This window comes from Ambystoma mexicanum, chromosome 6q, assembly GCF_040938575.1.
Source record: "Ambystoma mexicanum isolate Mex_15411 chromosome 6q, UKY_AmexF1_1, whole genome shotgun sequence".
NCBI classification, from domain to species: domain Eukaryota; kingdom Metazoa; phylum Chordata; class Amphibia; order Caudata; family Ambystomatidae; genus Ambystoma; species Ambystoma mexicanum.
Genome location: NC_090937.1, coordinates 1383685873 through 1383830051, shown reverse-complemented (window position 1 = coordinate 1383830051; position 144179 = coordinate 1383685873). Strand labels below are relative to the sequence as shown.

General features: G+C 48.2%; 1 protein-coding gene across 1 annotated transcript; it reads right to left on the bottom strand.

Moving 5' to 3' along the window:
* Positions 1-55109: 55109 nt before the first annotated feature.
* On the bottom strand, positions 55110-118072 carry LOC138515341 (myb-related transcription factor, partner of profilin-like). The gene is made up of 3 exons (XM_069630225.1): positions 117772-118072; positions 116397-116717; positions 55110-55738 (listed from the first exon to the last, which is right to left on the bottom strand). The coding sequence occupies exons 1-3, from the start codon at positions 118070-118072 to the stop codon at positions 55110-55112; spliced, it is 1251 nt and encodes a 416-aa protein (XP_069486326.1).
* Between the last annotated feature and the right edge of the window lie 26107 nt (positions 118073-144179).

Sequence of the window (144179 nt, the reverse complement as noted above, 5' to 3'; positions counted from 1 at the left end):
GACAGCTAGGCTGTATGAATGGGGGTCTTGCTGCATAAAAGCAGGGTCCTGAGGACTGGAGGACAAGATGTTGCCACTGGAACTAGAAACCCAGACGAGAGAAGCTGAAGACATCTGCAACGACTGAACTGCCGGTGAAGCCCCGTTGCAAATCCTCACCACTTTTCTCCAACGACTTGAGAAGATCTTCACCTGCAAGAGTCTTCTTCCCTTGAGCTGGTGGGGCCAACCAGTTCACCAATCGCCTTCCAGGACCTGACTTGGTCGAATCGCCAGTGCCCTGCACTCGGAGACTGGAAAGCCAGGCACTCGTCCCCCAAGACTGCGATTTAAAGGAGCGTACCTTTTATTCGTTTTGGCAGCACCACGGCTGGCTTCATCCCTGGGCAGTGCAGTAACTCAAACCTTCCTCCACGACGAGAGCCTCTCTTCCTCTGCTGGATCTCCCAAACTGCAGGAACTGCCAGGAACTACCGCCGCCACAGGAGCCTCTTCCACTTTCAAGGTACTTTGTTCCGCCAGGCCTCCCGTTTCGTTGGGTTCTGCTAAAGGTGTTTTAAATCCTTTACTTACCTACTGGGTTGGCCGCCCCTATCATCTAACATTATCTTTTACCTTCTGCCACCACCTTTTCAAATCGTTAAACAAAGACTTGACAGCAGCTACTAGAACATTTTGATCCTGGGCACTTTGCCTTGTACCACTGACGTTGGCACAGGCCTATTGACTCTGGCTAAATCTGTTACAACTGCCTTCTCTAGATTGCTTCTCACCTAGAAATGTGTTGGTGTACCTAACTCTTATAAACACCTTTTTCTTCCCCCGTTTTAATTTTGTGAAGTGCCATTTTGCTCGGTTTTCACCTAAGTATTGCGTATGCTGAAGTACTGCCTTGCCTAACTTGTTCACAATCTACTTGGGAAGTGTTGCTGGTGTGTTACAGAGTCTAAAGCTATATAACTTGTCCTTTCCCTCCCTCTTGAGAATTTGTTAGAGTGCCATTTCTGCTTGGTTTACACTGTGCCGTTTTGCTCAGTTTTCACTCTTGCTCAAACTTCTCTACAATTTAAATAGGGAGTTGTGTATACTTTTCTTGGCTGTTTTAACTTGCTTGATAATAGTGATTTATGTGTTGAACTTAAGAGTGTGTAAAATAAATATGTATATATTCTTTTTAATACAAAGCTTTGGTCAGTGTTTCCTTGCTCCATAGTACTGAAGCCCCATTGTGTAAACCCTGAATACTGCTCATCTCCCTCTTGAGTTAAGTGTAACTGCTCAGCCACAGCTACCAACTAAATCTGTGTGGTACAGACCGATACCAAAGGGGGTTTATTGCATATACCTGTAATCCTAATCTTCTGTAGTGCTCCCTAAGGGAACTCCATAGGATTCTGCCTAACAGCAGGATTGGACGCATGGTTGGATTATGCCAGTTCTATCACTGCTTTTGACTCCCTCCTCTCTGACGGCTCAAGAACATTTCCAAGCCGTACTGCCATTCGTGCTGCCTTAATATTCCCTGAGTGGGTTCCTTCTTCATCTAACCCACCCAGCTCTACTCTTCCTTTGAGAGCCTTGTATGCAAGTTGGTCATCTCTCCCTCCTCCACCCTGACCCTTGTAACCTTTTACTGGCCTCCAGTCACTACCACCCTGTTCCTCTCTGAATGGGCCAACTTCTGTTCTTGTTCAACATCCAATTGGACTCCCCTGTCACAGCATCCACTCTTTCCATTGACCTCTGCACCTCTCCATCCCTCTCCATACTCCCTTCTGCTCCAACCCACTCCGCTGGACACACTCTGGACGCCTTCATCCACTCTATCTCTCTCCCCCTCCTCTGGTCACCCCTCTCTCTTGGTCAGACCACTCTCTACTCTTCACCTTCCTGGGTCCCATAGGCTCTCTGAACGCCCCCTCAAAAGCTCTGCCAACCTCGTTCATGAACATTCAACAGATGAAACGAATGTCAGCTGCTGCCTTTTCTTCCTCCTTCATCCCCCTTGACCCCTACCCAAGTCTCTACCACCGACTCTGCTCTCAGCAACCTACACTTGCTCATCACCAATACTCTTGACTTTCTTACCCCAGTCATGAGGATCTGCCAGAAACTCACCTCTAAGCATAACACCTGGTATGACTCTGAACTTGCAGCCTTGAAATGAAAGTTCAGAGCAGCAGAAAGGTAAGTGACAAACCTCAAGCGCACCCTCTGACAAACTGGCCAGCCACCTGCTTCAAAGGCAATACAGAATTTCCATCCATGCCACGAAAAGGGCCCACATTCAGCCACGGGTATCTGGTGCATCCAATAACATGGCTAAACTTTTCAAAGTCTGCAGAGAGCTTGCCAACCCTTCCGCAGTCTTCTCCTCCCTTCATCCTTCACAGGTCCTCTGCAATGCACTGGACACACACTTTGCCACCGAAACTCAGGACATCCTGAACAACCTTGTTACCCATCCTCCCAACCCACCCCACACCCCTGTGCTGCCCTTGGCCCCTCACCATCCCTATCCCCCTTCTCCAACTTCACCTCTGTCACAACTGAAGAAGTCACCAGAGTTGTATGCTCCGTGAAGGTCTCTTCCAAACAGGCTTCCCCTTGCTCATTCAGAACCATCAAAGACAACATTGTCTCTCTTGCCCCCTCACTCACTTATTTATGCAACCACTCTTTTGCCATTGCATCTTTCCCATCCTCCCTCAAGCACTCCCTTGTGCGTCCCCTCCTGAAAAAACCTTCAGCAGACCCTATCTGTCCAGCCAACTTCCACCCTATCTCCATCACCCCCTTCCTTGGGAAACTGCTGGAAACGATGGCCTTGCCCCAACTCAGCATGCACACTGAACTTGTTGTGGGTCTTCACAACCATCAATCTGGATTCCGAGCATCCAGAGGCACGGAAACTGCTCTTCTGAACACCCATGAAGAACTACTTGTATCTCTGGTCTCCAACTCCCTATCTGTCTTCATCCTACTCAATCTCTCCTCTCCCTTTGACACAGTCAAACATGACATCCTCAAACAAAGGCTCCACGATACCCTTGGTATCTTGGAATGGGCACTGGATTGGCTGACCTCCTTCCTAACTGACCGCTCTTCCCAAGTAATCTTGGGATCCTTCTCCTCTCCTGCCTACTTCTCCACCTGTGGTGTCCCCCAGGGTTCTATCCTCTCTCCTTGCCTTTTTAACATCGACGTTACTCAGCTGGCACTCCTCATCTCCTCCTTCTCCCCCAACTTTGAGTGTTATGCAGATGACACTCAATTCTTTTTTAAACTTCTGACCAACCCTCTTGCACCTTCTATCATCCCTGACTGCCTATCTTCCATCCAGTCCTGGTACACTGCTAAAGATCTCTGCCTCAATGCCAGCAAAACTGAGATCCTTCCCATTGGGACCACTGCTCCCTCCTTCGTCCCTTCACTATGGCTATCCTCCATGGACCCTCCCTCTAACCCCTCTTCTGAAGCCAGAAATCTTGCAGTCATCTTCAACCCCTCTCTCTCCTTCCTTCCTCACACTCAAGACATTGCCAAGAAGTCCCACTTTCAGCTCTTCCTTCTCAACGGAATTCTCAATCTTTTTCACTTTCCCCAGAAGATCAATGTTACCCAAACCCTTGTTCTCTCTAGGCTTTACTATTGCAATAGCCTCCTTCGGAATCCACCCTCTTCCTCTCTGCGACCCCTCCAGCTTATCCAGAATAAAGCAGCAAGACTTATCCTTGGCCTTCGGCCCAGAGACAGAATCTCTATTGCCCTAAAACGTCTCCACTGGCTCCCGGTTGCTGCTCAGATTAAAGTCAAATCTCTCTGCATCATCCACAAGGCTGTCTGGGGCCAGCGACCACACTATCTGCAACTCTCTTTAACTAAATACTCTCCCTCTAGACCTCTACGTTCCTCTGGCACCAACTCTCTGTGTTTAAAACGCTTTGCTAAACAGTGGGCCACAGGTCAGTCACTTTCTTCAGCTGGCTCCCTCCTATGAACAACCACTGCATCCCTCTGCAACTTTAGTAGGACTTTCTTAAATTATGGCAGCTCCTCAAGACTTTCCTCTTTACCGCCTCCTTCCCTTCTTCTCTCCTCTGCTAATCTCACAATTGTTGTGATTGGAGTACAGGGCCCTTATGCTTCTTCAGCCCCATGACCTCGCACACCTAATTGCTATAGCTTCTGTGTGACTCAGCAAGGTAAGTGTTAGAACCAGTGGGTGAGGTTGGGTCTCTGGGGGACACCACAGGTGGAGAAAGAGGTAGGCGAGGAGAATGTGCCCAAAATAACCTCAGTTAGGAAGGAGGTCAGCCAGTCCAGTGCCCGCTCCGAGATACCCAGGTTATCGAGGAGCCGTTTCATGAGGATGACGTGGTTGACCATGTCAAAGGCAGAGAAGAGATCAAGTAGAATGAGGACAGCTGCAGAGATGCAAGCAGTTCTTTGCGAGTGTTCAGAAGAGCAGTTTCTGTGCCTCTGGATTCTCAGAATCCAGATTAATGGTCTTGGAGACCGGCAACAATTTCAGTGTGTGAAGTAAATTGGGAGAAAGCCAGCTTCTCCAGAAGTTTCCCAAGGAAGGGGGTGATAAAAATAGGGTGGTAGTTGGCTGGGCAGGTAGGCTCTGCTGAAGGTTTTTTCAAGAGGAGGCACACAAGGATGTGTTTGAGGGAGAAGGGGAAAGAATCAGTAGCAAAAGAGTGGTTGCAGAAATCAGCGAGTGCAGGGGCAAGAGAGCCAATGTTATCCTTGATGGTTCTAGAGGAGCAAGGGGAGACCTTTTTGGATGAGTCCTTCATAGAGCAGACAATTATGTTGACATAATCAGGTGTGATAGGGGCAAAGGGAGGAAAGGGAGTTTGGGAGGGGTTGGCGGAGACGGTAGCAAGGGTGACCAGGATGTCCAGAGTTTTTGTGTGAAGTGTTTGGCCAGTGCGTTTCAGAGGGCGTGGGACAGGAGAGGGGAGGAGGAGACTGCGGAAGGGTAAGAGAGGCCTCTCCTCAGGAGTCAACTGAATAATTCCATCTGTTCTGACCATCGGTAGGAGGCTCATAAGGAATACACCCCATAACTGCTTTTCCACCTCCTTGAGATGGAAAACTAACTCCAGCTTATGGAACCAGTTGAAAACATACCTCCCATCCTCATAAGTTTGGACTAAGTCCTTAGGGAGGTGGAATCCCAGAATTTCTTTCGGTGCCACCACTGTAGACACGTCCCTCCCATCCTTTGGAGCCTCAAGCTCCAACTTGTGCAACATCAGGCAGTCCCTTTGCTTTGTTTCTGCCAGGGCCTCAACAGCCTGCTGTTTTTGATTTGCTAAGGCTACCCTCCTTTCTTACAGAAGGTCGAGCCTATCAGAGTCAACTCCAGCGAGAATTCCCGGCAATGATGATGATGATGATAGTAGACTTAAAAACTGCACGTTTGACCCAAGGGCATCTTGGCGCTAGGCAGGGACATTTGTAAACTTTAATAACCAGCGAAAAGATAGGTGATCTGCTGTTACCCAGAGATGAAAGTGGAGTGAGTTCCAAAAGCTGGCAGCAGTCACTGAAAAGGCATGTCCCCCTGCATGGGAAAGACCCACCTGGGGTATGGAAATAGCACACAGCCTAAGTGAATGAACTGACCGATGTACAATGCACAAAGATTTAAACTATACCATCTGGGCCACAGGAAGCAAGTAAAGCTTCTGTAAAACAGGTGAGATGGACACACGGTGGGAGGTGTGAGTCACCAGCCTAGCCACAGAGTTTTGGAGCACTTGCAGACAGCAAATGAAATAGAGAGGTTGTGTTAAATAAAGAGAATTGCAATAATCAGAACCAGTGCAGCAACTACCGGTGCATGGAGATGGGAATGAAGAAAACCCAATAGCCTACTCAGAACCATCAATTAATAGGAACCACACTGGCATACTGATGCCAGCTGGGCTTCAAGTAACAGAGAGCAGGACACTTTGGCCCCTAAGTTCCTTACAACAGGAGCTGGACTATGAGAGGGGCTGAAAGAAGCAGACCAGAAGGCCGAAGTCCAGAGAGAAAAGACAGAGTGGGGACCCACCCCCAGAATCTCAGTCTTATCCCCATTAAGCTTAAGCTAATTTTGGCCCATCCAACAACCCAACTACTCCAGGCAGCCCCGCAGCTGAGATGAAGGATCAGAATGGGAAAGATCGAGTTTCACAATGATTTGTGTATTAGAAAAGGAGTAGCACCGGAGACTGTGGGAGTGGATGAGCTGAACAAGGGACTGAATATAGACATTAAACAGTGCAGGGGACAAGGTTGAACCTTGAGGAACCCCACAAGTGATAGAAATAGATAATGAACAGATGTGTGGGGGGGACAAAAAGTTTGTGATTGATCAGCAAGAAAAGATGAGAACCAAGATAACACCTATCCAGTTATCCCTGCCCAGGCCAGGAGAGCCAACCATGTGGGGTAATCGACCGTATCGAAGGCTGCCCATAGATCTAATAGAACCACAGCTCCTATACCCCCTGGTCAGAGAGACGAGCAAGGTCATTGACCACAGAGACCAGCATGCTCTCTGTACCCCGACTGGGACAGAAATCAGAATGTAAAGAATCAAGCAAAGAAGAGAATTCCAAGAAATAACTAAGAAGCTGTGAAAGCAAAGACTCAAGAAGCGTCATAAAAAAGGGAAGTAATGAAATAGGACGAAAGCTGGAAAGACAGGCTGGATCAAGAGAGTTTTTCTTTGGAAGAGGAATCACCAGGGCATACTTCATGACTGAGAGGATGATACCTGACTGGCATGAGTGATTGACAGTCTGACCCACAAGAGGGGCAATAGAAGGCATAATCTCCTTAGACGTTGCCAGAGGAATAGAGTCTAAGGCAGGGGCAGATTTAAACCTAAACTTGGCCTTTACGATTTCCTCCACAGAAAATTGAGGGAAAGAGCACCACCACTCCAAAGATGAGGAAACAATTGGAGCAGCTAACAGTGTTTCAATACCTGAAGTTGCAAGTGTAATAGAATTAACAATAGTTGCAATCATCTCAAAAGGAAACTTGAAAGAGAGTCACAAAGCTCTTGTGAAGGTGCAACCACCACTGGAGCAGCCGCAGGATGATACAGTGAACGCACAGTCTCAAACAGAGCTGCCTCCACCTTATCTGGATAAAATGTACAGTTAACAGAAACCAACCGCTTTATGGAAAGTGCGTGTAGCCTGACGCAGGACTGTCAAATCAGACTGAAGGTAAGAATTCCTCAATTTGCGCCCTGCCTACCACTGTTTAAGGCAAAAAAAGCTTTAAAGTTGCATCAAACCTACAGCAGCACAGGGGATGGATGCATTTAAGATATTCCACCCTAACCCCAAAATCAAATAACTGTGTGGCTAGTCACTATCCTGGTGGCAGTTGTAAACTTCAAACATAAGCTTTAAATATAAGCCATACCATTTGCCTTACAATCAATCCGACTCACCACATTGAAACTGATTTGATGCCTGATTCCCACTTGGAACCAAACTACCCACTGCAAACGAACTCGGTTTGATCCACTCACATAACAGTTTGAAGTCTGGTTCAATGCTGTTGATGTTGTTAAACCGCCCAAGAACCAGATAACGGTACTATTGATCCTTAACTTCCCCCTGGTCCATTTTGGGTATAAGAAACTGCTTGGGTCACTTGTGTACCTTTTTCCTCTCCTTTTCAAAGAACATTGTGGTTGTTGAATTGGCTTTCACCCCTGTATTCTATATATCCAGAGTGTGGCATCTTTCTTTCTCTGCATCTATTTTGTTTTTTCCGTAGGCTTCGGCTTTGTAGATGGTGTGCCTAATAAATTACATCCACACCCCTCTTGAGAGTATATCCTTCACTTGGCCCACATTACCACAACAGACGAAGAAGATACATATCTTAACTGTGTCTGGTTTACCTTAATGATTGGGATTGCTGTTGGTTAGTAAAGGTGTGAGAGCTCGGTAGGTCGTTTAGCCACTACTCAGCTTTATACTCCTGCAGAGAAGATGTCATTTTGTCACACATGGTCTTCCGTCCACCTGTAGTTTAGCATAGCTCTAACCTTTTCCTTGTCTTCCATTATGAAGTCATGCCAGGAGTGAAAGTGAGTGGATTAGTATATCAACGTCAAAGCTAGCCAAATATGATTGAGCCAATGTACCAGTGTTAGAAAATTGCCTTTACTTTTATTGTGCAAGGTCTGTGGGCTAGTACCCCCTAAAGGCCTAAATAAACAACCCTCTAGGGGGCTCAGGCTGATTGGGAGCCAGCCGAGTGTATGGCTTCTGCACTGAAGCACTGCAGGTAACTGGAGGGGTGGGTGTGGACCTCACAGTGGCTAGAGGGATAAAGAGACAGGGAGAGTGATGGTCACAAACCTCCAACCCTGCAGTATGCGGCCTTCCGCAAGGTTGGCCTTTTGTAACCGGCCTTCGGACATAGACTTTTATTTATTTTTTGCAATAAAAATGTAGAACATCAAGTGAGCTGCATCTTTTGGATTTATAGTGAATGTTCCCTTTATGTGGGATGCTCAAATTGGAGTTTGTTTTGCTGTTGTTCGTAGGGATTGCATTATGGATAAATTCAATATGTGAATTACAGGTGTAAAAGTACTTTTCTATGGTGCTGTTTTTTTATCATCCTGGTTTTGCAGGAAGACACACAGAAGATAATTGTCTGTTTTTGAAAATGTTGTTCATTTTATGATGTTCCAATTTCTATCTATGTCACTAATGGACAGTGCAAGAATTATTATGGAACTGCCAGTTGTTTGAACATCTGGAGGGCACTAACAAACCTCAAATGTAAAACTAATTATACTTTATTTTGCACAAAAGGAATTGTGTTTATGAGCAACACTATTCATTTTTGTTGCCTAAGTCTTCTAAGCGAATTGCCACAGCACTCTACAGAAAGAGTATGAAAACATCTTTGCTGAGAAAAGGTCATGCACAGCTCAGGGTGCTGAGAAGAACTGGGACTGCGGATATTATTTCGTAGGTAGTTCAAACAACTGAAGCAATAAGCAACGGAATCAATTTGGAATGAACGGATGCACTAACATGATGAAAAACATGCAAAGAAACAAGGATGATGACAATTAATATTACTTAATAATGTGCAATGTATCTCAATGTTTGCATGAAATTGGATTGTTGACTCTAAATTCATGGTTCTATGATAACTTATGTTTTTATAATGTGCCAGGCAATCTGTGCTGTAAATGAGCAACAATCAGAGTAGAAGTTAGTATTTCATGCTTAAGCCCCTGATGAAGTTACGTAAGTAATATAGGGGTCCAACAAATGTAGGCCCTGGTTGAGAGATTTAGGATATAAAGATGTTGACATATTGATTAGTATAGGAGTTCTTACTGCTAGATAGAAAGACATTTAGGAATGGGCTTACTATTTGTATTGTATATTTATTTTAACATATAATCTGTACATTTGGTTTGGTGGGTCAATGTATGCAACAATGGTGGATGATTCTTCTGTGATGTTATTAAAGAGGGGAGGTCAAACTATTCCTGCTGTTCCGAGAGACACCCCAACCCGAAAGAAGAACCAAAGACAATATGGTTGCCGATTGCACAAGCTCATGCCAACCCCTACTCCACCCACGGTGGACAAGTACTATGAAAAGTATTCTCTCAGCTGTCCTTACAACTCAGGAGCAGTCCGAGCACTACCCAGGGTGGATGGAGATGCGCAAAAAGAAACTAAAGACAGCTATATGGACAGAATCGACTCGCTAGAACTGCACGACCTAGCAGCGTCAGACATGAAGCACATGTGCCATCTGCACACACCCAAGAACAAATGCGTACAGTTCTATTAGATAGAGGATGGTGACATATACATACTCTCTGCACGTTTATTATTTTGCCACCAGCTTATTGCAGCAACTGAGAAACGGCAGAAGCAAAAAGATCACGTTTACATGCTTGCAGGTGCTTACATGCAAATAACCCCATGGAATGGCAGGAGCACCCTCAGGACTTGACAGAGCATTAATGCACTAACCTATGGATAGTATATGGAAGACACACACACAGGTAAAACCATGCCAAGGCTTAGGAAATCATAGTAGACCATAATCGTCTCAGAAAACCTGAAGCCGGGGGATGCCGTGCAAGCAGAATTACTGTGGTAGGGAATGAGGCCTCTGCCAAGCTTGCACTGTTGCAAGTTGACATTCCATACCCTGAACTAAAGTAACATCGACAGTAGAGAAGCATAATTCTCCTTAAAATCAGAATAATTCTGAACTCCAAAACTCACGAGCATGGTGTCTGGGCACATGACCCAGCCGAGCTGAGAGCAAGCCAAGACGACGATCACAACAAAATTGTTACATGCGAGCTACAGTCATGCAATGGGAAATGAACACTTGTACGGCAATAATATTCTACACACGATTACATCACAGACACATAGTTGCACACAGTACCATGAACAGGTGCAGTCCAAACTGGGAAATTATTTTGTCCCAGGCCTGGGGGCTCATGGCTCAGCCCATCACAATTTAGTGCTGTCGCGGTGGGTAGCTGGGGCCACCGACCAATCATTGAGTCCACATACTGTAACATTTAGTAAGTAACGATTTTTGGGGATGGTCCAGGCCTGACACCTGACATGGCGAGAGCCTATCCGATAACCTCTATAGGGGCTCACATAGGGGGACTAATACTCTGCATCCGATCCAGAGTGGAGATAGGTTTTTAGAGAAGGGCCCAGGGCGTGGTGCACTTGTGATGCAGCAGGCTATCAAAACTGGCCTGCGAGCCAGAGTTCTTTGAGCTGGGCCTGGAATTGCCTCTGCGCTTTTGATCCCTGTGGTTTGTAGGCTGTAATAAACCTCAGTTGAACTTGCTACTTGTCTGGACTTACTTTCCTTTTGGCATTGGGAAGGAGTTAGGCCTTCCATGAGTTTGATGTCCATGAATTCTGAGCAACCCGCCGTGCTTGACTGGGAGTTTATCCCTAACAAGTTGGTAGCAGAGGATAGTTTGTGGGGTTAGCCCGGGCAGAAGCTGCCTCCTTCGCTGCTGGACATGAAAAGTCTGTGGGACCTTCTCAGGAATTGCAAGTAAACCGGAATAGCGCTAACCGGAGATCGGCTGAAGAGTCCAAAGCAGACAAGAAGGGTGAGGTGAGCAGTTGATGAGGAGCCAGCGGCCGAGCAGCGTCGACGAGCACAGGACGTAAGTATTGGCGCACCCAATCAGCAACGAAATTGTGAGGGTGGGAGTTAGATATGCAGGAGGTGGGAGGTATTGTTGTAATGTCTAAAGTATTTTGTAGTATCTGAAGAGTATTGGCAGCAGGTGTGTGTTGAGTAGGGAACTGGAGCGGAGGTAGAAGTTCCCTTTATATGTCAAGGGATCTTTCGATCTTCGAGGTAAAAGGTTCTGGTGGTGAACCGTTACTCTAGACTTGATAGGCTTGGACTACTGAACTATGTACATAAGGCATTCCTATGAATTGGCCATTTTAGCATGAGGCATAGATGTCGGTATTCCCATGAGGGTTATCTGGAGCTATCCTAGAAAACTGAAGGTGCGCTATCGGGTTAAGTCTCCTGGAGAGGTTAAGTATCCTGTAGAAATGCGTTTTACATGTTAGGTGGCACAACGGGTGCAGGTAGTCACATAAAATAACAGTATACTCTTCCCTGGAGAGGCAGTAAGACAGGTGTAGGGGTTTGAGGTTTGTGGGATTTCGTGGGGTTATCTGTGGAATTGAGAAAACGTGTAATTTCTCTTGGTGTGCGCAACTTGTCTATCTACTTGTTTGAACTTTAGCTTGGTGACGTCACTCATAGGTCGGTGCATAGGACGGAGTGTTGTGATGGTGAGGAGTTAGCATTGTGGATTTGGGATTGGTAGAGAAGTAAACAAGTGGCGGCGTGCAGAAGGCGCATGTGCAGGATTGTAACTGTGAGCCGCAGAGCAGCAGAGATGGTGAAGGAGGGGCTGTACGTGGAGTATGCCATGAGGTGCAGAGCCGCTGTAGTAAATGAATGTGATAACGACTGTACTATAACCTTTTCCATCTGACAGATTATCGAAATCCTCAATTAGAGGTCAGGTAAAGAGTAATAATGTATCCCATGAATCGGGGGATGGTGGGGGAAGTAACGCCAATACAACACCTGTGCAAGACATTACCCCCTTAAAAGAACAAAATTGTAAATTATAGCACACAGTGGTCAAATGACACTGAGGGAAAGAGCCTGAATCCATGGCCGCCTAACAACAGTTTCTCCAAAGACGTGCTGCAATCGCTACTGACACACTTACAGAGCACATACAAGGGGAAGACATTTGAAAATCACATGGCCATATTCGAGCTGTGGCACATATTTCAAAAGGGAGCAGGGGAAAGGGTATGGATGATGAACCAGCAGGAGGCAAAGGAGGATGGCTCTGACCCTTCCGCACCTCCTCATGCCCCGCCTCTTGTAATATCTGATGATTTAGATGACGAACATGGAATATACCCTTTGAGGGAACTCAGGGCAGCAGAGGGGTATTCAAACCCCATGTATAAACCACCACCATATACCAAAACCGAACAACAGCGAGGTACCGAGCATGCCACAGGCAGCTCTGACGCAAACAAGGAGGGGCTAGGGCACGCAAAAGCAGAATTTGAGGGAATAGGGGTAGAAAAATTACCAGCTGCACAGATACTCCTGAAATTAAAGGGGAAGACTAGAGGGGCCGCAGAAGGGGCAGCAAAGGCAAGAGAGGGTCTGGAATTGGAACAAGGAAGGCGTGACTTGGCAGCGCAGGTCGAAGAGGAGGATCAACAACAGACAGACAAGGTGGCAAAGTTAGAACGTGAGGAAAGGGAGCGGAGAAGGGGGAACGAGGAGGAGAAATTGGAAAGGGAGCAAAGGGAGAGGGTAGAAAGGGAGAGGAAGGACAAGGAGAGGAAAGAATGGGAGAAAGAGGGGAAATAATTGGCACAGGCAGAAATGGTAGAGTGGAGTGGGAAAATGTGACAGCAGGAAACACGTAGATCTGAGGAGCGAAAGCTGAGGAAGTTACAGTTAGAGAGACTGGCAAGGGAATGAACACGTGAGGACGAGGAGGCGCGAGCTCTAAGGGCAGTAAGTGAGCAGATAGCACTGGAGCTGGACAGGAAAAGGCGGGATGAAGAGAGAAGGAAAGAACCAAGCTGCAAGTCTATCCATAGGGAGGTTCGGCAGAGAGAGGAACTGCACGCTTCGGGGTACGGGAGGAGGAGAACTCATGCACATTCACAAACATCGATCTCAAGGAAGAGCATGACCCCAACCCTATCACGCAGAAATTTTAACTTTTCAGAAGGGTTCTGTAGCGACATGGATGAAGAGTCTGATGATGACATTGTAAACAGTGATAACGAAAGAGGGTGGCTCAGAAAAATCTATCTCACTAGGACAAGTGAAGGGACATCATGGGAGTGTAGGTCCCAGGGTCAGAGAGCCGGGGGAGCAGAACACAGAGAACACACTCACCAGACAAGTGACAAGTACACTGCACAAACCTCATACATCAACAGATTACGGGGCCTCCCAGGGCGTAGCGGGGAGGATGCAGTGTTGGCCCACTCCAGTCGACGGTCTACAGCACATGACAAAATGATACACATACCAAGGCTAGAACCCACCGACATATGCACAGACATAGAAGACGAACGGTGACCCAATCAAATTAGGCAATACCGAAGAACACCAGAAGAGAGGGATGCGCACCCACAGATGCCGCTATTGGAGAGAGGTGGGACACGACCTCAATACGTACCATGGAAGCACACAGACAAGGAAAATGTCAAATACAGGTTGCCCTCGTTAAGTTCGGGAGTGGGGAAATGGATATACGATATGGAGATGTTGACAGCGGGGCACAGGCTAGTGGTGGGAGAAGTCAAGGGGCTTCTGGTATCTATACTGGGCGATGCAGATGATGACATTTGGAAAAGGGCAGGGTTCCCAGGGGTGACTATTCAAAACAATACCCATTTGCGAATTGCACAGCAGCCGTATGGCAAGCCTTTCCGACCCAATACCCGGACACGTCAGATGTAGGGGCTATTACGTCACGCAAAATGCGTGATGATGAAGATCCTGTCAATTATATTATATTAAATTAGCTTTGGCGCCTTGAAACTAGAGAGCCGTGGGACAAAACAATAGCAATCTTTATCACATCTTGGTGCAAGGGTGACCAGAACCTGTGCAGAAACGTTTTAAGAAACTGGAAAGATGGAAGCAAAGGGCTGGCCAGGAATACAGCTCACCATTGTGCATCATTGCAGGTTATGGCAGGAGAAGGTTAAACAAAGGGGAGAAGAGAGGAAGACAGACGAGGAAAAGTTAGTACAAAAGAAATTAGCAAAATATGCCATGGAAGGGGCAGTAATAACCAGCCCCATGCAACAGACACAAGCAGCGGCACCACAGCCACAATACCAACCAGAGTTACCGTACCACCCCATGCAACAATATGCCCCGCCCATGGGAGGAGGATCCATGGGTAGGGGAGGATACCAAACAGGTTACCACGGGAGGGGAGGATTCCAAAGAGGATTCCAAAGAGGGAGTGACTTTGGGCCCCAATCTCACCAAGTCACAGGAGGGTTTTGGGGTTACAACCAACAGATGTAACAGGCGCCAGTTGATTTTATGGGAGGGTTCCCTGGGCAGGAGAGGGAACCACCCCAGTGCAGGACCTGGGTGGGGAAATCAGGGACAACAGAGCTACCAAGGAGGGCAGGATGATTATTATGCCCAAGACGCACAGCAACAAGCACAGATGCCCAACACCCAACAATAGATACCACATCCAGCACAGGCCCAGCCTCAGGCTGCACAGACAACAACACCCCAAATGACAGCACCACAAATGACAGCATCACTACCCCAATATTTGCAAGCAACACAACAGTTAGCCTAGTACCATCAGAATCTCCATGCAACACCGCAGTGTACCCCGTACCCAAGGCGAACAGGGCGTCATGGCATTTTATACAAGATCTATGCCCTCTTAATGATATGTAGAAGCAGGGTATCCAGTAGCAGCAAACCCAACAACGATCCTGTGTAGCATTCCAGCGGAAGCCACCTACTTCGCTGTGATTGACTTAAAAAACGCCTTCTTTTCAGTACCCTTACACCTAGACTCACAAGATTTGACCAGCTTTATGCATCGCAACTACTGGAAGTGGAAACACACTTGGCTGCCACAAGGGTACTGTGCGTCACAATCTATCTTCAACAGGTGATCCAAATGGATTTAAATAACATAGAAACAGAAAGCACAGTGCTGCATTATGTAGATGTTATGTTGATCTGTAGCAAGACAGAAGAATGGTGCCGAAAATACTCCGTACACATGCTCACAGTACTATCCGAATCCGACAAGGAGAACAAGGTAGACAAGGCCAAACTGCAGTACTGTCAAAAGGAGGTGCTGTACATTGGACAGCTGATATCTAAATATGGAAGACACATCACCCCGAAGAGAGCGCATGCAATACAAAACACATCACAGCCCAAAACAGTGAGGGAAATGCAACAGTTCCTCGGGCTGTGCAACTATTGCAGAACATGGGTTTTTGATTACAGCACTTACACCAGGCCACTGCTAACTGCATTAAAGGAGGCTTAAAGAAGAGCAACACCACTGGCCTGGACACAGGTAATGACAAAAGCATCCAATGAGATGAAGGAAGCAATATGCAAGGCTCCAGTGTTAAGGACCCCAAATCACAAAGGAGAATTCTTCCTGTTTTCACACACCGACGGTGTGTTTATGAAGGCATTACTAACGCAGGAAACAATCATGGGCCATAAGCCAATTGCTTACTACAGTGGACAGCTTGATCCAGTAATGAGAGGACACTATGAGTGCGGGCAATCATTGGCTGCTGCAGCGTTCGCAGAATATTGGGCATCAACAATAACAATGGGGGAATCCACAACCATTTACGTGGAAAATGCAGTTTGCAATACTATAAAAACCAAAGAGCACATTGACAGCCCAAAGATAATCAGGCTACGAGATCATACTAACAAATCCAGAATTGAAGGTGGTAAGATGCAAAACTGTAAATCCAGCACTATTTATGGCAGATCTATACCATCCAGGAGATTGAGCACATGACTGCACCAAAAATATAGAACTGTTCAGCGACATACGCAAGGTGGAGGAAGATGTTCTTGAGGGGGAGATGTCATGTATTTTGATGGTTCATAAAAATGTATCAAAGTGATGGGATCAGGAGAACAGGGGCTGCTGTGGTAAGACTAAGAGAAGATGGGACAAGCGAGGTAGTGGTGAGTGTCAGGCTACCACCCCATTATTCAGCCCAAGCAGCGGAATTAGTTGCCCTGAAACTGGCCCTACAAAACATTGTAAATAAAAGAGTGACAATATATTTGGACAGTGCATACGTCACATCCACAGTCCATTCTGGTTTGGCACAATGGCTCAGGAGAGAGTACAGAAGGGCGGATGGGACTCCAGTGCAGCATGCCCTATTGTTAGGGTAACTGATTGAAGTGATTGCATACCCACAGGAGCTAGCATTTATTTGTGGGGGGGAATAGTCAAGGCACACAGTGTCCCAGGCAGTTGGGCCAGAACAACTGCCCATAAATGACCGCTGTGTATTGGGGGGAATAGTCAAGGCCCACAGTGTCCCAGGCAGTTGGGCCAGTACAACTGCCATTGCATGACCCCTGTGTAATGGGGGGAGGGGGATAGTCAAGGCCCTCAGTGTCCCAGGCAGTTGGGCCAGTACAACTGCCAATGCATGACCCCTGTGTACATGCACCAATAGACAAGCACCAGAATCCACACAGCTCACCACAGCGACTTGATTATTGCACATTGCCATGCCATACTAAAAGAAGCCCTGCCCATCTCCATGTACACCCTAGCCATGGGGTGGTGCATAATGCAAATGCAACATGAGGATGTGAGTGCTTCCCACTCCTGATGTACATTTGCTACTTCCATGCACACAATGGGCGCATCTTGCAGTGATCTGTGTCTGTCTGATGCAGATCTGCCCATCAAATCGCAATGCCGCAGTCAGACACCACATCTGAACACATGTGCATTACAATGATTGGAACATGTTCCTGCCTAACATCACTCCACGAATCTGAGCATCACAGAACCCAGCATGGAAATGTGATCCAAGTGTACACAATAGATGAGTCAAACATCGGGTTACCAGAAGGGGCATCTGTGGATTGCATCTGATACAGAGAGTAATACGACAAACAGTAACATGTGTCCTCACTTTCATCCCCATGTAGGTGATACCGGATATGCACTCACGTCATGGCTGATGATGCCCATACGACGGCCATGGAACAGGCATGAGGAGGCCTACAACCAGGCACACATACATACACATGGTGTAATAGAGCAGACCTTTGGACTGCTGAAGGCAAGGTTCCGCTGCTGGAGCAGATCAGGTGGCACCTTGCATTACAGCCCGGTGAAAACAGTAAAAATAGTAGTTGCATGTGTTATGCTGCACAACATCCCCTGGACATCGAGTCAGCAGATGAGGATGATTTCGATGATGATGAAGACAGTGATAGGATGGGTGCACTACCAGTCCAAGGTGCCATTGATGGACAACATGCACGTAGTGCATTCATACACAATTTCTTCTAATTTTCCACATGTGCACATTCAGCACTTCATGTTGTAGCACCACAATAAATGAATTCAATGCACACACTCGTCATTTGTATTTACACACGACTGTCAGGCCGATTCATGGAATAATTAGCGTGGCGCAAGCGGGCAAAAACGTGCGAATCGCAGTGGAATAGCGAAAATCGCAATGCAAGTGCGAAAATCGCACGAAAAGCAGCGCACATCGATTCATGGAAGGCCGTGCGCGAGAAAACCATCGGATGTGCGATAAAAAAGTGCGCGGCGCACGTTGGCGCACAGGCCATCTAACTGCGTGCGCCAGGTCACAGCGAAAATCGCACAGGCCACAGCGAAAATCGCACATAGCGCGGCGCACGCAACAAAAGTAGACGGAACACGGGGCGTAACACTCGGAATGGGGAACAACTTGCCAAAACGTGGGCGTCACGGGGAAGTACAGGGTACAAGTGCGCGGAACGCCCACACGCTCGCCTACAACACATATTCATGGAATAGAATAAGGCAAAAAAGCGCACGCTCAAACCAGCGCACAGGCACAAACACGACCGCCACAAGAAAGCAGGCGGTAGCGTCTCTGCGCCTGGAAGAAATGGGCGCCAAAAGGTGCACCAACAAATAGCACCTATATACAGCCATGATGAATGTCCTATACTGTGGCCCTCCAGGACAAATGACGTGCAAAGGGGTACCCACAAACACGGACACCCGCTGACAAAAAATACGTGTGCGTGTATACCGGGGTGCGCGGGAAGTCTCACACGCGATTTCGGCAGGGTACGTGTATTTCAGGGGTGCGCGGGAAGTTCCACACGCGATTGGCCCAGTGCGAGCAGGGTACGTGTATTCCATGGGTGCGCGGGAAGTTCCACACGCGATTTCGGCAGGGTACGTGTATTTCAGGGGTGCGCGGGAAGTTCCACACGCGATTGGCCCAGTGCGAGCAGGGTACGTGTATTCCATGGGTGCGCGGGAAGTTCCACATGCGATTTCAGCAGGGTACGTGTATTTCAGGGGTGCAAGGGAAGTTCCACACACGATTTCAGCAGGGTATGTGTATTCCAGGGGTGCGCGGGAAGTTCCACACGCGATTTCAGCAGGGTACGTGTATTTCAGGGGTGCGCGGGAAGTTCCACACGCGATTGGCCCAGTGCGAGCAGGGTACGTGTATTCCATGGGTGCGCGGGAAGTTTCACACGCAATTTCAGCAGGGTACGTGTATTTCAGGGGTGCGCGGGAAGTTCCACACACGATTTCAGCAGGGTATGTGTATTCCAGGGGTGCGCGGGAAGTTCCACACGCAATTTCAGCAGGGTACGTGTATTTCAGGGGTGCGCGGGAAGTTCCACACGCGATTGGCCCAGTGCGAGCAGGGTACGTGTATTTCAGGGGTGCGCGGGAAGTTCCACACACGATTTCAGCAGGGTATGTGTATTCCAGGGGTGCGCGGGAAGTTCCACACGCGATTTCAGCAGGGTACGTGTATTTCAGGGGTGCGCGGGAAGTTCCACACGCGATTGGCCCAGTGGGAGCAGGGTACGTGTATTTCAGGGGTGCGCGGGAAGTTCCACACGCGATTTCAGCAGGGTACGTGTATTTCAGGGGTGCGCGGGAAGTTCCACACGCGATTTCAGCAGGGTATGTGTATTTCAGGGGTTCTGGGGAGTACTACACGTGAATTGGCCGTGTGGGTCCTCCCAGGTGTACGCTCCACAACCTCCACAGCCCCTGCAGGCAGCCCACACCACGGGGGACTACCCTGCACCCCTGCTCATGTCCCGCAGGCAGCCCATCCACCATGGGCATGCCCCCCAGCCAACCCACATGTCACCTTGCACTACTGATCAACAATGCATGTCTCCCACCACCCCCACCCCCCAGCCACCATGGCCAGCCCCCACCAGGCCCCCACTCATGTCCCTTATCACCCCCACCCCCCAGCAGTGCAGGGGCAGCCTCCACCAGGCCCCCACTCATGTCTCCCACCACCCCCACCCCCCAGCCACCAGGGGCACCCTCCACCAGGCCCCCACTCATGTCTCCCACCACCCCCACCCCCCAGCATCCAGGGGCACCCTCCACCAGGCCCCCACTCATGTCCCCCTGCACCCCCACCCCCCAGCATCCAGGGGCACCCTCCACCAGGCCCCCACTCATGTCCCCCTGCACCTCCACCCCCCAGCATCCAGGGGCACCCTCCACCAGGCCCCCACTCATGTCTACCACCACCCCCACCCCCCAGCAGTGCAGGGGCAGCCTCCACCAGGCCCCCACTCATGTCTCCCACCACCCCCACCCCCCAGCAGTGCAGAGGCACCCTCCACCAGGCCCCCACTCATGTCTCCCACCACCCCCACCCCCCAGCCACCAGGGGCACCCTCCACCAGGCCCCCACTCATGTCTCCCACCACCCCCACCCCCCAGCATCCAGGGGCACCCTCCACCAGGCCCCCACTCATGTCCCCCTGCACCCCCACCCCCAGCATCCAGGGGCACCCTCCACCAGGCCCCCACTCATGTCCCCCTGCACCCCACCCCCCAGCAGTGCAGGGGCAGCCTCCACCAGGCCCCCACCCATGTCTCCCACCACCCCCACCCCACAGCCACCATGGCCAGCCCCCACCAGGCCCCCACTCATGTCTCCCACCACCCCCACCCCCCAGCAGTGCAGGGGCACCCTCCACCAGGCCCCCACTCATGTCTCCCACCACCCCCACCCCCCAGCAGTGCAGGGGCAGCCTCCACCAGGCCCCCACTCATGTCCCCCTGCACCCCCACCCCCCAGCAGTGCAGGGGCACCCTCCACCAGGTCCTCACAATCCCCAATCATGTGCGTTATGGTCAGCCTCCACAGCCAAAAAGCCCTACCAAGTAACCCATTCACCCACATGGAAATGGAAATTACATGTTAAACCCCCAATGTTCATGAAGCTAATGAACCCATGTCCGTCACACACAATGGTTGCATTTGAATGGGAAAACACCCAACATGACATGTATGAAACCAATGAGATGATACCACACAGTGAAGTATGAAAACAAAATTGTATTGAAAAAAAGAAAGAATGCTAAAGAAATGAAACAAACTACAATGGGAATGAGAAAAAATAAGCTGCATGTCCGTATAAAAAAAAAATACAGCAAATCCGAATCCAAAAAAATGTCGTCCAAAGTCAAATGTAAAAAAATATCTATACAATTAAGACCTATGTAAAAAACTTCCAAGGGTCCATGAGCCCAACTGAACAAAGGAAACCTACAAAAAAACCTAACTAAAATGCAACTATATACATAAAGTGGAGCAGTGTCCGTCGACTCCAAATCATAAGAACAAACAAAGGAAACCTAAAACTAAAGAACTATATAGAAAGGCGGCGGGCAAGTCCAGCGGCTCACTCCGTGGTGTTCCGAGCCAGGGCATCATCGAACTCCTGTTCGATGTCCCGGAGGAGGTCCAGTTCCATGGCCCCGAGGGTCCGCAGGGACGACGCCGTGTCCTCCTCCAACCCCCTGCGGATTGCCTCGAGGCACTCGGCCCGCCTCAGGGCCCTCCGCATGGAGTTCTCCGCCCTGACCATTGTGAGCCGCGCCTCTTCCGCCCGCCGCCGCTCCGCACCTATGGCGTGGCCCAACCGCTGCCACACGGAAGACACTCTCTGTCCTGGGTCCTCCTGCCCTCAGGCCGATGCCTGCCCCTCCGATGTCGAAGGCTCTGAGCCTTCAACGCTCCCACCATGTTGCTGCTGCTGCTCTGCCTCTGCCCGTGCACTGCCTCCTGCTGCCTGCACATCCTCCGCCGGCTGGGGTGCAGTTGTTGATGTGGCCTCCCCTGCTGGACCTCCGACTCCCGACTGTGGCAGGGATGCCTCCTCCACCAGCATGGCCGCACCGTCAGAGGCAGCTCCACAGGGCACCCAGGTGACTGATGGGTGGGAAGATGGCACAGAGGACGACTGGCGCGTAGGGGGTCCAGTTGAGGAGGGGGTCGGAGCAAGCCCCATCAGACGGAGGAATCCGGCCTGGGTGACCTGTCCCAGCAGGCTGACGTGGTCAACGAGCCATTCGAGATGACGTGCAGTCTCTCCATGAAAAGACTGCAGGTCACCTCGCATGGCCCGTTGACGCAACGCCACACCAGCCAGGACAGGCTCAACCCGGACCTGGATAGCCACGTCCGCAGGCAGAGGAAGGCCAGTTGACGTCAGCTCATCCCCTGCCTGAAAACGGGTCTGGACGTAGGCATCCCTGCTGGTGCAAGATGATGCAGGGACAGGATCGGGGACAGGATTGCACACAGGCACCTCCGCGGCGGCCTGTGCTGCCTCCTGTCCCTGGTCCTGCACTGCACCACTAGCACCAGTGGGATCCCCACCTCCAGACCCCGTCTCTGGTGCTTGCACGGCCTCCTCCTCCACCAAACCCCCCACCAACCTGGATGACTCCGTGCCATCTTCCCCTGTTGGGCCCTGTGGGGTCCCAGCTGCCCCTTCTGCTGCCGAGGAGTCCAACTCCAACCTCCGCCTCTTGGACCTCCCCCCGGAAGCTGCGGCCTGGGACGCGGCACCGGACTCCTCACTCCCCGACGAGATGACAACACGGGAGGGGAGCCGGGCCTTGCGTCTCCGGCTGGCGGTCGGATCCCTGCCGCTGTGCTCCACAGCACCTTCTCCGCCCTCTTCATCAGTTGACGCTGCAGACAGGGAGAAACAAAACACAGGCATCAGGGCACTGTACAATGGACACATACACACATGACAGTTGCACATGAGTGGCATTGGCAAACCTCAGACATGTCATCACAATCCCCAACACACATGTCATTGCAACTCGCACACATGAGCCATACCACAGCCATATCGCAACTGCCACCACCATCCATACACATACAACAGCATGAGCAGCCAAAGGTGAGCCAGACATCACATGCAACACAGGAAGTGCACCACACATGTACACACACCACCACACTTGCATGCATGTTTACACCTCTGCCAAGTGTCGCACTGTTCAGACGGGCATCCATGTCACATCTGCCAATCAGGCTTCCACATACCGCTGTCACATGCATCCATGTTGCATCACTGTTGCACCCTTGTCAAATACACACACATGCACATGTACACAGTGCTCATACATGCAGCCGAAAACAACATACATGCGTGACATCACGGACATGTCTACTTACATACACATTCATCCAAACATGTGTGCACGCACAACTGCATTTGGCATGCAAGCCTACACACACAAGCACCATCCATGTCTCACACATTACAGCCCTCGCATGTGTCAGCCCCACGGCCCTGTACACCCCCACCCATACTCGACCCCATACAAACAGATGTGCAACCTGCACACTACCGAATAATCACCACACGCACTGCTCACAATCAGGATGCATGTACACTCACCGCTCGACTCCAGACGGGTCTGCTTCTCCAGGACCTGGACGTGGAGTGCTGGGGATATGCGTTCCAGGACCCTCATCTGTTCTTCCGACAAGTGGCCCCGGCGCCCCTTGGCATCCGCTGCCTTCAAGAGGCACCGGGCCTTGTTCAGGGTCCTGGACCTGAAGTCCTCCCAGCGCTTCCTGACATGTTGTAAATCGCGGACTGCCACCCCCTCTGCGTTGATGGCAGTCACAATGTCAGTCCAGATCCGAGTCCGTCCTTCCTTGTCGGCGCGGGAACTTCCGAAGAGGGCATCATACTGCCCCAGGACTTGCTCCACCAGGACACCAACTTCGGTGGCACTGAAGCTGGTGCCCCTCTGCCTCTCTGGCCGGGGGTTGTCAGTGGTCACAGATGGTGTTTGCCCCGACATGACAACCCCAGAGGCAGGAGTGGGTGGGCAACTGGGTCCTGGGGCTGGGCTGTGGAGCGATGGAATCCCAGTCGGGAGTCTTCGGTTCCAGCAGGGGTGGTCACAGCAACAGCACCCCTGGCTGATGTGCAGGCAGCAAATGGCAGTGTACGTGGGCAGCAGGCAGTCAGGCAGCAGCAGATGGCAGGTGGGAGCGTGCTCGGGGCTCTGGGGGGCAGTAGTTCGGCCTTCTGGGCAGGAGCGTGGTCTTCCGTGTGCATACGCGTGGCTAGCTTGATACGGAGTGATTTGGCACGTGAAAAGTCTGCACGTCAGCGTGAAATTCGAGGAAAGGCCCTTAGCGCGTAAGCGTGTCAGCACACATACGCGATTCTATTGGACCAAAGGCCCTCATCGCGTAAGCGCGTCTGTGACGTGACCCGCACGGGTGTTTCCCACACAGCACGTGATGACAGAGCACACGTGGAAAGACTGCACGTCAGAGTGTCATCGCGTGTAATTGGACAGCACGTCAGAGTGTCATCGCGTGTAATTGGACAGCACGTCAGAGTGTCATCGCGTGCAATTGGTGGGAATGGGCCTAGCGCGTACACGCCGCGTATGTGACGCTGGACGTGTGGGCCTGTATAAAAGGTACGTGTAGAACACCATTTCCTTGTACGTGCTTTTCGTGGAGAGCGAGTGGGTGAATTCTGTACTTCTTGTCGTTTCACACGCGATTTACTTCACGGCGTTTCAAGTTCGTATTCCCTGTTACCTCTGACAGCTTTTTCTCTTTTTTCTCTTTTACTGGTTTACCTGGGCCTGTTCCCTCAAACAGTGTTCCCTTCTACTGTTGTCCTGTCTCCTCAGACAGCGTACAAATCTTCTTTTGGCGGGGGTGTTGCCAACCAAACGCGCTCCTTTTTCACGCTCTTTTACCTGGCAGACGGTGAGTCACGCACGTATCTAACATCTGTGCTTGCCCCGTGTGTAGCCTACCCCTTCAGAGGTCATTCTAGGATGCGTGTGACACGCATATGTTCATTCTTGTGTTACTGGGTGCCACAGCATAGTGCAGCTTTTTTTTTCTGCACACGTGGTCTAGGAGGGGTTGCGTGCACGTCATCTCCCTTTTTTGGGGCTCCTGTGCGTAACGTGACCCGTCATCTTTCCCCAGGGGTTACATTCAGCCTTGCAAGAGCACTAGGGTACAATTACCATCTGGTACCCAACCCCTTTGACCCCCAATTGCCCAGGACAATAGTTTACAGCCACTCCCATACGCACATTTACATCAGTGCCATGGCTGGGAGGCGAGGATTCCGTAAGGGTGGCAAAGGTGGAAGAGCCACAAGTGGTGGCCGTGGTGGATCCGGTAAGGGACGTGGTCGTTACTTGCAGGGTGAGCCTGTCCCCCCATGTGTGGAGGACCAGTCAAGGGCACCCATAATCCCCCCCCCTCCCGTTGAGGCTGATGTGGCTGACACCATCCATGCTCAGCCCTTGTTGGACCAGCCCATTGTGGCACCAGACCTGGCTGACTCCATGGCTGACTTCCAGGTCAGCAGGCCTATGACACGTGCGCTGGTGCACGTTGATGTCACCATGCCACGTGCATCTGGGGCAGCAAGGTCATCTGCTGCCCCAAGTAGGCAGGGCGGAGAGGCTGCAGGGGCAGCTGCGGCTCTATCCACCCCAGCCCTCACACACCCAGCCAGGACAGTGTCAGTCCTAGTCCATCCTGCTGACATTCCCCCTGACACCATCACACTTGAGCCAATGCCTGCACCAACTCCCATGCTGAGTGTACAATCCCACACTCCTGATACAGAGTCCACCAGGGCTCCTGCCCCTAGTGTCCAGAGCGGCGCAGGACACTCAGAATCACCACCACCTTCCAAGCGGAAGAGGAAGAGTGCTCGTCCGGCACAGGCTGATGCCCCAGACACGGCTACACAGTCCGGCCCGTCGAGGAAGCCCAGCTTCACGGATGACGAACTGAATGCACTTGTCGAGTATGTGTCCGCACATGACAACGAGATGGTCATTGTTGCAGGATCCAAGACCACACCTGCACAACGCCAGGCACACTGGCAGACCGTTGCGGACATCGTAAGTGCCCTTGGAATCGTGAGGCGCACAGCCAATGATTGCTATAAGCGCTGGAATGACCTAAAGCGCAGGGCAAAGAGTAAGCTGGCCTCAAGTCATGCCGCAACTCTAATGACTGGAGGTGGGTCTCCAGTAGTAGACATGGAACTCACTCCACATGAGTCAGTCGCCGGGACCTACGTCACGGAGGAACAGATCCAAGGCGTGGGAGATCTGCCTGATTACGAGGCATTGTCCGGTGAGTGCACATGCATGTGTGTGTCATCCATGTGCATGGTGTGTGTGAGGGCTTCTGTTTGTGTGCCAGGTGAGAGTGTGTGCGCCTGAGTCGTATGGGTCAGCCATGTGCTTCATGCAATACATCCTGCGCAGCTGCATTTGGCCATAGCAGTATCCCTTCTGCCAACAGTAGACATCTAGCCCAACTGCACGCCAGTTGCCCTTGAAGTGTCACCTTGCCACAACATTGTTGCTTATTTTTCACTGTTCATTCAGTCAGATTGTTTGCATTCCACCACTTTTACTAGGCATGTCCCAGTCCTCTAGTCACATGTCTGACATGGCTGTGGTAAAGTGGAGTGACTTTGTTACCTGGATATCATTTGTTCACACATGTCCCTGTGCAATTGGACCATTTCGGACTGGCAGCTCCAGGTGAAAAATCTGACCTGTTTGAATTAGAAAAGCTATTACATGCGGGAACTGGACTGAATGAATAGGTGCTGCCCTCCTCCCCATCTTCACTCAATAGCAATGGTACATGCCATCTGTGTGATGGCATGTGTGTTTCACCTGGCAATCACAGGCCAATGTGTGATGCCACTGCCAGGCAGCATGCAGAAAATGTGTTCATCTTCCATCTTGGTGTCATCAGTGTGTGCCATTTGCCTGCCCTTCATATGCAGTGAGGGTGCATGCATGGGAGGGTTTTAGTCATGTGGGACATGTGTCAATCAAGTACTGGTTCTCTTGCTTCTCAGCCCTCATTGTGTGCCATGGTGCTAATGCCTGTTTCCATTTCTTTGTTTTTATGTCTTTTCAGGGGAAGACGCACCTGATACTGCTGGGGTTGTGGAGATGGTGCAGACCCAGGAGGGGTCCGAGGGCCGACCAACCACCAGTGAGGGACGTGGTGTGGTGGTGGGTGAGAACCCACAACTGCTGCAGGTCGTGCTTTCAAGGGGTGTCTCTGGCTGCACCTCCCCCGAGCTGTACTCAGGTGTTGATTCGGATGAGACCTACGTGCCGTCGCAGGTGAGTGTTCCAGGGAGGGATTCTGTTCTGTCCCACCCACCTGCACCAGGGTCAGAACCCTCAATGGGGATGTCAGTTTTGGCAGCTACGCCTTTGGTGGTTACGGATGCAGGGTCACACTCCGCGACATCTGATCCTGTTCCTGGGCCAGCAGATCAGAGGGGGAATGCAGTCCTGCAGCCTCAGGCAGTGCCGGCACAGCAAGGCGCAGTTCGCCTTGCCCCAGACAGGTGTGGTGCCCACCGACGTGGTGGCCATACGCCACCTGGCAATACCGCATGGGAGCAAACCATTTACGGTATGGCAACCCAACAGGCAGCATCATCCGAGATGATGGCTCAGGCCATGGATAGGGTGGCCACTTCCATTGTCCCCCCTGAAAGGCTGATGGAGCAACTACAGCAGGCAACCGACTCCATCTGCCAGTCACACAGGGAGGACATGTTGGGGTCCAACAGGGACAGGCGGGCGGCACAGGCGACTCTGCAGGAGGCCATCTCCATTGAGTCCCAGGGACACAGGGAAGCCCTGAGGCAGGAGCTCCTTCACCTCAGGACGACTCTTGTTGAGCTTGAGGCTTCAACACACCAAAGGACAGAACAGCAGCTGGAGCGTCTCACCCGTACGCTCTCAGCTGAGATGCAGGCAACGAGGGCGGAGGTCCGGGCATCCCGTGAGTTGTTGCATGGGGACCTCCGCACACTCATCCTCCAGAACCAGACCTACCACACCCGCATGCTTGCAGCCATTGTCATGATCTCTGCTTCCAAAAGGTCAGGGTTTTCCCAACTCCCTTGGAAGCAGATCCATAACCCAGGTTCCGAGTGCCAACCAGTCCCAATTGGGACCTTTTGGACCCAGTCCTGGTGCCAGTGGCACCAGGCTCATAAATATGCCCAGTCCCAGCGCTGGAAGCGCCGGGCTCATAATGCTTGGGTGGACTTACCTGCAGCAGACCATGCTGCTTACTTACCTGCCAGTTGAACCCCTGATCCTCTTCTGTTTGGGACTACTTTTCCTGTTGGGTGGGGCAGGAGCCACTCCCTAGGTTCAGAACACTGGAACTCTTCTGGAAAGCAGGAACTCTTTTCTTACCTAGGCGTGGCTGTGGAAGGAGACACCTAAGCACTACAGGAGGCTATTTAAACCACACCCGATGGATGAATCTTGCTTTGCGTTATTCTGCATCCTCTGCAGCAGAACGCTCATCGTGTCTTCTGCATCTGATCCTGGGCCTAAGGAAAAAGGCTTACCATCCTGAATCCAGTCTTCAGCAACACCTATAAAGACAAGAAAGAGCAGGTTAGCATTACGGTCTTCAGTGACAGCTCTTCACTTACCTGGTCCATCGGCTGTCACCAACGCCTCGCGCTGCATTCCGGCATCTGAAAGACAAAGGCTTACCTACTCTTCGTGCGCTCCGGAGGTCTTCACACTGCATTCCGGCATCTGAAAGACTAAATCTTACCAACTTTTCGCACGCTCCGGAGGCCTTCGGCGCTGCATCCCGCATCTGAAAGCCAAAACAAGGTGCGTTTAAAGACATTGGGGAACTTTAATACTCACGTGCCATTACTCCTTTCCACATCTAACCCAGTGGGTATTCCGGCAGCCTGCAGCCGCTCCGAACTTGTACCTGCAAAATAAAAAGACAGTTAGAGCGCATCGTGAAGCAGGCAACAAGCGCTTACTTACGTGCTTCCAGGCGCTTCTATTCATCACACGGGCTCCATCTTCAACTCACTTCAGCCCGTCATCCGCCATCGCCGGAACCCTGCAAAACAAGAAACATCATTACTAAAGACTTTAAAGACATTAGAATTACTCGAAACTTACCGTTCGTGCAGTAAACGACAGACAGCAGTCCTCTGAAGTCAAGAGGCCTGCTCCCCTTATCCAGTGAAGAAACTGGTTACAGCACCCTGGCCCGAGGCAGATGGAGAGCACGGCGTTCACTTACCTAAGGTGAGAGCGTTAACCTTTGGGGTTCTACAGGAGAAGAGAAAGGGAAGAAGAGAGAGACATTCAATAACCCAGTTCCTTAATCCCATATTTTCTATCTGCAGACATCTTACCCTTCGAGTCAGACATACAATGCACAGAGGTCCAGCCCAAAGAGCCAGCCGTGTGTTACACATCACCTTTGAAGATACGGTATACGCCCAGTCAAGACCGGCGCCTCTACGGGAATCAGGTGAGCGTTACAGAACGCAAAGCCTACCACAAAACTCCCGTCCAGGCGCTATGGAAACCTCAGATACCGACCAGCTAGCCCAGTTACTTGGGGAACTAAGGGCAGAAGTGCATGCAGCCCGTCAGGAAACGAACGCTCTAAGAAGGGAACTGATTATTTCCAAGGAGTGAACAGATGATTTCGCTAGACAATTGCTACAGTCACAAGCCGGACAGACCCCGTTACCCGCATCTGGGGGAAATCTTCCTTCTACATCCTCTATGAATCCAGTGCAGATCAACCTACCTGGGAATGTACCTCTGGCTCCGCCCGAACGATTTTCTGGTGACCCAAAGAGGTTTGCAATATTTATCAATCAGTGCCGGTTGCATTTCTTATGCCGGCCAGCAGCGTTTCCAACTGATCAAGCTAAAGTAGCTTTCGTGCTTTCGTACCTTAGTGGCAATGCGGCAGACTGGTCGATCCCTCTAGTAAATCAAGATGATCCGGTCCTCCATGATTTTCAAGCTTTTCAGCTCAGTATGGAAAAACTGTTCGCAAGACATTCACAGGGGCAGGCCTTGGACAATGAGCTTCTTTCGTTGCGACAAGGTAATCAAGACCTTTTGGCTTATATTGCGTCTTTCAACAGACTGATAGTGGAAACTCAATGGCCTGAGGACAAAAGGATTACGCTGTTTTATAGAGGTCTACGTGGAGAGCTCAAAGATGTGTTAGCCCAAGTAGTGAATCCCCCACAAGATTGTTCGGACTATATAGACTTAGTCGTTCAAATAGATCACAGACTGCAGAACAGGAAGGCCGATCGTTCCAAGTTTGATGCTCGAGTATTTTCCAAACCGCCAACTCCTTCCAAAGGAGTAGACTCCGGGGAACCCATGCAAATAGGGGGTCTGAAAGGTCCTCTAACACAAAAGGAGCGGGAAAGGAGAAAACAGTTGCAATTATGCCTCTATTGCGGAAACTCAGGGCACTTTCTTCGAGACTGTCCGGTGAAACCTGCCAAGAAGGCAGTAGGAGCTGCAGTTACCAAAGTTACAAACTCTGAGCAGGGAAACGACCTCGCCCGACAAGAATAGAGGTCCTCTTGCCGAGCGTAAAAACCAGTTCCGTGACCTCGCATTTCGTGATACCTATGGTCCTCATTAGCCCTGATAATCCGGATCGATTACATGCAATTGAAGCTTACGTCGACAGCGGTGCCATCGGCAATTATGTGGATCATGAAATGGTTTTGAGGATGAATCTAACTCTTTGTCCCAAGGCTGTAAAGGACGTCATTACTACGGTGGATGGTACGGAGATAGCCTCCGGGCCAGTAACGCATACCACTCAAGAGGTGACGCTAGTAAGTCAAGATGGACACCATGAGAAGATCGTGTTCGATGTGATCAAGGCCCCTCAGTTTCAGATTATTCTAGGAATACCTTGGTTAGAGAAACACAATCCTCTGATCGATTGGCGAGCAAGAACGGTCCAGTTTCCAGAATGTGTCTCTACTTGTCACCCTCCACCTGGTGTTGCACTGGCAGCAATTTCTTCAGAGACTCCCCAGTTACCTCCCGAATACCTAGAATACCAAGATGTTTTCCGGAAGGATCAGGCTAACTCTCTACCTCCTCATAGGTCTTATGACTGCCACATAGACCTGATACCTGGATCTACTCCTCCTTGTAGTAGAATTTATGCCCTCACCGAGCCTGAGAACCTTCACCTTCGACAATACCTGGATCAATACCTGGCAAATGGGTTTATTCGTCCTTCCAAGTCCCCTGCTTCTTCAGCTTTGTTCTTCGTTCCAAAAAAGGAAGGAGACCTTAGAACTTGTATAGATTATCGCTCCCTGAACCAGATCACCGTTAAGAATAGATATCCGTTACCTTTGATCCCTGAACTCCTGGACCAAGTCAGAAAAGCATGCATATATACAAAGCTGGATCTTAGAGGAGCTTACCACTTGGTACGAGTAAAAGAGGGCGATGAATGGAAGACGGCCTTCCGCACCAAGTATGGGCTATTTGAATATCAGGTCATGCCCTTCGGACTTTGCAATGCCCCGGCCGCCTTTCAATATTTTATGAACGATGTCCTCAGAGAGCTCATAGATGTGTGTGTTGTTGTTTACATTGACGACATCCTCGTTTATTCTTCATCGGAATCTGAACATCGGAAACACGTGAAAATGGTCCTCGAAAGATTGCGTCAACACAAACTTTTCGCTAAGTTGGAAAAATGTGTTTTCAACGTGACTGAAGTTGAATTCTTGGGATTCATATTATCACCTGGCGGAGTGCGTATGGATTCAAAGAAGGTCGATGCAGTTCTCAAATGGCCATCACCATCCTCCGTAAAAGGTGTGCAAAGCATGTTAGGCTTCGCTAACTTTTACCGCAGGTTTATCCCCGAATTCTCTCGAATAGTCCAGCCGATCACTGCCTTGTTAAAGAAAAACAAACGTTTTGAATGGTCTACCGAGGCGGAACAAGCTTTCCAGGATTTGAAGAATAAATTTATCTCTGCACCAATCTTAAAACACCCTCGCCCCGAACTCCCCTACATCGTGGAAACTGATGCTTCAAGCCTTGCCATGGGGGCAGTTCTATCACAAAAGGACCCGGTAACCAATCAGTTGCATCCCGTGGCATTTTGGTCCCGCAAATTCTCGCCTCCTGAAATCAATTACACGATTACTGACAAGGAACTTCTGGCTATCAAGTCTGCCTTTAAGGCTTGGCGGCATTATCTGCTGGGGGGCCCGACACACTGTTACTGTGATTACGGATCACCGAAACCTGCAATATTTGAAAACCGCAAAAGCCCAATCCTCTAGACAACTCCGTTGGGCATTATTCTTTGCCGAGTTTGACTTCATAATTACCTATCGACCTGGTACAAAGAACGGTAAAGCTGATGCCCTTTCTCGGATGGGAGTGGAAGAACACTTGATCAACCCTAAACCTGTACCAATCATTCCCGAACAAAGAATTCTGGGTGTAATCGCCACAGAATCCATAGAGGAAGTTAAGGATAAAGCCAGGCAACTTGTAACTCCAGCAGACATACAGAATTGGCATCTGCAGGGAAAGGACTTTGCAGTAAAGGACAACTTATTGTATTTCCAAGAACGATTATACCTACCCAGCACAGATTTACAGAAAAAAGTAATCTCTTGTTATCACGATTCTTTAATGGAAGGACATCCCGGTATGGCCAAGACCTCAGAAAAGATCAAGCGCTACTTCTGGTGGCCGTCTTGGAAAAAAGATATCAGAGACTTTATAATGTCCTGTGGAGTATGCGCCCAAAACAAGAGTCAAAAGGAAAGACCAGCAGGCCTCTTACGCCCTATTGACATCCCACCTCGCCCTTGGCATACGCTTTCTATGGACTTCATCACCGATCTACCTCCATGCTCCGGATACAATACGATTCTAGTAATCGTGGACTTATTCTCCAAGATGGCGCATTTCATTCTGCTCAAAGGCTTGCCAACAGCAGCAACTCTGGCCCGAGAATTTCTCGAAAACATCGTCCGACTGCACGGTTTTCCTTCGGTTCTAATTTCGGATCGAGGTAGTCAATTTATTTCTCATTTTTGGCGAAGTTGCTGTCGGTCGGCTCAAATTGATGTGAGACTATCGACCAGTCACCACCCTCAGACCGACGGACAAACCGAGAGGACCAATCAAACTCTGGAACAGTATTTACGCTGCATGCTGCAACAAACTGAAAAAACTTGGAAAGACATCCTTTGGATAGCTGTATATGCCTACAATAACTCTGTCCATTCGGGAACTGGGAAAACCCCGTTTTTTCTTTTGTACGGCAGTCACCCTCGAACCTCGGAGTTGGATCCCCTCCAAGATCTTGAAACACCAGCAGTAGACTACCTGCATTCTACAATCACCCAAGCCTTTAAGGAAGCTGTTTCTCACCTTCAAAGGGCTAAAGAACAATACAAGAAAGGAGCAGATCAACATCGGAAGGAAGCCCCTCAATATCAAGTAGGGGATCAAGTCTGGTTATCCACCAAATATCTACCTCTAAAAGGGCCATGCACATTCAACCCAAGATACCTTGGTCCCTATTCCATCACTACCATAGTAAACCCAGTAGCGGTCAAGTTGGACTTGCCCCCGCACATGAAGATACATCCGGTCTTCCACGTCTCTCTATTAAAACCCGTGCAACCTCAAACCCGACTAACTAAATCTCCAAAACCTATTCTAGTTGATGGAGAACTCAAGTTTGAAGTCAAAAGCATTCTGGACTCCAAGATCTCCAAATCTAAACTATTTTACCTAATTGACTGGAAAGGCTACGGCCCCCAAGAGAGATCCTGGGAACCTGCTGAATATGTCCACGCTCCTCGCCTAATCAAAAGATTTCACCGAACATTTCCTGACAAGCCAAAACCCCCGGAGAAGCCCGGTTTGGGAGGGGCCTTGAGGGGGGGTACTGTCATGATCTCTGCTTCCAAAAGGTCAGGGTTTTCCCAACTCCCTTGGAAGCAGATCCATAACCCAGGTTCCGAGTGCCAACCAGTCCCAATTGGGACCTTTTGGACCCAGTCCTGGCGCCAGTGGCACCAGGCTCATAAATATGCCCAGTCCCAGCGCTGGAAGCGCCGGGCTCATAATGCTTGGGTGGACTTACCTGCAGCAGACCATGCTGCTTACTTGCCTGCCAGTTGAGCCTCTGATCCTCTTCTGTTTGGAACTACTTTTCCTGTTGGGTGGGGCAGGAGCCACTCCCTAGATTCAGAACACTGGAACTCTTCTGGAAAGCAGGAACTCTTTTCTTACCTAGGCGTGGCTGTGGAAGGAGACACCTAAGCACTACAGGAGGCTATTTAAACCACACCCGATGGATGAATCTTGCTTTGCGTTATTCTGCATCCTCTGCAGCAGAACGCTCATCGTGTCTTCTGCATCTGATCCTGGGCCTAAGGAAAAAGGCTTACCACCCTGAATCCAGTCTTCAGCAACACCTATAAAGACAAGAAAGAGCAGGTTAGCATTACGGTCTTCAGTGACAGCTCTTCACTTACCTGGTCCATCGGCTGTCACCAACGCCTCGCGCTGCATTCCGGCATCTGAAAGACAAAGGCTTACCTACTCTTCGTGCGCTCCGGAGGTCTTCACACTGCATTCCGGCATCTGAAAGACAAAAGCTTACCAACTCTTCGCACGCTCCGGAGGCCTTCGGCGCTGCATCCCGCATCTGAAAGACAAAACAAGGTGCGTTTAAAGACATTGGGGAACTTTAATACTCACGTGCCATTACTCCTTTCCACATCTAACCCAGTGGGTATTCCGGCACCCTGCAGCCGCTCCGAACTTGTACCTGCAAAATAAAAAGACAGTTAGAGCGCATCGTGAAGCAGGCAACAAGCGCTTACTTACGTGCTTCCAGGCGCTTCTATTCATCACACGGGCTCCATCTTCAACTCACTTCAGCCCGTCATCCGCCATCGCCGGAACCCTGCAAAACAAGAAACATCATTACTAAAGACTTTAAAGACATTAGAATTACTCGAAACTTACCGTTCGTGCAGTAAACGACGGACAGCAGTCCTCTGAAGTCAAGAGGCCTGCTCCCCTTATCCAGTGAAGAAACTGGTTACAGCACCCTGCCCCGAGGCAGATGGAGAGCACGGCGTTCACTTACCTAAGGTGAGAGCGTTAACCTTTGGGGTTCTACAGGAGAAGAGAAAGGGAAGAAGAGAGAGACATTCAATAACCCAGTTCCTTAATCCCATATTTTCTATCTGCAGACATCTTACCCTTCGAGTCAGACATACAGTGCACAGAGGTCCAGCCCAAAGAGCCAGCCGTGTGTTACACATCACCTTTGAAGATACGGTATACGCCCAGTCAAGACCGGCGCCTCTACGGGAATCAGGTGAGCGTTACAGACATGGAGGAGCAGACTAGGGCCTTGCGTGGGCTGCCTCCCCTAGTGCAACCACCTCCGGATGCAGCTGCACAGGGTGATAATAGCGACAGCAGTGATACTCCCACAATAGGGTAGCCGTGTGGGCCATGAGCCCATGGAGGTGTTTTTTTTCCCCAGGATCCACATAGGTGGGTTCTGGTGTGCACCCTCTCCTCGGACCTCCTGGGTGGCCTCCCCAACCCCCCCGGGCCCATCAATGGCCATTTTTGATTTTTTTGATTTTTATTTTTATTTTTATTTTTATTTTTTTTTATTTTTAATTATTTTTTTCCCAATTTTTTTGGGACAATTTGTTGGCTTCCGTGGTTCCTGTGGGCATACGCTGCATTGTGGCCGGGCACATGCAGGCTTGTCGTGTATTTGGTTCAGATGCTTGGGTTTGAGTCACACACACCCCTCCTGCTTCCCGTTTCCATGGGCTTGCAAAGGGTGTGCCCAAGTGACATTGACGTACATGGTGACATTGGACTCCCACTACATGTGTGGGTAGTCTAGTCAATACTGTGTATACATTCCTAGTGCATATTGCTGTTGTGTTGTACACTGCATGTTGCATTGATGTGTAACTCATCATCTGTGTCTACCTCCCAATTTGCAGGTCCCTTCCTCATGTCTACACAAGGCCCTCTAGTCTGGAGATGGGGTCCATGTTGGCAGCAGTGCACCTACAACTCTACATGGCGCCAACACTGCACAGTTGGTAGTGGTGGGAGTGCAGGCATTTCCAGGTGGTGAGACTACTAATATATAACATTTGTGATGTCATGTTAAAGGTAGTACCTGCTCAAGTTTGTTGTTGGTCCTGCATTACTGTGAGCATTTCAGGTGTTGCAAGTTTCAATTAGGGACACTACATTGTGACACTAGTGTCATGTTGTGGGGATTACTTTGTTTACCTGCAAATAGCATGACATGGCACGGTGTGTCGTGTGGCGGTGCTGGGGATGGGTTGGCTGACATGGCACTGTCCTCTTGTTGCATTTTGCAAGTGGGTATTCATTTTAGCTGCTTGAATGTGTTACTTCACAAAACTGCATTGGTGGTGTCTGTGTGGGTAGGGATGCACACATTGTGACACTTCCAGGTGAACAATCTCAGGCTGATATGGTTTTCACGGTTCATTCTCCAGACATTCAGGATCAGTGTCAGGTTGAGTCATCATTGATTGTCAGATGGAATGTGCCAGGGCAGTGTGCACTCCACAGGGGTGTGATTTCTATGCGAAGTAATTAGCCACTAGCTGTGTACGGGCTGCCTCCCCCCGTGCCCTTTCCCCTCCCATGCGCAGCGGCTGTGCATGTGGTTGGGGATGTGGGGCCACCACAATGTCCACGGCCAGGCCCCGGCGTGTTGCAACGTTGTGCAGGACACATGCTGCCACTATGATCCTGCACACTACTGGGGGAGCGTACAACAGCTGCCCGCCAGAACGGTCAAGGGAGCGAAAGCGTGACTTTAGCACTCCGAATGTGCGCTCCACTATGCCCCAGGTTGTAATGTGGGCTGTGTTATATCTTACCTCGGGTGGCGTGGTGGGGTTCCGAATTGGCGTCATCATGTGGGGGCTGAGAGGGTAGGCATGTGCAGTGGCATTCATACTCACCAAGCAGCCATGTATCGCTATGCCGCCCAGCTTCTAGGTCCCGGCTTAGGGTGGACATTCGGTAAATGAAGCTGTCGTGGGTTGACCCGGGATAGTTGGCATATACTGAGGTGATGATTCCCTTGGCATTACATACTACCTGCACGTTGATGGAATGCCAGTGCTTGCGGTTCCTATAGATGTGCTCTGATGCCCTGGGGGGACGTAGAGCCACATGGGTGCAGTCGATGGCACCTAGCACTTTGGGGAATCGTGCCACACCGTAAAAATCCAGGGCGGCAGCATGCCTTTCTGCAGGTGTTCTGGGCAGGTATATGTGCCTGCGGACTGATGGGCGTGCAGTGATGATGTTCAAGACCTGGTGTAGGCAGCGTGACTTGGTGGCCTGTGATACACCACCCACAATGGCACTTGTCCGCTGAAATGATCCAGTGGCTAAGAAGTGCAGTACATTGAGGACCTTCTCCAGGGGGCTGAGTGCTTGGGAGCACAGGGTGGGTGATGTGAGGTCATCCTCCCACTCACTCACCAGGTCCAGTATAATGTGTGGTGGAAACCTGTACCTCCCATGCACCTGGTCATCAGGCATCCCGAAAAGGCTGGTTCTGGGTGTGAATGTTCTGGCCCTGACTATCCTCCTCCTCCTCCTCCTTTGGTAGCCCACGCCCACTGCTGCTAGGAACGGTATGTTCATCCTGGGTCTGAGCTTGTTATTTTGTTAGTGCGCAAATTTATGCGTTGCGCGTGTTGTAGGCGAGCGTTTGACCCGCGCACCCCTGAAATCCAGTACCCAGTCCAATAGCGTGTGGAAATTCCCGCGCACCCCGGGATACAGGTGCGCTGACGTACTTGCGTGTGTAAGTGCCCGAGCACCCCTGATATACACGTACATAGGCCAATCGCGTGTACGCGCACTTTTGTCCAATTACACGCGATGACACTCTGACGTGCTGTCCAATTACACGCGATGACACTCTGACGTGCAGTCTTTCCACGTGTGCTCTGTCATCACGTGCTGTGTGGGAAACACCCGTGCGGGTCACGTCACAGACGCGCTTACGCGCTGAGGGCCTTTGGTCCAATAGAATCGCGTATGCGTGCTGACGCGTTTACGCACTGAGGGCCTTTGGTCCAATAGAATCGCGTATGCGTGCTGACGCGCTTACGCGCTAAGGGCCTTTCCCCGATTTTACGCTGACGTGCAGGATTTTCACGTGCCAAATCACTCCGTACCAAGCTGGCCACGCGTAAGCACACGGAAGACCACGCTCCTGCCCAGAAGGCCGAACTACTGCCCCCCAGAGCCCCGAGCACGCTCCCACCTGCCATCTGCTGCTGCCTGACTGCCTGCTGCCCACGTGCACTGCCATTTGCTGCCTGCACATCAGCCAGGGGTGCTGTTGCTGTGACCACCCCTGCTGGAACCGAAGACTCCCGACTGGGATTCCATCGCTCCACAGCCCAGCCCCAGGACCCAGTTGCCCACCCACTCCTGCCTCTGGGGTTGTCATGTCGGGGCAAACACCATCTGTGACCACTGACAACCCCCGGCCAGAGAGGCAGAGGGGCACCAGCTTCAGTACCACCGAAGTTGGTGTCCTGGTGGAGCAAGTCCTGGGGCAGTATGATGCCCTCTTTGGAAGTTCCTGCGCCGACAAGGAAGGACGGACTCGGATCTGGACTGACATTGTGACTGCCATCAACGCGGAGGGTGTGGCAGTCCGGGACTTACAACATGTCAGGAAGCACTGGGAGGACTTCAGGTCCAGGACCCTGAACAAGGCCCGGCGCCTCTTGAAGGCAGCGGATGCCAAGGGGCGCCGGGGCCACTTGTCTGAAGAACAGATGAGGGTCCTGGAACGCATATCCCCAGCGCTCCACGTCCAGGTCCTAGAGAAGCAGACCCGTCTGGAGTCGAGCGGTGAGTGTACATGCATCCTGATTGTGAGCAGTGCGTGTGGTGATTATTCGGTATTGTGCAGGTTGCACATCTGTTTGTATGGGGTCGAGTATGGGTGGGGGTGTACAGGGCCGTGGGGCTGACACAATCCGAGGGCTGTAATGTGTGAGACATGGATGGTGCTTGTGTGTGTAGGCTTGCATGCCAAATGCAGTTGTGCGTGCACACATGTTTGGATGAATGTGTATGTAAGTAGACATGTCCGTGATGTCACGCATGTATGTTGTTTTCGGCTGCATGTATGAGCACTGTGTACATGTGCATGTGTGTGTATTTGACAAGGGTGCAACAGTGATGCAACATGGATGCATGTGACAGCGGTATGTGGAAGCCTGATTGGCAGATGTGACATGGATGCCCGTCTGAACAGTGCGACACTTGGCAGAGGTGTACACATGCATGCAAGTGTGGTGGTGTGTGTACATGTGTGGTGCACTTCCTGTGTTGCATGTGATGTCTGGCTCCCCTTTGGCTGCTCATGCAGTTGTATGTGTAGGGATGGTGGTGGCAGTTGCGATATGGCTGTGGTATGGCTCATGTGTGCGAGTTGTAATGACATGTGTGTTGGGGATTGTGATGACATGTCTGAGGTTTGCCAATGCCACTCATGTGCAACTGTCATGTGTGTATGTGTCCATTTTACAGTGCCCTGATGCCTGTGTTTTGTTTCTCCCTGTCTGCAGCGTCAACTGATGAAGAGGGCGGAGAAGGTGCTGTGGAGCACAGCGGCGGGGATCCGACCGCCAGCCGGAGACGCAAGGCCCGGCTCCCCTCCCGTGTTGTCATCTCGTCGGGGAGTGAGAAGTCCGGTGCCGCGTCCCAGGCCGCAGCTGCCGGGGGGAGGTCCAAGAGGCGGAGGTTGGAGTTGGACTCCTTGGCAGCAGAAGGGGCAGCTGGGACCCCACAGGGCCCAACAGGGGAAGATGGCACGGAGTCATCCAGGTTGGTGGGGGGTTTGGTGGAGGAGGAGGCCGTGCAAGCACCAGAGACGGGGTCTGGAGGTGGGGATCCCACTGGTGCTAGTGGTGCAGGACCAGGGACAGGAGGCAGCACAGGCCGCCGCGGAGGTGCCTGTGTGCAATCCTGTCCCCGATCCTGTCCCTGCATCATCTTGCACCAGCAGGGATGCCTACGTCCAGACCCGTTTTCAGGCAGGGGATGAGCTGACGTCAACTGGCCTTCCTCTGCCTGCAGACGTGGCCATCCAGGTCCGGGTTGAGCCTGTCCTGGCTGGTGTGGCGTTGCGTCAACGGGCCATGCGAGGTGACCTGCAGTCTTTTCATGGAGAGACTGCACGTCATCTCGAATGGCTCGTTGACCACGTCAGCCTGCTGGGACAGGTCACCCAGGCCGGATTCCTCCGTCTGATGGGGCTTGCTCCGACCCCCTCCTCAACTGGACCCCCTATGTGCCAGTCGTCCTCTGTGCCATCTTCCCACCCATCAGTCACCTGGGTGCCCTGTGGAGCTGCCTCTGACGGTGCGGCCAGGCTGGTGGAGGAGGCATCCCTGCCACAGTCGGGAGTCGGAGGTCCAGCAGGGGTGGCCACATCAACAACTGCACCCCAGCCGGCAGAGGATGTGCAGGCAGCAGGAGGCAGTGCACGGGCAGAGGCAGAGCAGCAGCAGCAACATGGTGGGAGCCATGAAGGCTCGGGGCCTTCGACATCGGAGGGGCAGGCATCGGCCGGAGGGCAGGAGGACCCAGGACAGAGAGTGTCTTCCGTGTGGCAGCGGTTGGGCCACGCCATAGGTGCGGAGCGGCGGCGGGCGGAAGAGGCGCGGCTCACAATGGTCAGGGCGGAGAACTCCATGCAGAGGGCCCTGAGGCGGCCGAGTGCCTCGAGGCAATCCGCAGGGGGTTGGAGGAGGACACAGCGTCGTCCCTGCGGACCCTCGGGGCCATGGAACAGGACCGCCTCCGGGACATCGAACAGGAGTTCGATGATGCCCTGGCCCGGAACACCACAGAGTGAGCCGCTGGACTTGCCCGCCGCCTTTGTATATAGTTCTTTAGTTTTAGGTTTCCTTTGTTTCTTATTATGATTTGGAGTCGACGGACACTGCTCCACTTTTTGTATATAGTTGCATTTTAGTTAGGGTTTTTTGTAGGTTTGCTTTGTTCAGTTGGGCTCATGGACCCTTGGATGTTTTGTACATAGTTCTCCATTGGATTGATTTCATTTTTGATGTGACTTTGGACAACATTTTTTTGGATTTGGATTTGTAGTTTTTATTTTTTTAGACGGACATGCAGCTTCTCTTTTTTTCTTTGCCATTGTAGTTTGTTTCATTTCATTTCCATTCTTTTTTTTTAATACAATTTTGTTTTCATACTTCACTGTGTGGTATCATCTCATTGGTTTCATGCATTTCATGTTGGGTGTTTTCCCATTCAATTGCAACCATTGTGTGTGACGGACATGGGTTCATTTGCTTTATGAACATTGGGGGTGTAACATGCAATTTCTATTTCCATGTGGGTGAATGGGTTACTTGGTAGGGCTTTTTGGCTGTGGAGGCTGACCATAACGCACATGATTGGGGATTGTGAGGACCTGGTGGAGGCTGCCCATGGTGGCTGGGGGGTGGGGGTGGTGGGAGACATGAGTGGAGGCCTGGTGGGGGCTGCCCCTGCACTGCTGGGGGTGGGGGTGATAGGGGACATGAGTGGGGGCCTGGTGGAGGGTGCCCCATAATGCTGGGGGGTGGGGGTCCAGGGGTACATGAGTTGGACATGTGTGGGGGCCTGCTGGCAGGTGCCCCACAGTGCTGGGGGGTGGGGGTGGTGGGAGACATGAGTGGGGGCCTGGTGGAGGGTGCCCCTGCACTGCTGGGGGTGGGGGTGATAGGGGACATGAGTGGGGGCCTGGTGGAGGGTGCCCCACAATGCTGGGGGGTGGGGGTGCAGGGGTACATGAGTTGGACATGGGTGGGGGCCTGCTGGCAGGTGCCCCACAGTGCTGGGGGGTGGGGGTGGTGGGAGACATGAGTGGGGGCCTGGTGGAGGGTGCCCCTGCACTGCTGGGGGGTGGGGGTGGTGGGAGACATGAGTGGGGGCCTGGTGGAGGGTGCCCATGGTGGCTGGGGGGTGGGGGTGGTGGGAGACATGAGTGGGGGCCTGGTGGGGGCTGCCCCTGCACTGCTGGGGGTGGGGGTGATAGGGGACATGAGTGGGGGCCTGGTGGAGGGTGCCCCACAATGCTGGGGGGTGGGGGTGCAGGGGTACATGAGTTGGACATGGGTGGGGGCCTGCTGGCAGGTGCCCCACAGTGCTGGGGGGTGGGGGTGCAGGGGTACATGAGTTGGACATGGGTGGTGGCCTGCTGGCAGGTGCCCCACAGTGCAGGGGGGTGGGGGTGGTGGGGAACATGAGTTGGACATGGGTGGGGGCCTGCTGGCAGGTGCCCCACAGTGCTGGGGGGTGGGGGTGCAGGGGTACATGAGTTGGACATGGGTGGGGGCCTGCTGGCAGGTGCCCCACAGTGCAGGGGGGTGGGGGTGCAGGGGTACATGAGTTGGACATGGGTGGGGGCCTGCTGGCAGGTGCCCCACAGTGCAGGGGGGTGGGGGTGGTGGGGAACATGAGTTGGACATGGGTGGGGGCCTGCTGGCAGGTGCCCCACAGTGCTGGGGGGTGGGGGTGCAGGGGTACATGAGTTGGACATGGGTGGGGGCCTGCTGGCAGGTGCCCCACAGTGCTGGGGGGTGGGGGTGCAGGGGTACATGAGTTGGACATGGGTGGGGGCCTGCTGGCAGGTGCCCCACAGTGCAGGGGGGTGGGGGTGGTGGGGAACATGAGTTGGACATGGGTGGGGGCCTGCTGGCAGGTGCCCCACAGTGCTGGGGGTGGGGGTGCAGGGGTACATGAGTTGGACATGAGTGGGGGCCTGCTGGCAGGTGCCCCACAGTGCTGGGGGTGGGGGTGGTGGGGAACATGAGTTGGACATGGGTGGGTGCCTGCTGGCAGGTGCCCCACAGTGCTGGGGGGTGGGGGTGCAGGGGTACATGAGTTGGACATGAGTGGGGGCCTGCTGGCAGGTGCCCCACAGTGCTGGGGGGTGGGGGTGGTGGGGAACATGAGTAGGACATGGGTGGGGGCCTGCTGGCAGGTGCCCCACAGTGCTGGGGGGTGGGGGTGGTGGGAGACATGAGTGGGGGCCTGGTGGAGGGTGCCCATGGTGGCTGGGGGGTGGGGGTGGGTGGGAGACATGAGTGGGGGCCTGGTGGAGGGTGCCCCTGCACTGCTGGGGGGTGGGGGTGGTGGGAGACATGAGTGTGGGCCTGGTGGAGGCTGCCCCTGCACTTCTGGGGGGTGGGGGTGGTGGGAGACATGAGTGGGGGCCTGGTGGAGGGTGCCCCTGCACTGCTGGGGGGTGGGGGTGGTGGGAGACATGAGTGGGGGCCTGGTGGAGGGTGCCCCTGCACTGCTGGGGGGTGGGGGTGGTGGGAGACATGAGTGGGGGCCTGGTGGAGATGCCCATGGTGGCTGGGGGGTGGGGGTGGGTGGGAGACATGAGTGGGGGCCTGGTGGAGGCTGCCCCTGGTGGCTGGGGGGTGGGGGTGGTGGGAGACATGAGTGGGGTCTGGTGGAGGGTGCCCCTGCACTGCTGGGGGGTGGTGGTGATAGGGGACATGAGTGGGGGCCTGGTGGAGGCTGCCCCTGGTGGCTGGGGGGTGGGGGTGGTGGTAGACATGAGTGGGGGCCTGGTGGAGGCTGCCCCTGCACTGCTGGGGGGTGGGGGTGGTGGGAGACATAAGTGGGGGCCTGGTGGAGGCTGCCCATGGTGGCTGGGGGGTGGGGGTGGTGGGAGACATGCATAGTTGATCAGTAGTGCAAGGTGACATGTGGGTTGGCTGGGGGGCATGCCCATGGTGGATGGGCTGCCTGCGGGACATGAGCAGGGGTGCAGGGTAGTCCCCCGTGGTGTGGGCTGCCTGCAGGGGCCGTGGAGGTTGTGGAGCGTACACCTGGGAGGACCCACACGGACAATTCACGTGTAGTACTCCCCAGAACCCCTGAAATACACATACCCTGCTGAAATCGCGTGTGCAACTTCCCGCGCACACCTGAAATACACATACCCTGCTGAATTCGTGTGTGGAACTTCCCGCGCACCCCTGGAATACACGTACCCTGCTGAATTCGCGTGTGGAACTTCCCGCGCACCCCTGAAATACACGTACCCTGCTTGCACGGGGCCAATCGCGTGTGGAACTTCCCGCGCACCCCTGAAATACACGTACCCTGCTTGCACGGGGCCAATCGCGTGTGGAACTTCCCGCGCACCCCTGAAATACACGTACCCTGCTCGCACTGGGACAATCGCGTGTGGAACTTCCCGCGCACCCCTGAAATACACGTACCCTGATGAAATCGCGTGTGGAACTTCCCGCGCACCCATGGAATACACGTACCCTGCTCGCACTGGCCCATTCGCGTTTGGAACTTCCCGCGCACCCCTGAAATACACGTACCCTGATGAAATCGCGTGTGGAACTTCCCGCGCACCCATGGAATACACGTACCCTGCTCGCACTGGCCCATTCGCGTGTGGAACTTCCCGCGCACCCCTGAAATACACGTACCCTGCTGAAATCGCGTGTGGAACTTCCCGCGCACCCCTGAAATACACATACCCTGCTTGCACGGGGCCAATCGCGTGTGGAACTTCCCGCGCACCCCTGAAATACACGTTCCCCGCTTGGCGTTTTCTGTTTGCCAGCCCGGTGAACTGGTCCAGGGTTAGCGCAGCCCTTTGCGATGATTTAGCGATTTTGATAGCTTTTCCTTGCGCGAGGGCGTTCTTGGGGGCGTTACTGGCTCTGCTGCAGGGTCGCTGCGATTCTCTGCGCCACGGCTGGTTTGGGAGCCTAAAATCCATGAATACGCTGTGCGCTGAAATCGGTTTTAGCGCACGTGCCTGGCGCAGTCAATCGCACGCGGACACTCTGCGCCAGCCGCTTGCGACACTTTTCTGCGAAATTCTATGAATTACCCTCTGTATTGTTGGATTAACAGGGGAAACAGGATTGGGATTACAATGTAGAACACACGTGCCCACCCACCTCCCCAACGTTCCCACCCACCAACCAGGCCCAAACTGACAAACCCCACTAAGGACCACCCACACCCCCCTGGCCCAAACTGACAAACGTAAGGAAGGAAGGGTCTCCCAAGGCCCCCTTCATTCCTAACAACACACATGATATGCTCATTCTGCGGTTGACAGCACACCTCTGGCCAAGGTGTGAGGTCTCCATTGAATGACCCATAACTGTGCATGGCCTATGAGCCACGAGATTCCATTTTCTAGTAGGCCAAATGTAAGCATTTGAATGCAAGCCTGCACCTCTCCCCTTCATTCTCTGTGCACAGCCAGCATGCCAACCCCCCCACCTCCTCCCCTCTGCCGTCTCCGCGGCTGTCCTGTTCTCACAGAAGCTTGGCCACAAAGTGTAACAAGCTAAACACTGTGGGCCTCATTCTGAGGTGGGCGCAAAGGGATACCGGGCACCGTTAAGGACATTGGTGCCGGTAATCCCTTTGCGCCCTATTCCTAGGTCCCTTAGCGGGTCCCGCAATGGGCACCTGGTTTTACCAAGCGCCCTTAGCGGGAGCCGCTAAGGAACCAGAGAGCTAATAACGGTACCGCAAATTGCGGTACCGTTATTAGCTACTTCCCCATTCCCATTGAGCTCATGGGGGCTCAAGTGGGAATGGGGAATGGATTTTTCAATGGGGGTCCAGGGTCGGAATGGACTGGTAAGTCCCCATTGAACCAGGTTTGACCCGGACCCGGTATGGGAGGTCGTCATGGCGCAAATAGCGCCATGACTACCTCCATACTCGGAATGAGGCCCTGTATCTCTCTTCTTCCTTTTACATCATTGCCCTGTGTGTGACTGGGCCGAAGCCTGGTCCTGGAAAAAAACATCCATCTCCACAAATCTGCCTCTGCACTAGCAGACCCCTTCTGAAGAAATATAGACCACAAGACCCCTAACCTCACACCCCTTTGATGTAACAGTTGCATGGCCCTCACCCCGTGTGCCATTACAGCTCACCCCTTATCACTAATCCCATGTGGCCATATATTCTTCTCGTACTAACAAATAGTAAAACACCCACAATAGATCCAAGGAGATACCTGTTCAATGTGTTTCTGAAATACTGTGTTAGATAAGACACCTGGACCCATGTACCCTTCATTTTTATTGTTCAGGTCAAAAGTCTAATGATATATATATATATATTCAGTGAAAAAACTTTGTTAAAGGGACGTTATGGTTAAGTTGCGCTACTAAAAACCTATGAAAATCGCCAGTTATGGTAAGCTAAGCAACCATAACTCGCACCACCACTGTGCACTGCTAAGACTAACACCCACGACATCAAAGATGACATCACACCAAAACAGCTAATACAGTCATTTAGTGAAACAAAAGAAGTTTCAAGTACAAAAACTTTGCCTTCTCCATCAAAATGTAAAACAAACCAGAAAACAATTAACAAAAAAATCAGCTATCACTACAGATAAAACTGCTTCTATAAGTCTTTATATAGAGCAATGTAAGCATACCAAGAAAAGTATTTTAGCCAAAATGTTCCGTCACAGAGTCCTTCAAAATCTTATAAAAACAGGAGATAAACCAGGTTCAACCCTAAAAACCTATCGTAGGAAATTAATCTTAGAAGCGTTGATAGACAGTGCAATTCTTCTCAAAAGAAAGTTATTTATTTTAGTGTTAAACAAAATGAAACCACTAACAAAACTAATGACTAAATTACAAAAAAGACTTCTCAATAAACAAAATGTCAACAGAAAGAACTTCTTAAGTATCTGCGAAGGTGAATGGAGTCACACTACAAGCACAGAACCATACTTTAATGAAGAAGCATACAAACAAAAGCAAACAAATACAATTGCCATACAGAGCTTGGTCGAGGTTATGAAAAAGTTAATAATACCATAATGGAACAAGAAGTACTCCTTACAAAATAAGCCCTGAAAACTTAGAATTACCCCTCCATTCAACTAAATCAGAACGTCTAGTGTACAAATGGCCATGCACGTCAATGTGTAACATTCCCAAAAAATGTTTCAAGACTTTACGCCAATTCCTCAATCAATATGTGAAAGGCAAAGACAAAATCAAAATTAAACTACTGCAAAATATGGATACCTGTCCAGTGCGCAAGTACACAGGACTACAAGGACATTCATTGGCCTGCATTACAGAACCAACTTGCAAAACCACCTTCCATGATATCAAAAGGATATCAACACATTATTCAACTATAAGAAATCTAGTTTGTAAACGGTACTATGCTAAAAGTCCTGCTTTAGCACTAGCCAATTTAAATAACATTCTTCAACATGGTACAGCAAGAGACCTACTTGAAGAAATTGACTATATCCAGAAAAAATATTTTGGAAGTGAAAGCAACTTACAGAATGAAATAGCTGTAAACCAAATTAGCAACAATTCTACGCATGGCAACCCTTTACTACACACATACAAAAAAGAAATACTAAAATTTAAAAGTACATCAGCTGAAGCACCAAACCATGTGTGTGCATGTTGCCGCAGAACTTTTTATAAAAGTAACACAAAAAACTGTAGACCTAGCATACAAAATAGAAGACAATGAAGATTCTAAATGGTTTGAATTAGCTCTCTACCTTATAGCAGAAAACAAATACGAAATAACTGACCCCTTAATACTTTGCAATTACTGCACTACAAAACATGACAATAACCAAACTCCTTCACGTGCTATCACAAATAATTTGGAATTATATCCACTACCAAAACCCCTACAACAACTTAATTTATATGAGAGCATCATAATTCAAACAGTGCACTCATTTCAAGCAATAATATGCCTTCAGCCAAAAACAGCAAAATTACGTCCCTCTGAATTAGTGAAAGGTATTTGTGGAAAAGTAGTGTATTTACCATTAGATCTAAAAGAAAATGTGCACACTCTAGGAGTGCAACATCCAATGCAGCAATCTTTAATTATCTTAGTAAATGGAGTACCTACAAAAGACAAAATTGGCAACAGTTGGTAGATTTACATAAAGTTAGACAAGCCTTACAATATCTTAAAGAGAATAATGAATATTACAAGGAAATTAATATTGAAGAAAACTTGAAGGATACAACTGAAATAATTCAAGAGTCACAAGAAGCTGGTCAATTTGAGCTCCTAGATCCTGCTACAATATCAAATACTTCAGACCATTATACAATTCATCCATTGCACTCTAATGACACCATAAAAGATGCACTGGAAACGTACCAAATGCGTCAAACAAAAGAATCACCAATTAGCATATGGGAAAAAAGTATAGAAGCACATGCTTTTCCTCTACTCTTTCCTACTGGCAAAGGACAAAGGTACGATGATAGACCTATTTAAATATCAGCATCAGAATACCGCTCATTACGGATGTATTCTGAAGATCCCAGATTTAGGCAGAATGTGGAATACATATTCCACCTACTCTTTGAAAGTGAACTAGCAACTTTATGTTACAGAGTTGCACACACATTAAAATCAGGATCCCACTTTTAAAATATGACAGCTACACAATTATTACAAAAAGTGCAACAAAAAGATGAGGTTTTACAATCAAATATTACAAATCTATTAGCAAATATGCGTGGTACTAAAGAGCACTGGTTTTGACGTCATGGAGATGTACGTTGTATGATCAGAAACCTTGGCCCACCCACTTGGTTTGTTACATTAAGTTGTGCAGAATATGCATGGGAAGATTTACATGATTTCCTACGCATATCAAACAAAAACAAAACACACATAGATATACTAATACCTGGAGAACTTTGTTCTCTGGATCTTGTTAATGTTTCAAGATATTTTCACCATCGCTTCATTGCTATGCTACATTTTATTTGTAATAAAACTGTTTCTCCCCTTGGAGAAGTGCAACACTTCTTTTGGAGAAAAGAATACCAAACCAGAGGAGCACCACATATCCACATGCTTTTATGGATTAAAGATGCTACTAAATTTGGTCAAGACAGTGATGCCACTGTTTTACAGTTTATTGAAAAATATGTTACTTGTGAAATTCCAACAGAATCCACAAATAGTGATCTTCATGCGCAAATTTTAGAATTTCAAAGACACAAATGTGGCAAATATTGTCGTGGCAAATACAAAAACAAAGGGAAATACACACCAAATGCCGATTTGGTTTCCCTACACCAGTTACAAATACAGGTCAAGTGAACAACCTCATGTCTTCAGTTAAACATAGTGTTAAAGGTAAGTCACCTAAAAATACATATTACATAAAAAGAACAGAAGAAGAAAAATACATCAATGATTACAATGCAATCATTGCCCACTTATGGAATGCAAACATGGATGTGCAGTACATTGCAGACAATTCTACTGCAGTTTCACGTTATGTCACAGCATACTTAACCAAAGCAGAAAAGACAGAGCTCCAAGACCTCTGGAATGACCTGTCATCAGATAAAACAGTGTCTCAGAAATTATACAGCTTGGGCATAAAAATGCTGTCCCATGGAGAATGTGGATCATATGAAGCAGCTGATCGTTTAACTGGTACTGCATTGCATGGTAAATCTGAAAATATATCATGGCTAAGTCTTGGTCCAGCTAAATCTAGAAAAAGAGTTCTTAAATCATACAAAGATATAGAAACAATAGCCAAACATGATCCCAACAGCCAAGACATTTTAAAAAACAATTTATTGGACACATACTACCCAAACAGAAGTAATACTTTGGAAACCATGTGTCTATACGACATAGCCCAAAACTACACATACAAAAATCATATAAAACCTGATGAAAAAAAAGGTAAATATAGAGTGACAAACTGTGAAGGCAGCTTAGTAAAACTCACCAAACCAAATTGAATTAATCATATCAAATTGTCTTTAAAGACACCTCAACATAAAGAAGTATATTACATGTCCCTGCTACAACTTTTTAAACCATGGAGAAAAGAACAAGAGATACTAGATAACTATGAATGCTATGAAGACGCTTTCAAAGCAAATGAAAGCGCTATCACTGATGTGAACTTTATGCAGTACAAAACAATGTTGCACAATGAACAGCAACACGAAGAAGAACTCCAGGCCCAACTAGATAAGGACACTTCGGACAGTAGTCAACGTTCTGTAACAGGAAGTCAAGAACCACTAGGACAGCCACTAATAGCAAATGAGGCAGAATTAGATATGACAGAAGTGGAAAACACCATATGTCACTATGAAGAAGATACAGAAGACTTAACTGTACTACAATCAAATCTTAACAAACACCAGCACACCATTTTTGAAGAAGTAACAAAAGAAATTGCACATGGTGTACAACACGAAAATAAAGAATGTACCTGCCAAAATTACAAACCTATACTGCTGTACGTCAGTGGTGAAGCTGGTTCAGGCAAAACATTCTTAATCAAAATCATCAGCAAGTTCCTTCAACAATTGATAAACAACAAATTGTCAGCTGTTATAACTGCCCCCACAGGTTTAGCTGCCTACAACATAGGCCCTGTCACTTTACACCGATTACTACTCCTTCCAGTAGAATACCAAATAAATTAGACTATTACAACCTTTCTACAGAAGCTGCAATGGAACTATGCAGAGTATTAAAACAAATGAAAATGCTACTAATAGATGAAGTGAGCATGGTGTCCAACCTAATGTTGGCTTTGATTCACCTCAGATTACAAGAAGTACTCAAAACAAACTACGAAGAGCTCTTTGCAGGAAAACACATTATTGTTTTTGGAGATCTTCTTCAATTGACACCAGTAAAAGGTGAGCCTATTTTTAAAACATTAGGACACAAACTCTGCCTTAAAACTGTTGGCAGCATTGGAAATGTCAACCTTTGGCAACATTTCCAATACAGAGAATTAACAGAAAACATGCGGCAATCTGCAGATCTCACTTATGCCAACATCTTAAAAAGTATTACAGTTGGTGTACTATCTCAAGAAGCAGAAGCAATATTGAAAACCCGGCACATTCATGCACTTTATGGCGATAATGCATGTGCTACAGATGTTATGGAACAATTAGCCCATAACAATGTCAATTGTATGGCCTTAATGCCAACCCTTGCAAGCTGTTTCAAATTCAATGAAATAATGTTAAGTAAAGAAATGCAACCAATAATGGAAATTAGCGCCACAGACAAACTAGATGTACATGGTATGACACTACCCACGTATGAGCAAGCCACAACAAGACTAAATAGTTTAGAAAATTCAATCTCAAACACAGCTGGCTTGGAAAAGATATTAAAATATTCCTTAAATTGCAGAGTAATGCTGAAACGTAACCTTGAAGTGGACCACGGACTAGTTAATGGAGCACTGGTTACAGTTGTTGGCTTTCAAAACATAGCCACGTGACAACAAAAATGTGACAACAAATATCAGTTTGTCAATATTCTCTTTGACAAACTTTCAGAAGTAAAAATGATAGGACACTCAACAGCTCGATTCCTTCTCTTCAAAGACATGTATGTACGCGGAGAACAATTTTCTCTAACTCTTGCATACGCAGTCACCATTCATAAATCACAAGGTCTTACCCTAGACAAAGCAATGATAGACATTGGTAACACAGTCTTTAAAGAAGGCATGAGCTACGTAGCACTATCACGCTTATGTACATTTGACGGTCTATTTCTAATCAACTTTGATGCAAGTAAAGTAAATGCTGATATTCCTTGCATTTTAGAATACAATAGACTTCCCTCACTATACACCCCCATCTAAACACATGTTCTGTACAACAAAAAGTAAAACGTTGTAAAAGAAAACTAAATCAAACAGAAATGCAACAGGATGTCACTGCAAATCCTCCAAAGAGAGTAAAAGAAACTAAAACTTCATCAAGTACCACAAACATAAAAGAACCCATTAGGGAAAGTAAACCAGATACTTTGTCAAAGAAGGAAGACAAACTAAAAAAAAATCAATCAGATACAGAACTACCTGGTCCATTTAAACTCTCAAATATAGTTGGAGTAAGTTGCTACGCAAATGTAGCAATGAATATTCTATTTCAATTACCACCAATAGTTGACAACATTTACTTACACAGTACAGACCAATCGTGTTTGCAAATGTTAGTACTTCACAGAAATGCAACAAACAATCCTGATAACACATATAGTATTTATGGAATAAGACAACAATTGGACCACTGTGCTGGAATGGTGAAATTCACTATAAACTCACAGGAAGATCCACAAGAATTTCTAATGTACTTACTACAAGTACTGGCAAATAAAAACATACCTATAAATGAAATCTTCCAGATTTCATACATGTGGAAACATACATGCACTCTCTGCAACAATGTGACACAAGAACAAATCCCCAATGAACGCTTCATATATATATCAATACCAAATTGTGAATCCATTCCATTTCAGCATCTTGTACAAAATGCAAACCTTGGTACTATGTACTACCTGCAGTTCGGATAATCGATCCACCTTACTAATACAAACACATAGTAAATACGTAATACTAATGCTTCTACGTTACAATGCAGATGGTACCAAAAACAATTGCAAGCTGACTGGATTCACACATGGTCAAGTATCACTTGGTAAGAAAACCTTCACACAATAGGTATAATCTACCACGCAGGAGCCACAACCAATGCAGGTCACTATACTGCATATATAAAAAAGAAATGTGGATGGTTTGAATGTAATGATAGTACCATTACTCTAAAGCAGAGATTACCAGCATATCTTTCAAACGCTTATTTAATGTTCTTAAAACCAAAATGTATTAACTAAACTGTACTTAAACCTTAAGTAAACTTGTAGTAAAAAAATATAAACTGTTAGAATATTCCAAAAGGTATCTAACTGCCCAAAGATTCTACAACAACTAATGAGATAAATGAATTCCACTAATTTAGAGCAAAAAATAGATAGTTAGAATACACCAACTGGTATCTAACTGCTCCAAAATTTTACAATATCCAAACAAATAAATGATATGTTACTGCTCGAAAAAACTGCAACAGGCCAATATATACAGCATTAGCCAGAAACAACAAGTGAACACTGAAAACAAACAAATAAACTGTAGCATAACAGGAAAAGGGTTTTTTTTAATCCAACATGGATTTTTTTTTCTCCCACAGACCCAATGATTTTAGCAACAAACACAGAAACTGAGCAAATTGCACAGTACACTGTTTTGTAATCTACTAAATATGAGGGTAAAAAAAAATGTTGATTATTCAATGTAATAAGTCGTTACAAAATACCAATACTAACATGATCTTTTCTTTTATCACAGAAATGAACAAGAAATACATGTACTCCAGTTACTAAACCAAACAGTAAGTATATTATAATAAGTACAACCATTCCAGCATATCACACCCACAGAGGCTTATAACTTTGTTCCTTATACATTTGTTTTTGGATCCCAAAGTTATAAGCCACTATGAGTGTGATATGTTGCGGTGGTTGTGGCCAGGGCATAGAGTTTTGGGTGCATGGCCATATGGTCATGCACCCAAGACTCTATGCCCTGGCCACAACCACCGCAGCATATCACACCCATAGAGTCAAACATTTTAACCATGTCTTATGGGAACTTTTAATGTCCGTGGACATAATGAGTGTTCTTAGAGCACATTCAACTTGCCAGCGAACAATACGGACAGCGTCCTCAGGACACCCCCATTTTGTTTATTTAGGAACATTTCAGGACACGGCGAGTGTTCTTAGAACACATTCAACTTGCCATAGAACAATACGGAACGCGTCCTCAGGACAACCCCATTTTGCTTATTTATGAACATTTCAGGACACCGCAAGTGTTCTTAGAACACATTCAACTTGCCAGTGAACAATACGGACAGCGTCCTCAGAACACCCCCATTTTGTTTATTTACGAACATTTCAGGACACCGCGAATGTTCTTAGGACACATTCAACTTGCCAGCGAACAATACGGATTGCGTCCTCAGGACACCCCCATTTTGTTTATTTACGAACATTTCAGGACACCGTGAGTGTTCTTAGAACAGTTTCAGCTTGCTTGCGAACAACACGGACACATATTTCGTCCTCAGAACACACCCCCATTTAGTTTATTTAGAACATTTCAGAACAGCCGTGTTGTCCGCAGACAAATTGAACACAACAAAAGGTTCTACCACATAAAAAAAATACAACATTTAACCTATCTCATACTCTCCCACCCTCCCCAAACACTCTTACACACCAACACACTCTACTAAATACAATTTTTAAACCAAGTTTCACTGCGCTGTCCGTGGACGTCTGCGAATCCAAGATGGCGGGGCTCCTGAAAATCTGACACGCTTCATGCTCTACGCTTTCCAATCAGCGAACACGTCGCATGTCCGCGGACATGACGCAAGCCGTTTGGCCAATCAGAACACTGTCCGCGGAGCAAACAGGGAAGTGTGTCCACGCACCGAACACAGATATTACTAATTTTTTATGACCTACTTTTTGGTCATTTTTAAAAAAAACTATTGGACGGATTTTCACCAAATCTGCAAAAGCACGCTTTCGTGACCAAGCCGCTACTCCTGGTCCAAATTTGGTGAGAATCCATCCAGCGGTTTGGGCTGTAGGCGCGAGCAAAGTTTTTTCCCCATACAATCTATGGGGAAAAAAAAAAGTTTTGGGACCCCCCCTTATAACTTTGGCCATGTAATTGCATGTTGAGATTTATGAATAATGCAAAGATATGTGTGGCCAAAAGGGCAAATGTTAGCTAGAATTAATTACAGAGACGTGGACATCGCCTGACCCCACACCCCTCCCAGATGAGCCCAGCTGACCCGCGTGCTCCACAAAGTTACAATCTGAAGACGTCCAATCCTGAAGCATCATCCCTATACAAACAAATACTGACCAGCCCCCTTTGTCCAATGAACTTTACTAATTGTACCCCCTATATCACATGTCATAGATGACGTGTTTTTGTAATATAATGTGTATTTCTCGTTGTTTGGGCAGAGCACTCTCAGAGTAGCAGAGTCCTCTGCATGCCCCTTTTTAACTTTATATAAAGTCTTATATTTTACCTCACTTGCACTTGGTCCTGGTCTCATTCCATACTGCGGTGTGTCCAATAGTGTTTCTTATTTGGTTATTTCACTGTAATTGTGGGGAATGACAGCTTTCACAAATCCCACTAAGGACCACCCCCACCTCCTTAATATTCCCACCCACCAACCCGGACCCCATCACAACTTGTGGCCCAACAGCTCCTCAATGCACAGACTATTTTCGGCCACGCTTGTGCCCATATTTGTCCCTCCCAGAGGCACCTGCCAGCCGTGATGACCTCCTACGAGGGCTGCTGGTCACAGAACTCGAGAGTGTGCTGCTATCGGAGGCCACAGCAGGGTTTGTTGCTGGCACATGGCCCATGAAAGCCTCCTGGGTGACCAGCATTGTCTCAGCAATGTTAAACATAATGTTGTTGCCCTGCCAGAGCCGCCATGATGTCACCAGGTTTGTTGTGGTAAACTGCCCAAACGCACATAGGAGGCGGGGTACAGAGGTGACAGTGCTCTACCATTGGAGATGGGCCTCCTCCTGTTGCAGCCTTGCCTCCTGGAGCTGTTGCTGAACAAGTTGTGTCGGACTGGCCTGGGTACTCTTCAATGCACTGTAGGCGAGCGCTGTGTTCCTGGATGGAAGGTGTGGGGGAGCGCAACGGACTGTGTAGTCCCGTGGAGCTGAATGTGGCCAGCTGTTCTGGAGTGGTGTTGCACCCATCATTTGCATTCTTGGGTTTGTCAGCACCCTGTTCTCCTGGTGCACTTTCGATGCTAGCTGTGTCATTGACGCTGTTTGGCCCACAGGCACTAGTGGGTGCAATGGAAGGGGGTGCAGGTGTATTCGGCGTTAGCACATGCTGGACTGCAGGAGCAGCGGGGATGGTGGTGTCTGTGTCATCGTGCACCGTCACCATGCCAGATGCTTGTCTGCCGGAGGTGCTGGCAGTGGTGTCCTGGGATTGCCTTGTATGCTGGCCTCGTGCAGTCCCCCTTGCCGTTGGCTGTTGTGCTGAGTCACTGTCAGTTGATGTACCTGTGGGGGAATGTAGGACATGCTGTTAGTCGTGTGACAGGATGTGAATGGGGCAGTTACATGCAACGCACTCCTCATGCTTCATCCATTTGCAAGTACACACATTGATGGGTGATGCACTCAGGTGTGTTGCTCACGGCTTGCACACAGTTGCACGCTGTCTGCCTGTCCGGGTGGTGCTGTCACATGGCCGTGTTGGGTGTGGTGGAGTCAACGGGTGGATGTGTTGTATGCCTCTAGGCCCTAGCTGTTGGGGGGTTGATGGTGGATGTGTTGTCTGCCTCTAGGCCCCGGCTTGGGGGGGATTGATGGTCGATGTGTTGTGTGCCTTTATGCCCTGGCTGGGGGGGGGTGGGTTGATGGTCGATGTGTTGTGTGCCTCTAGGCCCTGACTGGTGGGGTGTTGATGGTCATTGTGTTGTGTGTCTTTAGGCCCTCGCTGGTGGGGTTTGATGGTCGATATGTTGTGTGCCTCTAGGCCCTGGCTGGGGGGGTTGATGGTGGATGTGTTGTTGCCTCTAGGCCTGGCGGGGCGGGGCTGGTCTCCCTTCATTCACACTCACGGCTTTGCACTCTGTGTACTTACCGGCCTCACCAGGTGTGCCTACTCGACCTCTGAATCACCTACTCCCTCAATCCCTTCAAGGTGCATGATGGTGCTGCACTTCTCCTCCCAGGTTTGGAGCTTCAGTGGGGAATGTGGTCTACCTCCGGTGCCAGTGCTGTGCTGCCTGTGTGCTGCCAACAGGTTACGGACACGCAGCCACAGATCGCCCCACAACTTGTGGCAGTCCTTGACCGTCCGCACTGTTATGCCCACAGCTGTGCACTTCTGTGCAGCCTCCGCCCATATCCCTTTTCTCCTCTGCTGCGTTCTACGCCTCTGATCTGCACTGAACAGTGCTGGTGCATTCTCTATGATGTGCTCCACGAGCATGGTCAGCTCTGCGTCGCTGAAGCGCGTTTTCCGCTGCCGGATGGCTGGGATCCTTGATGTCATGGCAAAAGCTGGATTTCAGCAATCACAGGAGCTTTGTGCCTTGTGGTTGCAGAGCATTGCAGTGGATTGAGCTTTTTGTAATCGCTGCCGCTGCCATTCCAGTTTTCGCGATCGCAATATTTCCGGTTCCGGTATTTCCACATCCGCTGATTCCGTCATGGCCGTGGCGGATACGGATGTTGTGCTATTATGTGGCCCGGTGATTCTGTATCCGTGGATGTTACCGTGATGGCGGTGTGGCCGGTTCTGCACTGGTCGGCAGCGCACGACCGACAACCCATGATTGTGCCTTGTTTCCGCATGCTTGCGGTCGTGGAAACGGTATCACCGCCATCACGGTAAGACCGGATTCTGGACCTGCTAACTTGTAATGAGGGCCATATGATATGATATGATATGGCATTTGTAACGCGCCTATACACAAGTGTTTCAAGGCGTGACGAGGCAGGGAGGTGGGAACAAGGGGAAGACAGACAACGATCCTACTAGGCCAGGTATCTTTCAGACCAGACAAGTGCAGGGGTAGGGGAAGGGAAAAGTGCAAGGGGAATGGGAGGGGGAAGTGCAGTACAAGTTAGTAGAATAAAAATAAATAAATAAATAGGGCCAGCTGGTGGCAAGTGCAAGGTAAGTGCAGACAAGTGCTGGGAAGGGGGGGCTGTAGGGATACAGAGACAGTCCCGCAGTGCAGGGGATGCCAGGGAGGCAGTGCAAGTGGACAATGGCTGGGCCCAGGACCGAGGTCGGTGAGAGTGGCCCAGTTGCAGATTCAGTGCAATTTCAGAGTAGAATTTAGCAGGGGAGAGGGACAGAGAAAGCAGAAGCAAAGAGGAAGGTTTTGAGGTGCTTCCTGAACTGGAGATGGTTCTCCTCAAGTTTCAGGGAGGCAGGAAGGCTGTTCCAGAGGGAGGCCCCTGCCGCGGAGAGAGATCTACCCCCAGCTCGTTGCTTTGAGATGCGGCTGACCCTGAGGGAGTTGGAGACGGATGAGCGAAGGGCTCGGGAAGGAAGATATTTAGGAAGATAGAGTTGAAGGTATTTTGGCCCCAGTCATTGAATGACTGTGGCCATGCTATGGGTAGAATATGGGGGGATATGTCTGGTGCTGGGGTACCCTGTGACTCTTGCCCTTATGATGATAATCTTTAAAGACTTATACAATTCAAAGATTACCTTCTAAGTGGACAGGTCATGGATAAAAAGAGCGATTGTGACAGGCAAAGCATTTATTTAAAAAATAAATGTTACCCTGGGATATTATTTTTTCCACTTTAGCGTCCTTGGGTGCTGGATTGCAAATCCTAAAATATTGGGTTTTTTGTTTGTGAGTGTAAAGACTGGAGGGGGGTTTCTGTACTCTAGAAGCAGAGAGCACCCCAGCCAAGATTCTCTGTTTGGTAAACGTGGACTAGCAAACAAGGCTTAAGCTCTCAGGAGGTGATGCGGGCTGGTTCTTAAGTAGAGTGTAGTCCCCAAACCCCCACGAAGGAATGTCCACACGCTATATTAGTGATAACACAGTTCTTTATATAAATAAAATTCAAGTTATATATACAGACAATAACAAACTTTGTGCTCATGCAATTCTATCATCGAGATCCCTCGAAGAAAAGGGTGAACAATGGCGTTGAGGCAGCAGCTTCATTCCTGGCGGTGCTCGTCGATGAAAGGTCCTGGACATCCTGTGAAGATGAGGCATACAGTGCACCTCGATGACGATAGTTTGTTGACGCAAAGAGTCAAATGAAGAGCATAGGCCCAGCAAGTGGGTCGGGTCATCAGCGTTTGACATCGGCGATCGGGACTCGACCACGGCTGTCTGTCAAATCTCATCAGTGTCCTTGAGGACTTCGAGTGGTGGGAAACCCACCAGCGTACTATCCATGGTTCTTCAGTGACCTTGACTTTCTTCAGCGGGACAAAGCGGTCTACGGTGGTGAGCAACTGAGTCATTGATTCAAAGTGTTCTTAGGAAATGGAGCATTGCGGCTTCTGTCATCAGTGGCACAGCATCAAGCTGTCCCCGCTTCTGGGCAACACGGCTTTGACAGGCCTTCAGTGGTTACAGCGATCCTCCGAACCCTGGTCGACAATGATGGACTTCGATGGCCTCGATATCTGGGTGCTGTGCTTCGAGATTCCTCCGTGGTCTCCGTCTCTGGTCGGCAGCCTTTCGAAGACTGACTTCCAGGGAGCCTTGGCAAAGGTTAGCTGGTGCACGATGGTCCCTTGTAGCTCAGGAAGAGTTCTCATAACCAGGTCCTTTCTTGGATCAGTTTCTTGAAGACAGGCAGCTTTCAAATAGCGTCAAAGGGAAACAGTAGTAAACCTTCTTCTTCCGGCTCGACTTCGAGATCAAGCATCAAGTTTCGACTTCAGCTTCTGAACAATTTCCATCAGTGGGAGGTCCCGAGATATACTGTTTGGTCTCTCATTCACTCTGCTGGGTCACACTCAGACAACCGATCATTCAGAGGGGCATTCAGGCAGGCAGGCAGACAATCCGACTCACAGTGCATTCAGGCCATTCTTCTCCATCCAGACGCTTACAACAAGGAATGTGGATTGGGACAAGTACCCAGCCATTCAGCCGTCTACACTGCATTCATACTAGTTTCGGGCAGGGATGTCTCAGTCCTTGTGTCACATACCAGATACCAGACACCCATAACATGAAATGCATATTGGTCACACACTCAATTCACCCAGCTCCAACCCCCAAGGGTGTACCCACAACATACAGTCATTGGGAAGGCTCCAGCCAGTCTGGCCTAGACTTCCCAACAATACCATATATGGAACTTCCACCCAACAGCCAGTCAGGGGAAGGGACAAGGTAACAGGCAATAGAAAGCAAGAGGCCACAGGGGCCCTCTTGTCTCCTATCAAGAATCAACTGATGGCAGGGCCTGGGTATCCCAAAATGGAGGATACTCAGAGCACCTGTCAGATTCAGCATGGATCTGCCACCAGCCGATACCCTGCTCTGTGGACCACACACAGGTGTCCTTAAACATACACTAGAGGTACAGGGTTGTACCACCACCCATGGGTGCCATAAGGGTATCCCAGGGATCTGTTCAGCAAACCAAAAAGAGGAAGAGATGCACTTCCAGATGTCCCACAAGGACTCCTGTGCAGAAAATAACACAGAACACACATGATAAAAGGAGTACAGGACAAGGACATGGAGGCACTGTCTCTCCAATGCATGTCCAGACTCACAGTGAGTCAGGCTCAGGTTGGGGTTGTTCCAAGTGCTCCTTTTGTAATTTAATTTTGTAATTTTCTTTATGCATATCTTAGGGTAGGTTACAAAGACATATAATACAGCATGTAGTACAGCAACGAACATGAGACATGTATAGTCACAATTTACAAAATTTACAATAGAGGGTATATACAGGTCATATGCATACTAGGTTTACATTAGCAGGTAAATGCAGAGATGAATCAGAGTATGGTAAGATGTGGTCAGATAACGAGTAGGGCCACTGCTTAATTGTCACTATCCTAAAGCCATAGTTTAGATTTACATTTGAAGGCGTGAGGGGAGGGTTCAGACCTGAGTGTGGAGGGCAGTGAGTTCCATAATTTGATTGCTAGCATCAGTAAGCTGCAACCACCCGCTTTCTGTCGCTTGAACCTGGGGAGGGTGAGACAGTTGGCTTGGGCAGATTGCTGCAGGCGAATGGAGGTGCGGGGTGTACATCGATTGGAGAGGTATGTGGGAGCCTGGTTAGAGAGTTTCTTATGAGTGAGGGTCAGAGTTTTTAGTGAAATTCTTTGGGCTACTGAGATCCAGCCCAGGTTGCGTCTGGTGTCTGAAATGTGGTTGTTTCTTGGAATATTAAGGGCTGCTCTGATGGCGTTGTTCTGGGTGACCTGCAGCTTGTTTAGGTTCCGTTGACTGGTTCCCAGATAAAGAGCATTGCAGTAGTCGATCTTGGACATGACAAGAGTTCTGGCTAAGATAATGCAGTTAGCCATGGAGAGAAAGGGGCGACAAGCGGTAATCAGTTTGCACATGTAGGCAGAGGCAGATGTAACAGAGTTGGTTTGTCTGGAGAGAGACAGGGTGGAATCAAGGTAGATATGAGAGTTTTGGTGTCATTAGAGACCTTGATGGTGTTGCTGTCAATGATGAAAGACTTCAAAGCAGGATCAAGTTTGCTGAGGTGATATTGTGAACTAAGGATGAGGAGCTCATTCTTATCATCATTAAGACATAGCTCATGTTGAGCCATCCAGGCCTGTATGACCAGGTAGACGTCATTCAGTGATTTGGTGTCCGCCAAATAGTCTCCAGTGATAGGGATGAGTATCTGGGTGTCATCAGCATAATTTGTGTATGTGACACCCAAATAGTCAAGAATATGAAAGAGAGGTTTGGTGAACACGTTGTATAGTGTGGGAGATACACAGGAGCCCTGAAGCACGCCGTTAGGAACAGGTGAGGGTTCAGCGGCTGTGGAGGGGGAGAAGACTCGCATAGATATATTGTCGAGGAATGATTTAATCCAGGAACCCTTCTTAACAGGTGCAAATTACTACAATTGCTGATTCTGGGTGTGCATTCTGAATAAACAGTAGGCATCCAGGAGCTTACAGGAGCAATGGTGTGTGGGTACACCTGCATGCACCAGATGTTGTGTGCCGGTCTCTAAACCATCACTACCCTTATCAACACGACCCAAACTTCCACCTCCATCACTATAATGACCTAATTTGCAGGTTGTTACTCCCTGCTCCTGTTCCACCTCCATGGCTGTCATCATATGCAGGTTGGTTGGGCTCTTGATCTTTCTCCCACTGATATAGCACATTGCTAAGACTTCTCCTCAGCGGCAACGGCTCATCCAGGGTGACGTTGAGCACTAAAAGCGGTGTTGGAGCTGAAGCAAAAGAACATAGAACTTGATAATGTCGTAGGTACTCACAAATGATAATCAGACCCTTCCAAGGTCAGTAGAGAATGAATAAGACTCTTCTAAAAGAACATGATTTGGCTGTGATGTAGAGAATACAAAGGACAGTACACTAACCATGCAGTATTAATTATTACAAAACACTGCAAGATGCTATATTGGCATGGCATGTTAGGCAAAAACATAAAATGTAGCTTTCTCTATCAGTGATCATTTGGTTTTCAACTTCCATTCCAATGCCAACGGAGAGGGAATGAGACACTTGCAATGGAAAGGGCTCTAATAGAAAGCAGACAGTACTGTACCCTCATGCAGTTTCAAACCATTCAATTAACAATAACAATTGGAAGATTCAAGTGACAACTACAGTTCACTGAAAAGGACATTCTTCTTTGATATAGGCACTCTCCTTTTTGCTAGGAGATTCTTCTGAGCTTGTTTGGCAACCTTGCTGAGCCTGGTTCTGGATCTAAAGGGTTTGACAAGACTTGTTCACACTGGTAGGCGTAAATTGACAAGATTTATTCACACTCGGAAGGTGTACCATACAAGTTTTAAAATCGAGGGGATCAAATCATGCACAAAAATATACAACATTTGTACACGCATTAAGGTCCTGCATAATACGACCCTTAAAAAGCAACCAACTTCCTGGGTTACTTAGGTCACCATGCGCCTTCTCAAGAACGTCAGAGGTGGCCTCCTCTGTTTTTCCCAAAGAAAATGGTATTACTGGAACCTGCACAGGCACAGAACCTTCGGAACTGCCAATTCCCTTAACCTCTGAGAGCACTCTCATGAACAGCATGAGCGGGTGTCACCTTCTTCAATGGCTGCATGCACATGGGAGGTAAATTCCCTGCTGAATCAATTTTATTAGTTGAGTAAAGGGAATTTTTCTGGAGTCTTAGTCTCCTTTTGGACTTAATGCCAAAACTTCAGTCAATCGACTATGACTCCCGCGAGTGACCGGGGATTCAGGTGGGGATGAGGTGTTTCTTGTGATGATTCCATCCTACCCATAGAGATAGGGGAGTTAGACTGTAACACCATGTCAGTGGCAGCCTTAGGAGGCAGATTCGTATTATTCAGAGTATCAGCCCTAGTAACTGGCATTATTCTGACACAGTAAGGGCAGAAAGAAGCACTGTGGCCACAAAAGCAGCAAGGCTTACCATCAGCAAATGTGTTCTTGGCATTCTTCCCTCTCATGTTTACACACTGTATGGCCCATTGTCACTGTAGTAGGCATTACATCACATAAATGCTTTTTTCTGTATGAAGTGCCACCATGAAGTACCATGATGTTATGTTGTGTTGTATGGGGTGCAAGGGTTCACCTTGGGAGTGCAGATTTAGACTCTCCCTGCAATGCCATATAGCCGTGATGGCTCGAAAAGGCCACTATGTGAACGAATATTGTGCTGTAGGATTCAACACTCAGCACTGAGTGGGGGTTGAATGGATGGTAGATGGGAGGTGAATATGACCAATTTACCTCTACCCTGCAGGAATACGAGGGTGAGTAGAGGCTAAAGCACTTAGTCAACCCTCACACTTTTCAAACCAAGAGCCAGCACAATCAAAAAAGTACACAGTGTTCCCGTTACGTCCTGCATCCCAAGATACCACCACACCCGACACCAAACTAACCACATGGGAGACCAAAAGTAGAAAGGTATAGCTTGTAATTAAAGCAGGAACCAAACGCCTGGGTGGACTGCTCTCCCCACCTTGGACCTGTTCATCCTTATTTACCCGTTGAGAATGCTATGTACCATTTTTCTGTGAAAAATAACAGAGACTGTTACACATTTGTACATTTTTGTATTATATATATTTACTATGTTTTTGCTTAAATGTGATGCACGTTAATATATGTAATATCTATAATAACCAACAGATTAATATTTGTGAATAAACAAATATTGGTCTTCCTGAAATTATTGTGAAGATCATTTGTTATGAACAGTACTACATAGTATCAGGTTGTAGTAATAACCCTTTTAAATCTTCGCTGCAGACATACTAAAAATTGTATTAAGAAAACAACTACCTTTAGAACTAATTGTAAGAAATGTTTCCTAAAATACGTAGATACACATCTTCCCCTAGAAAACTATACCTACTGACTGTCTAGTTACAGTACCTTGAGTGTGCAGGGGACACGAGGGGTCCACGTTATGTGGTTACCCTCTCTTCCTTTGTCATCTTTATTTACTGACGGAATGGCTGGCCCACTCTCCATCACTCACATTGTATTTATTTATTTATTTATTTATTGAGCATTTGTTAGGAGCTTATACAACAAAATGGTGTTTCCAAGCACCACAAGGCAAGTGGGGAGGGAGCAATTGGAGTAAATACAATTGAAAAAGACAGTAAATATAGAAAATGTGGTTCTACCAGGCCTGGTGACATTCGGACGTGCAAGGGCATCCAGGTCTAAATAAGGCAAGAGGGGGCAAGTAAGGGACAGGCAATAAAAGTGTAAAAGTTCTTGGAATAATGGCTTCCTGCTAATGAGGCAGTTTTGGTCTTTCGTCCTTGAGGGTCTTGTTACACCTTGCAGTCATGTACACTCAGGAAGGAGCGTGTCTGTCATGCATTCTATAGTACTGTGACGCTGCTGGCACCAGCCCAACCTCTCCTCGTGCAAGTCCTCAAGGAAATGGGAGAAACACATTGTTAGAGCTGGTAACACACAGGTACAGTTAAGATATATTCCTCCTTCACCTTTTGTGGCAATGCAGGCCAGGGTAAGACAATACTCTCAAGAGTGGTGTGAATGAGAAACAGTAGCAACCCAAACATTCCAACATAAAGGACTGTCCAATTAGGTGTATCAGATAACAATAATATGTCATCTCTCCCCAAGGGAGAGCCTTTCCCTGTGAGGCTAGGGAGGTGAGCCCACTCAGCAATACCCTTCCTCGGAGTAAAGGCAATTGGGACCTCACTGGGAGAGGCTCTGCCTTTGGGGACAAGGACTGTCATTCTGGTGAAGAACTCCCTAGGAGCCATACCAATGTTACACTTGTACACCCTTTCAGTCAATAGAAATATAAAGAATATACTAATATGTGTTACTGTAATCAAGAAATACTGTTTGTCTATTTAAGAGAAAGAACACATCATACTGAGAAGAAGAGAAACCTAGTTGGAGGAATACAGATTCATCAAAAGGACTGCAACGTTGCACCAGGGATGGCCCACAGAAACACAATAAAGGAAAGTGATGGAGACTGGGGGTCGAGAGAGGTGGCCCGTGAGATGAACGTTTTCTCGCAGGCATGTGTAAAGGATGAGCAGCGTCCTATTCCAGAACGGAATCTGGAAAGCAAAACTGACATGGTGCGTCAGCCACAGAAGCAGAGGTGCAGATGCACCAGTACAGATGCACAGCGTACTTACTGGAAGAAGGAAATAGGTGATGGCATGACCGAGAAGCAGAGGTGGACCCACTCTTTGTTGTTACAGTGTATTTACTGTAATCATAGACACCCACGAGGCCGTGTCTGTAGCCCTACGACCATTTGAAAATGGCCGACTTGCCCACAATTCATTATTGGGAGCTGGCGCCTCCACGCATCTGAGCAGCTGATTGGCTCAGCGACGTGAATTACAAGCACGGCCGTGACCGGAGGCAGAATCTGGCCGCACACCTCAAAGGGCCGCGCTCTTTAAGGGTCTGTCTGCAGCTGTCCGCGATGGTCCGTAAAGCAGGTGAGCAGTACCAGCCGCTCTGCACGCCATTACCATTGACATGAAGTACACCTGCTAATCCGCCATCTACCACCACCTCAATAACTTCAGGTACTAAGATCAAATCAGTCCAATTCCGCATTACACTGACAATTGGAACACTTGATGCTGAGTACTCTCTTGCAAGTACAATATATTCGCCTAAGTGAACCCGATCATGTTTTTGCCTCAACAAGACTCCTACAGCAACATTCACCTTTATAACTACAGATGATTCATCAATCAGCAACCAAACAACCTTGGGTCCCATGTACTTGCCATAACCCCACTCACCCACTGCACTAGTAATTCAGATTTCTCTCTAACTGAGCCAACGGCCCTTACTAGCTTAATGTGATCCTGATGCCTGCTAATTGTAGTCGATTGCAGATCACGATATTGCTGTTTTCCTACATTTCCAAATGTATGAGCATTCATCCAACGAATGTTGTCTTTACCTCCGTTAACAATCTCAATCAGTATACCTTAGCATCCGCATTGCACTGTACTGCTCATCTTATTGCATTACTGCCATTAGATGCATTGTTACCCTAACTAGCATATTATAGCAACCGCATTCCATTGTACTGCTCATCTTATTGCATTACCACGATTAGTTGCACTGTTACCCTAACTAGCATACTATAGAGACCGCATTGAATTGCACTGCTCATCTTATATCATTAAGGCCATTAGTTCCATTGTTATCCTAACTAGCATACCTTAGCGACCACATTGCATTGTACTGCTCATCATATTGCATTACTGCCATTAGTTGCACTGTAATCCCAACTAGTTTACCTGCACTGCACTGTATTGCTTATTATACTGAATCACCGCCTTAAGTTGCATTGTAATCCTACCCAGTATAACTGCACTGCATTATCTCTCGTGCTGCACTACCACCACCCACTCCCTGCAGATAACACTCTATACACAATATTTGTAACTGGAATCCATACAATACTGCTACAAGACATTCTAGCCCTCATATCAACACCTTGCACTATAGGTACTCATTCTAGACCTACACCACACCTTCACTACCAATATACCATAACCAAAATACTACCCACTTGCATAAACACACTGCATGTAGCCAGAATCCTTTTAAAATAAACCCACCCCACAGCACCCTCACCAGAAATGATAAACTCTGATCTAGACTACCCAGAATATTTGAACCTCTAGCCAGATTAACCACATCTACTAATGCCAGGAAAACTTGCCTTCCACCTAATCTACCCATTACTAAGACTAGCCATGATAACCCTCTGACTCTACCAACACTAGTGAATGAAACCTATCAGCAAAAGGAGTCTCTTTCCATAACATCAGAGTCACTAGATGTCCTAAGCAAGGTGATTCCTATCAAATGAATCTTAACCAATGATGTTCCGCACCTCAAGGGAGCCCTAATAAAAACCTCTTTGTTAGTGGTGCATGCCTTAGAGATAGCAGACCTCATACAGCTCAAAAAGTTTGACTTCCTAGCTATCACTGAAACTTGGCTGCATCTGAGAGCTGGCCCTGCCCTTATTCTTGCCGTTCCCAATGACTACTTCATAATTAGGGCAGACAGGACTGAAGCGCAAGGAGCAGGTATAGCATTTATCTCCAAATCATCACTCTCCATGAGACTAATCCAATCTGATGTCAAATCATGTGAAGTATTGACTGTCAAACTCCCTACAGCCAGTTCCCAAACGCTAACCATTAACCTTTTATATAGACCCCAGGCCCCATTGTGTCCTTTGAAGAAGACCTAGTCATCATCCTATCTGAGAACTTAAAAAACTCATCACAAGTTCTCCTGTTCGGGGATTTCAACCTGGGATACCTAGACCCTAAAGACCAGGAAGCAACCATAATTACAAATGTACTAAACAAACTGGGCTTCCACCAACGAGTCTCACTCCCCACCCATAATAAAGGAAGAAACCTAGATTGTGTGGCTGATTACAACTGTAACACAACCATCATGTCCAGCACCCTCCAATATTGGACAGACCACTACCTCTTAATATTCACTCTAGCAACCAAAATCCCCACCTTGAAAAACATAATTTCAGCCTCCCCAAGAACAACCAGAATTAAAAAGAATAATACTGCCAACGAACTTCTACCTCTTATACTCCCGAAACTACCCTCTCTACCAAATACCACTGATCCTACCACCTTAGTCATGCCTGTAACAAAATAATGACTGAAGCTCGTCTTGAGGAAACAAAACAAAATCTGTGAATCAGCTTGGAGACAACTTCCTTCAGAAGACAACAAATCCTCCCTTAGGAACATTTCCACCCAGTACAAAAAAGAAATACTACTTGCCAAACAAGATAATTACAACAAAGAATTTCACAGGCCAACTCCAATTATAAAAGAACTTTTTGTTATACTAAAGGAACTTGAAACACCCATCCCTGTGCCTGATAACTGTACCAAGGACAAAACTAGGTGCACTAACATACAGGAAGCTTTAACCAACAAAGTAGTAACCCTTCAGAACAAAATTGCAAATAAAAAGCCACCATCTCCACAGTGCCCATCCACCCACAACCCAACTCTCTGCCACATAAACGTTTACAATGATTCAAGTTTTCTAAGTCTCTGTGCTTGGGGTCGAGAAAGTCATCCTTACCCTTATACCCTCTAATTGTCAGGGTGACAATTGCCCTGCCCAAATCATCAAAGATGCTGCCAAAGACCTATCACCATCCATCTCTAAGCTTATCAATGAGTCCTTCTCCACTGGTACCATACCCAGTAATTTGAAGCAATCCTGGGTACTCCCCCTACTTGATCACTTGACCCATCCATTCCTACCAACTACCGACCCATTACCACTGAACCCTTCCTGCTTAAAATATTAGCCAGAGTAGCGTACCTCAAATTCAGAAATATCTTAAACCCAATCATCTACTAGGAGTGCATCAATCTGATTTTAGGCCACAACACGGGACTGAAACAGCCTTGATAGATTTAAAGGCACAAGTAGACTCTCTCAAAGATGCAGGCAAGACTGTACTTTTCCTGTTACTCGATCTCTCGGCTGCCTTCGATCTGGTAGACCATAAAGTCCTATGTCACCATTTAAACTCAGCTGCACACTTCTCGTACGAGGCCATAGGATGAATACAATCCTTCCTAAGCAGCAGGACTATGCAAATCTTTTCACCGTCTGCATCCGCCGATCCCATCCCTATCACATATGGGGTACCTCAGCGTTCATGTGTGTCTCCCTCACTGTACAACATATTCAATAAGCCCCTTTTCGATGATCATGATGATCTTGGTATCACTTTCAGTAACTATGCAGATGATACTCGATCCTCATTCCCATTTCTGGGGATTATGACAAGGATTTGGCCTTGGTGAATAGGGTGTACCTCATCATCCAGGCAAAATATTACTAAAAACAGCATCACTCACTTACAAATGTACCAACAATGCTTTCAGAAAGATTTTGTAGAAATATCTCCAGTCGACCCCCACTAGAAAAACAAACTCAAACTCCCCAACAGTTCCGAGATTCAAACGCGCTAAAGCTTGTCAGGCTCTCAATCTTGCGCAGAGGTAGCACGCACACCTGCCTCCCCGTTGGGTTTTGGCACCTGGCTTGGTAAATAACACAGGCCACCACAACCCGCCGGGGAAAGAGGGTTAGGGGTCACAGGATTGGATAGGTAGGGTGAATTTAGGATTACCGGGTAAGGAGGAAGGAAGGGTAAGGAAAGGGGGAATTGATTTGGAAGGGTTTGAGGGAAGGATCCACCTTGATGTGCCCTGCTGGGGCTCCTGAGACCGAAGGTACTCCGCCCATACACACTCCTCACACCTGCACAAACTGTGGCTCAAAACACTGTGTAGTTAACCATTTGCACATTACATCATATGTCAAAAGCGTTTCTATCACGCTCTTGGTTTCAAACATTTGCTTGGTGCTTCCTATCACCACCCACCCACAATGGTAGCCCCAACTCTAGCAGACACTATAGTAGAAATCAAAGGAGCACTTAGCTTCGTTAGATGCTTCCGGGTTGCATGCTGGGCGACTGCTACAGTTCTTGCCGTAACACTACGGCGGCGAATCGGGTCCTAGTTGCTATTACAGCGGAGTGCCGCTACAAAGGAACCAAAGACAAGTATGAGTTCAGACCATGAATTCCGTTTCTTCACACAATCCACACACACCCGCAATCAGTCAAAACGTCTGTGAGAGCCCATGTTACTTCACATGGCACACATAGTCACGCCGGATCTACAAGCCGACCACTTGGCCTAGCCAGAAAGGAAGCTTCCCCCAGTCCGGTGCTTTCACTGGCGCCAAAATCTGTGGAGTTTCTCCCAAGTCAAACAATATGCACTAGCTGTCTAACAACAGGCGGTTTCCTCTCGTCTATCCATTCGCCCGTAACCAAATACTGAGAAAATTGCACTTATCTTGCCAGGGGCGCGGGGCCTGCAGTATTCACAGACAGGGATTTGCCCAGTGGGTCGCTGCCTGCAGGAGCCCTCTGCCGATGCATCCGCTCCGGTCCATGTCGTTAGCGCAAGCGGAGATCCATGCGCGCACCGCGCGCATGCGCAGATTGTCGGGCGTGGTCCCTTGTAGTTCTTCTGCTCGCGAGCACGCGAGTATGCTGGGACTTGTAGTCCTTGCTACCGGATAGCATTATCTGCTATCCTTAGCCTGCTTCCTGCAATATGGACACAATAGGGTTCTATAATACAACAGTTTATGCCTGCACTGGCACTTACTGGACCTTGACTCCATGCTGGTTACATCTGAGGCAACGGGGGCCCTGACAAAGCTGCAGGGTTCAGCTTTCCAGTCAAAGAAGCCCAATTCTGGAACTCACTGCCTCATCATCTAAGGGCCGACCAAACATACCGACACTTTAGACAAAATATTCTCACGTGGATTAAAGAGAAGGATTGTCAAAGTTAATCATTAGTTCATTATGATTCCCTCGGGTCTGGGGCACATTATAAATAATAAAACAAATAAACAAACATGTTTGTGACACAAGAAGGGAGGAATGGAACGTAGACAGTTTTTAGGGCCCAAACAAGGACCAAAGTGGCAGTTATTAGTTCATTACACCTTGTCGCAGTTTTTGGTGGTTTAACATCATCAAACAAGATGATATGCTGTTGTGGAGGTGGTTTGAGACAAGTTCTAGGCATAGGTGGCTCAGAGTGCTTCAAAGGAGGCATTTGAGCGAGGCAGATGGAAGTGCTCACCAGGATCAGTTCTAGCTCAAGCCAGTTTCGTGACGGTAGGTAACCGTTGGGTACGGTTGGCGAGTGAAACTTTCCTAGTATGGCTCGAAGATCAGTGACAGTTGTAAGTGGTGATCCTTATACTACGGTGTGCGGTTAAATGAAGCAGCAGTTCACAGTCGAGCTCGGTCAAGTCATTGGATAATTGCTGGTTTGATTCGGCGAGTAATATTCCAGCGGTTCGAGTCAAGGTCTGGTAATTAATATTTGATCTGATCCAAGTACGTGACAGGTTCTGAAAGGTAGGATGTGGCATTGAGCTTGTTCGAGATGAAGATACACCAGTTTGATGAGTTTGGTTGAGTGCCAAAGGCAGCATCAATAGGTCCTATGCTTCGAAATTAGAAATTAAGTGAACCACTTTCAAAAGCAGTTAGACACATTTGAGGGGAGGACAACAAGGTTCCTGGCTGTCTGGCCTCTCAAGGTGCTGTGAATCCAAGATGATTCAAAGATAAGGTCAGTCCTTATTCTGGGGCTCCTAGACAAAGGGGGACTGACACACAACTGCGGGGGTTCTTCAGCATAGTAACGTCTTGCATTTCATTGTGGCTGGCAGAAAGGCAAGTCTTTTCCCAGCAACAGTTAACGCCCATTGGTTCCTGAGCATGGCAAGGGGACATATCTTACCTCTTCCTTGGACACGTAGTTCTTATCTCACTGGCTGAAGACTTTGGAAAAATCAACTATCCAAACAGAGGTATGACTTATTGTTACGGTTTAACATGCCACCAGGACAACATTCTCATAGATAAGTAGTTTTTGGAAAAGGGGTGCATATCTCAAATGCAGCCACTATGCCTCAGTAACGTTGCTGTCAGACGAGCACCTGAGACCTCTGAACCTGCTCTGTGCCACTATAGAGCAGGTGCTGCAGGTCAGGCTACTAATCCAGCGGGGCACAGGTGTACTCTATGCTTTTGGCATGGAATTTATGAAAGGGGAATCTGATTAGCAGAGTACCCCTTCAGAGATTGAATTACACATGTAATTTAATTAATTAATTAAAATAAAAAAAGCAAGGGCTCCTATGCCTTTGCCACATGGCGATTCCTCACAGCGAGTGAGTTCAACCACTCATCCACTTTTTTCAGAGGACAATGGAGGTCTGAGCAGCATTGTGCTTGAAAGAGCACATATGTCGCTCACTCCTACTTGCAGTGCATTTGTGGCTGGGAGTTAGCGTGAAGGTGCAGAGGTTTCTACCAAATTGATTAGCAAAGAGCCACCTACCGGTGAAACGATAAACATTGTCCCAGAGGCTGAATCCGGTGTGTATTTGAGATAGATAAGGCCCAAAATTGAATGTGCTGGTGAGGTGCAAATTAGGCTGATACCAAAACAATGTAGAAACGTCGCTTTCAGGAACTATAGGAAGTAAGACCGAATAAGAAGTCCATCCGTGTCTAATGTGTTAAGCATTAAAATGTGCAGCTCATTGATTTGATTAACTTGCTTAAAAATAATTTACAGATGAAGAATTTAAATTATTCTTGTTTGACAATAAACACCTCTCTTAACGAATAGTTTTATGTAAGTGGTCACTTATGCTAAATCTAAAATATTGTTTGATTTTCTGTAGATACCCCTTTATTTTCTATGTACAGATGAAGATGCTTCCAGGGAAAATGAGAATCTCATTGAAACTCGCTTACTATTCTATACGCGCTTAGTACAGACATTATTGACTCTTTGTGATGCCAGAGTCCATAATAGGTTTGGTTTCATTTATGACTTTTTATTTTTCATGATATACATTATTTTTGTCTGTGCATCTAACTTAATGTGGGTGATATAGTTTTATGAATTATGTGATTTTTAAATCTGAGATTTCAAACTAATATTTTCCATTTTCTCTGTTGTTTGGAATTACCACATATCCAGCAATTAAGGTTGTTAGTTTGATCCATTATATTTTGTTCTGAGTGATATAATGTTAATTGTGTCATTGTGTTAATTTCCACTGCATTATGAAAGTTGATATCTTACATGCTAGTACAAGATATCAGTGCATGAAGTAAACATAAAAACTACATCTGAAAGTCATTTTCAGAATCCATCCTGAGAATTTCTCTTTCTGCATCTATAACACACTTCCCCTATTCTCCATGAGTTATGGAAACAACCTCCTGTGTGTGCTAAAATCAAAAATAATCATAGTTGGTGCACCTGGGGCAAACGTCGCCTCTTTGGCTCCCACAGGCACCTAATTCAAAAGCAGGAAACTATGGAGCTGTTTTTAAATCAGAACTATCCTTCCCTCCACTGGTTAAGTCAGTGTCTCAAAACGGTCACCAACAGCTAGCTACCCATGATGGAAATAAATGCTACCGTTGCCTGACCTCTAACACAATTATTATTATTGACCTCTAACACTGTTATTATTATTATTATTATTATTAGTAGTAGTATTGTATTTGTGAGTCTAGGTCTGTATGTGTCTAGATTAGTGTAATAGCATGCATTGTGGCACAATGCAAATGTCATCAACCTGCAGCTGGTTAAAAACTGAGCAGTGCGGGAGAACTTGGCCCTCAAAAGAGAAGCTTTTTAGCTCAGCAATTTTCAGATCACTGCACTTTGTTCCTGTGCAAAGGGTGTTGGAAAGAGGTTAGAAATACCATCCTACACTATGCCCACTCAACATTGATTCGTGATCAGCAGATTCCTTACAATAATGAGACACGCACACAGAGACATAGCTGTCATTGATTGCAAAATGTGAAGCACGCTCTCTCAATCGTGATCAGCAGATTCCTTACAATAATGAGACACGCACACGGAGATATAGCTGTCATTGATTGCAAAATGTGAAGCACGCTCTCTCAAGGGCAGAGAAGATGCCAAGAGCATCACGAAAAGTTCAGCTAAGCTATTAAAACCATAATTTTCCTTGCATCCTCCTAGCAACCCTAAGTATAAGAAATACACACCACCACATATATATATATATATACATATGAACTGAAAAAACGGTGTTAAAGGGTTACAAGTAAAACGGAAAAACCTGAGAAATCCGCCAGTTATGGTAAGCTAAGGAACCATAACTCACGCCACCACCATGCACTGCTAAGACTAACACCCAGGACATCAAAGATGAAATCACAAATGTCATTGATGACATCAGTGATGATATCACATATCTGGGCCACTTGTTTTTGTTCACTGACAATATCTAGGCCAGGTGGTCTTTTCACTGACAGTCAGAATATTAAAATTCAAAAGGTGCTATACATCTAGAGGTTAACCTTGTTGTATGTTCTTAAAGTACTTTCCTTAGGGTTCTGTCTCAGCTCATGGTGCACATACATGAGGCAATAAGCAGGCCTCAAACACACAATATAGTTGTGATCATGAAGATAAACATTAATGTAATTAAACTTTTTTGGTGATGCTGTTTCTTTCTTCCTTACTTTAGTTTATCTGTATGTGCCTCTGATTTGTATGAATAGGGGGTCTTCATATGCATTGTTTGTACTAGCACACGTGTGTAGAAAGTCTTCAATTGTTAGCTAGGTATTAAATGTTTAAAATTACTCAAAAAACTATTATGGTAGCATTTATTATTTTACTATCCAAAATGACAAGATGATAAATATTGTACTTCTATTGTGCATGCTGCATCAATTGCCTATGATTATGTATTATTAGTTTCCTGTATTAACAACAACACTCCAATGTAATGTTTTGTTTAGATGTTTACATTTGTTAATAGATTAAGTAGTTCATGATAGGTCTCCCAATCACCCCTGACATCTTGTCACCAACATTATAAACACAACTCCTTGTAGGGACTGTTCATCAAAATGTATTTCATATGTAATGGCATCAGTGATGTCATCAATGATATTTGTGATGCCATCTTTGATGTCCTGCGTGTTAATCTTAGCAGTGCACAATGCACGGTGGTGGCGCAAGTTAGCGTTGCTTAGCTTATCATAACTGGCGAATTTCTGTGGTTTTTAGTTTTTACTTGTAACCATAACGTCCCTTTAACAAAGATTTGTCAGTGAATTTCACGGGTTTTTACCAGGATATGCTAATTTCTTACAACTTACGAATACCATACTGTCCAATTTAGAAAGTTTCACCTTCAAGCTGTAAGAAAGGAAGGGTTGATTATCCCCATATATTACTACTTGGTCTGTACTCTGTATTATATCATTGCATGTCAGGAGATAGCATGTAGCTTAGCTTACAAAGAATGACCTTTTCTTCTGGAATCGACCTGACCTTCACACCACCCAGGTGAGCTCAGCTGACCACTTGCTGTGGGAAGTAACAGCCCTGCAGCAACAGCGTGGAGCTGGCCTCTACACTGCCATACCGAAACTTTGTTGTCCACCAATCCCAATGAAGCTTGATGTACCTATAGAGAATCGTGACGATTCTAAAGCATATAATGTACTGTATTCTGTATTGTTGGTCAGAGTGCTCTCGAAGCAGCACAGTCCTCTACATGCATATATTTTGATAAAACTTTGTTCTCCTCTCAACCATTCTCCTGGTCTCATTCCCTACTGGGGTGTGTCCTTATTATTATTATTATTATTATTATCTATAATTGTATTTTGAGGATGAGAACCTTCACAGCTCTGTCATTGCCCAACTTCTAGCATAATTTCTAACACTTCTGTACACTTTTTACAACTTGTTCCACTGTCTTTGTGTCCGTCAGCGTTATCGAACGTCTGATGTCATCACAGACTTTCCAGACAGTCTCACATGACCTCACACATGTGCGCAGCTTTATGATGTGTTCACGAACGTTTCTGCACTTCGTGATAGGGTATGTGCCTTGCGGACAGTTTGGAACTGCATGTGTTTACTGATCTAGGACCTTTCAAGCTCAAAATTTTCCACTTGCACAGCTCCTAATCTATTCTTGCTCATTATCCGTTAACAATACAGAGCACATACTTGGAAAAATATTAGCAAATCTGCTATTTATCTTAAAATGGCCTCAGCTATTGCCATCCCTCCTCCCCAAGAGCCACCACCACCACCACCTGGAGGGCCTACACAAAAGAAGAAGTGCAATTCTTCAAAAGACAATCAAGAGGAACAAGAAGATGATGTAAAGGAAGTGCCTACCTCTAGCACCAATAGAGAATCATGAGTGTGGCACTTCTTTACCACTGTTTGGAATGTACAAAAGGCTAAAGCTACCAAAGTGAAATGCATTGAGAACACTGTTGTACTCAGTCGCGGACTACCTGGACAGTACTCCTAGGGGACCACCTCCATGCGCCACCACACCCAATCCAACCACTGCAACGCTCACAGAAAGGCTGTTCCTTTCTTAGCAAGTAGAATTTTGTCTATAATAATGCAATTATGTAGTAAGTGGGTTTTATTACCTACTTATCACCTGTTTCACAGTACACAAAACTCTAATAAGAAAACAGTTATCATTTCAATATTCAACATGGCAAGCTTATGAATATTGCACCTCCATCATAAATGCTGCACACAATGCCTATATTTCTACATGAGTAGCTTAGTATACTGGATAGAACTTCATAATAGAATGCTATTTATATCAACGCATTGCTTAAGGTATGTTCTAATTAGCACTTGATATTTATTCCAATATTTCTTTCCACTTTTGGTCAACATTATAATGAGAATACCTTTTCATGAAAAGTAAATGTACATGTGATGTCATCAGTGATGTCATCAATGACATTTGTGATGTCATCTTTGATGTCCTGGGTGTTAGTCTTAGCAATGCACAGTGGTAGCGCGAGTTATGGTTGCTTAGTTTACCATGACTGGCGAATTTCAGGGGTTTTTCGGTTTTACTTGGAACCATAACGTCCCTTTAACAACGTTTATTAACTTAATTTCATAGGTTTTTATTAGTGCAACTTTACCATAACGTCCCTTTAACAACGTTTTTTCATTGAATTTCATAGGTTTTTATTAGTGCAACTTAACCATAACGTCCCTTTAACAAAGTTTTTTCATTGAATTTCATAGGTTTTTATTAGTGCAACTTATCCATAACATCCCTTTAACACATTTTTTTTATTGAATTTCATAGGTTTTTATTAGTGCAACGTAACCATAACGTCCTTTTCAATAGATGAAGACCACTAGCATCCTAGGTCCTCAAAGTGGGAACCCCAGGTTTGTTTTGTTTGTTTATTTGTTTATTGATTTATATTGCGCACCAGACCCAGGGGTATTCGGGCGCGAAGGCAGAAAGAGGATTGTTCAACTTAGTTACATGTTGCATATAAACAGGGTACCATGGTACAGCTATGGTTACAGTGCTGTAGGCGAGTAGAGGCAAAGGATCATAAGAGTATGTACAGCAGGTTTACAGTGTGCAGATATGACAGAAATAAATGGCAGTTAAAATACAGAAGATACAAAATACAGAGAATACATGAGATCTTGAGTGACGGTAGCGAGATATTAGACATCATGATCTTTAAGCCATTGGATCAGGTTAGATCTGAAATTCTGGTAGGGAAGGTCTTCTCTTAGATTGGTTCGGAAGGAGTTCCACAGTTGTTCTGCTTTAACAGCGAAGCTACTCCCGCCAGATTTAGTGAGTTTAAATCTGGGTACTAGTAAGAGGTTTGAGTTGGCTTTTCATAGGGGACGGGCAGCTGTTTGTCTGGTGAATCTATCTATTAGGTATTGCGGGGCTGCATGGTTAAGGCATTTATGAGTGAGGGACGCTGTTTTAAGGAGGATTTTGTCTTTAGTGGAGAGCCAGTTAGTGGATCTCCTAAGGTCTGATATGTGGGCATTTTTCGGGAAATTTAGTGCAGCTCTCAGGGCATTATTTTGCAGTGTTTGAATTTTAGAGGTGATGTATTTGTTGCTGCCTATGTAAAGGGCGTTGCAATAATCTAGGATTAATGCTCTTGCTAAGGTGACGCAGTTATTGGGTGAGAGGAAGGGCTTAGCTGCCCTGATAAGTTTGCATGTATAAGAGGTAGCTGAGGCCATGGCATTCACTTGTTTGTCAAATGAGAGCGTGGAATCTATGTAAAAACCAAGGGTTTTAACTACTTTGGCTACCGTGATGGTGTTGTTATCAATTATGAAGGAGTCATATTTGGTGCCCAGATTTTTGATGTTGGAGGGGGTGCCTAGGATGAGGAGTTCGGTTTTGTCATCAATCAGGCATAGACTGTGGGTGGCCATCCATGCCTGGATGATGAAGTAGACTCTGTTCACAAAGGCCAAATCCTTGTCATAATCTCCCTTCAATGGGATGAGGATCTGTGTATCGTCTGCATAGTTGGTGTAGGTGATACCAAGACCGTCTAGATCATCGAAAAGGGGCTTTGTGAATATATTATAGAGAGTGGGCGAAACGCACGATCCTTGGGGAACGCCGCAAGTGATGGGTGCAGGGTCTGCAGCTGCTAGGGGAGAGAATACTTGCATTGTCCTGTTGTCTAGGAATGACTGGATCCATGCAACTGCTTTCTGTGAGAAGCAGGCTGCCGAGACCAGCTGATTACATAGTATTGTATGGTCTACCAGGTCAAAGGCGGCAGAAAGGCCAAGGAGTAGTAGGAGTGAGGTCCTGCCATTATCTCTAAGAGTGTCTATTTGTGCCTTGAGATCTAGGAGTGCAGTCTCAGTACCGTGTTGTGGTATGAAGCCGGCCTGTCAGACTCCTAGGAGGTTGTTTAGTTCAAGGTTGTGTTGAATTTGTTGGTAGGCAACTTTATCTAGTATTTTCAATAGGAATGGCACAGGGTTATAGGGCGATAGTTAGTAGGGAAGGATGGGTCCAGGGTTTGCTTTTGAGGAGGAGGAGGACCCAGGAATTTTTCAGGTTGCTAGGTATAGTGACTGTTGTGAAAGAGGCATTAATAAGTTTCGTAATGAAAGGAGAGAGATCACGGACAGCGTCTTTTATGATTTTGGCCGGGCATGGGTCACCCTGGCAATTGGAAGGTTTGCCGGTGAGGAAGACTTTCTCAACTTCTTTAGTGGATACTTTGCAAAAGTGGAAGGGGGTGCAATCTAGCGGTTTCGGAATTGGTGATGGGTTTATGGCAGGGTTTAGGTTGACAGCGATTGGGGCAGTTATGGACACTTTTTTGTTATTGATCTTCGTCTGAAGCATGGTTATCTTGTTGGCGAGGGCATTTTGGATGCCTGTGCACCAGTTCTTGTCCTTGAGGCAGGAATCAGGGACTTGGGTGGGGGATTCGACTTCCTTCAGGATGGCGAAAAGTTCTTTTGTGTTAGATTAAGCTTGAGTGATGCGGGTGTTGTAAGAGGTCTGTTTCGCTAAAATGATTTCTTTTTTGTAGAGGGTGGCTAGATACTTTAGGTTGTTTTTGTTGGTGTCTGATGGGTCAGATCTCCAGGCTTTTTCGCTGAGGCATTTCTTCTGTCTGATTTCTTTAAGCTGAGGTGTGAACCAGGTATTTAGGTGTTGGAGGGGTTTACTCTTCCTAACGTTTAGTGGTGCAATAATGTCCACAGAGGCGAGCATCACTTGGTTGTATATTTCTACCATAGAGGCTGGGTCAGTTTGATCAGAGATTGAGTTTAAAGTGGGGAGAATAAGGGGGATGACATTTTCTGGGGTGATATTTTTCTTATTTCCAGTGGGTGCAGTAGGGGCTGGGGTCTTGTTGTTGGTAGGCATGATAGCTTCTACGGTGAAAGATACCATGTAGTGATCCGACAATAGCTGGGGCATTATAGATGTGATGTTAATTGGGCAGTTATGTTCGGCAATCCAATCAAGGGTCCTTCCTTTGATATGTGTTGGAGCTGTGATCATTTGGGAGAATCCTAATTCCTCAAGAGTGTTATTAATTTGTAGGGCATTGGGGTCATGTGGGTCGTTAAATCCGATGTTGAAGTCACCTAGGATGAGGCTTTGAGTGGAGTTCTTTAGGTTGTCGGATAGTAGATTCGTAAGGTCATTCTCGAAGGAGCCTATGGGGCCTGGTGGGCGATATAACAGGTGGATGATAACGGTTTGATTGTTGGCAATGGTGGGTTTAGCTGTGAGGGATTCACAGGAGTTCGTTTTATGGGGTGAGGAGAGTCTGAGGGTTAAGCTATTCAGGTGGTATAAAAAAGTTTTTCTTCCCAAACTGGTACGCCTGCGGCATCCCGGTGTAGGAAGGACAATCTTTTACAAGATGGCCACCATGGAAAGGGAAGGCAGGGTGTATAAAGAGAACACAACAGGGCATCAGCAGGGGGTGGGGGGAACAAGAGGTTAACAAGGGGTGTCATAGGAGGGGGGGACAAGAGGAAGACATGGGGCTTGAGCGGGGGAACAGGAGGAAGACACAGGGCATGAGCAGGGGGTGGGGGAACAGGGGAGACATGGGGCATGAGCGGGAGGTGGGGGGGAACAGGGGAGACACAGGGCATGAGCGGGGGTGAGGGGAACGGGAGGTAGACACTAGACACAGGGCATGAGCGGGGGGTGGGGCGAATGTGAGGGAGACACGGGGCATGAGCGGGGGGTGGGGGGAACCTCAGGTAGACACTGGGCATGAGCAGGGGTTGGGGGGAACAAGGGAGACACGGGGCAAGAGCAAGGGGTGGGGGGACAGGGCAGACACGGGGCATGAGCGGGGGGTGGGGGGAACGGGAGGGAGACACGGGGCATGAACGGGGGTGGCGGGGAACAGGGGAGACACGGGGCATGAACGGGGGTGGGGGGAACAGGAGGGAGACACAGGGCATGAGCAGGGGGTGGGGGGTACAAGGGGGAGACACAGGGCATGAGCAGGGGGTGGGGGGAATGGGAGGTAGACACGGAGCATGAGCGAGTGTGGGGGAGAATGGGAGGGAGACACCGGGCATAAGCGGGGGGTGGGGGGTACAGGAGGGAGACACGGGGCATGAGCGGGGAGTGGGGGGTACAGGAGGGAGACACAGGGCATGAGTGGGGGTGGAGGGAACAGGAAGGAGAAATGGGCCATGAGCGGGGGTGGGGGGGAACAGGAGGGAGACACGGGGCATGAGCAGGGGGTAGGGGGGAACAGGGGAGGCACGGGACATGAGCGGGGGGTGGGGGAAAAGGAGGGAGACACGGGGCATGAGTAGGGGGTGGGGGGAACAGGGGAGACACGGGGCATGAGCGGGGGTGGGGGTACCATGGGAGACATGGGGCATGAGCAGGGGTGGGGGAACGGGAGGTAGACATGGGACACAGGGCATGAGTGGGAGGTGGGGGGAACGGGAGGGAGACACGGGGCATGAGCGGGGGTGGGGGTACCATGGGAGACATGGGGCATGAGCAGGGGTGGGGGAACGGGAGGTAGACATGGGACACAGGGCATGAGTGGGGGGTGGGGGGAACGGGAGGGAGACACGGGGCATGAGCGGGGGTGGGGGGAAACGTCAGGTAGACACGGGCCATGAGTGGAGGGTGGGGGGAACGGGAGGTAGACACAGGGCATGAGCGGGGGGTGGGAGGGAACAGGGGAGACACGGGGCATGAGCGGGGGGGTGGGGGGAACAGGGGAGACATGGGGCATGAGCGGGGGGGTGGGGGGGAACAGTGGAGACACGGGGCATGAGCGGGGGTGGGGGGAACAGGGGAGACACTGGGCATGAGCAGGGGGGTGGGGGGAACGGGGAGACACGGGACATAAGCAGGGGTGGGGGAACAGGGGAGACATGTGGCATGAGTGGGGGCTGGGGGGAACGGGAGGTAGACACGGGGCATGAACAAGGGGGTGGGGGGAACAGGGGAGACACGGGGCATGAACAGGGGGTGGGGGGAACAGGAGGGAGACACGGGGCATGAGCGGGGGGTGGGGGGTACAGGAGGGAGACACGGGGCATGAGCAGGGGGTGGGGGGTACAGGAGGGAGACACAGGGCATGAGCGGGGGGGTGGGGGGGAAAAGGGGAGACACAGGGCATGAGCGGGGGGTGGGGGGAAAAGGAGGGAGACACGGAGAATGAGCGGGGGGTGGGGGGAAATGGAGGGAGACATGGGGCATGAGCGGGGGTGGGGGGCAAAAGGAGGGAGACACAGGGCATGAGCGGGGGGTGGGGGGAACGTCAGGTAGACAGGGGGCATGAGCGGAGGGTGGGGGAAACGTCAGTTAGACATGGGGCATGAGCGGGGGGTGGGGGGAAAACAGGCGAGACACGGGGCATGAGCGGGGGTGGGGGGGAAAGGAGGGAGACATAGGGCATGAGCAGGGGGTGGGGGGAACAGGAGAGACACGGGGCATGAGTGGGAGGTGGGGGGAACGGGAGGGAGACCCTGGGCATGAGCAGGGGGGTGGAAGGGAACAGGGGAGACAAGGGGCATGAGCAGGGGTGGGGGGAACAGGGGAGACATGGGGCATGAACGGGGGGTTGCGGGAACAGGAGGGAGACACGGGGCATGAGCGGGGGTGGGGGGTACAGGCGGGAGATACGGGGCATGAGCAGGGGGTGGGTACAGGAGGGAGACACGGGGCATGAGCGGGGGTGGGGGGGAAGGAAGGAGGCACAGGGCATGAGCAGGGGGTGGCGGGAATGTCAGGTAGACACGGGGCATGAGCGGGGGGTGGGGGAACAGGGGAGACACGGGGCATGAGCAGGGGTGGGGGGAAAAGGAGGGAGACATAGGGCATGAGCAGGGGGTGGGGGGAACAGGGGAGACACGGGGCATGAGCGTGGGGTGGGGGGTAACAGGGGAGACACGGGGCATGAGCAGGGGTGGGGGGAAAGGGGAGAGACATGGGGCATGAACAGGGGTTGGGGGAAAAGGAGGGAGACACGGGGCATGAGTGTGGGATGGGGAACAGGGGAGACACGGGGCATGAGCGGGGGGTGGGGGAACAGGGGAGACACGGGGCATGAGCGGGGGGTGGGGGGGAACGGAAAGGAGACACGGGGCCTGAGCAGGGGTTGGGGGAGAACAGGGGAGACACGGGGCATGAGCGGGGGGTGGGGGGAAAAGGAGGGAGGCACGGAGGATGAGCGGGGGGTGGGGGGAACAGGGGAGACACGGGTCATGAGCGGGCGGTGGGGGGGAAAGGAGGGAGACACAGGGCATGAGCAGGGGGTGGGGGGGAAAGGAGGGAGACATGGGGCATGAGCGGGGGTGGGGGGAACAGTGGAGACACGGGCATGAGCGGGGGTGGGGTGGAACAGGGGAGACATGGGGCATGAGCGGAGGGTGTGGGGAACAGGAGGTAGACACTAGACACAGGGCATGAGCGGGGGTGGGGCGAACGTGAGGGAGACACGGGGCATGAGCGGGGGTAGGGGGGAACAAGGGAGACACGGGGCATGAGCGGGGGGTGGGGGAACAGGGGAGACATGGGGCATGAGCGGGGAGTGGGGGGAACGGGAGGGAGACACGGTGCATGAACGGGAGTGGTCGGGAACAGGGGAGACATGGGGCATGAACGGGGGTGTGGGGGGAACAGGAGGGAGACACAGGGCATGAGCGGGGGGTGGGGGAGTACAAGAGGGAGACACGGGGCAGGGGGTGGGAGGAATGGGAGGTAGACACGGGGCATGAGCGGGGGTGGGGGAGAATGGGAGGGAGACACTGGGCATGAGCGGGGGGTGTGGGGTACAGGAGGGAGACACAGGGCATGAGCAGGGAGTGGGGGTTACAGGAGGGAGACACGGGGCATGAGTGGGGGTGGAGGGAACAGGAAGGAGACATGGGGCATGAGCGGGGGTGGGGGGGACAGGAGGGAGACACGGGGCATGAGCAGGGGGTAGGGGGGAACAGGGGAGAAACGGGGCATGAGCAGGGGCGTGGGGGAAAAGGAGGGAGACACGGGGCATGAGTAGGTGGTGGGGGAACAGGGGAGACACGGGGCATGAGCGAGGGTGGGGGACCATGGGAGACATGGGGCATGAGCGGGGGTGGGGGAACGGGAGGTAGACATCGGACACAGGGCATGAGTGGGGGGTGGGGGGAACAGGAGGGAGACACGGGGCATGAGCGAGGGGTGGGTGGAAACGTCAGGTAGACACGGGGCATGAGTGGAGGGTGGGTTGAACGGGAAGTAGACACAGGGCATGAGCGGGGGGTGGGGGGGAACAGGGGAGACACGGGGCATGAGCGGGGGGGTGGGGGTGAACAGGGGAGACACGGGGCATGAGCGGGGGGTGGGGGGGAACAGTGGAGACACGGGGCATGAGCGGGGGGTGGGGGGGAACAGGGGAGACACTGGGCATGAGCAGGGGGGTGGGGGGACAGAGGAGACATGGGGCATGAGCAGGGGTATGGGAACGGGGAGACATGGGGCATGAGCGGTGGGTGGGGGGAACGGGAGGGAGACACGGGGCATGAACAAAGGGGTGGGGGAACAGGGGAGACACGGGGCATGAACAGGGGGTGGGGGGAACAGGAGGGAGACACGGGGCATGAGCGGGGGATGGGGGGTACAGGATGGAGACATGGGGCATGAGCAGGGGGTGGGGGGTACAGGAGGGAGACACGGGGCATGAGCGGGGGATGGGGGTACAGGATGGAGACACAGGGTATGAGCAGGGGGTGGGGGTACAGGAGGGAGACACAGGGCATGAGCGAGGGGGTGGGGGGGAACAGGGGAGACACGGGGCATGAGCGGGGGGTGGTGGGAAAAGGAGGGAGACACGGGGCATGAGCGGGGGGTGGGGGGAAAAGAAGGAGACACGGGGCATGAGCGGGGGTGGGGGGGAAAAGGAGGAAGACACATGGCAGGAGTGGGGTGTGGGGGGAACGTCAGGTAGACACGGGGCATGAGCGGGGGGTGGGGGGAACAGGGGAGACACAGGGCATGAGTGGGAGGTGGGGGGAACGGGATGGAGACACTGGGCATGAGCAGGGGGGTGGGAGGTAACAGGGGAGACAAGGGGCATGGGCAGGGGTGGGGGGAACAGGGGAGACATGGGGCATGAGCGGGGGGTTGCGAGAACGGGAGGGAGACACGGGGCATGAACAAGGGGGTGAGGGGGAACAGGGGAGACACGGGGCATGAACGGGGGGTGGGGGTGTACAGGAGGGAGACACAGGGCATGAGCCGGGGTGGGGGGAGAGGAGGGAGACACAGGGCATGAGCGGGGGGTGGGGGGAACAGGGGAGGCACGGGGCATGAGCAGGGGGTGGGGGGGAAGAAGGGAGACACGGGGCATGAGCGGGGGTGGGGGGAAAAGGAGTGAGACACAGGGCATGAGCGGGGGGTGGGGGGTAAAAGGAGGGAGACACAGGGCATGAGCGGGGGGTGGGGGAACGTCAGGTAGACACGGGTAATGAGCAGGGGGTGGGGGGAACGTCAGGTAGACAAGGGGCATGAGCTGGGGGTGGGGGGGAACAGGGGAGACACGGGGCATGAGCAGGGGGCGGGGGGAAAAGGAGGGAGACATAGGGCATGAGCAGGGGGTGGGGGGGAACAGGGGAGACACAGGGCATGAGCGGGAGGTGGGGGAACCGGAGGGAGACACTGGGCATGAGCGAGGGGTGGGGGGTAACAGGGGAGACCCGGGGCATGAGCAGGGGTGGGGGGGAAAGGGGGAAGACATGGGGCATGAACAGGGGTTGGGGGAAAAGGAGGGAGACACGGGGCATGAGTGTGGGATGGGGAACAGGGGAGACACAGGGCATGAGCGGGGGGTGGGCGAACAGGGGAGACACGGGGTATGAGCGGGGGGTGGGGGGAACGGAAGGGAGACACGGGGTCTGAGCGGGGGTTGGCGGAGAACAGGGGAGACACGGGGCATGAGCGGGGGGTGGGGGAAAAGGAGGGAGACACGGGGCAAGAGCGGGGGGTGGGGGGAACAGGGGAGACACGGGGCATGAGTGGGTGGTGGGGGGGATAAGGAGGGAGACACAGGGCATGGGCAGGGGGTGGGGGGAAAAGGAGGGAGACATGGGCATGAGCGGGGGTGGGGGAACAGTGCAGACACGGGGCATGAGCAGGGGGTGGGGTGGAACAGGGGAGACATGGGGCATGAGCAGAGGGTGTGGGGAACAGGGGGGAGACACGGGGCATGAGCGGGGGTGGGGGGTACAGGAGGGAAACACGGGGCATGAGCGGGGGGTGGGGGGAACAGGGGAGACATGGGGCATGAGCGGGGGGTGGAGGCGAACAGAGGAGACACAGGGCATGAGCGGGGTTGGGGGGAACAGGAGGGAGACACTGGGCATGAGCAGCGGTTGGGGGGTAACAGGGAAGACATGGGGCATGAGCGGGGGGTGGGGGAACAGGGGAGACATGGGGCATGAGCGGGGGGTGGGGGGAATGGGAGGGAGACCCGGGGCATGAGCGGGGGGTGGGGGGAACAGTGGAGACATGGGGCATGAGCAGGGGTTGGGGGAACAGGAGGGAGACACGAGGCATGAGTGGGGGGTGAGGGGGAACAGGGGAGACATGGGACATGAGCGGGGGGTGGGGGTGAATGGGAGGGAGACACGAGGCATGAGCGGGGGGAACAGGGGAGACACAGGGCATGAGCAGGGGGTGTGGGGGAACAGGAGGGAGACACAGGGCATGAGCGGGGGTGGGGGGAACATCAGGTAGACATGGGGCATGAGCGGGGGGTGGGGGCAGATGGGAGGGAGACACAGGGCATGCGCGGGGTGTGGGGGAAAAGGGGAGACACAGGGCATGAGCGGGGGTGGGGGGAATGGGAGGGAGACACAGGGCATGAACGGGGGTGGGGGGCAATGGGAGGTAGACACAGGGCATGAGCGGGGGGTGGGGAGGAACAGGTGAGACACGGGGCATGAGCGGGCGGTGGGGGGAAAAGGAGGGAGACACAGGGCACGAGCAGGGGGTGGGGAGGAAAAGGAGGGAGACACGGGGCATGAGCGGGGGGTGGGGGAAAAGGAGGGAGACACGGGGCATGAGCAGGGGGTGGGGGAGAACAGGGGAGACACGGGGCATGATCGGGGGGTGGGGGTGAACAGAGGAGACACAGGGCATGAGCAGGGGTGGGGGGGAACAGGAAGGAGACACTGGGCATGAGCGGGGGTGGGGGGTAACAGGGGAGACACGGGGCATGAGCGGGGGTGGGGGGAACAGGGTAGACACAGGGCATTAGTGAGGGTTGGGGGGAACAGGAGGGAGACACGAGGCATGAGTGGGGGGTGGGGGAGAACCGGGGAGACATGGGACATGAGCGGGGGGTGGGGGTGAATGGGAGGGAGACACGGGGCATGAGCGGGGGGGAACATGGAAGACACGGGGCATGAGCAGGGGGTGGGGGAACGGGAGGGAGACACGGGGCATGAGCAGGGGGTGGGGGGAACATCATGTAGACATTGTGCATGGGCGTGGGGTGGGGGGAGTGGGAGGGAGACCCGGGGCACGAGCAGGGTGTGGGGGAACAGGGGAGACACGGGGCATTAGTGGGTGGTAGGGGGAACGGGAGGGAGACACAGGGCATGAACGGGGGTGGGGGCAACAGGAGGTAGACACGGGGCATGAGTGGGGTGGGGGAACAGGGGAGACACGGGGCATGAGTGGGGGTGGGGGGAAAAGGAGGGAGACACGGGGCATGAGCGGGGGTGGGGGGGAACAGGGGAGACACAGGGATTGAGCAGGGGTGGGGGGGAAAAGGAGGGAGACATGGGGCATGAGCGGGGGATGGGGTAACGTCAGGGAGACACGGGGCATGAGCGGGGGGTGGAATGGGAGGGAGACACGGGGCATGAGTGGGGATGGGGGAACGGGAGGGAAACACGGGGCATGAGCGGGGGTGGGGGGAGCAAGAGGAAGACAGGGGGCGTGAGTGGGGAGTGGGGGAGAACGGGAGGAAGACACAGAGCATGAGTGGGGGGTGGGGGAGAACGGGAGGAAGACACGGGGCATGAGCGGGGGGTGGGGGGGTCGTGAGGGAGACACAGGGCATGAGTGGGGGGTGGAGGGAACAGGGAGACACGGGGCATGAGCAGGGGGTGGGGGAACAGGGGAGACACGGGGCATGAGCGGGGGGTGGGGGGAACAGGAGGGAGACACGGGGCATGAGCAGGGGTGGGGGGACAGGAGGGAAATACGGGGCATGAGCGGGAGATGGGGGAACAGGGGAGACAAGGGGCATGAGCGGGGGTGGGGGGAACGGGAGGGAGACACTGGGCATGAGCATGGGGGTGGGGGGTCGTGAGGGAGACACGGGGCATGAGTGGGGGGTGGAGGGAACAGGGAGACACGGGGCATGAGCAGGGGGTGGGGGAACAGGGGAGACACGGGGCATGAGCGGGGGGTGGGGGGAACAGGAGGGAGACACGGGGCATGAGCAGGGGTGGGGGGACAGGAGGGAAATACGGGGCATGAGCGGGAGATGGGGGAACAGGGGAGACAAGGGGCATGAGCGGGGGTGGGGGGAACGGGAGGGAGACACTGGGCATGAGCATGGGGGTGGGGGGGTACAGGAGGGAGACACGGGGCATGAGCGGGGGTGGGGGGAAAAGGAGTGAGACACGGGGCATGAGCAGAGGGTGGGGGGAAGGAGGGAGACATGGGGCATGAGCGGGGGTGGGGGGAACGTCAGGTAGACACAGGGCATGAGCGGGGGTGGGGGAACGGGAGGGAGACACGGGGCATGAGCGGGGGGTGGGGGGAACAAGAGGAAGACATGGGGCATGAGCAGGGGTTGGGGCAGAATGGGAGGAAGACACAGAGCATGAGCAGGGGGTGGGGGAGAATGGGAGGAAGACACGGGGCATGAGCGGGGGGTGGAGGGAACAGGGAGACACGGGGCATGAGCACAGGGTGGGGGAACAGGGGAGACACGGGGCATGAGCGGGGGGTGGGGGGAACAGGAGGGAGACAAGGGGCATGAGCGGGGGTGGGGGAACGGGAGGGAGACACTGGGCATGAGCATGGGGGTGGGGGGGTCGTGAGGGAGACACGGGGCATGAGTGGGGGGTGGAGGGAACAGGAGGGAGACACGGGGCATGAGCAGGGGTGGGGGGACAGGAGGGAAATACGGGGCATGAGCGGGAGATGGGGGAACGGGGGAGACAAGGGGCATGAGCGGGGGTGGGGGAACAAGAGGGAGACACTGGGCATGAGCATGGGGGTGGGGGGGTCGTGAGGGAGACACGGGGCATGAGCGGGGGGTGGGGGGAACAGGAGGGAGACAAGGGGCATGAGCGGGGGTGGGGGGAACGGGAGGGAGACACTGGGCATGAGCATGGGGGTGGCGGGGTTGTGAGGGAAACACGGGGCATGAGTGGGGGGTGGGGGGAGCAGGGGAGTCAAGGGGCATGAGCGGGGATGGGGCGAACGGGAGGGAGACACTGGGCATGAGAATGGGGGTGGGGGGTACAGGAGGGAGACACGGGGCATGAGTGGGGGGTGGGGGGAATGGGAGGGAGACAGTGAGCATGAGTGGGGGGTGGGGGGTAACATGGGAGACACGCGGCATGAGCGGAGAGTGGGGGGAACCGGAGGGAGACACAGGGCATGAGCGGCAGGTGGGGGGAACAAGAGGAAGACACGGGGCATGAGCAGGGTTGGGGGGGGAAAGGGGAGACATGGGGCAGGCGCAGGGGGTGGGGGGAACGAGAGGAAGACACGGGGCATGAGCGGGGGTGTGGGGATTGTGAGGGAGACACGGGGCATGAGCGGTGGGTGGGGGGAACAGGGGAGACACGGGGCATGAGTGGGGGGTGGGGGAATGGGAGGAAGACACGGGCATGAGCTTACCGTGCAGGCAGCATATCCCGCTCCTCGGCCCTCCGCAGGCCACCGTGTGGCGATGGCGTGAGCGGGTGGTGGAGGAACAGAAGAGAGACACGGGTCATGAGCGGGGATCGGGGGGACAGGAGGGAGACACGGGGCATGAGCGGGGGTGGGGTGGACAGGAAGGAGACACGGGGCATGAGCGGGGGGTGGAGGGGACGGGAGGAAGACACGGGCATGAGCGGTGTGGGGGAATGCGAGGAAGACATGGGCATGAGCGGGGAGGGGGAATGGGAGGAAGACACAGGGCATGAGTGGGGTGGCGGAACGGGAGGAAGATACGGGGCATGAGTTTACTATGCAGGTGGCAGATCCCGCTCTTCGGCTCTCATGCAAACGATAAACAAAGATGGGGGGCGTCTTTCAAAATACGACGCACTGCACGCTTCACCGCAGCCAATGGAAGAGCACGTCACATGTCCGCGGACATCACACAAGCTGCTTGCCCAATCCCTGTCCTGTCCGCGGAGCGAACAGGGAAGTGTGTCCGCGAAGCAGACATAGATATCACTAATTTTTTTCACTTACATTTTTGACATTTAAAAAAAAACTACTGGACGGATTTACACCAAATAAAAAAAGAGCACGCTTTCGGGACCAAGCCGCCGCTCCTGCCGCAAATTTGGTCTAAATCCGTCCAGCGGTTTGGGCTGTAGGCATGAGCAAAGTTTTTTCCCATTATGTCTATGGGAAAAAAAGAAGTTTTGGGACCCCCCCTATAACTTTGCCCGACCTGGACCAAACCTCACCAAACTTTGCAAAAAAATTCATATACTTTTTTTGCAAAGTTTGGTGAGGATTCGTCCAGGGGGAGCGAAGTTATAAGCCGCCCAAAAAGTGCTATTCCTATGGAAACAGCAACTTAACCATAACTACATGGCCACTACTTTGGCCATGTAATATATAATAAGAAATTTATGGTGGGTTTAAAAAGGTTGGAAAAAAACCCTTTCAGCTTAAATCTGAAAAGTAGGTACATTTTAGCCGAGTCACACACACCACAGTGCCCCTAGTAGCCATTGTTGGAAGTTCACCTCCAGCTCTGAGCCACAACAGCAAGGCATTGTGGGTATGCAAATTAATCCAAATGCAAATCTTTTCTCCAGTAAATTGTCTTTGTCTGAGAGGGCAGTACTATTGTATACATAGCTTAATGAACCCAAGACAGGCATTTTGCAAGGCTGTCAGGATAACTACATACCTGGTTTCACCCTTATTAGGGATCATCAGTGTAGAATAGTCCTGACAGCCTTGTGGTTGAAGCATATGGCCATGTTTTCACAACATCAAGAACGTTATGGTGGGCATTTGGGCTAATTTGCATACCTACAGTGCCTTGCTGTTGTGGCTAAGAACTGGAGAAGTTACAGCAATGACTAGGGTCGCTGTGGAGTGTGTGACTCGGCTCAAGTGGATTTTCCTACTTTTCACATTTCAGGTGAAAGGGGTTTGTTCAAACCGTTTTAAACACACCAAAACATGGCCAAATGCTCCAACCACAAGGCTGTCAGAACTATACTGTGTTGATGATCCCTAATAAGGGTGAAACCAGGTATGTAGTTGTCCTGACAGCCTTGCAAAATGTCTGTCTTGGGTTGATTAAGCTATGTATAAAATAGCACTGCCCACTTAGACAAATATATGTACAGGCATGCAAGGGTGTCTCTATGTAAGTGTGCATATGAAAGACAGTTCTCAGTTCAGTGTGAATGGTGTGTATGTACAGATGTAAGTGCACATGTGGATGAGAATACAGTGTGAATGTTCTGCATGTGAGTGTGGAGAATGCAATGTGAATGTTCCCGGTGTGTGAAAGGTGGGTGAATGGGCATGTTTGCATGTGATGTTGGGGTCCAGAAAGCATTGTAGCATGGACTTTTTCATACAGTGACATGACATGTTTACCTGCATTTTTGGGCAAATCCAACTTAATGAGTTTTATTACATGGAGAAAGGGTTGTAGTAGGGGGCGATAGTACAGTGGAATAGGCAGCCTTCACATTTTCTTACTGTGGCATGGGATTTATTACTCCCATTAAAGGCTTTAAAGCCTAGGCCAACATGATGAGCTGTATTTCCCTGGACTGGTGGGGGCACATGTGTGCAGCAAGCTAGAAATGTTTTCCATACTGTGGCATTGCATATTTTACTGGCATGTGTGTTCTTACATGGTGGGGGAGGTTTTGTGCAGCTAGCAAAGAAGGGTTTCCTTACTGCCTATTTGTCACAGCTGTTCGCTGGTCCTTGTGGCAGCACTGGCGCCGGGAGAAGAGATCAGTAGACTTTGTTCGGGAAGCTTGACGTACGTGTGTGCCACCATGCTCTTTCCGTAACGGTCTAGTCTTCCCCACGATAGCCGTGGGATTCGTAAAGCCTTTTAGTATTGGCAAGGCTCCAACGCTGGTGCATTACAACCCTCTTTCTCTTCAACCCCCGGGTAAGACGCTAGTTTCCCCATTGTTCTTGCTCTTGTTGCTAATCTCATAGCCTTTCCCTCTTGTCTCTCCTCCCTTCCCTGCCCGCTATTTTTCTTCCCTTTCCTGCCGCAGAGGTGGCCACTCTACCGCATCACCGATCATTCTCTTGCTTTTCGCCCACAATTGAAACACTGATTCCCATTTCCATTTGCTACCTTTCTAGAGTTCTGCTTCCAGTTTCTCCTGTTAGAGAACTTTCCTGTTGCATTGTGACTATAGCACTTGCGCTCCTCCCTCACAGGACTCTAACTGCAGCTGCTTGCTATTTGCAACGCTCCAGCCACATTCCATGGGCCTCATTACGAGTCGAGCGGTAGGGGATACTGGGCACCGGTAAGGAGACCGGTGCCGGTAATCCCCTACCGCCCGATTCCGAGGTCCCCTAAAGGGAACCGCTAGGGACGTGTGGTCGGACCACACGTCCCTTATGGGTCCCGTTAGGGGACCAGGCTGCTAATTACGGGCCTGCCATTAGCCATTCCCGTTGATACCTATGGGGTCTCAAATGGGAATGGGTAATGGTTGGTGCAATGGGGACTTACCGGTCCCGCCAGGGTCGGACTAGACCGGTAAGTCCCCATTGCACCACAACGGACTTGGTCCCGTTATTGGTGGCAGTCATGGCGCAAATAGTGCCATGACTACCACCAATCTCGGAATGAGGCCCCCTGTGTTTTTCCTTTCTTTTGGCTTCTCTGGATTAATTGGCATTACAGTGCCCTTTCAAATCTGGGTCTATCAAATTCTGGCTGCCATACCTACGAATCTCATACCGACTGGATTGACGTCAGTAGCTAACCAGGCAGCTACCACTACTGTGAACTCTTCCACTGCAGAGGGTTTTTATGCCATTGGGCTTTTCCCTCAAATTCTCGGGACACTTCCTGCCTGGTCTCCTCCGTGTCCTACCCATTGTCATCTGAGGAGGTCACCTTGGTGGCAGGACAAGATAGGCCTTACCTCTTCAAAGCCGCCTTCAGGACAAGTCAAAGATCAAGCAAAAGAAGGAAAAGAATAAGACATCGCGTAAGTTTTCCAGCTCATCTGATTCAGGTGAGGTTTCTGAGACTATTGCATTTTTTACTGCCATTAAGGGAAATCTGAACTTGATGAGTATTCTTACATGGTTGTGGCCGGTCCGTATTTGTTAGCTATCAAGGAGATTGTGATTTCTATCTGAAGCTTGGCTTTTCTTACTGGTGTTAAGGGCAAAGTCAATTTGAGTGTTATTACGTGGGGAAAGTGACATTAGTGAAGCCAACAAGGTGGCTATTTTTCCTTACTATGGCATTGCTTGTGGTACTGGCGTTAAGGGAAAAGCCAACATGAACAGTGTTCTTACATGGGGGGAGGGGACATTTGTGCAGCCAACATTTTTTTCTTCCTGTGGCATGATATTTTTACTGCCATTTAGGGCAAAGCCAACAGGAGTATGTTCTCACATGGGAATACTGGCATATATTGACAGTTCCAGGATGAACATGTTGCCTTATGTTATCATGACTGCAAATAATACTACTTGCCACACAGAGAAGTGGCTGGTACATTTGAGTGCCAGGGGCCTGGATCCACCCCCTTGTTTCTACTCTAGGTGAAAGATTTAAGGTTGGATTGAATAAAATACTTCATTTCTATGCCTAGTTCAGTGGGTGATGTACAAATGCAGCCGCATGCATGATGATCATGTGCCTTGCACATTTGTAGTGCTAAAGTCTGACCCGACAGGGGCCCCTCAGCATGCCTCACTTGGGGACCCCAAACATTCTGTGTTGTGCCACTGGCCATGTTATGACAAACACTCAGTGGATGAAACACATTGAATTGTATTCACATTTTCTAAAGAAACCGCTGATGCTCTCCAGATAGGAAAGATATTATTCTTATAATTGTTACTCTTTCCAACATGTTTGAGAAAACCTACACACTTCCTTTATATAATCATGGATTACAAGCTATTTGAAAGGTGACTCTGAACATTGTATTGGAACAGGCCAAGTAAAGTGAACAAGAAAAACAACTCTTCCTAAATACAACGTCACTTTCTTTTAATCAATTAATTAATCAAACAAGTAATCTGTAATTTCTGACTTGTATTTTGTGGGTATAGCTCGATGCAATATGTTAGTGCCAATGCCATGGGCATGCTTTTCAATATATGCCGGGCAGCTAAACCTTTAAATTACATGTTTTCAATATTGTTAAAGCCGGCAGAGGATTCTATTTTCTTGTTTTTTCAGACCTTATTATCATGAACATGCACAGTTTATATATTCCTATATTATCACATACTTATCTGGAAAGGGATAAATGCACATAGCATTGTGAACCAAAAAAGGATATTCAGCAACGCATTTGGCCAAAGTGAAAATCATCGAAGGAGAAGAGCTAGACCTGTACACGCCCATCTCAGGCTGCATACATGTTGTTGTTGCTTTCCTTTGTCAGGAACAGCCACGAATGTACCAAGCAGTGGCAAAATCAATAGGTTGCAGAGGTTAGGTGCCGTCTCAATGGCTTTAATACAGGTATGGTATGTTATGATAACGTATAAAGTGCCACTATCACCCGCAAAGGCATCTAGGTGCTAGAAGCTGACCAAACTCACTCACTTACAAACGCACTGAAGCATTGTGGGGATTATGACTGTGGAAACAAGTAAGGTGGAAGGTAAGTTGACTGGTTGATAACTGGGGGGTTACCAGAACATGAAAAGATTGACCTCCCTTCCAGGGGCGTAATTTCATTAAATTGCCTGGGGTAGCGGAAGTGACATTACACGACACTTGACACTGATGACATCAGAGGAAGTACTTTTTTTTTAGGGGTAGCAAGGGAGAGCACAGGGGTAGCAAGGGAGGCCTCAGGGCCACCCCTAAAGGATGCCCCTCTTATCTAGAGCATCAAAAGTTAGGAGTCCAATACCAAAGAGGCTGATTTAAGTGTTCTGAGAGGTACACATGGAACACGTTTATCCCATAAAAAATACCGGTATGCACCGGTATGCAGAAGGGAGTACTAGAGTGGCGATAAGGGAGAAGGTTGTTGAAATTAAAGGTGTCATCTTGACCATTGAAGATCCATTGGAAGGTAAGCCGGGTGAAATGAATAAGGGAATGAAGAAGTTGGGTGGGCAGACGTATGGTAAAAAATCCAAAACCTTTAAGGGCCATCGTTTTAAAGTAAATCATGACGCACATTTTTACGAAATTTGACAATTGTCGAGACATTTAATCATTTGTTAGCAGGGGCGACAGCAAAAGGGAGGTCCACAATGTTTCAACCTCATCGGTTGTGGAGGTGCGAAATAGTCCAGAGGATTGCACAACCATTAATACAGCAGTACAGACTGAGTTCATATTTAATAGTTTGTGAGTTGGGACAGCGAATGGTGCGAATGTCATGATCTCTGCTTCCAAAAGGTCAGGGTTTTCCCAACTCCCTTGGAAGCAGATCCATAACCCAGGTTCCGAGTGCCAACCAGTCCCAATTGGGACATTTTGGACCCAGTCCTGGCGCCAGTGGCACCAGGCTCATAAATATGCTCAGTCCCAGCGCTGGAAGCGCCGGGCTCATAATGCTTGGGTGGACTTACCTGCAGCAGACCATGCTGCTTACTTGCCTGCCAGTTGAGTCTCTGATCCTCTTCTGTTTGGAACTACTTTTCCTGTTGGGTGGGGCAGGAGCCACTTCCTAGATTCAGAACACTGGAACTCTTCTGGAAAGCAGGAACTCTTTTCTTACCTAGGCGTGGCTTTGGAAGGAGACACCTAAGCACTACAGGAGGCTATTTAAACCACACCCGATGGAGGAATCTTGCTTTGCGTTATTCTGCATCCTCAGCAGCAGAATGCTCATCGTGTCTTCTGCATCTGATCCTGGGCCTAAGGAAAAAGGCTTACCATTCTGAATCCAGTCTTCAGCAACACCTATAAAGACAAGAAAGAACAGGTTAGCTTACAGTCTTCAGTGACAGCTCTTCACTTACCTGGTCCATCGGCTGTCACCAACGCCTCGCGCTGCATTCCGGCATCTGAAAGACAAAGGCTTACCTACTCTTCGTGCGCTCCGGAGGTCTTCACACTGCATTCCGGCATCTGAAAGACAAAAGCTTACCAACTCTTTGCACGCTCCGGAGGCCTTCGGCGCTGCATCCCGCATCTGAAAGACAAAACAAGGTGCGTTTAAAGACATTGGGGAACTTTAATACTCACGTGCCATTACCCCTTTCCACATCTAACCCAGTGGGTATTCCGGCACCCTGCAGCCGCCCCGAACTTGTACCTGCAAAATAAAAAGACAATTAGAGCGCATCGTGAAGCAGGCAACAAGCACTTACTTACGTGCTTCCAGGCGCTTCTATTCATCACACGGGCTCCATCTTCAACTCACTTCAGCCCACCATCCGCCATCACCGGAACCCTGCAAAACAAGAGACATCATTACTAAAGACTTTAAAGACATTAGAATTACTCGAAACTTACCGTTTGTGCAGTAAACGACGGACAGCAGTCCTCTGAAGTCAAGAGGCCTGCTCCCCTTATCCAGTGAAGAAACTGGTTACAGCACCCTGCCTCGAGGCAGATGGAGAGCACAGCGTTCACTTACCTAAGGTGAGAGCGTTAACCTTTGGGGTTCTACAGGAGAAGAGAAAGGGAAGAAGAGAGAGACATTCAATAACCCAGTTCATTAATCCCACATTTTCTATCTGCAGACATCTTACCCTTCGAGCCAGACATACAGTGCACAGAGGTCCAGCCCAAATAGCCAGCCGTGTGTTACACATCACCTTTGAAGATACGGTATACGCCCAGTCAAGACCGGCGCCTCTACGGGAATCAGGTGAGCGTTACAGAACGCAAAGCCTACCACAAAACTCCCGTCCAGGCGCTATGGAAACCTCGGATACCGACCAGCTAGCCCAGTTACTTGGGGAACTAAGGGCAGAAGTGCATGCAGCCCGTCAGGAAACGAACGCTCTAAGAAGGGAACTGATTATTTCCAAGGAGCGAACAGATGATCTCGCTAGACAATTGCTACAGTCACAAGCCGGACAGACCACGTTACCCGCATCTGGGGGAAATCTTCCTTCTACACCCTCTATGAATCCACTGCAGATCAACCTACCTGGGAATGTACCTCTGGCTCCGCCCGAACGATTTTCTGGTGACCCAAAGAGGTTTGCAGTATTTATCAATCAGTGCCGGTTGCATTTCTTATGCCGGCCAGCAGCCTTTCCAACTGATCAAGCTAAAGTAGCTTTCGTGCTTTCGTACCTTAGTGGCAATGCGGCAGACTGGTCGATCCCTCTAGTAAATCAAGATGATCCGGTCCTCCATGATTTTGAAGCTTTTCAGCTCAGTATGGAAAAACTGTTCGCAAGACATTCACAGGGGCAGGCCTTGGACAATGAGCTTCTTTCGTTGCGACAAGGTAATCAAGACCTTTTGGCTTATATTGCGTCTTTCAACAGACTGATAGTGGAAACTCAGTGGCCTGAGGACAAAAGGATTACGCTGTTTTATAGAGGTCTACGCGGAGAGCTCAAAGATGTGTTAGCCCAAGTAGTGAATCCCCCACAAGATTGTTCGGACTATATAGACTTAGTCGTTCAAATAGATCACAGACTGCAGAACAGGAAGGCCGATCGTTCCAAGTTTGATGCTCGAGTATTTTCCAAACCGCCAACTCCTTCCAAAGGAGTAGACTCCGGGGAACCCATGCAAATAGGGGGTCTGAAAGGTCCTCTAACACAAAAGGAGCGGGAAAGGAGAAAACAGTTGCAATTATGCCTCTATTGCGGAAACTCAGGGCACTTTCTTCGAGACTGTCCGGTGAAACCTGCCAAGAACGCAGTAGGAGCTGCAGTTACCAAAGTTACAAACTCTGAGCAGGGAAACGACCTCGCCCGACAAGAATAGAGGTCTTCTTGCCGAGCGTGAAAACCAGTTCCGTGACCTCGTATTTCGTGATACCTATGGTCCTCATTAGCCCTGATAATCCGGATCGATTACATGCAATTGAAGCTTACGTCGACAGCGGTGCCATCGGCAATTATGTGGATCATGAAATGGTTTTGAGGATGAAACTAACTCTTTGTCCCAAGGCTGTAAAGGACGTCATTACTACGGTGGATGGTACGGAGATAGCCTCCGGGCCAGTAACGCATACCACTCAAGAAGTGACGCTAGTAAGTCAAGATGGACACCAGGAGAAGATCGTGTTCGATGTGATCAAGGCCCCTCAGTTTCAGATTATTCTAGGAATACCTTGGTTAGAGAAACACAATCCTCTGATCGATTGGCGAGCAAGAACGGTCCAGTTTCCAGAATGTGTCTCTACTTGTCACCCTCCACCTGGTGTTGCACTGGCAGCAATTTCTTCAGAGACTCCCCAGTTACCTCCCGAATACCTAGAATACCAAGATGTTTTCCGGAAGGATCAGGCTAACTCTCTACCTCCTCATAGGTCTCATGACTGCCAGATCGACCTGATACCTGGATCTACTCCTCCTTGTAGTAGAATTTATGCCCTCACCGAGCCTGAGAACCTTCACCTTCGACAATACCTGGATCAATACCTGGCAAATGGGTTTATTCGTCCTTCCAAGTCCCCTGCTTCTTCAGCTTTGTTCTTCGTTCCAAAAAAGGAAGGAGACCTTAGAACTTGTATAGATTATCGCTCCCTGAACCAGATCACCGGTAAGAATAGATATCCGTTACCTTTGATCCCTGAACTCCTGGACCAAGTCAGAAAAGCATGCATATATACAAAGCTGGATCTTAGAGGAGCTTACCACTTGGTACGAGTAAAAGAGGGCGATGAATGGATGACGGCCTTCCGCACCAAGTATGGGCTATTTGAATATCAGGTCATGCCCTTCGGACTTTGTAATGCCCCGGCCGCCTTTCAATATTTTATGAACGATGTCCTCAGAGAGCTCATAGATGTGTGTGTTGTTGTTTACATTGACGACATCCTCGTTTATTCTTCATCAGAATCTGAACATCGGAAACACGTGAAAATGGTCCTCGAAAGATTGCGTCAACACAAACTTTTCGCTAAGTTGGAAAAATGTGTTTTCAACGTGACTGAAGTTGAATTCTTGGGATTCATATTATCACCTGGCGGAGTGCGTATGGATTCAAAGAAGGTTGATGCAGTTCTCAAATGGCCATCACCATCCTCCGTAAAAGGTGTGCAAAGCATGTTAGGCTTCGCTAACTTTTAACGCAGGTTTATCCCCGAATTCTCTCGAATAGTCCAGCCCATCACTGCCTTGTTAAAGAAAAACAAACGTTTTGAATGGTCTACCGAGGCGGAACAAGCTTTCCAGGACTTGAAGACTAAATTTATCTCTGCACCAATCTTAAAACACCCTCGCCCCGAACTCCCCTACATCGTGGAAACTGATGCTTCAAGCCTTGCCATGGGGGCAGTTCTATCACAAAAGGACCCGGTAACCAATCAGTTGCATCCCGTGGCATTTTGGTCCCGCAAATTCTCGCCTCCTGAAATCAATTACACGATTACTGACAAGGAACTTCTGGCTATCAAGTCTGCCTTTAAGGCTTGGCGGCATTATCTGCTGGGGGCCCGGCACACCGTTACTGTGATTACGGATCACCGAAACCTGCAATATTTGAAAACCGCAAAAGCCCAATCCTCTAGACAACTCCGTTGGGCATTATTCTTTGCCGAGTTTGACTTCATAATTACCTATTGACCTGGTACAAAAAACGGTAAAGCTGATGCCCTTTCTCGGATGGGAGTGGAAGAACACTTGATCAACCCTAAACCTGTACCAATCATTCCCGAACAAAGAATTCTGGGTGTAATCGCCACAGAATCCATAGAGGAAGTTAAGGATAAAGCCAGGCAACTTGTAACTCCAGCAGACATACAGAATTGGCATCTGCAGGGAAAGGACTTTGCAGTAAAGGACAACTTATTGTATTTCCAAGAACGATTATACCTACCCAGCACAGATTTACAGAAAAAAGTAATCTCTTGTTATCACGATTCTTTAATGGAAGGACATCCCGGTATGGCCAAGACCTCAGAAAAGATCAAGCGCTACTTCTGGTGGCCGTCTTGGAAAAAAGATATCAGAGACTTTATAATGTCCTGTGGAGTATGCGCCCAAAACAAGAGTCAAAAGGAAAGACCAGCAGGCCTCTTACGCCCTATTGACATCCCACCTCGCCCTTGGCATACGCTTTCTATGGACTTCATCACCGATCTACCTCCATGCTCCGGATACAATATGATTCTAGTAATCGTGGACTTATTCTCCAAGATGGCGCATTTCATTCCGCTCAAAGGCTTGCCAACAGCAGCAACTCTGGCCCGAGAATTTCTCGAAAACATCGTCCGACTGCACGGTTTTCCTTCGGTTCTAATTTCGGATCGAGGTAGTCAATTTATGTCTCATTTTTGGCGAAGTTGCTGTCGGTCGGCTCAAATTGATGTGAGACTATCGACCAGTCACCACCCTCAGACCGACGGACAAACCGAGAGGACCAATCAAACTCTGGAACAGTATTTACGCTGCATGCTGCAACAAACTGAAAAAACTTGGAAAGACATCCTTTGGATAGCTGTATATGCCTACAATAACTCTGTCCATTCGGGAACTGGGAAAACCCCGTTTTTTCTTTTGTACGGCAGTCACCCTCGAACCTCGGAATTGGATCCCCTCCAAGATCTTGAAACACCAGCAGTAGACTACCTGCATTCTACAATCACCCCAGCCTTTAAGGAAGCTGTTTCTCACCTTCAAAGGGCTAAAGAACAATACAAGAAAGGAGTAGATCAACATCGGAAGGAAGCCCCTCAATATCAAGTAGGGGATCAAGTCTGGTTATCCACCAAATATCTACCTCTAAAAGGGCCACGCACATTCAACCCAAGATACCTTGGTCCCTATTCCATCACTACCATAGTAAACCCAGAAGCGGTCAAGTTGGACTTGCCCCCGCACATGAATATACATCCGGTCTTCCACGTCTCTCTATTAAAACCCGTGCAACCTCAAACCCGACTAACCAAATCTCCAAAACCTATCCTAGTTGATGGAGAACTCGAGTTTGAAGTCAAAAGCATTCTGGACTCCAAGATCTCCAAATCTAAACTATTCTGCCTAATTGACTGGAAAGGCTACGGCCCCCAAGAGAGATCCTGGGAACCTGCTGAATATGTCCACGCTCCTCGCCTAATCAAAAGATTTCACCGAACATTTCCTGACAAGCCAAAACCCCCGGAGAAGCCCGGTTTGGGAGGGGCCTTGAGGGGGGGTACTGTCATGATCTCTGCTTCCAAAAGGTCAGGGTTTTCCCAACTCCCTTGGAAGCAGATCCATAACCCAGGTTCCGAGTGCCAACCATTCCCAATTGGGACCTTTTGGACCCAGTCCTGGCGCCAGTGGCACCAGGCTCATAAATATGCCCAGTCCCAGCGCTGGAAGCGCCGGGCTCATAATGCTTGGGTGGACTTACCTGCAGCAGACCATGCTGCTTACTTGCCTGCCAGTTGAGTCTCTGATCCTCTTCTGTTTGGAACTACTTTTCCTGTTGGGTGGGGCAGGAGCCACTCCCTAGATTCAGAACACTGGAACTCTTCTGGAAAGCAGGAACTCTTTTCTTACCTAGGCGTGGCTGTGGAAGGAGACACCTAAGCACTACAGGAGGCTATTTAAACCACACTCGATGGATGAATCTTGCTTTGCGTTATTCTGCATCCTCAGCAGCAGAACGCTCATCGTGTCTTCTGCATCTGATCCTGGGCCTAAGGAAAAAGGCTTACCATTCTGAATCCAGTCTTCAGCAACACCTATAAAGACAAGAAAGAACAGGTTAGCTTACAGTCTTCAGTGACAGCTCTTCACTTACCTGGTCCATCGGCTGTCACCAACGCCTCGCGCTGCATTCCGGCATCTGAAAGACAAAGGCTTACCTACTCTTCGTGCGCTCCGGAGGTCTTCACACTGCATTCCGGCATCTGAAAGACAAAAGCTTACCAACTCTTTGCACGCTCCGGAGGCCTTCGGCGCTGCATCCCGCATCTGAGAGACAAAACAAGGTGCGTTTAAAGACATTGGGGAACTTTAATACTCACGTGCCATTACCCCTTTCCACATCTAACCCAGTGAGTATTCCGGCACCCTGCAGCCGCCCCGAACTTGTACCTGCAAAATAAAAAGACAGTTAGAGCGCATCGTGAAGCAGGCAACAAGCGCTTACTTACGTGCTTCCAGGCGCTTCTATTCATCACACGGGCTCCATCTTCAACTCACTTCAGCCCACCATCCGCCATCGCCGGAACCCTGCAAAGCAAGAGACATCATTACTAAAGACTTTAAAGACATTAGAATTACTCGAAACTTACCGTTCGTGCAGTAAACGACAGACAGCAGTCCTCTGAAGTCAAGAGGCCTGCTCCCCTTATCCAGTGAAGAAACTGGTTACACAACCCTGCCTCGAGGCAGATGGAGAGCACGGCGTTCACTTACCTAAGGTGAGAGCGTTAACCTTTGGGGTTCTACAGGAGAAGAGAAAGGGAAGAAGAGAGAGACATTCAATAACCCAGTTCATTAATCCCACATTTTCTATCTGCAGACATCTTACCCTTCGAGCCAGACATACAGTGCACAGAGGTCCAGCCCAAATAGCCAGCCGTGTGTTACACATCACCTTTGAAGATATGGTATACCACCAGTCAAGACCGGCGCCTCTATGGGAATCAGGTGAGCGTTACAGCGAACCTCACATAGGAACACCAATTCACACTATTTTAGTCGGTCCGAATGGGAACTCACAAATGAAGAAAATGAAGGGGCGTAGATAGGAGAAGTCTGTATGTTTTGCTCTCCCAGACGCAGGAAGTAGTGGGTGGCGGAGGGGGTGCATCTTCACTAGGGAGAGCAATCTAAAAGTGAGCAGCGATTTCCTGAGGAGATTATATTGGGCAGATATGGACAAAAAAAGAAATGCTGTTGGTAGAATAGACGCACTGAATGGTCAGTTCGGTAACTAATGCCTTCTCTAATGTGGAGCCAAGTGGGGGAAGAGAGATGGACGAGCTGAAATCAAGAAGGAATGTGCTAGGAGCAGGGAAGGCCTCATACAGAGTTTTGAGAGATGCACGAAGCTCAGATGATAATAGACAGGGGGCAAATAAACACAACAATAGGGCATCCATGATGTGCTCTGGAATCCTCGGTGATCATTCGCAGTCTTCGCAATCAAACAATAAAGTGCGGGTGGTTAGTATGTTTAATGAACACATTCCAATCTGTTTAAATAGAGTTCGAATGCTGGTCATCTTTTCAGAAATACCTAACCTTAGAGCATTGTCCACGTATGATATTGACCCTGTTCAATTTAGTCACCAAGTCAAAATTGACAGGTGTGTGCTTCATTTCTGCTCGCGAATTGTTAGGGACCTGATAGCAAAAGAACAAGCCACCTTTAAACCCTTAGATTTTGGCAAAATTACAGAAGGGGAATTCTGAGCATTATGTCCACAACTTTGCAAACGGAGATTGTGCCTTAATTGTATCGATATGCGCTGCAGAATGGTCAAACCGAGAAGTAGTGCTTGCTAACAGCAGAACCATACACAGTACTGAGAAAGTGGTCTTGGGTTGCATCTACATTAATGAGTACGGAAGTAAGGGATGAAAGACAGCTCCATACCTCTCTTTAGCGCAGAGGCGGGACTGAAAATAGCCTCTTGCAATTCATGGGGGAGTAACCATTTTTTAATAATGAAAACAATGATTTTGTTGAAAGTTTGGTTGCATACTTCACCAGGTCCTCTCACAAGAAGCCAAACCTAGTGTAAGGCTCCCCCTTGGGGAGGTGTAATATCGGCCATTAAATCCTGCCAGGGAGTAGTAGCAACTAAAGTCTCAGATCTCTCTTATGGCTTATTATTGGTGGAATTAGTGTTAAGGAGACCATGTGAATTTAAAGCGCTGCTATTGCTAAATTTATATTGGCCTTGAGAAGTGAGTGAACACGATACATTCTTAAGTACCATCATAGATTTAATCCTGCACTGGAAGTGTAAAAATGCAGAGGGACGAGTAATTTCGGCAGGAGACCTTAATTCCTCTTGCTCTGAAATAGGCATGGATGAGAAAGTATGGAATCTGATAATAGATAATAGTGGACATAAGGACAAGGTGAAGTTGGTTATGAAATGGATGACCGGTTAGCATCAGCAGGTCCACATATGCATAATGGGAAAGTGCGGACTGTCCTAGATATCCCACATGGCATCAGGGGCTAAGTAAATCTGCATTGGGCTACATTATCGCAGACTTCACTTTATTCCGGAATGTTCCGATTTAAGAATCATTATGAACACGTGGAGCGATCACAGTATACGTAGCATGGAATTTGCATCTGGTCTGGGCAGGGAGACTCACGGGGGAGTAAAGGGCTTAAAGTTGAATGATGGGAATAATAGGGTCTCCTGGATGTCGATAGACATGAAGCGGTTCGACGAGAGATGGAAGAAACATTACATGCAACCGCTTATGGGTGGAAATTAAATACTTTTTGCATGAAATATTATGATTAGGAAGGTACTTCCAAATGAAGGTAACACTGCCATAGGGACCAAACGATGCACCTGCTTAAGTATGGCAGTATTATTGCAAAAGAAAAAAGTGCATTACGGTCCATGATCAAGAAGGTTAAGGCTTCTTGTATTCTCCTTGAAGAGAATTTTGAAAAAAAATAGAAAAGCAAAAGCACAGAGCTAGGCTGCTGTAGAATGATGCAGAGTGAAAGATAGGGATACTGAGAAAAAGGGATTTAGGTGCTTTTTAGGAAGTGATCATGTGCAGGAGGGGGGCTCAGTCCATTAATCAAGTAAATGCTGTTTCCGAAGAAGAATGGGTGTCCCACTTTGAACAACTGTATTCCAACATGAGCCAACTCTACCCTGTGGAGGTATGTCAAAGAAGGGGTGAGAGTGAAAAATTGATTTCTTTTATTGACCCTGGGATTTTCTATCTCTAATTAAAAAGTTCAGGGACACCTGTGCATCGGGACCTAATAAGGTAACAAATAAAATATTTAAGGCTGGACCATTAACCTAGGCCTGTTTGCTGACTATAGTATTTAACAGTATAGTGGATACAGAGCACTACCCGGCATCCTGGGGAACATCGTTAGTCATGTCCATTTTTAAAAGGGGTGAAAAGACAGATCCTAAAAACTAACGCCATATAGCACTCATGGATGCAGATAGTAAAGTATTTGCATCCCTTTTATTCGCCGATTTGGAAGAATGGGTTGATAGTACGGGACAGCTGAACATATTTCAAACAGGCTTCCAAAAAGGCCATAGCTCGAACTTGAATGGTTTTATGGTCAGACATATTCATGAACAGGGTTGGGCAGGTAAGCATTCTTCATCATATAGAGCCTCGATCGATCTATCAGCAGAATTCAATAGAGTTGAACGCAAACGTTTATATGCGAAGTTGGCCAATAGACGGATAACCGAGGCTCTAAATGGAATCACCACCACAGAGAATTGATTTTATGTTTCAGATGCAATTTGCTATACACTAAATAGGTGCTTATGAGACGTAAAACAATTGGGGTTTAAGGACCGTTTGTGTGGTGATGTGAATTGTATCTTACACTAAGACATTGATTGATTAAGTGCACAGCACTTTTACAGTTGAGAATGATTTATTATTTATTAAAAGCAACATTAAGACAATACTTCCCAAGTAGGACTCTGCGCTCAAGCAGCACAAACCTTCTGGTTATTCCACATGCAAAAACAGCTGGAGGAAATGGCAAATCCTTTCCTACTAAAGCAGCAACAAGTTGGAATAAACTTCCTATATCCCTGCGATTAGAGGAAACTTTCATAAAAAAACTGAAAACTTCGAGTAAAATAGTCCTCTCAGCCACCTAGTTCTCCCCAGTCTTTTTATGTTGTCTGTTTTGCGCCCTGATGTCCGTGGGCTATGGCGTGGTGGGAATAAATAAACAAATACAATTTCATAAAAATGTATTTAAAGAAATGAGGGATTGATTTAAATTGTGTTGATGATGATTTCATATGGTTTGGGGGCGTCGGTCTTGCTGTATCAGAGTACGTAAAACTGGGACGCTTGGAATATGCATTAACACGACTGAGGTGATATTTGGAATATACGAGAAGGATCCCACAGGTGGTAGAATTAATAGAAATAAAGGAGTGTGTTTTAGGAAGAGGTTTAATAATTTTTCCATGAAATATTTTCTTTTTAAGGTATTTAAGAAAAATTGTCGTCAAATGGATTTTAGCCTGCATATGGTAAAATCATAATTATTTATGTAGTGATGAAATAATGTGTGTTTTAATGTTGTTTTTTTTTCTTTCTACTTTTATTGCCTGTACTATAATGTACAAGTTTGAAATAAACCAACTATTTTTAATAACAAACAAAAATACCTTTTTATTTTAGCTCTCGACCTTTGTTCACTCTGCACCCTGGTGTAAGGTTTGTGGTGTGTATTCTTTTAGGTTGTTCGAATTGTTATATTACTAAACAGTATGCTGTTGTACCCATTATTTTTCTACTGTTTGCATTTAAATTTCATAATTTTAACTATATTTTTTTTTAAACAAGCATTGGCAAAGCCAACAGGTTTGGCTTTTATTTAGGCATTGGATAGGAATATTTCAGTCACTGCTATAATGGTGCTGCTTCACCATCAAATGCTTCACCATAAAATGTCCAGAATAGACTACCCCAACAATAGACTACCCCAACAGTCTATATATGGGCATGCCAACGCAATGCAGCGGCCAGACTTCTCCTCAAGCTGCCACAAAGAGAACACATCAAACCATCTCTAACAATAAAATAGCAAATAAAGTTCAAATCAATGTGAATAATGCACACAGCAATCCACAGCAAAGGTGCAGAGTTCCTAAGAGAGAAAATAAACGTCTACCACCCAACAAGACCACTCAGATCTTGCATTGACATCCGTTTGGAACCAAAACCATACAGAAAAAGAAAATTCGGAGGATCCTCTTTATCTCACTTTGCCCCAAAAAACTGGAACAAGCTACCAAAGAACATACATAACACAAGAGATCACCTTCCATTCAGAAAACTACTCAAATCTTGGCTCTTCACCCCATAACTAGAAGGAATTGTAATTGATATTGTGATTGTAATTGGTTGTTTTTGGTGCGCTTGGTGCCCAGAGGTTTCTGGGCACGGATCCGGGATCAAGCCTGTGTAGCTCTGCACCATCATGCTTCCAGGGCGAGCGCCTTGCCCCTAAGCTATCCTCCCGGAATACCTTTGGGGGCACATATGCAGCTGAAACAATACTCAGAGAGGCAACTGATCATCCCTATCCACTTAAGCTAGCTTCCATAAACTGAGGGATGTGAAGAACAATCTACGGCATATCACTTTACCAATTGAAAGACAGATAAGATAGATTTATATTAAAGAACAATCATAGAGAGATCAGGAGGGAAGGTTAGGGATGACATGTCAACAACACCTTAGCCGAGAAAGCAAATACAGGCAGCAACTCCTAACAATTAGAAGGCCAGACAAAAATGCCAACTCCATAGGACAATCAGATATGTAGAACAGGACATGCAAAGACTAAGAGACATTAAACCCACCAACCCAAAAGCTCAAATTTCTGCATACATATCTCACACAAAAATCCATGCAACCACCTCTTTGCACATCAAACCGCATGCACTTCACCACACTGCAACAACATACAGACAACACATAACTCGCACCAGCACATGAGGACTCGCATCGATCCGATATTCACACCCAAGCTCAGCGCACAGTGAAAACCGAACTGAAGCTGCCAACAGATCACCACCCCTCTCACTTTCCTACTCCCTCTTCACCCTACTAACCCCCATCCCTCCTTCTTGTTTGCAGATCCGCCAGAGCATCTGGGGACAAATTCCGTTGGTGATGGTGTGCGGTACAAATACCTTTAACCTTAACATAACATAAAATGATAACAGCTGGGAATGGTGTGATTGCCTGGGAATATGATAGCAGCTCCTGGAAATGTCCTGTATAATACCCATAGACGGTGTCGGCCCCTTGTGGGACCAGGGACTGCTGCACTTGATGCCGCCCGACTTAAACTTTCTGACATGCACAACCCGCAGCCGTGCACTCCCTGGATGGCATTGCAGCAGGATCGGGGCTACTGAGATGAAGGTGGTCCCCACCTGCCACTACAACCAGGCTGGTAGTTTTTCTCTCCCGCTTGCTGCCTGAGCATGGCACAAGGTTCTGGAGAGTGAAGTCCGAAGAAGGTCTTCACATGGCTGTCGAAGGTTCATAGGCTTCTCAGCTCTTAGGTGCTTTGAGCGCCGGTTTCACGGCAGTATCTACTCCAACGGGATGTCCGGGCAGATGTGCTCCCCACCCTATAATCGCCTTGGAGCCTGAATCTTTACCATCTCTGCATACACAGGGGTGACTGGGTGGACAAAGCCCAGCCACATTGATGGAAAGATGAGCGGTGGTCTGTGATGTACTGCGCGTGACACCTGAGCCACTGCTGCTGACGGCTAATGGCGGTGCGGTAACAGGGCTGCTGGACTCAGAATCCACAAGTAAGATGGGTGGCTGGTGAAGAGGAGAGCTGTTGGTGGTAGGGCCCCCCAAGGAGGGTGGCTTTTGCCCATGTAACACCAAGGGTGGCTGGCACGCCGCGATGAACAAGGGTGGGGAACGAACTGCTAATCCCCAACATTCTGCTGTGAGTCAGGGATCTCCTTATTCGATGTGGAGTTGGCTGTACACCCTGGCCGCAAGTTGGTTGAAGGAGGCCTTGCTCACTTGGCCTGTGTCATGCCAGACAAACATGTTTGAGTCTGCTGGTACATCTCGAAACTGGATTACGTGCATATTTTGGAGCAAGGCTACTAGAAGGCAACCAAGGCTTCTGAGGACGAGAATGGGAATCTGCATCTCAGCTGCCCATTAGAGGAAAGGCCCTAGACTGCACCATGCCGTGGGTGAGAGGTGAAGCTGAAACAGGGAAGCATCATAGAGCTTCCAATCCCAGACTGTCCCGTGGGGGCCAGAGATGCTAACCAGCACCGCAGTGACACAGCAGTTGAGCGTGGGCTCAGCAGCAGACCCTCAAAGGAGATAATAGTGCTACGAATTGGGGGATTGGTACTATAACGAAATTGCAAGATTGGGCAGTCCTTTCGAGGACCAGTGTTGTGGATGAGCAGCACAAGTAGGTCCGTCAGCACCACAACAAGTCAAGTAGGAGGAGACACCCAGGGCCCACACCAACAAGGTTCCTGTGACCAGAGTGGACACGGGTGGGCCACATTGCTCCCTGGAAGTGACACTGTGAAAGACATTTTTATGGTGACAGCACAACCCATCCACATCTGTTGGTCAGATAGCCTTGGGATGCGCCCTGGTGGAGGAGTCTGGCACATGTTCATGGTGTTTTAGATCCACCTGGGTCCCAGGTGTGGCCAACCTAACTTGCCCGACCGGGATCTCAGATCCCCCAACACAAACTGAGGGGCCAGTGCAGGGTCCCAAGAAAGCACGACTGGAAGAAAATTGGAAGGGCTTGGAGCACTTACTGAGTCGGAGAAACCGAGTGAAGTCCCAGGTGCACTGTGGGCTCTATGAGGTGTGCTGGCAAGTACTTTCAGGTGAATCAAGGGGTGGCAAGTACCGACAGGCAAAGCATCCCAAGCATCTAATAATTGGAGACTCTCCATGCATCAAGCTACCCACCCTATTTTTGGTGACCTGGGACGTCTCATGTATCTGACTTGTCTTCAACTGTCTTGCTACTAGGCTGCCTGGTGAGTGCATCGTGCATTGTGCAGTTTCTCCTTCAATTAGCGTTTCTCGGTCTCTCTCTCTCCCCCCCTTTCCATCTCTCTGTTCTCTGCCTCCATGGTGCTCTCCATCTCTCCTATTTACTCAATTTGCTACTCTATCACCTATCCTAACCCTCTCTCTCGAAGCCTGGAAGAAAAATAGTTAAAAAAAAGATCTCCTTTTCTCCAACCCAGGCCTACCCATCGCTGACACCGTCATCAATGCTTCTTCCAGGCAGACTGTCAGAGACATCCTCTTTGTTCTTTTTTTCTCTGTACCTATGGACTTCCCACATGGTCTCAGTCCACTCCCCTTTCTCTTGTCACCCATTGATGGTGGCATCAGATGGGAAGTACTATTGGCATGCCTCTCATTCTCGAGGGGCATCATTAATGTCTATCAGAATGGCACTGTCATGGCCCATGGCTCTCAGCTGAACCTTCTTCTTCTTGATAGGTGACTCCGTCTCTCATCAACTTCCTCCCCCCTCCTGCCACTCTTGTGTCTTCCACCCATCTTGCCCCTTCTCCACCACCGGTGTACCACAATGATGTACTCCTCCTCGGAACACCTTCAAATTCGGCAACCAGCTTCACCTAGCTACGCCCCAACTCTGGCTCTGCTGTTAAACACTCCTCTGATATCTGTCTCCTTCTTGAAGACTTGGACCTTGATGTTCTCGCTCTCACTGAGACGTGGTTCACTGCCTGCTCTGTCACTCCTTTTGAAACACTCCTCTTTGAGGGCTACAAGATCCTCGCTAAGCCCAGGCCAAACCGGTCTGGAGGTGGAGTGGCCTTGATCTTCTCTGAATGGGTCCCTACTACTTTCATTGCCACTCAGACTTACTCATCATTTGAATGCATCCTCTACAGGTATTGTATCTCTCCAACCTTTTTGTTAAGTCTCACCACCATCTACAGGACCCATGGTCCTGTCTCCCACTTCCTCTCAGAGTGGTCTGACCTCACCTCTTCTCTTCTTGCCTCTTCCACCAAGCTTCTCCTCCTGAAGGACTTTAGTATTCACCTGGACTCTAACACTGATCTCTTCTGCAGCCTCTGTGACTTTCTTTCCCTCACCATTCATCTCTCAGGTCCTACCTTGGATACTCTCATCTCAGCAGACGTCTCCATCTCCAACCTTCTCACTGCAGCTCTCTCCTGGTCTGACTATACTCTCCTGTGGTGTCCAGTCATAATTTCGAAAACATAATTTCGAAAGTAAAAAAAGTCGAATCAAAAATGCCAAAAAAAAAAATGTCGAATTGTTTTTTTTTTCGATATTTTTTTTTTGGCTCTAGTTTCTGTGAAAAAAATAGGTAAAAATAAAAAAAAGGGGGATTGGGGGGGAACCCCCCCATTTCGAAAAAAAAACGTCATTAAAAAAAAATTCGAAATTTTTTTTTTCGACATTTTTTTTTCGACTTTTTGACTTTCGAATATTTTGTATTCGAAATTATGTCTATGAGGCTCTGCCTGCACTGCCAGTCTCCTTCTCTGTTGTTCGACCAATGAAGCGTGTGTCAGATGCTGCTTTTGCTGCCGCATTCATTGCCACTTGAACCCCAGCCATGGACACCCACCCTGACTCTGCTGTTGCTAATCTTCATCTCTCTATCACCAACACCCTGGACATCTTTGCCCTTGTCATGAGGATCCGCATGAAGCCTGCCTCCAAGTGCAACACCTGGTATGACTCTGACCTAGTCTCTCTGAAACACAATTGAAGAGTTGCTGAGCGGAAGAGGCAAGCATCAGGCACATCATCTGACAGACTGGCCTACCGTCTGCTCCAAAGGCAATACAAACACTCCTTCCGCTTGAAGAAGAGGGCCCATATCCAAGCCTGCTTCTCTGGGGCCACTGAAAACACAGGCAAACTATTTAAAATCTGCAAGGAACTTGCCAATCCTACAGCAGTCTCCACTTCTCCCCTGCTATCCCTGAACCTCTGTACTTCACTGGCCTCCGACTTCTTAACCAAAACTCAGGACATCCTGTTTTCATGCTCCTCTGCTTCCCTCCATCCTCCTTCCCCAGCTTTCAGCCCTCCATTGGCCCCCCTTCTCCCTTCCCTCCTTCTCTCCTCTTTCTCGCCCATAACACCAGATGAGGTCTATAGACAAGTCCTCTCTATAAAAGTCTCCTCCAAACAGGTGCTCCCCTGCTCCTCCAGAACTATCAAGGACAACATTAGCTCCCTTGTGCCAGCCTTGGTCAATTTCTGCAAGCACTCCTTTGCCACAGGCTCCTTCTCGCTACCCCTCAAGCACTCCCGTGTGCATCCTCTCCTCAAAAGGCCCTCTGCCGACCACTCCTGTCCAGTTATTACCACCCTATCACCATTATCACTTTCCTGGGCATACTCTTGGAGAAGCTGGTCATCTCCCAACTAATCAAACACACTGAATCGGTTGGTGGTCTCCACAACCACATGGAAAAATGCTCTGTTGAACACACCCATTCTTATCCTTCTGGATCCTTCCTCTACTTTCGACAGGGTCATCAAGCCACCATGACAAATCAGCTCTTTGACACACTTGCCAGCAGGGGCCTGGCACTGGACTGGTTGATATCCTTTCTCTCTGACTGACCTTTCCAGGTTCAACTGGGCCATTTTCTCTCCCCTATCACACTCTCCACCTGCAACTTCCTTCTAGGCTCTATATTCTCACCATGGCTCTTCGGCAGCTACTTTGCCCCACTGGCCCACTTGATCTCCTCCTTCTCTCCTCGCCTCCAGTGTTATGCAGACGACACACAGCTCCACTTCAAGCTTCACTCTACTGCCTCCTCTTCCTCCTCTCTCATCCCTGACTGTCTGACTGCTGTTCAGACATGGTGTGCTGCCAATGATCCCTACCTTAATGCCAGTAAGCCTGAGATCTTTCTCATTCAGGCCACAGCTCCCTCCTTCCCTCCTACCCTCTGGCTGCCCTCTATGGGTCCTCTCCCCTCAACCTCTAGTGAGGCAAAAAACCTTGATGTCATCTTTGATTCCTCTCTCTCCTTCTTGCCTGACATCACAGACCTTGCCAAGAAGACCCACTATCAGCTGTACATCCTCAGAGGCATTCTCCCTTTCCTCACCTTCCCCCAGAAACTCAATGTCTCCAGAGCTCTGGGCCTCTCTAGGCAACAGCTTCTTACCCAATATTCCTTTATCCTCCCTTTGCCCCCTTCAACTAATCCAGAATAGGACTGCAAGACGTATCCTCGGCCTCAAGCCCAGGGACAGCATTTCTCCAGCCCTAAAATATCTCCACTGGCTCCTTGTTGCTGATAGGATCAAGCTCAAGACACTCTGCATCATTAACAAGGTTTTCATGGGTCTGGGACCCGCTACATCCAACTGTCTCTCCCTAAATACCTCCATGCTAGAGCCCTTTGGTCTTCTAGCTCCAACTCTCTGCAGATTAAACACTTCTCTAAACAGAGAGGTGGGGAGGTACATCTATCTCCTCTGCAGGAGCCTCCCTCTGGAATGGTCTCCCTGCCCCTTTCAGGCTTCAGCCGGAGCTCCTCAAGTTTCGGAAGCTCCTAAAGTCCCTCCTTTTATCTTCTTCCTTCCCTCATCCAGTCCCCTGCTAACACCCCTGACTGCCTCAATGATTGGCTGCCTGGTTCCTTCTGAGTTCTGCAGGGCACCAATGCCCCACCCAGTCCACCCCCCTCCTCGCACTTAACATGTGGACCCTCACCCCCAGCAACCCATGCAAACCCTGGCACTTGCCTTACTGACCTCCCCTTAGCACTTGCCTAGCCCCTGTGGCCCTCTTCTCATCCCTCCTCCCTCTTTCACTTGCACTCTCTCCTCTTTACCCTGCACTTCCCTTCCCACCTTAGCACTTCGCATTTCGTGCAGACTGGCACCCCTCTCCCCCATTCTTCCTCACACTTCTTGTTACTGCTCTTACACAATCTCAATGTCACAAGGCCTAGTAGGACCGTTTATATTATCTTTCTCTCTTGTCTTCCCCCCTCCTTTTTTGTCTTGTGACACCATGAAACACCATTTGTTGTATAGCCGCCTTATAAATATCCAATAAATAAAGTAAATAAAATAAAACACTCTTGGTATTGCCAATGCTTGTTTTCAACGGGAATACAGTGCAAGGAACAGATGCAAGAAAACACATTTATTTACAAATCAAGACGCTGAAGGCACACTTTGACGAGTCATTTGTGTTACACCAGGAGTTACTTTACAGATGCAATAAAGTCGTTGGGGGTCATTACGAGGTTGGAGGTAATGGAAAAACGATGCCAGTAAAGGATTACCGGCATCGCATTCCACTCTGTCCTATTCTGACCTAAGAACCCGGTATTAGCAGCACCGTTAATAACGGTGCCACTAATAGCGGCAAGTGAACGAGCATGCGGCCCATCATACCGTCAACACCGGCATGCCGCAAATCGGTGGACATCACAAGTCAGGCGGACATGCAGATACCGGCATCATGAAGGCGCTAATTGGGGATACCGTCATGCCGGTAATACCGGCATCTAAATCCAACCGTTAAATGCTATGTGCAGTGTTCCCAACTGCCACAGGTGCACACAATCAGCACAGGTGGAGGCAATGGAGTCTGAGCCAGCATAAAAGGAGCACACCCAAACACCACACCCCTTCCCACACCAAAATGATTCCACTAGTAGTAGCAATACTGGGACTGGAGGACATGCTTGCATTGGAACACCGCTACAACAACAACAACAACAACAGCAGGCACCACAGAGGAGACACAGGAGGATAAGGAGGGTGAGACAGGGCCAGCATGCCCCACCAGTGCAGCCAGTGGTATGATGCAGGCAGCCCCCTGATCCCTCGCATCAGAGCCAGTCCATTCAACCTAACCCCTGAGCTGATCCACACCCTGTACCGTCTGGACCGGGACACCATCACCACCATCGTGGACATGATACACAATGACATTGTCAGCCTCATCGAAATACACACCGCCATCCCCCCTCTACTCAAGGTAGTGTCAGTGTTCCACTTCCTTGCCACAGGCACATACCAGCACACAGTGGGGCACATGCAAGGCATATCACAACCCTTATTTTCTCTCATCCTTAACCAAGTGCTGGATGCCCTCCTCAAACACGCAAGGGACTACATACCCCTACCACGGACTCCCCAGGAAATTCCTGATACAAAAGTTGGCTTCCATGCACTGGCAGGCATGCCAAATTGTATAGGTGCCCTCGACTGCACCCACGTGGGGTTGGTGGACCCGCGTGCCATGGAGGTGGTGTACCGCAACCGCAAGCAATGACACTCCATCAATGTGCAGATAGTATGTGACACCAGCAAGATCATCACTCATTGTTGTGCCCGATATCCCGGATCAACTCATGACTCTCTGGTCCTGTGGAACTCCATACTACCACGCTACATGTAGTGACATGCTGGACGACGTGCCGGGCTGCTTGGTAAGTTGCATGACAGGCATATTGCACTGAATTGGGGGGAGAAATGCACACACCACCATGGTGTCAATGTTGATGTGACAGCATGATGTGCACATCACAAAACACTGGTCCCCAAATCATCCCAAACAGAACATGACATCCAAATCCCATAGGAATGAAGTAAGGTCGACACCTATCACACCATGACAAACAGTAAAACCCCCACATCCCACTACACATGCACCACTCATCAGCGGACCTCACCCTCTGTAACACCATCCAGCAACATGTAGTGAATATGCACTATGTTGCTGTCTCCAGCAAATCACCACACAGGACAAGCATCCATGGGAGTGCATTGAACAAAACCACCAAGGGAATACACTGTCTGTCAGAGGGCGCCTCACCCACAGGAATACAGCATGTCACCATGGGAAAAATCAGCACTGAATGCCTAACATTGCAGAGCCTACTGCCAACACTCCCAGTCTCGCAATTCCTACAGAACACAACACATCACAAATTAGACACGAACATCACAAAGCTGTATGCGTACACGATGCATGTGCAACAAGACGGCAGTGCACACCGTGTATCATCTTGAAGATGCAACCCACACCATTAGTCCATGGCACAGGGCACATTGAGGGCCTGAAAATGGCGTGCATACAACCAGGGACATGTGCATGTGACCAACGATAATCTGCAGGCATGTGTGACTAGTACAGCTGTCCATCATGATTCGACTGACATATACCTTTTTTTGCCTCCCATGCAGGTGACAGTGGCTATCCCTTGAAGCCATGGCTCCTCACCCCTGTATGAACCCACAGAACAGGCACGAGGAGGACTACAATCGTTCCAACACCCGTACCCGTGTGGTCATTGAGCAGACCTTTGGCCTGTTGAAGGCACGGTTTTGCTGCCTTAGCGGTGCCGATGCACAGGAGTGACGTGATGGTCGTCAGTCAGTGATAGCACAATATTTCTGACACACATGGCTGCAGAGGGTGACATGATAGTTTGACAGAGGGCACTGGGTGTGGGAGTTCACAATGGGTGTATTGAAATTTACAATGAAGATGAAAGTGCACTAACCCCCCGCCACCCTCTCCCCTCCTCCTCCCCCCACAACTCACCAACACACCCTCAACCCCTCCCTCTCCCCCCACAACTCCCCAACACACACTCACCCCCTTCCCACCACAACTCCCCCACACATGTCCAAACAAGTATCTATTGCCTTCATCAGGCTGGTCAGTCTACTTCCTGCCACTCCCTGCACCTGGTGGCTGCATTTCCGGGTGGCGCAGGGTGCGCGCCGACCTGCGCAGTGGACTAGTCTGTGTTGAGCTCGAGGACGATGGTGTGGCCGCCTGCTCCATTTCGGTTGCTGGACGCTCAGCCTCCATAGCATCAACGATGCGGCTGAGGACCTGCTGCAGGGCTGATACCTCCTCGCACAGTCTAGTTGTACTCTCGGCAATGATCTTGCCTAGAGAGGCGGTGTTTTCGCGCCACTCCTGCCTTGCTTGGGCATTGTCATTTACAAATTGTCGCACCAGGGCAGTCAGCTCCTCTTGCTGCTCTACCTCCGCTGGTATACCTGTGGAGGTGGAGGGTGCTTGGGTGTCATGCACATCAACTATTGGCTCCCCTATGGGACTCATGGCCCCTTGGTTGTACTCCCCCCCAGACTGCTCTGGGGGTGGCGTGGTCGGAGTCTAGCAATGTCAGCTGGGGGGTATGGTGCCGGATTTGGTGTGCGAGGAAGGTCGGAGGGGTCGTCCTGCATGGGCACCCACACCTCTTCCTGTGCCTCGCCCTCAGCCAGGGGTACTGTGGCTGCCGCCTCCCCGACTGAACTGGACACCGCAGAGGGTGGAGCTTCAGCTGTGTCCTCTGCCTGTGTGACTGCTGGAGTAGTGGGTTCTGTGTCGACAGCCCTTGGTGGCACCAGTGCCGTGGCATCCGCAGGTGGTTTCCTCTGCGGTGCATGGTGAGGCTTGTGTTGGGCTTTTGAGGTTGAAGGCCTGTTGCCTTCATCCCGGGCCCTCTTCTGGAGTGTGGTTGGCAGTGGGGGTGAGTGCCAGGCCTCGCTGTCATGGTCTGAGCCTTTGGGGGTCGAAGAGAGGGACGGCATGAGTGATGCTTTGAGAAGCATCATGCTTACATTTGTATCATTGCTCATCTACACAATAGAGGGTAATAGGCAGTTGAGTTTGTATGATCACGTTGCTTGGTAGATGGGTGGGTAATGCAGGGATCCGTCAGGGTCACTCATGTTGGGGCAGACGTATGCTATGTGACATGCATATTTGTTGTGGCCCGCCTGCAGTGTGACTTATGCAATTAACATCTTAGTGTGGTTTGTGTAAGGTATGGCATTGCCTTGCTGCAGGCATTTGCATGTGTCTGTGCTGTGTATGACAACTATGCTGGGAATGTGTGTGTATTGGGCCATGGCTTGCCTCTTTGGACATACATATTGGTGGACTATCATCAGACTCTGCATTACAGTGTTTTCTTAGAACACTCACCTCCTTCCGCCGATGAGGTGGCCCCACACTCCATGTCTCCCACGCCTTCAATGGCCTCCATGCCGATCAGGCTTGAACATATGTCCTCCCACCGGGACACCTTTATGGGAGAGCACGCACCTCCGCCAGTTGCAATGGCCTGGCTCCTGTTTGCTGAGAGGATGTTGCGGACTTGCAGGCGCAAGTCATCCCACCTCTTCCTGCAGTCCTTGGTTGTGCGGGGGGTATTGCCAACCGCATTTGCTTTCTCCGCCACTAGTGCCCAGATCTCCTTTTTTCTGATGAAAGCCTCCCTCTTGAGGCTCTGGGCAAACACGACATCGGCATTCTCTGCCAGGGTCTCCGTGAGCATGGTGAGCTCATCTTTGTTGAAGCGATCCTTATGCTGGCGTGAGGCGCCCTTTTTCATAGCCTTGGGCATTGTAGTATTGTAGTGGATGGAATTTGGCACACACCAATGTACTACAGGTCCTGGCTGCTGAGGATCGCAATGGATTGTGTTTTTCAAGATGGCCACCATGCTCTTTTCCCATTCCTGTGCGATGACGCTACTTCCGGTTCCGCTTATTTACAGTGACCGTTATTAGCGGTGACCGCTAACAGCTAATGCCGCCTTGAATCATGCCGGTAGTGCAATCTGTGCTTTACATGGTGCCGCTAAGGGCCTTTTTTTTCGGGACTTTTACAGCATGCTGGTAATGTCGTTACTGGCATGGCGCAAAGCTTGTGCCCGTGAAGTCGTAATAGCCCTCTATTAGCGGGTTCTTACCTACACGGCCACAGTATTTGCACCATGCCGGTAACGACAGTTACTTACCTCCAACGTCCTAATGACCCTCGTTGTCTTTCATTAGACCGCTTGGAAATAACATTAGAGTTCCCTTATAGCGCAATACTCGATCAGAAATCTCAGAGATCTATGTTTTCAGGCAGGGAGGGGCAGAAAGTGAAGGGGGGGTGTCCTAGCATGAGTTGTCAAGGGGGGTGTTGAAATTAAAACGCTCAGCAGGCCCTGTGTCCCTACTCACATACCATCTCCCTTCTATTCTCACTGCCTATGCCAACACTTTTGACTTAAAGGAAGTTCTCACAACGCCACCTAACAGACAAAAAAAGCTGACCACACTTCTCACAGGTCATTCATCTAATGATGTGTTTTCTCAAGATGGGTCAGAACATCAGAGTTTCACATGTCATGTTTTGTTATTTCCCGAGATGTCATCATTATGCACATTTCTATGCATGAAACCTGAAAAATCCTACCTCTTTTTGGTCACAGAATGTTGGCAAGCATGGCGCTTAGAATGGCATGAACTGTACAACACGTTTGCACAATGCATTATGAGCACATAAATCATTTTAGCAGAGGCAAAATGATTTGAAAGCATACATGTATACAATATTGTGGTTGCATTTCAGCACGGCACGTCCAAAAGTAATGTAAACAGTGCAGAGATAAGCAAAAGCAAAATTCCAGCCAAAGGAAAGTAGGGATCAGTCTGCCAATGAGCAAAATAATATGATTGTCACAAGTATAGAAAACGTAAACACGCACACTAATCTTGCAAATTACATAAGTAGACTGAAGTCATTGCAATGATTACAGTAATGGCGAGACTGTCTGCTACCCAAAGAAAGTGGACATTACATTTCATAGAAAGACTCTTACACTGAAGAATGTTACAAACACTGAAGTAGCTAGTCAAGTCATAAATTATTCTGATGAACCCAAGAAATGAGTTATAAAAGTGAGGGACAGAATCTGGAGTGAAACACACAACTTTACACTCTTCTGGAGTCTGGTCTGGAATAGAAAACAAAGATAGTGGTGTTTGGGAACAGTAACCCGTGTTGTGTAAACTCTATAAACAATGTTAACATCTCAGTTGATGACACATACAATTATTTGGGTGTGCTGTTTCATAGGAATGGCAGCTGGTCACATCATATCAAAATGGCTGGAAAACGTATCCAAACATGTTTCAGGGGTTTGCTAAGATTCTATTACAGATTTGGAGGGAAAAGACTAGACAAATGACCAAGGGAGATGGAGGCTAAAGTATGTTTGTCCGAACTATATGGCAGGGAAATATGGGGATTTGCTAACTGCTCCAGATTAGATGCAGTCCAAAATGAATTTTTAAGGAATGTATCTGGTCTCGGCGCATGTGCTCTGGGGGACGCGCTAAGGTTTGAGTCGGGGTAATTAGCATTGCAGTGCTTTCCGTAAGTATCTGGGTTCCTTTGTGAGAATTAACACATTTGTTATTAAAAACCGAAAAACCTTGGGGTCATCTTCGACTCTACACTCTCCTTCTCTCCTCACATCTTGACGTCTCTAATAAGTCACACTACCAGCTGCACCTCCTCAGAGGTATTCTTCCTATCCTCTCCTTTCCCCAGAAACTCACTGTCTCCAGAGTTCTGGTTCTCTCTAGGCCAGACTATTGCAACAGACTCTTTCTAAATCTGCCTGCTTCTACGCTCCGCCCTCTGCAACTTATCCAGAACAGGACTGCGAGACTTGTCCTTGGCCTCAAGCCCAGGGATCGCATGTCTCCAGGATTTAAATCTCTGCACTGGCTCCCAGTGGCTGCGAGGATCACATTCAAAACCCTTTGCATCGTCCTAAAGGCCTTCTGGGGCCTGGCGCCTCAATACCTTCAACACTCTGTCCCTAAATACCTTCCCTCTCAAGCTCTTCGCTCATCTACCTCAAACTCCCTCGGGGTCAGTCGCTTCTCCAAGCATTGAGTTGGTGGTAGATCTCTTTCTTCGGCTGGGGCTTCCCTCTGAAACAGCCTCCCTGCCTCCCTGAAACTTGAGGAGAATCATCTTTGGTGTCGGAAGCACCTCAAAACTCTTCTCTGTGCTTCTGCTTTTTCTCCTTCTCTCCCTTGCTGACTTCCTGGCTGCTGACACTGATATTGCACTGGTCACCTGGTCACCCTCAGATCTCAGGTCCAGGTCCCCTTCCCCGCCCGTCGAACTCCTGCACTGCCTTCCTGGCAACCCCCGCACTTGTGGACTGTTTCCTGTATCCCTACAGTCCCACAACCAGCACTTGACACTTGATGTCTGCACTTAACCTTGCACTTGCCACTTGCTGGCCGTACTTTTACTTACTCTTATTTATTATTTATATTTAGGTTTTTCTTATCTCACGTACTGCAATGTCCAATCCTCCCTCCCCCCGCACCTCTCCTCCTTTCCCCCTCCGATGCACTTGCGCGATCTGAATGACACCTGACCTAGTAGGATCGTTGTCTGTCTTCACTTTGTTCTCCCGTCCTTGCCTCGCAGCGCCTTGAAACACTTGTGTATAGGTGCGTTATAAATGCCATATCATATCATAAATAGGTTAAATGTTGAGAGCGAAATTCGATCATCTCCGGCACATACAAAGTATGCATGGTGTAAATATGGAAATATGCTTGTAAAGAAATGGGATGTCGTACTTAACCAAGTTAGTAGCCCGGCTGAGCTGGGGAGTACTTTCAAAGATAAGGCGGTTGGGTGAGAAAATGCCCTCTTCCGCCAATTAGATTTTTTCCTGCAGCTCACAAGAATATTAGAGAACAGTCTCGTAAGTACTTTTAGATCCCGCAAACACAGGAGGACAATTTTAATGATGTGTTTAAATGTGTTACCTTTGTTAGCTAGAACGAATTGTCTGAGTGGTCATAAAGACTGCACCTGTGGGTCAGGCCATGAGGAAATCCTTTTACACCTTCTGCTGACCTGCCCTTCATTGTGTGATCCTGGAAGGGAACTGCTCAGAAAACATTTTATAAACATGGGAATTAGAGAGACAAAGGAAGCAATGTGACAATTAATTTTAATTACATGAATTTGATATCAGACGTGTGTATGTTTGAAAGAGAGGGCTTTAGAAGATATGGTTGACATTTTTAAAACTCCTTTATCCATTTAAAATGGGACTTTTTTTTGTTAAGTGTAAAACTTTTTCTGTGGTTGTATGTATTGTAATTTATGTATGTGGTAATGGCTAACACCGACTACAATTTGTTTTCTCTCTGACACTCTTGGCAAAGAAGACAGCAGGCCTGAGATATCCTGTCAGGTTATGCATGGAGGATGGTGAAACAGCATAGCAGGCCAGCCCAGCAGGACAGCTAAGAGGAGGCAGAAGGCAAAAGAAAAAATCCAGGCCCCTGAATATTGGTTTTTAATTGTGTTTTTATAACGCGCGTAATATCCAGAGGTTTCTAAACACGTACCCGGGGATCGAACCTGTACTGCCCTACAACATCTTGCTTTCAGGGTGAGCAGGTTGCCCCTGAGCTATCCTCCCAAGACAAAAGGTATGTCTTTTTAGTCACCAAAAAACAAATTCAGACAAATTTCTGCATAAGAAATGTAAAACATTTCCCAACAACCCATCATTACACATACCTGTCTCTGTCCTTCTCGTCCACTCTAAATTACTTTAGATGGTTTTCCTTAACCACATAGTAAAGTATCAACGTGTGAAATAATAATGTGAGATAGAACTTCGGTTCTTGACCATCACTGTGGGCAAGTCCAGACTGATATACACAGGGATAACTTTCCTCTCGTGAAGCTCATCACTTGGTTTCTTTAGGAGAGATATGAATGTGTCTATTTTGTAACAGGCCCAGCAGACACCAGATAAGAGAAAAAAGTTAAAAAATGGGGAGATGTGAGTAGAGGTGACAGCTGCAAATTCCTTAACAATCTGTGGTGCAAATGCGTTGGTTGGATTCCAGGATACAATGGCAGAGTGAAGGAAGTGTAGACATTTGGTGGAGCAAGTGAGGGAGACGTGCGATAGAGAGGAGAATGTTGGCAAGTTTTCCTGAGGGTAGAATGGAGGGGTGCAGGGGGGTTGGGGGGGAGATGGAGGGGTTGGCAAGGTGTCCTGCAGTTTGATGATTGTAATGGAGAGGTAGGTGGCAAGATCATTGGCGGAGAGGGAGGAGGAAACAGATTATATCATAGGTGGGAATCATGGACTGAGGTCCTTGATAATTTGCAAGTGTGCAAGCAAAGAGGATAAACATTAATGTAATAGTGTCAGAAACCAGAGTAAGGCTGACTGCAGATTATAAAAAGGGCTAATTAAAAAAAGCTTCTTCAGGAACACGGCTAGCCCAAAATGAAAACAGGACAGACCGTGGACTGTGGATCTTCAAGTGAAACCCTCCAGGGAAACATAACCCTTGAATGTTGGAGTCAGAAAGAAATGGCTGGAACCAGGATTGCGGGCAGCCATCTTAACAGGCAATATGTTGATTAAGGGCTGCATGATCCATGGAACATGCCTATATTGGCACCACAGCTGCTGACAGTATGCCCCTTCCCTAAGGTTCGGGATCCAGCACCCTGGGTGACGATATGAAAACAGCGAACCAAGGCAGGAGCATGTTGGTCATAGGTTCCCAAGACCTATCACAGGGGGCGTTCCCCTTCTATTGATGAATCCCCTGATGATACAGATAATTGCATAACTAAGAAACCTCAAATTCCGGTCTACCCAGAGTAGCGATAGGCAATGAAGGAAGCTGAGGACGAGTGTGGAAGCGATCAGGGTGGAATGTTTTCAACTGGGAGACATGGAAAACTGAATGGATCTGAGACCAAGAAGGTGGTAACTCCTGCACAAATGTGACCAAATAAAGGCAATTCAGAATCTGAAAACAAACAAAGTAAAGTTGGCAACTTGGTAGGCACCAATTGGGAAGGTAAATACATAGCCAATATCCAGACACGATTACCAGTGGTGAGGTTGGGCTATCATGTTCGCTTACGGTCTGTGTACTTCTTGGCCCATGCTTGACTGTCACGTAGACTCAGGATGGCCTCCTGATGACCCTTCTGGATATCAAAGATGAGAGCATCAGTTGTAGGCACCACAGGGGTAGGGGGTGTACTGTTCATAAGGCACTAGGGATGTACACCAAAGATGTACATGAAGTTAAAGCGTTGACAATATTATTATAGGCAAATTCGGCTGTGGGCAACCATTTCACCCAGTTTTCATGAGTAGCAGAAGCGAAACAGTGCAAATATTGCTCAAGTGTATGATTAAGATGCTCCAGTTGGCCATTTTCATCCGATTTTCCTGGATTGCAGTTAGTAATCTATAGGCTTCCTGTACAGCAGGCAGCTGGTAATACATTGCCAGTCTGTTTGGGGTCTTTTTGGTGATTGTATCTGTGTTTTAAGTGGAATTTCCAAATAGTTGTTTGTGCTGGTTCAACTTGTGGAAAGGATTGCCTTTGCGGTGCAGTCCTTTGTTTCTGTTCCTTTTTTCCTCTCTCCTCCCCTCTTGATAGCAATTGGCTGAGGGAGTGGGTGCCTGTCCCTTGTCATTGATTTTCCCTGGCTTGCAGTTAGTAATTCATAGGTATCATGTGTAGCAAGCACCTGGTATAAGTTTCCAGCCCGTTTTGGGGTCTTTTATTATTATTTTTTTAAATCTGTGTTTTAAGTGGAATTTCCAAATAATGTTTTGTGCTTGTTCAACTTCTAGAGAGGTCTGCCTTGGGGGTGTAATCATTTGTCTCTGTTCCATTTTCCTCTATATCCCAACTTGATAGCAATTGGCTGAGGGAGTCAGTGGTGAGTGTCCTTTGTCAGTGATTTTCCCTGGTTTACAGTTAATAATCCATAAACCCACTGCCTGTGGCCAGAGGCAAAGGACAGCTCCTGAAGAAGCAGCTCCACTCCATGTTTGCCTGTGTTCACATGAGACTCCTGACGCAGACAATCTAAAGTGACAGATATGGTAAGTGCTGTGTGGGTGGGGAGCACAGCCATTACACTACTCCAGTAAAACCCCACCCCTCGTATTACCTATTATCTAGCCTAATTGTGTATGGTAGCCATTCTGGCAGTCAGTCTAATTGTGTAAGATAGCTACACTCTAGATGGAGCCTAAATTGTGTATGGTAGCTTCACATACAAATTGTGGGTATAGCCTTGTTATATTCCCATGCTGTGCTCTAAGATATAAATGTGCTGCTCCCTATAGTCAGCCATTGTGTTCCGCACCACAGCTAAGTTGTGCTGAACGTTGCCACGCCCTATAACTAGCCATTGTAAAGAGATACGGGTGACAGCACAAACATTACTGTGCTCCAGAAACCCAGACTCTTTTACACTACTACTATTATGCAAATGGTGCTAACATAGTTAGCCTCTAAGTTGAATTGTTCTACCCTCCATAGTCAGCCATTTGGATACACTTCATAGGTAGCCATTGCACTGAATTGTCGAACCAAATGGGTTGCACCTACATATACACTAGGGGGTAGACATCATGCAAGATTTGAAAGAGAAAGCTATCACACAATAACTGTGCCGCAAGAAATGCAAAACCTTGTCTGGTTTTATTTTGTGAACTCACGTAGGAGTGCCCTATGTGAGACATGTGTTTCGGCACGACCTGTGTCTTTTTCAAATCTGTGTTATACTTTCACACAGTACATTGCTTAATAATAAATAAGACAAAAAAAATAACAATATGTTCATTAATTCACATGTCAATGCCACAGAGATGAAGGAGTGGTGAAGGGGAGGGTAGTTAGGGTTAAAGAGAGAAAATAAACCACGGGACAGAAGACAAAACAGTAAGTCAGCACCATTGAGCATTGAAACACACATATTTTGTACATGGGCTTCTTCATCATTACACAACATCTTAGATATCTTTCACCTTAGTGTTGCTAGATCACCGATAATATAACTAATCCTGCATTTAAAAATCATTTCATTTAACCTCCTCAAATGCTCTACTACGTGGTTTCATCATTTTAACAACTGCACTGGTCACATGTATTTATTTATTTAGTTATTTATTTGCATTTTTAAAGCGCACAGCAGCCCTTAGGCATCGTGGCACTGTTATTGAGAGTCTTGCTGGTTACAGAGGATAAAGAAAGCTTGGTGGTTACATGGCAAACAGTGGTTACATTACAAGCTTACAAGTTACAAGGGATGCGGTCAACTTAGTTACAAGAAATGCTGTGTGGGGGAGAGGAGGAGCTAGATGAACAGAGTGGTTTTGAGGGTTTTGCAAAAGGTGGGTAGGGAGGGTTCAGCTCTGAGTGCATTGGGTAGGGCATTCCAAAGTTTGGTGCTAGGTGAGGAAAACCTATACCTCCGGCGTTAGCTCTTTTGATAGGGAGAACACAGAGTTGGTTGGCGTGGTGACTTCTTTTGGGGCATATCGAGGTGTCTCTGGAGATGGTTTCTGATAGGTCGGATGGGGCAGTGAGATTGATGCATTTGAGCGTTAGGGTGAGGATCTTGAAGTTTACCCTTCCCTTGCCCAGGAGCCAGTGCGCGGCTCACCTGGCTTGAGTGATGTGGTCTCTTTTGGAGATGCAGAGGGCTGCATGGAGCGCGTTGTTTTGTAACTATTTGGAGCCTATTAAAATGTTTTGCTGAGGTGCCCGCAACAAGAGCATTACAATAATCCAGTTTTGCTCCTATTGTGGCACGGGTGATAGAAAGGCAGTGTTGGGTGGTTAGAAAAGGTGTTAAGGTATTTCTAAGTTTGGTAGTTTGGGCAGAGGCAGAAGCAATGGCGCTAACCTGTCGCGACATTGAGAGGGTAGAGTTGTCATATTTTTGGTTGAGATTGTGCAGTGCTTCCTTGGGACCTAAGAGGATGATCTCTGTTTTGTCCCCATTTAAGCAGAGAGCATTGGCTGCCATCCAAGTTTGGATGGTAGTGTAAATTTGAAGGAGTGCTGCTGTGTCTTGATCGTATGAGCCAGTGAGAGGGAGGAGAACTCGGGCATCGTCGGCATAGTTTGTGTAGGCTATGCCAAGCAAATCCAGCATGTCAAAAAGTGGCTTCATAAATAGGTTGTAAAGGGTAGGTGCAGTACATTATCCCTCAGGCACTCCACAGTGGATGGTGGTGGGAGCTGTATTAGCCTGGTCGGAGTAGACATTCATGGCTCTGCCCTCTATGAAAGAGGTTATCCATGAGGTGGCTTTATTTGAGGGTGCATTGGAGAGATGGGAGGTCAAGATGTTGTTATCAACACGATCAAACACAGTGGAGAGATCTAAGCGAAGCAGGAGGGTAGGTTTGCTCTTGTCCATTATTTTAGTGATTTGGTTTTTTAAATCTAAGACGGTGGTTTCTGTGCCATGGCCTTTGCGGAAACCTGATTGCCTTTTGCCTAGGATGATGTTTGATTCAAGGTAGTGTTGGATTTGGTTGTGGGCAGCTTTATCTAAGATTTTGAGGAGGAAGGGGACTGTGGTGATGGTTCGGTAGTTGTTGGGGCATGTGGGATCTAGGGAGGGTTTCTTTATGAGTTGACAGACCCATGCTTCTTTTAACCTTTGTGGTACAGTTCCTGAGGAGAAGGATGCATTAATGAATGCAGTGATAATTGGGGTCAGCTCGTCGGTGCACTCTTTGTTAATGGCCGGTGGGCAGATGTCCCCCTTACATGTGGAGGGTTTCATGTGTTGGAGGATATCTGCGACTTCCGTTTCTGTGAAGTCTCTGAAGGAGAAGAGAGGGGTGTCAGGATGAGAGGTGTCAGGATGAGGAGTAGGGGAGATGGGCGGGGGGCAAACTGTCCAGTTTGGGTAGTGCTTTGCGCTGTGATTGGATTTTATCTTGGAGAAGCTTGACTTTGTTAATGAGGGCTGCCTGAATGCAGGAGCACCAAGCTTCGTCTTTGGTGATTTCGTCTGGAATAGTGGAAGGGGTGATGAGATCTTTGAAGATCCAGAATATTGCTTTTGATTTAGAGTTGGCTATGGAGATTCTACGGTTGAATGATTCAGATTTTGCTTTAAATATAGCTTTTTTGTATGTTGTTGAGATATTTTAAAGTTCTGTCAGAGTGGATTTGTTAGGCGTGGATTGCCACTTAGCCTGGGCCAAGTGTTTGTTGGTGCGCAGGGCTGATAGCTTTTCTGTGAACCAGGAGTTGGTGTGCATAGATTCTTTTTCCTTTTTTTCTTCCAATGAGGCTATGGACTCAATGGCTTGGGTGTGGGCATAGACGTTGGCAAGAGAAGCTGAGTTGTTGTCAAAGGGTGGTTTAAGTTCAGGGATGTCAAGAAAAGGGAGGAGGGTGACCTTGGTTAGTTTTTTGGAACTTCTGATTTTAGCTGGGGGCGGCATATGCGAGTACTTTCGTGATAGGTCTAGTCGGAATAGTCAATTGGATTCAACGGTGGTCAGTCCAAGGGTGGGCAGAGATATTGGTAATGGAAGAAGAGCAGTTGTGGTCTGCAATCCAGTCAATGGAGCGACCTTTACAGTGGGTTGGCTCTGTGACTCTATGGGTGAACCCTAAGTCTATGAGCTCTTTGGCAAGTGAGGATGCTGCTTTGTCATTTGGGTCATGCAGGCCTAGGTTGAGGTATCCGAGTAGGATAGATTTGGTTGAGCTCTTTAGGTTGTTCCCTAGGAATATGGAGGACGTGCTTTTGGTAATCTGGGGCTGTACCGGGTGGTCTGTATGTGATCAGAATATTTATGGTACAGTTGGGAGATAGTGTTAGTTTGGTGATGAGGAGGTCAACATTATTTTCCCATGGTTGGTTGCAGAGTCTAATGGGGAGAGTCTCCTTAGAGATGAGAGCTACACCTCCTCCTTTGGATGTCTTACGGTCCTGTTTCAGGATGGTGTATCATTGGGGGAGAGCAATAGAGATGGCTGGGCCTGATGCTTCATGGAGCCATGTTTCCGTGATGGCCAGTATGTCGAGGTCATGGGTGGTGATAAGGTCATTAATCTCAAGTGCGAGCACGGGCAGAGAGTGAGCGTTGATGAGGGCTCATTTGAGGGCAGGATTGGGTGTTAGTTTTTTGAGGGTAGGATTGGAATGAGAATTTGTGGCAGAGCAGGTGGGAGTGGTAGCGGTCGGTCTTTGTGGGGGGGTGAGTTTAGAGCTGGGAGTGGAGGGCAGGGGGGTTTGGGAGGGGTGAGGCCAGAGGAGCGGTTGGTGTGTTGGTGTCTGCTGTATGCGTGAGGACATGGAAGGGGTGCGAGAGCTTAGTCTGCGATTTCTATAGTGTGTGGTGAGAGGGATGGATGGGGTTACGTTCAGCTCTGAGCGTGCACTGACCCTGTGGAGCCTGGAATGTAGGATGGTCTGATCTTCTAGTTTGGCAGTGTGGTAGCTAGAACAGGTGGCCTGTGTGGTGGTTGTGGTGGTGCGATGCTGGGAACGTAGTGGTTAGAAGTGTGTGTGAGTGGGAGGCAGGATGCTGGTGAGCCAGGGGGCGGGTAAAATGAGAGTTAAGGGGAAGATGATGAGATGAAGGGTGGTAGTGGTAGGTGTGAGTTGGCCGGAAAGCGATAGCGCTGGTTTGCGGGTCATGGTGGGACACATTTGTGTGAGCGGGAAGTGCGTGGAGGTATGGATGAATGATTGTGTGCACAGTGAACGGATAGTGAGGATGGTTGGGTGCTCAGTACAGTCACGATCAGAGTTATTTACAGTGCAAGTGGGGGCAGTCCAATCTGGGCAGTTACAATCCGTATTTGCAATTATACTCAGTATTAGTTACCATGCAAGCGGGATGACACAATCTGGGTAAATTAGAATCAATATTTGCAGTTACAATCAGTATTAGTTACAGTGTAAGCTTGCTGAGTGGCATAGTCGGGGCATTTACACTCAACAATTGCCAATGCAGTCAGTAACAAAATACAGTGTTAACGAGGCGGCACAATCTGGGTTATTAAAATCAATATTTGCCAATGCAGTCAGTATTAAAATACAGTGTGAGCGAGGCGGCACAATCTGGCTCATTAAAATCAATATTTGCGAATGCAGACAGTAATAGTTACAGTGTGAGGAAGGCGATATCATCTGGGCTGGGCTGCACAAGAGTAACGCTGAAGTAGTGGAGGGCCATATAATGCAATACAAAGCATTTGTCAGAATAGTATAATGCAGGTCAGAAGATTTAGGAACATTGCGGGTGGCAATGGAGTAGCGCTGAAACAATGTGGGGCATTATGTCCACTTTGTGGGCAGCGTTTGTCAGAGCAAAGCAATGCAAAACATTTGTCAGAACAGTATAATACAGGGCAGGCTTAGGATCATTGAAGGCTCATACAAAAAATCGAGGTCGTCCCTTATAGCAACGAGTGGATTGGGACTAATATGAGAAATATCTATAAACCAAAGCTATCCACTCTGCTGAATTGAAAAAAAAAATGTTTTAAAAACAATGTATTGTTGGTTTAAACACTGATTAGTGGTGTGACCTCAAGCAAGAGGGTCACAGAAGTTATTTTGCCACAGTATTTGTACTCTGAAAATATTCCTTGGTTGGACAAAATAGTTTATTTTATATTTTCAAAATGGGTAGGTTTGTGAATACAACAAATTGAGAGTGCAGATTGAAGTGACAGAAAAGGTAGTTAAAGAAAGGAGCCTTGGAATTAGAAGGCAATCTACCAAAAAAGACAAATTTGTACACTTTGCAGGTAAATGAATGCAAACAATAAGTGAAGCATCTGTAAAAACATATATAATAACGAGGCAAACAGAAAGAAAATGAGGCCTAATTCAACGGCCCAAATTTTAGTATGCAAGTACCGCTGCTTAAGTACATAAATTGATGTTGGTCTGCCTCAACTGGCAGAGCAAACATTAAGAGGCCAAAGGTACTTTATCTAGAGGGTAACTCTAAGCAGCCCCTTTAACAATAAACAGGTACCACTGTTTGATAAGTAAACAAAAAAGCAGGTCTGCCGACGTGTCAGTGTTTGGTAACATGGAAAACTTGTAGACGGTGGCACAGGGAACTTCGTACATCAGAAATCTTTCAACAGCAGTTCAGGGTATAGCTGTAAGTTAAGTCCCAAGACGAAGTTTTCCAATTGATAGAAAAAAAGTACAAACATCCATATTCATGTTTCGGATCTGCCCCCTGCTGGGCATGTGCATTTGAAAATAGAGCCTTCCTCAGGGCGAGAACATGAAGAAATGGGGGAAATCAAACGTGTCCCTGTATGAAGGCAGACAGAGAAAAAGCAAGGTGTCACAAAACAAGGTTTTAAAATTGAAGGAATGTTTTCATCTGTAGTGGCATACGTCCAAATCCAGAGGAAATTATTTACTTTATAATTTTGCAACAAAGATTAAAAGCCCTAGTGGGGACTGGGGTCCTTACCCTGATTGTAGGCATGACCAAATCACAAAAAACCACTAGGGTTGGGACTGCGGTCTTCCACATGAAAAAAAGGACACAGCTTGGAATGCAAGGTCTCCAGGGCGCAACCATCCGCAGTTGTGTTTTGGTGGTTGCCTGTGGCAGTAAGGAAAAAAGACAAAAACCAATGAGTTTGTCTGTCTGGCAACTTGTGAATGCCAGAGAGCTATTTCTAAGCAAAGGTGAGTGGAATGGTTTGAAACATACCTCTTTCCAGTAAAACACGTGTTTTGAAAAACTCTTGCTTCACGTGTAGAACAAGTAAATCAGATGCCGTGATGGTGGTGCTCCGTCTAAAGCAACCCAAAATAGAAGAAAACAGGGAAAGCCGAGTCCGTGAGACTAACGTTGATAAAAAAGGCTATTTTGATTGCAAAACTCCCAAGCATAGGCTTAATGCGGTTTAATGACCGAAAAAAAAACATTTGAGAGAGTGCAAAAGGAATGCAGATCGGTCCTTTCTTTGCGGTCCTTTCTTTTACCTGGAGAAGTGGCGTGATTAATCCAAAGCAGTGAAGTGCTCTCCTTTCCGCTACGAGTAGGAACTTCGCAGACTGGAAAATACCATGGCAGGTGCACAACCTAGTATACTGATTATTTAGAGAAACGTAAAAAATAATGGTATTTAAATTTTAAAGGTGCAGGGGAGGAACTGAGATCCTGGCACAAGACCTCTACAAATAACAACAAAAAAGGAAAAGATTCAAACTTTGAACCCTCCCGTCCCCTGCACACTGTAGGGTGTGTTGGATAATCCAACTACTATATCCTCGAGGAAATGAATTCTTTATGAGTAATTAAATGGTATTTAAACACAAGAAGTTTCAAACACAAAAAGTTATTTGAAAAGCACATAAGTGCATATGTTATTATTTTTAAGTACAGGCTTTTGGGTACAAAGACAAAAGCAATCTCAGTACATTTGCAAAAAACAAGTGAAGAATGAAGAATGAAGGAGTGTTGCCAGTAGTCTGTTTCTGGGTGGCGACGCGTTTCGAGGCTGGATGCCTCTTCTTCATAGGCCTCAACAGACTCTGATAGAATCAAGTAGAGGACAGTGCTGTAAACAGAGAAGCGTAAATTCTTCCAGTATGTCGGGATGAAGCAAAAAGGCCGATGCTCAGGCTTCACTGGCAAAGGTGCCGTTAAATGGAGAATGGCTCAAAGTCGAGTTCCATCAGAATTAACAAGAGGGGTTGTTCTGATTTTCATTTCCATCTCTACTCGCAGTGCAAAATGATCCGTTCTCTAGTATTTTAAATGTTGCCATCCATTCGCAGACTGGCTCGGCTGGGCGGATGCTGAGTCACAACTGTCGAGCATGTAATGCTGCCGTGGCTGCCGCGGGTGTGGCTCGTGAATCAAGAATGTGATTGGCTGATTCACATCCCGTTGCACCTTCTCTGATGAATGCAGAGGAGGTCCAACGTGATAGGCAGGCTTAGGCTGTCTATCAGACACGGCTGTGGGGGTGTGTCCTTCCGCAGCGAGACCAAAGTAGTGGCCGATGGAGCAGCATGAGTCAGGTAATCACCCTGCGGGTGAGTGAAGTTGCACGCACCAAGCAACAAGTGCATTGGGGCTGCCTGTCATCCAATGTAGAGGGGGTGTGGCTCACTGGTATTGTGGCTAACCCACCAATGGAAATAAAGCGGTGCCCACCTGGGCAAAAAAATAATCATTTTTTCTTTTTTTCATATCATGTGGGTATGTGTAAAGCATCAAGCCACATAGCATGTGACTCACGAAGGAGCATGTTGATTGGAAACGCCGGACATGGCGTATATTCAGATAAGAGGACCCCTGCGTTAGGTGAAGGGCGCCAAATGTGGCGCTCATTAATTAGAGAGAGCCATGTAATGAAAAGGTATTTAGGAAAAGCAGTCAGAAATACCCGTGGGTGGATGCACATGGGGCATGTATTTTTTTCTGACCTTAGAGTGGGAGATGTCATAATTACTCATGATGTTTTAGATTAGGGGGACATATTCTTCATTTAGACCGTTCTCGTGGCTCGAGAGTCTATGTATCCACCTTGCTTCTTTGTGTTGAAGACTGTGTGATATGTTAGTAGATCCCTTTACTACAACCAAGAGCCACCACTTGATGTCATTGGGGGTGTGGTGGTTTTCTAAAAAATGGTTCACGAGAAGTGCAGATGTATTTTTGCATCTGATGCGAGAGCGATGCTCAGAAATTCTGGTGTTCACCGATCTACTTGTCTGGCCTACATACCTTAGGCCAAAGGGGCATTTGATGCAGTAGATGGCTTGTTTTGTCTTACAGTTAGTCATGAAATTCAAATGCCATATCTTGGGTCCAATACTGAAATTTTTGATTTTGCAAGTGAATTGACACACTGAACAAGACCCACACGGAAAGTGTCCGAGGGTCGTTCTGAGGTCCCATAGGCCTCTTCTAGGTGCTGTTTTTTTAAATTTCGAGTGTACCAAGGTGTCCCGAAGGTTTTTTGCCCTTTTAAAGGCAAAACGTGGCATGGGAACATCTGGCAGGCTAAGTCTTACAATCGGCCAGTATTTGTGAATAAGTTTCTTAATCCGAAAGGTATGGGAACTGTGTGTAATCACACAAGTTATTTTGTCCGAGTCAGAATGTTCCCGAGTGGTGGTCTTGGATAGGAGAATGTCCCTGTCTGTGAATCTGGCTTGTTTCTTTGAGTTGGAAATCAGTTTTTTAGGATAGCCTCTGTCAAGAAGCCGGTTAGTGAGGTCCTCAGACTTTTGGTAGAAGTCTGCTAGGTTGGTACAGTTCCTCCTTATTCTGAGGAACTGGCCGTATGGTAAGTTTTCACGCAAATGGCGTGGGTGATTGATTGAAAAATGCAGGAGAGTGTTCCGTGCAGTGGTCTTCCGGTACACACTGCATTTCAAGATACCATCTTCGTGCCTGATTTTAAGATCGAGAAAGCAAATTTCTTGGTTGCTGTTCTCCATGGTAAACTGGATGTTGTTGTCTACATTATTAAGCCAGTTTAAGAAAAGGTTGAGTTCTGATTCAGGCCCATTCCAAATGAAAACAATATCATCTATATATCGTTTTCAGTGTGAGATGATCGATTGGTAGGGGTTCCTGTCACATAAGATGTAATTAGTCTCGAAGTTGGACATGAACAATATAGCAAGGCTTGGGGCAAATGTCGCGCCCATCGCTGTGCCTTTGGCCTGCATATAGAATTGTCCATCAAATTCTAAAAAGTTTTTTAATAAGGCTAAAGTCATGAGTTCCAGAATTAAATTGTGTGGTACTCTCTGTTGTTGATCATGATGAGTGAGTGTTTCGTGTATACATTCAATGGCCTGTTCTTGGGGAATACTTGTATATAGGGATTTAATGTCCATAGTTACCAACCTTTGCATTAGAGGGTCAAAGGGGAGTTTTTCAAAGGCTTGGATGGCATGTATGGTGTCCCGTAAGTAAGTTGCTGTTTCAGTGCTTAAGGGTTTTAAAAATACATCAATAAATTTGCACACAGGTTCCAGGACTGACCCACAACCAGATACAATGGGTCTGCCTGGTGGGGTGACCACATTTTTGTGAATTTTGGGTAAGGCGTATATAGAGGGTGTTCTACCCTGGCTGGTGGTGAGAAACTGAAGTTCTTTATCACTAATCCATTGTCTGTCATAGGCAAATTGGGCCATGTCTGTCAGTTTTAATTTCACTTGTAGGATCTTTTTTAATTTTCTTGTAGCTCTCATGGTCTTGAAGCAATTGGTTAACTATTGTACAATACTGGTCATTAGTCATGATTACAATTCCTCCGCCCTTGTCTGCCGGTTTTATCACAATGTTTGGCATTTTGGAGAGCTCAACTAGTGCCCTCTGTGCGGTTTTTGACAAGTTGTGTTTGAGGTAAGGGGTTCATTGAAGGCTACACAAGAGTAACGCTGAAGTAATAGGGGGCGTTATGGCCATGTAATGCAATACAAAGCAATTGCCAGAATAGTATAATACAGGGCAGCAGATTTAGGAACATTGCGGATGGCAATGGAGTAGCGCTGAAATAATGTGGGGCATCATGGCCACGTTATAGGGTAACGTTTGTTAGAGCAGTACAATATAGGGCAGCGTTTGACAAGATGATGCAATGCAGTGTTTTTGTCAGAACAGTACAATACAGGGCAGCAGATTTGGGAGTGCTGCGGGCAGCAGTAGAAACAGCGTTCAGGTAATGCAGTGCATCAGTAATAAGCATAGCTAATAAAGTCGGTTGGTTATTGCAGGAGAAGGTGCCGTGTTGATAATGAAGATAGCAAAGTTTGCTTATTATTTTCGGGTGTGTTGAGGCAGAGCTTGCCTTGCTTAAGGAGCTCTCTCGCGAGGGAGAACTAACACGCTTGCCTTGCGGAAACGTGTGCGGAGGGTGCCTTGGGAGGTTATTGAGCATTTGCGTAGTGGGGCTTGGAGTTGGCATGCAGGGCAGACTGCAGGAAGGGTGTGGGGGACCAGTGGCCAGTTGGACAGCATTTCATCGCATGGTGCCGGTTGCGCTCGGTCAGCTCAGTCAGAAGCCTTATTCGTATGCCTTGCTCGGAAGGCCGGCTCGCACCTGCCAGTGGCGCCTGATTGGTTATAGGGAGTCAGCGAACAAATTGGAATCCAGTGGCACTCTCTGGATCTAGAGGTGCGATTTATATGGTGGAGGCCATCTTAAGACATGTAAACCTCGTGGTTTGGTAATTATTATTGTCATTCACCTTAGTTCATTCAAAATTAGTGGTTTAAAATTTTCCCCACTATAAACTCCCTTGAGGTCTCCCATGTTGTACCGTAATTTAAGGTAATTGAAAATATATATGGAAATACATGTTCTGCTATGTGTTTCATCATTTTACAACTACACTAGTCACACTATTGTCATTCACCGTTGTCCATTCAAAATGAGTGGTTTAGAATGTTCCCCACTATAAACTCACTTATGGTCCCCCATGTTGTACAATAGATTTGAGACAATTGGACATATATACCATTACACGGTCAGCTAGTTGAAAGTGTGTGTCTTACCAATGCTTCTTTTGTCTGTGTTTGCTTAAATGATATGTTCTTTGACTTTAATTGGTCAGCAATCCTGGGTTAATCCCACCTGTAACATATTGTCATGTCATTATTGCAGAAGTTTTTAAAAGAGTTTTGTTTTTGGCTCAAGCACGCCAACTTCTCATTGTGCCCTTAGATTCTTATTTTATTATTCAGGAGGGTGAGACACTTCTGACACTTATAAATATCACTGATATCTTCGGTAAAGAAAAAACCTCTGGGCTCGCGTTCAAAAGATATCCAGTTGTTCCCTGTAAAATAATGTAAATGTATGTAACACAGTGACAAGAGGGACATGATTCTCCCCTTTTTCTTTAGTAGACGATAAAGAAGTATGGGCAGAAACACGTCAGGCACGGATATTTTGATATCTTCACAAAAGATGGCAGCACACAAGGCCCAAGAATAGAAACAGAAGTAGGACGGGTGGTTACCATGACAACCACAGCAGCAAAGAAAAAACTTTTACAAACAAAAAAGTTGTAAAGAAAGAGAACTAAATAGAGTTCAATGTCAATGTAAGGGAGCTTCCCAATCCATCATGGAGGACAGGCCATGCCACACAGGAGACCAATGAGCAGGGACCCTTCCTTATATAAATCCATTACTCTAAACCCAACTCTTCTTTCTGTCGCTGTCTTGAACCAGACGTCCACTGCACAGATCAGATGATAAATGATAAAGGCAAATCCAGCGAAGCTCTCGTACCACGCACTCCACAACTTGTAACTGTGAGCCACACTCCTGATCAGAACCTCTACTCGTAGCTGTAAGAACAAAAAGCAAGAAGGGTGGGTGGATGGGAAGAACAACAAACCAAAGAATGTTCTCTCTTGAAACACCTGTGTACATGCGTGTCATAACTATCATATCATATCATATCAAGGGTGGTTGGGTGGGATAATATTTGCCTCCTTGTCTTTAATAGAATCTTCACCCCTATCTCACATTAGTGTGGGGGATTAGCCATTCTATGACAAGACAGGAGGCTCATATTATGCAAGTTCGAAGCCCTTGCATCCCATTAGTACAACATGATCAATACAATAGAGACAATATAATAAAATAATAGGAGAAGAAAATGTTTTAAATGCTTTCATTAGATCAATCAGCTGACCGCAAGAGAATTGCCCAAGACTAGGCTGCCCGAATAACTGTTTTATAAGGCATAGCCAAATCCACTGCAAGAAAAAAACTGGAAGATGTGCCAATCCCAGCGTTCCTTAGATGCTACCAAAACCAACTAGTTAAAAAGAGGGGGAAAACACTGAACAAAGTTTTCCTATACTAATAGGTTAGGAAAAAACCCATCGGAATAATAAACTCCTCCATTGTACAATCAAACATTTAAAACACTTAAATTCAAACCATCTTTGGGAACCTAGATAGTAAACCAAAGAAGATAAGCACTTAGCTCTCCTTGAGATAAAGAAAAAATACCCCTTCAGGGTGAAAGCTTTGTAGGTTCCATCCCATGCGTTAAAGGAAGATATCGCATTAGAAACAGGGCATGTCACATAACTGCACTGAGGAACCAAGTGGGAAAGACAAATCTTCATAAAAGGTAAAATGGGAGAAAAAGGAAATTTTAATAATCTGTAGTAGGACAACCTATCCTGAGTGGAGCTGAAAAGCAATAGACTTAACACACATTTGTATTCAGACATATGTGTATACTAAAGAAGGTATGTCTTCTGGAGGCAGAAGCAGAATGGAAGAGAGGGCCCCACCTGAAAAGCTAAACCTGCCAAACCGCCAAAACGGAGACCTTGAGACCTCCTGAGCTCTTGAAGAAGGACTCTGCTACCATGACAAAAAGGCAGATATTTACAAAAACCTGACCCTTAAGAGACCAAACCTGGCAAGGAGAAAAAATGTATCTTACATTCAATCGCTACCATCATAGTGATATCTGAACCCCCTTGTAGATGTGCCCAGTGCTTGAACTTTGTTCCCTCCTCCATGGTTGATAAATCCCCTAGAGGATCATAAACTAACCGAAGGAGGACCCCTAAATTCCAAAGTCTTAGCAAAGACTCTAAACTGCAAAGAACTGATCACTAAACAGTTAACATGAAGTTTCTCACCAGAAGAGGACTAGCCTCTATTTTAACCAATTTGAAGAACCTTGAAGCTCCCAGGACCCTGAGCTGGCACCTTATTGCAAAAACAATCTCCTGTGAAAAACCGCAAAAGGTCTACCTGCCATGCAGGTGACTAGGAGAATCAAGTCATTAACTAAATATATCCCAGCCCTCTGGGAATCGCACTGACAGACACCTTCTGATAGTTAATGTAGAGATGCATTGTGATAGAGGGTCGTAATAACTTGGATGGGATATTAGTAGCACTCCCAGACCCCTCTATCCCATCAAGGGATATTGAGCCTTCCCAAGGAGGAGAACCCTCCCCCACTTATGTAAGGAAATCCTTGCAACCCAGAAGAAGGCTACCCTGAGGACCACGCTAAAGCCCGCTTTACACCCTTAAAATAACTACACTCTTGCACTTCTAACCAACCCCCTGACCGTGGAAGGGGCTCCGCTTAACTTATTGAAATACCAGGAATTAGCATAAAGGAAAGTAAACTGACGGGAGGGAAATGCTCAGTGCGAGTCTGCACAGGTCACGAGTCAGAACTCTGGAAAAAGGAAAAACGCAAACCATCGGGTGTTACTGCAAGAGGTGTAATATTATGATGCAATCTCCCCCAAGGATGGTGGGAAGGGGAATAAGGGGGGGGAAGGACTCTGGGATAATTATCATGCCCCGTAAATGAAAGGTTGTGAAAGAATACTGGGACCACTGTCCCTTCAAACCCTGAGGTCTGAGTCTCTATGCGTGTGAGGCTGGCTGGCCACGTATGGGAATCAGGGAAGGAAAAAATGAAACACATTGCCCATAGCAAAATAGCACTTATATAGTGCTACAAACACTCAGGTATACGAGTGTTGCTCATCACTACTACCAACGGTGTGTGGTGTGAGGTGTTCACTTATTGATTGCAGTAGGATAAAAGACTGATTTAGACCTTTCCAAATTAGGAACCTACAGCAATAGGGTCAGCACGGATGTGAAAGCCAGCACTATATTTGCTGCACTGTAGAAAAAAAAAAAAGGAAAAAAATGTATATATATATATATATATATATATATATATATATATATATATATATATATATATATATATATATATATATATAAAATATATAACGAAAGAGGCTAAACACCTCTCTTGAGCGTACAGAGGCCTGCTTGTACTCCTCGAGTAGAGGAGAAATTGTTACACACTGCTAGACGGTTAGCAGAATAACAGGCCAAGCTTTGGGAGGAAACCCATGGGCAGGCGCTAGAAAGTTATTATTTGGCAACTCGTCTCTCTTATACCAGCAAGTGTTTTCAAACACTCCATCCAATTAGAACATGGTTTCCCAACCTGCCTTGCAACAAAAACTGAACAGATACCTCCAAGCTGACCTTCTCTCCTCCAATAGTCCAAATTGTATAATGAATGTCATAATGTGACAAATAGTAAGGGAACCATGCCACCACTAAAGAGAGCCTCAAGCCCCGCAGACCTCCATAGGGGCATAACGCATCATTTTTTCTTCCTCATGTCGAGAGAAACATTCCGTAGCTTAAGCAACACAGGTATTGGGTGGAGCAATTGTTATTGGGGAAAGCAAAAACCTAAGGAAAGGACTGAGTTGTCCTGAAACTAACTAAGGTAAAGGGTGGCAAGTTCTAACTAAAAGACGAAAGTTAACACCAGAGTGATGGCTAGAGGGGAAGGTACAGCCCTCCACATGAGTCTGTTTTAAAACTACCTCCACACACTCTTTTCTTTAAAGTACTTAATAAATAAATAAAATAATATAAAATAATATGAAATATCAAAGAAAGAGGGGTTACGCCCTCACAGGGGTCCGAACCCCCAGCCCTTATAGAAGCTGATACCTACTGAGCTATGCAGGCTACTGACCCTTCTGAAAACGCCAATGTGTTCCAGTCATCACTTAAACCTATTGTTTAGCAAAAGAGTGCACCTCAACTGCTCACCCTAGCAGGGTGTGGCAACCAGCAGTACACGAGGGATCACCTTGCAGTGGAAACCAGGCGAAGCATGAAACCGAGCAGGTTATGGCACGCTTACAGGAAAAAATAATGACATCTGCCATATGCAGCACCTAAACAAAACTGCCGACCTTAAGGGAGGAATACACTGAGCAAGTGTGCCTCTATCTGCTCGCCCGAGCAGGGCATGATAACCAGCAGTACACGAGGGGGTAGCCCTACATTAGAACTCAGGCAGAACCTGAAACCGAGCAGGTTATGGCACACAAACAGTTAAGGTAATCACCAACACCATATGCAGCACACAAACAAAGTTGCCGTCTTTAAGCCGAGTAATACACTGAGCAAGTGTACCTCAAACTGCTCACCATAGCAGGGTGTGGAACCAGTAGTATACGAGGGGTCACCTCGCAGAAAAACACAGGCAAAGCCTGCCACCGAGCAGGTGACGGCACCTTTCCAGGGAAGATAATGACATCTGCCACCAGCAGCACCTAAACAAAAAACTGCCAGGTTTAAGGGATGAGTACACTGAGCAAGTGATCCTCAAACTGCGCACCCCAGCAGGGTGTGGTAACCAGCAGTAAACGAGGGTTAACCTCGCATTAGAACTCAAGCAGAACCTGAAACCGAACAGGTTATGGCACCTACAGTGAAGGCAAATCCCCTATGCCCTGTGCAGTGCTTAAATAAATAAATAAGTAAATAAATAAATAAATAACACAGCAGATTGGCAGCGTATGAGGCTCTTCAGTAGGCGAACTAGTGTTAATATAAGCTGAAAATATCAATTTAAACACAAAATTCAAAATCAATTTTTAAATATATATAAATACATATATATATATTCAGTGAAAAAACTTTGTTAAAGGGATGTTATGGTTAAGTTGCGCTACTAAAAACCTATGAAATTCAGTAAAAAAACTTTGTTAAAGGGACGTTATGGTTAAGTTGCGCTACTAAAAACCTATGAAATTCAGTGAAAAAACTTTGTTAAAGGGACGTTATGGTTCAAAGTAAAACCGAAAACCCCCTGAAATTCGGCAGTTATGGTAACATAAGCAACCATAACTCGCGCCACCGTGCACTGCTAACACTAACACCCAGGACATCAAAGATGACATCACAAATGTCATTGATGACATCACTGATGACATCACATGTGCATTTACTTTTCATAAAAACTCTGTACAAGGGATTCTTATAATGCTGACCAAAAACTGTCAAGGATCATTGGGATAAATATCATGAGCTAATTAGTGCATTAAGCAATGCATTGATATAAATAGCATTCTATTATGAAGTTCTATCCAGTATACTAAGCTACTCATGCAGAAACATAGGCAGTGTGTGCAGCATACATGATGAAGGTGCCATATTCATAATCTTGCCATGTTGAATACTGAAATGATAACTGCTTTCTTATCAGAGTTTTGCGTACTGTGAAACATGTAATAAGTAGATAATAAAACCCACTTAATACATAATTATTACAGACAAAACACAAAGAGACAACAACACATACAAATTTGAGTATATACAGGGACAGTGAAGTAAACAAAAAAGCAGAAATAGTAGCAGAAAGAGTTCATAACCTAACTGATTGTCTTTATGCAGAGAAACTATTGCTCTGTTTCAAAGCTGCTACTTACCATATGTATGTGTATCACATGATGTGACTGCACCCAAAGGAAAGGAGAGTGAGTATAATGTATACAAATATGAGCATATACAGGAAAGGTAGAGTAATAAAAATAAAACTATGAGAAAGTGCTGATAACCCTAATGATTATCTTCATGCACAGAAAGGATTGCTCTCTTTCAAGCCTGTGTCTTCCGCTATGTATATGTTTCATATGATGTGACTTGACCCTAAGTCTACAAATATAGTACCTTTTCAATTTTTACTTCCTGACTGTTACTGAAGAAAACTATGTGGCTTCGATATGTCAGTAAAGGATAAAAAAAGGAGAGCCAGCCATGTGATGTCATCAGTGATGTCATCAATGACATTTGTGATGTAATCTTTGATGTCCTGGGTGTTAGTGTTAGCAGTGCACGGTGGCGCGAGTTATAGTTGCTTATGTTACCATAACTGCCGAATTTCAGGGTTTTTTCGGTTTTACTTTGAACCATAACGTCCCTTTAACAAAGTTTTTTCACTGAATTTCATAGGTTTTTAGTAGCGAAACTTAACCATAACGTCCCTTTAACAAAGTTTTTTCACTGAATTTCATAGGTTTTTAGTAGCACAACTTAACCATAATATCCCTGACTTCATATACATGTAACATAGAACATACTAACCCCCTCGTAGTGACATATCGAAAATCTGAGCGTGGTGAATGTAAATTTAAATAGTGTGCCCCATTTCCCCTTTGAAGTTGGCTCTGAAAAGAGACGTTTTTTTTTTTTTACAGATGCTTGACAGACACCTGTTATTTTGTATTTTTTTCTTGTTTTTTTTTTCTTACTTTACTCCTAAAATCTTCACATAACCTTCTCCAAAGCAACCCTCACATTCCAAAATAGAAAGGGATTTTTCCGTAAAAGATAAAGAAATGCCATCTTCTTTAAAATTAACAGCATTACTGGCATCAATATTCTCATTATTACAGAAGAACATACCAGCTCTAAGCATGAAGGCACACATGCCTCGGTTGATAACACACCTAGCAATGTTTTGCTGAGGACAAAAAACTGAACTATTGTCCCATATTGCCCTAGTTAGTAATCCAGAAAAAATTACTTTCGCATTTGGAAGGATCTTCATTACGGCTTGAACCAAGCGTTCCAAATAGCCAACAAAGTAGGGGCACTGACGTTGCCCAAATGGAAAGCACCATAGTGCAAAACTACCACATGCGGACTGTTCATCGTGGCCATATCCTCACAAACTTGTACAATTCCCTGTACATTGCAATCAGGCACAGTGCTCCACACCACCTCCACTCCTTTCACATCAAAGTTCTTTGCAACATGCCTGCATTGAGCGTACTGTTGTAAAACATGCACAAACATATCTCCGAGCACCAACACCCTCAGGACAAATATCATTTCATTATTCAACATATTAACATTACAAATATTATACTTTCATCTTGTACTCTGCACACAATGCTATGTTTCTCCATTAGTAGCTCAGTATACTAGATAGAATCCCATAATACAATGCTATTTATATCAATGCATCGTTCAAAGCACTAATAACGGTATGAAATTTATTGCAATATCCTTGACACTTTTTTTGCAACATTATAATAAAATCCCTAGTACACAATTTCCATGAAAAGTACATACACGTGATGTCATCAGTGATTTCATCAATGACATTTGACATTTGCGATGTCATCTTTGATGTCCTGAGTGTTAGTCTTAGCAGTGCACGGTGGTGACGCGAGTTATTTTTCATAGCTTACCATAACTTGCGATTTTATGGGGTCTTTCGGCTGTACTTAGAACCATAACGTCCCTTAAACAAACTTTTTTTAATATCACGCAAACAATATACAAACATGGCGTGCAAAAACCAACTTCTCACAGATGGCTTTACACAGAATGTTGCAAAGTAAGAATTTATGCTCGTTCACAGTGAAGGTCAGCTGCTTCAATTTTTTTCTCGGGCCCCGGAGAGGCTCACGAAGCGGACTATAAGGTTGTATTGTGTTTTGACCTTGACAGACAGAGATTGTGATGAAAGACTTCTCTTGAAGGAGTGTTGGTAAAACGTAAGAGAAGATAAGGATGAAATTTCTGAAACAAAACCACTTTTATATATTTTATCACTATGCGAAAGATCGTTCGCACACGCGGAGTCGTATTTTGGGACTACACTACTCGTAGACAATGGAAATTGCAATTGTACTGTAAGTAACCCTTTAGATTATTTTATACCAAATATAATTACAATAGCGTAGCATTAAAGACCGCTCAAGTTGAACTTGTTCGTTGAAAGTGGCATAATGTTTTCTACCGCGCACTATCACCGCCGAATTGATCCCCTGTCGTTTAGAGGGCTCTGAAAAAGGCAGACGACACAGGGTGGGTTAATAGAAATAATTTAACCAGTCTATAGGCGGTCAAGTGCTCTACTCGCTGTGCCACTTCACTGTAGCCTGTCAAGTGGCACAGCGAGTACAACGCTCGCTTTGACATCCTTGCACACTTTGGTAACGCAAGTTTGAATCCCGGCAAGGCCAAA

Excerpts from the sequence above, each read along its gene's own strand:
- LOC138515341 (XM_069630225.1), bottom strand. The coding sequence starts at position 118,072 with ATGCCCAAGGCTATGAAAAAGGGCGCCTCACGCCAGCATAAGGATCGC. Across the intron at positions 116,718-117,771 it reads GGCCATTGCAACTGGCGGAG|GTATACCAGCGGAGGTAGAG; the intron begins GTGCGTGCTCTC and ends CCACCTCCACAG. Across the intron at positions 55,739-116,396 it reads CCCGGAAATGCAGCCACCAG|GTACATCAACTGACAGTGAC; the intron begins GTGCAGGGAGTG and ends ATTCCCCCACAG.